This window comes from Lipophrys pholis, assembly GCF_963383615.2.
Source record: "Lipophrys pholis genome assembly, chromosome: 5".
NCBI lineage: Eukaryota > Metazoa > Chordata > Actinopteri > Blenniiformes > Blenniidae > Lipophrys > Lipophrys pholis.
The window spans coordinates 4,271,363-4,413,878 of record NC_137628.1 but is presented as its reverse complement, the minus strand read 5'-3'; the positions used below and the strand labels follow the sequence as shown (position 1 = coordinate 4,413,878).

Genomic DNA, 142,516 nt, shown 5'->3' with positions numbered 1-142,516 from the left:
AGGGGGTGTGGAGAGCGTGTGAAGGGTGGTGAGCCCGTGCTCGGTCCGGATTGGTCCAAAGTGGAGTCTTGTAAAGTTTTGCTCCCCCTTCTTCTCTCTACACAAGGATGTCATTTTAACCACTGACTGTAGGAATAAAATCATTAAAAAGAGCTTACTGAAAACAGAGCTGAGCTGGGTTTTATAGGAACATTAAATGTGAGACATGATGTGGATCTTGAAGGTGCAAATTAAACAGTAAGAGGTTTATTATAAAACTGTCAGTTACTCTGCACTGTACTGTTTAATAAATAAATAAATAAAATGTGTTTTCTCTCTCTTTACTCTGTGAGTAAATATGTTGCAGTTCACATTGAAGTTTATGTCTTTCACTTTGAATTTTGAGAGTTTCTCTTTGAACAGTGCAGTCAGTGCAATCCCAAGTATAATGTTTGCGTAATGTACAACATACTTCAGTAAAATTTTTCAACATAGTCAACAGCGCCAAACATAATGATGTCAAAATGTTTCAGTTTTAAGCACGTTTCTTATTTATCGGTTATCAAAGTTATAATTTCATTCATTGTGCCTCAAAACAAAAGTGTGAAGTTGGTAAAAATGACTTTTTGTGTCCACTTAGTGTTAGTGATGTAAGAGAATGCACATTGTTTGGGGGGTATTTGAAACTGAATAAAACTAAAGCCACTCACCACTGATAAAGTGATATGAAGCCAAAAACTGTTCTTTCTTATTATTCCACATTTTCCACAAACATTGCATGAGTTTTTCAGTTTTTTGTAATTTATCACCATTTGTGAGGCAAAAGTCCTGAAAGGACTAACTTCATTCAATGAGGGAAAAACTACACTTGACAGAAAGGTCTATCATTAAGAATAAATCCTAATACAGCCACTTCGGGTATCAGACGTATTAATGTTTTTGTGTCTATCGGTGTGTGTTCACCCTCCACACTTATAACACACATCATTTGATAGAAGGAATGTCAGCCCACTCTCGTCTGTCGCGGTCACATTCACATAAAAACTAAATAAAGGTGTGACACTTTGCATATCTCCAACCATCAGCAAACATCTTTTCCACCTCAGAGAAACTGTTGGTGTGGCACAGCAAAGACAGGCAGAGCAACATTTTTACCTTTAACAAACTTCAACAAAGGACCTTTTCAGAAAGAAAAAAAAAGAGCTCTGCAAAAACTTTTAAAAGGATTAAAGTGAAATCGAGAAAGTCGCTGTGCAGGCTTTGGGGTTGTTGCTTCACAGGATGGCTGTTAGGACACAAGGCTTTGGGGGGAATTCACTTATTTTGCAATAGAAGACAATAAAGGTAAACACATGAAATAAATGTTAACAGAGTTTACATGTTTAGAAAGTCCTGTAAAATAAAGTCAGAATGGGAGTTGGCTGATTTAAAAAGTTGGTTAAGAAGTGACAGGAAGTTCATGACAAGATAATGAACTGCGCTCTCCAAGCGACAGTCGCAGAGGAAAAAGTAACTCAAACCTGTGATTTAGAACCGTCAGTCAAGCTTTTTGGAGTGAATTTGTGTGAACATTGGAGGCACGACAGATCAGTCGATAATCAGACGTGGAAAAACATTTTGTTTGTCACTTAGAAGGAAAGCAATGTGGACAATGTGCCCGTGGCGTTATGTTCTCCGGTGGGTTATCCTTAAAGAGCCAGAGTGGCTGTCACTCTTCAGAAGCACATCTCACATCAGTCATCGCTGTTCAGGCCTCGCCCGACTCATCACAACGTCCGCTGAATGAAGAGACAAAACATTTTGCTACACACAAGCTGCCCCGGTTCACACATAAATCAATCACGTTGTTCAAATATTCTTATTTCAGGTTGTTAGTTTTCAAGGAACGCACTTGATTGTAATTGTTTTTAAGTATCTTGAGTGTCCTGAAGTACATCAGTGTACAAAATCTATTATTAATATCATCATTATTTAAAACCAGTTACAGTATTTTAATGACTTTACCTTAATGATGAATAATTAAATGTTAAGTCTTTTAACCTGATTTGGTAAAGGTCATAACAAACTACTCCCTTTTTCTGTTTTAATTAATACTTTGTTAATTCAACTTTATTACAATTCGACCCAATTTAAAAATAAAGAAATTGAATGGATGGTTCTCCACTACACTCAAGTCCAATTGTATGACAACATCTGGTGAATTATGTGTTTTATTAAAACTCATAGTGTCTGTATTTGCTGTGGATGTTGAAGTTGTTTCAACACTTTATCCAAATTAAACATCAACATATTGCAGCTGCATAAACAGTCAAAACTAATAAAAACAATTTAAAAAAATTTCATTTAAAAATGAGGTACCATTCTATTATACAATACATTGAAAAAGAAAGTGTAACAAAGAAAGTGTAAAATATATGTTAATGTGTTGGAAACAAGATCATTAAAAAGGTGTACAAAAGTGATGAGAGTTGGTGCAATTAGCCAAATTAAAAAATATAAATGAATTTACATCAGTTGTTTTATACAAACTTGAAATAATTAATTCAAGCCTGTGATGTGAGGGCGTCGCTCCGTCAGTGAAACACAATCAGTGTGAAACACTAACTTATCAGATGATCAGTCTTCAGAGGGCATCGACAGTTTCACAGCAACCTGAATAAAATCATAATCTCTTCTTACATCTTACTTTCCATCTAACTAGGATAATAAAATAAATCTTCACATCTTAGAGCATCATTTTATATAATACAATACAGTAAAACTACCAGATGTGCCCTTAGTTTATCCTTTCAGTTCCAGTTTAATATATTAAATACATAAACCTTAAACTCTGTGTAAAACCTCTGCAGTGGAATGTAATCCAACACAATGATTTAACTAAGTTTGTGAATCCATTATATCCATTTATGGTTTTTCTTAAACTCAACCACCTACAAAGTTAATAAACAAGTTTGGTGTTTATTAACATGTTGACAAAAATGTCATAAAATAATATTTAGATCTGTAAAATCACTTTAAATTCAATAATATTCATCTAGTTAACCTAATAAGTTTTATGATGATGTATTAATTGTCTTATTGTTCTTTTACAAGTCTCTGCTGCCTTGTTTCAAATTGAAAATAGGTTAATATTTTAAACACCTCAAACCCTCTTGTTGCACACATTTCATCTCAATATGCAGTTTAAAGTTGTTCATTCATTTTGGAGTTTGAAATTCACCATTGACACATTGTCCTAACATTTTTGGAGTTATTGCTGAATGATATTTGCCGATGTCTTTTTAAGATGGGGTCCCTTTGACGTTTAAAATTTCGCACATCAAACTGAACATTTTAGCTTTACCACATACAGAGTTTGTGCACGAGTTCTCACATTGGTGTAACGTACGGTGATAATAATTCAATGTTTTACTCACCGAGCGCTTTTAAAAGAAACTGAAAGGCAGATTGCAGGACCAATGCACATAAAAGTAAAACATGCAAGATAAAGACATGCTGAAAACCAGACACCAACACGTAAGATCTCAGGTTAACTGTACTTAACTATTTTAGAAGAAGATAATGAGTCATTCTGTGCAGACCTTCAGTTTTAAAAGTGTTCTATTATTGTTTTAAAGCAGTATCAGTCACTTTTTCGAAACCCTCGTGTACATTTTGTTCATTTACATAAGCATACTTCATTCAGCTGCATGGTTATATTGTGTAAAATCTTAATTACCACCATCCTCAGCACATTGCTTTGAAGCTTAAGTGATGGAAATAGTTTTAACTGACTTGCCCTCAACCTTTCAGCCCCAACTTTCACAGAGGTGAAATTGTCACTGGTATGTGTCATTTCTGCCACTGCTGTGAGCAATTAGCTCCAAGTGAATACCTTTACAAAAAGGCCCCACGGTGCCTCCAACACATGGTTCTAAACTTCATGTGTCTTTAGAGTTGAGCAGACGGCAGCGCCGCGAGACCAGTATTTGAGGAATGAATGCCTTTTACGTGAGATAACAATAAAATGTGGAGTCGCAAGTTTGACCTGAACAGGAGTGGATGCGCCCCCACCCAACCAACCAACCCACCCACCCACACCCACAGTGATGGAGAGATTGCATAAAGGAGTGGGGGGGGGGGGGGGGGGGGGGAATCCTTCAGCTGCATTCTTGCTTTTCAGCTAGCCCTCCAAGCCCAGCCCATTTCGCCCTGTGTGGCGGCTATATAACCTGCGCGCTCAAAGTGATGCCTCCATCTGCAGATCAGCTCCAGTCATCCTACCTGGTCCAGACACAGACCCTCCAGCATGTCTTTCAGCACCAGATCCTACAACAAGAAGACCATGAGCGTCTACGGCGGAGCGGGAGGCCGCGACACCCGCATCTCGTCCTGCCAGATGGGCTTTGCGGCCCCGTCCTACATCGGCTTCAACCTCTCTGACGGCCTCGGCCTCGACCTCCACGTCAGCGCCAACGAGAAGGCCACCATGCAGAACCTGAACGACCGTCTGGCCTCCTACCTGGAGAAAGTGCGCACCCTGGAGAAGGAGAACGACCGGCTGGACAAGCAGATCAGAGACTGGTACCAGAACAGAACCGTGATCAGCCACGACTACAGCGGCTACTTCGCCACCATGGAGGACCTGAAGGACAAGGTGAGAGGAAGGAATGGATGTGTGTTAGCTTCCTTCTCTCATGGCCACATTCTCTGAGTGTAGCCAGAAACTGATCTTATCCTGATCTGCCGGTTCAGTGGAAGATCTTCTCAATGAGATTTGTTTCATTCATATTATCATATTCAGCATTTGGTTTCAATACATTTTTCTGTGTGAAGTTTTAACTGATTCTTTCCAGAAACCCGCCAACCATTGATGCGTCGATCATTCTGCACTCAAACATGACTGCACTCTCTCTGACGGGTGTTTTCTTCCCTTTCAGATCCGTATCGCCTCCAGGCTCAATGCCAAGACCGTCCTGGACATCGACAACGCCAAACTGGCTGCTGAAGATTTTAAAGTGAAGTGAGTCTATTTTCTGTGTGTTTGTCTCTCCTCCTCTTTCTCTCCCTCTTTACACATGAAGAAGTGTTTGGCGCTGAGTGAGAGCCGCTCTGTGGTCCACCCTCAGGTACGAGAACGAACTGTCCATGAGGATGGCCGTGGAGGCGGACATCGCCGGACTGAAGCGGGTGCTGGATGAGATCAATCTGTCCAGGATGGATCTGGAGAGTCAGTACGAGTCACTGAAGGACGAGCGCATTATGCTGCAGAGGAACCATGAAGAGGTGAGAGCCGGAGGGAGGGCAGCATCAACAGAGCTGAACCAACGTTGCAGCTCTGTTGATCTGTGCCAGTGACACTTTGACAAGCAGCAGAACTGATGAGTTTGCATACGTCTGCACACACACACACACACACACACGCCAGAACCTGTACTTACAAAAAGTATGTTCATCCGCTTTGGACATTGTTAAACATCATCCATCAGCGAGACAAAACTCCAGATATTTATCATCTTTTATGGCCTGAGCTGCTTTGAATCCATTCACGACCTCATTCTGACCCTGGATAACACTGCGGAAACACAATGTTAGGTTAGTGTTTTCATAAACGGCTCCTCCGCCTTCTTGTGTTCCCTCCGCTGCCCCTCGCCACCTCGCACACTTCCATGTATTCTTCTCAGCTTCCATGAGCTCATTGCTGCTGTTTGTCCCACAAAAAACCACCGTCAGTCACACGAAAAACACAGATCAAAGAGCCAAAATCATTCCTGCGCACAACAAACAGACCTGTCAGCTCGTTGTAATAAGGCAGGAATATTCAATCACTGCTTTGGTGGATTGAAACGTTGCCCTTTGAACCCTGCAGGAGCTGGTTCTGCTGAGGAGTCAGATGGGCGGCCAGGTGAACGTGTGCGTGGACGCCAGTCCCTCCCCAGACCTGAACCAGACCATGACAGAGATCAGGGAGCACTATGAGGCCGTGATCAACAAGAACCGCAAGGAGCTGGAGTTGTGGTACCAGAGCAAGGTGAGAACGTGAGAACGTGAGAACGTGAGAACGTGAGAACGGCCCTGCCGCTGTCAGCTCGCTTGAACTGAGTGAGTTCACCAGAGCAATGATGCATGCTGTGCTTTCCACTCAGATGGCAGTGGTGGAGCAGGAAGTCATCACAAACACAGAGATCCTGGTGACAACCCGCACAGAGATTAAAGACCTGAAGAGCACCCTCCAGAGGCTCCAGATTGAACTGCAGTCCCATTTGAGCATGGTACGTCCACTTTGGATTAAAGTGAATCGCTGCAAAGACGCACATCTCCACCTACCAACACTTTATTCAGCAATATGTTCAGATATAACAGTAAAATCTGAATAGGAAGGGATTTTGAGGAATTGTTTAGTTTTTTATTTTCTGCAATTGGATTTAGTGGCTGTTAGCTATAATTATTTATCTGTTCAAGTCCCTGCAAGAAAGTGAATGCTCATGCTTTTGCTGAAACGCAGCAACAGGTTAGAGGTAGAATTTACATCCAGGCTTTACTTTATTTTTTTAAATCACCTTCAATTTCTCTGTACAACCCAAACAGAAAGCGTCTCTGGAGGGAACCCTGGCAGAGACCCAGGCGCGATACTCCACACAGCTCGCAAGCCTGCAGGTCATGGTCACCAGCCTGGAGGCTCAGCTGACCCAGCTCCACGCCAACATCGCCAGCAACAAGCAGGAGTACGACATGCTGCTGGACCTCAAGACCCGGCTGGAGCTGGAGATCGCAGAGTACAGGAGGCTAATGGACGGGGAGGATGAGAGGTGAGAATGAAACAGACAGAAAAGCTACAACACGTAATGCCAATGGAGTAAAGTTGAAGACATTAATCAAAGTAGTCCATACTGATAAGTTCTTCTTTCTTTTTTTCTCCATTCACAGCACAAAACAAGGTAAGCACAGTTTACATAACAAACACCAACTTCTATCAGTGTGTTAGTTTAGACAAGAGATAAATTTCTTAACATTTGCTGATGATTTCTGTTTTTCTTCGGTTCCTCAGTGGTTACAAAGGTCATCACAGTGGTGGAAACAGTTGTGGATGGAAAAGTGGTCCAGAGCAGTAAGACTGTCGATGTGGACGTGGATGAAATTGAGTAAGAACTGGAAGAATTGGCAAAGCCCAATAAAGATCATGCAGTTGAAACTACATTGTATTGTGTGGAGTATTTGTGCTTTTCCTTTAGATATGTTACCATGTCACTATTTCGGTTCCACATGAATCAGAAAATTTGTAGAACCTGAAATCATCAGCATAATGAGACTAAGCAACAGTCCCAACGTGAAGTTCTGTTAAGTTTCTTCATGTACGTATATCTTCATTCGTCGAAGTTGGAAGCATCTCAGATCGGTTAAATCAGATTAGCTGGACTTGATCAGATGTCTTGGAAAATGTTTCAACACATTTTATCCAAGTTTCTTGTTCATTTCATGCTGTTCCCTTGATTAGGCTAGCCTGACACCTTGCAGTACAAGATTGTCCCACAAGGTGGTGTCATGAGACAAATAAGCAGCAGAAGGAAAAATAAACACAACACAGGCTGAAGGTTTTGCCAACACACAGAGGTATAATATACATGATTAACAGGATTGCAACATTTACTTCGTAGGGCCAGAACATGTTAACGTAAACACAGACGTGTTTCAAACGTTAGTCTGGTTGTTAAGCAAGACATCCAGTAGATGGCAAGGCTCATTGTTGGTTTCACGGGGGGGGCGTTTCAAATCCAAACATCCATGAAACAGGTTCAAAATTCATAAGTAGTTGTGTCCCTGGTAAATCTTTAATTTCCTCTGAGGGGATCATTTGTTGCTTTATGTTTGGAATATTGCTAGTGAAGGTGTCTCTCAACTGTGGACACGTCTGAAGCTTCTATGTCCAGCTGAGGACCTGTTGATTAGTTTGTATCCACACTCACATTCACAGTCTTTTCTGAAAGGATCCTTATTTATGTTTCTCCTTTGTTCCTTTCTTTGGTCACACATGCACCACACTGCTCACCACTGCCCCCCATAGCTCACCAAGGGTATTACTCAGTTTGCTAATTATCCGAAGCTCCAAAAAAATGTATCAAATGATAAAAATGATTAACTCAGAAGTCAGACAAGAGAAGAAGAAAGTGTGACTTTGTGGCTGGTCTTCTCATATAGATTGGGCCAAATCTTACCAGATTCAGATTCATTGAGGTCACACAGTGGCTCAGTGTTTAGCATTCTTGCCTCACAGTGACAAGGTCTGAGTTCAATTAACCGCTGGGGCCTTTCTATGTGGAGTCTCCTCATGTGTGAGTGGTTTTCCTCTGGGTACTCTGGTTTCCTCCCACAGTCTAAAAACATGCATGTGAGGTTAATTTGTGATCCTAAATGACCACAATCTCAACATACGGCCACTTTTAAATAAAACTTCTGGTACAAAACACAAGGAAATGTCTAAAACAAAAAACAAAAAAAGCAAACATCTTTTATAGATTTTGCATTCTGGGTATTTACAATCCCACCCTGACCATATCATTTTTGAATTTAATTTATATGTTTATTTGGACGGGACAGTGCATAATAATGAACAGCTAATGTGTTTAAATGTTATGTTTGACACCTCTGAATTAGCATGTTTGATCATTTTTCATCTATTGTGGAAAATGCCACTGGAGTCTTATAAATACACCCTGAACTCATTGAATCACTTTTTATGAGCACATTATGTAATAAAAATAGTTATCAGCCTTCTGTATGTTTAGTTTTGAGGTTTTTACAGCCATACCAAGTGAAACCAATGAAGTAACAATAAGGAAGATATGGTTTTTTCATAAGAGGCTTTTTGTTTTAATTATTGGGACACAAAGTAGACAAAACAGTAGTTGGCAAACACAGTATTTTATTGCATTGATGTTTGCATGTGAAGGGAGGTCCAGTCGTGCTCTCCGGGCATTGGCCCGTGTGTTTGCCCTTGCTCTGTGGAAGCGGGTTACGCAGTACCGGTGGAGGAGGACACCACCTTGCCGTCCCTCATTTCCTCTGTGACAACCACCACCCTCCTGGAGGAGGAGGAGGAGGAGGAGCCGCCGCCGCCGATGCCCACACTGTGGAAGGAAACAGACAGCAAGGCTTCAGCGTACAGAGCGTGTTAATGAGGAACCAACAGACACCATGCAGGCAAATGCCATCCTGAGGTTTGCTCACCTGGCTCCCTCTCCGTCCAGCAGCCTCTTGTACTCTGCAATCTCCATCTCCAGTCGTGTCTTGATGTCGAGCAGCATCTTGTACTCCTGGCTCTGCCTTTCGATGTCGCCGCGCAGCTGCATGAGCTGCTCCTCCAGGCCTGTTACCTGCATCTGGAGGCCTTGGAGCTGCATGGAGTATCGTGCCTCTGTATCAGCTAAAGTGTTTTCCAAAGCTGCTTTCTAAGATGGGGGGAAACAATGACAGAGAAGGGGGAGAATCAAAAAACCGAAGATGGGTAAATGAAGCGGTTCTGAGGAGGAGTCAGGCCCAGATTGTTATCATTTACCATGCTAAGTTGAGACTGTAATTCGATCTCCAGGCCCTGCAGCGTGCGACGAAGCTCGGTTACTTCTGTTTTGGTTGTCTGCAGAGTCTCTGTGTTGACTGCCACCTCTTTGTTGATTTCTACTGACTATAGAAGACACATGGAAATGTTAGAATCATTGCAGCAACAAACATGGTGGCATTACTTATAAACGTGTTTCCTCCAGTCTCACCTTTGTTTCGAACCAGTTCTGAAGATCTCGCTGGTTCTTGGCAGCCACATTCTCGTACTGGTCACGGATTTCAGCCATGATGGCAGACAGGTCAGGCTGTTGCGTTGCGTCCACCTCCACGTTGACCTGACCAGTCATCTGTGTTCTCATAGCTGCCAGTTCCTGTTGGAGAAAAGGTTTTTATATGACGCCTGCTTTGACAGTTGCAGCAGAGTTTATTTGACTGAGGTCTTGCTACCCACCTCCTCGTGGTTCTTCCTGAGGAAGATCAGCTCCTCCTTGAGTCCTTCTATCTGCATCTCCAGGTCCGATCTGGCCAGTGTCAGCTGATCCAACAGCCTCTTCAAGTCTGCAATGTCAGCCTCCACGGACAAACGCATGGCGAGCTCGTTCTCAAACCTGTGAGGCAGCAAGACAGTTCACCTCTGTATCTCTTCAGATGTGTTGCATTAGAGTAGATTAAGTTACGACTTCGATTCTGTTTCCCATCCCGATACTGACTTGATTCTGAAGTCATCAGCTGCCAGCTTTGCATTTTCCACGGCCAGACAGACACTCCCGTTGTCACGGACGGCAATCTGGATCTGTGAGACGAAGAGAAGCTTCTTGTCAATTCATTTCTACAATCACTTCACCCTCAAACTGTCCATAGCATGACGGATTGAACCGAGGTCTCCGGATCAGGTGGCCTACCTTCCCCTGCAGGTCGGCGATGGTGGCAAAGTAGGCTGAGTAGTCGCGGGCTGCAGGTGAGGTCTTCTTATCCAAGAACTCCCGGATCTTCAGCTCCAGCTCGGCGTTAGCCTTCTCCAGGCTGCGCACCTTCTCCAGGTAGTTGGCCAGACGGTCGTTGAGATTCTGCATGGTGGCCTTCTCGTTGGCGGTGACATCCACGCAGGACACTCCGGCCCCTCCACCCCCACCGGCTGCCCATCCTCCTCCAAAGGCTCCACCACCGCCGCCTCCTGAGCTGTAACTGCTGTAGCTGCTGTAACCTCCACCTCCACCTCCACCTCCACCTCCACCCATACCCATACCCATACCCATACCCATACCCCCGTAACCACCAGAGGACATGGACATCCTGGATGTGGGTCGCATTCCACTGTGCACGCTGGCAGCATACTGGCGTCGCACCACGGGCCCACTGTAGGAGCGAGAGGACATGTTGGATCTGGAAATATTCATTTCTCAGAATGCTCAGGAGGGACGTCTGGACTGGAGAGAAGCTGAGACGGCTGAGATGCAAAGCGGCGCTCCCGACCTCTTTATATCCTGCAGAGCGCGGCCGCTACCTCTGAATGTGGGTGGAGACGCGCCAGGCTGAGGGGAGGAACATGACCTAACGTGGATGCTCTGCCCCACCCGTTACACCAACCCGCAACATTCGCTTCGTTCAAGGTGGAATTAGATTTCATTAAACTGAGATCGGGAACCTTCAGGAAATCATTCAACAATTTGAATACAAAACTGAAACATCTCAATACGTTTAAAAAATGAACTTCATATACAACTGCATGAAGACCATAAAAGAATTGCACAGCGGCCACGCCTAATACTATTCACCACACTTTGTTTATTCAGTCAAAGCCTGCAGGTTTATATTGTTGTCACTGCGCTGTGAATTGATGTAACTTTCTTGAATTTGTGCCATAACTCTTGAGCAAGATGACTGCGCCATGCCAGCTCGACCTGTTTAGTTTCCAAGGCAATCAGCACAATAAACAGTGTGGAGTGGATCAGTATCGGCTGCAGTGTTCTCATTTAACTTTCTGACAGCTCGTTTGTTTTCACAGACCTCTGTCATCTCATGCTTCTCTCATGTTACCTGTGTCCTCCCTTCCCTCTGACATCTCAGATCATATATAGATTTCTCTCTTTGTGGCGCTCGTCACACCTAACTTTAGTTACTTTAGTTGCCTTTGTTATTCTTCAGTATCCCGAGGCCTTTCCAGCCAGACATGGTTTATATTGAGGCATAGGATCTCGGGTGGGACTCGGACTTATTCACCACTTGGGTGTGACACTGCCGGTGAGCTCACCTCTGATGCCTCAGCGTGTTTTTTCCCTTTTCTTGTCATGTGAATTATTCCCAAATAAGAACAAGCTCCTGCTCGTTTGATTTTCATCCCCACAGCATCTCTTTTGATTGCATTCTCTGCAAAGCCCACGATGATTTTACTCAACTGTTTCACATTGAGCAAGGATGGTTTGGTTGAACCTTCGCTTTGCAGGCGAGGACTTATTTTCTAATGACGGCAATTAGAGCAATCAATGTATTCTATTTCTGGTATTTGCTTGTCGATGCATGGAGCAATCTTGACTCGTAAGTGAACACTGCAGACTCTGAAAATGAGCAAGCAGACATTTTCATTTTGAGGTTGTAAACCCATCTGGCATGTGCCAAAGAGCAGTAAAGAAGAAGAATAGAAGATAGAATAGAATGCCTTTTATTGTCACATGTAAAGGTACAGTGAGATTAAAAACAACTCCAGTGACAGTGCAGCAGTTAAAAAGGGCAGAATATAGTGCAAGAAGGAGGGTGGGGGATGTAGGGGGTAAGGTGCACGGTCCAGTCCTGTGAACGGTACAGAGTGTATTTACAGGGGTACAGGGTGTATTTACAGGATAATAAAAACTATAAAAATTATATTGCACATTATGAGGTAGTCTGTAAATTATATGCATGAACCTGATGAGTTTGAGACCCCACAATAATGTGAGCAGCGATGTTTTCGTCTCTGTGGAAACAGCCTTTCGCACCAACGCAGAAACTCCCCATGGGTTCACTGTAGCGCGGTCAGAGATCCACACTTTGGGAACTCACAATGCAACAGGACAGGAAGTGACTGAGAACGTGAAGGTGGACTTGTTTGTAACGCAGCAGTGAAACACTCTATATAAACAATGCCCATTCACCCGGTAACACTTTGACTGACTTCAGTGAGGCCTGAGGCTTCTCACCTGCTTTCTGTTCTCAGGCATTTTGGGAAAAGAATATCCTGCAGTGTACGCTTTTACAGCAGTTAGAACAGATGTGCAGACATGAATGAACGAATGCATTTTAATAGTGACTGGCAAGTGTCAGATATGATGCAACATTTCAGGTGGCAAAGGTGTGATTGATATCTAAATCTCAACGATGAAAATTACAAGCAGTGGAAATCTGGATATTCACGATGCAGATAATAACTTAAATCCAAGTTATGTTTCTATATAAAACAGGCTGGTGTTGGAGGCTCCTGAGTGCACATCAAAGTTGTGGTATGTGGCATCTGACGTGTTTTTCCAAATCAAACTTGTCTCTTGGTAACACAACAGTGAATTTGGTGCATATTTCTGTGTTCTCACGTGTTGAATCATTTTCACCAAGCGACATCATGAGATCATTTTGGGTCCAATGCTCCACAATAAAGGCCTTTTTGTCCTAAATAAAGCAAATAACCCCTGTCTGTGTGAAACTGCTACAGTTAATTATATTGATTGTTAAATGAATACATTCTATCGTTTTTGTTAATTCAGATATATTGTAACTAATGCTAAATCTTCCTCATTGATACAATGTTCAGGTAGTTTGCTTTTTCACACATTCACTTCACATTTCAAACGGTTGCAAGTTGCAAATCATGCATATGATTTATAATCTAAAGTTAGTTTCAATATTTAATGGTAAAATCCATTGCATCCCTTAAAATCCATGAAATGAGTTCAAAGAGTTCCTGGCTTGAAGGTCTTGATTAAGTTGCAGGTGGAACCTTTAACGCGCTATGGTGGCCCAAAAGGGCCACTAGCCACAACACAACAACAAAAAGCCACAGCAGAAGTGTGCAGCAGTCGGAGAACAGGCTTTTGTTTCTGGGGAAACAATATTTTCTGACGGAACCAATGCGGAACCAATTGTCATAAATGTCATAGCAATTTCATCAAGGTGACCAACAATAGCGATTTCTGAAAACACATAACTACAATAATAACAATCATCATGCAGCAACATTTTACTTACATCCAAGTAAACACTCTGTAATCAAATTAGTCCGTCAACGGTCCACATCCGTTGTTGAATTTTGCTGTTGTGGCTTTTTGTTGTTGATTTGTGGCGTTAGTGGTTGCGTTGTGCTCTCTGCCCTTCTGGGCCACCGTACTAAACCCTTATCAAACTAATATCTCCCCAAAAGATCTCTTACTTAAACCTTCTGAGGTGTCGATGTATATCAGCCATGAAAGTAATTTTCATCGACCAAATGAATCGAATTCAACCGCTGAACTGTGACAATCAATCTCAAACTTGAGAAGCAGATTTCAATCGACAGCAAGTTTTGACACGAAGCGAATTCAGCCCAAAATAAGCAGTTGATGCAAAAACAGAAAACAGTGTTGAAGATGCTCGATGTGTAATTACAGTGTGTGCATGTAGCGCAAACGTGTGTGTGCCTGCAGTCACTGAGAAAGTGCACAGTTTTTCCCTGCATGAGATGCAAATGGCTTCATGTCTGAAAAGTTTCAGTTAAAACTTTGGTATCACACACGTTCTGCTCTGCCCTGAACGGATTGATGAACGTGAAAGGTATTTGGCCTCGATAACAATAGACGTGCTTGTTGTAAAACACACGCAGCTTGTTAGAAGACGCTCCGTCCTTGCATGAAGCGTGATGGTGTAAATGTTATGGTTGGCATCGTTTCACCACTTCAGCCGCCGGGCAGCTCGCAGTCGCTCATTCAGCCACCAGGGATTCAGCAAAATGCTGCAAAATAATGTGAAGATTGAACGTCTGCGCGCTGAAGTGGACAACATGACAGGCTCATCATCACTTGTGAAAACAGATAGATAGAATAAAATCTATTGGTATCGTTTGTAATCTTTCTCATTCATTTCTGAGAGAAAATTATGATAAAATAAAAAATTACTGAAATTTAAAAGGATGAATAACTCCCGGAAAAAAACCCACAAATTCTTTAAACTAAAAGTGTTGCTGTAGTTTCTGGTTTTAAGTCCTCTCCATTACATGCAGTTGCAGGAGATATATGAAGATTTACTAGTTAAGTCAGATTAACAACCTGCAACAAGCACAAGTGGAGTTTTTATTGATTTGTTCTACATTTTTTTAATGGTTTGAACTACAATTAACTGATTTGATGGTTTGTAGAGGAAAGTAAACATGGCTAATGACACGATTGTTTGTCTTTTTTTTTGTTGTTGACATTTTGCTTTTTTGATGATGTCAATAGTTTTGTTAATTGGTTCATTTGAAAAGTGAGTTTCCTGTAAAATCATCTAAAAATCTTCTTTATCTGAAGTCGATCCCAGCAGATTATTGATTTAAGGCATCCAAAAACACATGCAATTTAGGGTCGCCAATAGACCTCAAATGCATTAGATCTGCACTTTGGGAATAAAACTTTGCACGGACTGAAAAATCAATGCAAACTCCACACAAAAACGCCCTCAAATCCTGGAATCCAACCTGGAATATTTTTACTGGGATAGCAGTGACTAGAACACAGTGCAAAGCTTGAAACTACCAGACTCAGTCTTCTCTAACTGTTAGTAGCACATTATACCAACTTAAAAAATTACTCTGCTTTATGAACATTTACAGTTTGTAAAAGTAGAACTGTTAGCAGCTCTTGGTTTGGTTTCAGAAAGCGGGAACAGTCTGTTCTTTTAAAAACGGATTTAAACTTTGATATTTGCTCAGGATTATGTTTCAGGTTGACTCAGGAGATTTTTCTTAGTTAAGCTGCTAAAGGTTTCGCCTTGTGAGAAATATGAATAAATATTTTCACTCTTCCTACAATAGACTTCTTTTGCATGTAACATACTGAGTGAGTTTCATTCATGTAGTCTCACTTTTCCACATTTTCACACATTACAACCAGAAATATAAATAAATTTTATGTAACGGAGCAACACAACATGCAGCATAATTGGGAAGTGGAAAGAAAATCATACGTGGTTTTTAAATTTTCTTAAAAACTCTTCATACCTCCTGAGTCACTATTGTAAATCCAACTTTAGCTGCAAGTCTCTACCAGCTTTAAACATCTCCAGACTCAAAGTTTCGCCCATTCTTCGTACTTATTCACATTTATTTCCACAGTTTTTCCGTCGGTGGCTTTTTATTGTTCATGCATGTATTACAATAATGCCTTTTTTGAAAGTACACACCAAAACTTGGAACGTTCACTGCGTGCCTCTGCAGGTTCCCTGACTCCTGCACTGGAGACAAAGACTGTGGTGAGAGTTCAGGTGGACCGACTCATAGTGACGCTGTGTGCGAGTGCGTGTGTGTGTGTGTGTGTGTGTGGGGAGGGGGGGTTTAAGGTGTAGCTGCCGTATGAAACAGCAGCATGAATGAACTACATGCAATTTTGAAAGATAAATGCAGGAGAATATTATTTTCCATATTTATTTGAAGCTCATTGCCACAGGAAACCAAAGAGCGTTAAAATAGCGACCGGGCCTTTCTGTGTGGAGTTTGCATGTTCTCCCCTTGTGTGTGTTTGGGTTACTTTTGTTGTCCTCTGATACTCCGGTTTCCTCCCACAGTCCAAAACATGGATGTGAGGTTAATTGGTGACTCTAAATTATCCATAAGTGTGAGTATGTGTGTTTGTCTTCATCCTGAGATGGACTGCTAACCTGTCCAGGGTGTATCTGCCCTCGCTCATAGGAGGCTGGGATCAGCTCCAGCGACCGTGAACAGGATCAAGCGGTAGCAGATGAATGGATCTCATTGCACACTCTTCTGCACTGGAGGGTGATGGTTCGTGGGTTGCAGGTCTGAGGTTTACTGGGGGTTCAACTTGCAGGCCTTCGGTCCAAACCTGTTGCTGTAAGTCTTTTTGACACATTTATAGTGTCGCATGCTCCTTCCACATTTCAAGTAAAAGGGAATGGACTTCTCACAATGTGAAAGACCCATTCAAAAGGCCTTGTTGATTTAAAATACCTGCAGCTTATGTTGGAAGGAGGAACGGTATGTTTGAAATGCGCCATGACATGATAAATAGCCCAGAGGGTTTCTTACCTGGGCGTGGAGGCTCTCACACACACACACATACATATAAGGCAACATAATACAATATCTCACTGTGTGTCTCCTCGTGGAGGGGAAGAAAGCAGAGCCATGACTCACTGCTGAATCAGGTGTTTTACCTCACAATGTTCCACTGCCTTTGTCTCCATGTGTGTGTGAGTCTATGTGTGTGTGTGTGTGTGGGTGCTTTACTCATTCATTTCAGGTTCATACGGGTTCCTGTTGCATCTTGCAGTGCCCTGTAGAAATCGACCACACCTTTCCCTGCCAGGACTCCTTCCTGCAGACGCTCTTGTCCTCTTGCAGGTCTGGAAATTTACCGTGCACAAGTTTCTAACAAGGCACGTTTTAATTGTACTTTCATTTAGCTGACAAAGTGCAAAGAGGATGACCATGAGGAGCAATCATATCAGTATTAAGAGTGTTCCATGCAGCCACATTTGACCTTGAGTGGGATCTGAAGAGCAAAATGAGCAAAATAAGCTTGAAAATAGAAAAAGAAAATGTGCAAGGAACTATCAATTTCATTTTCATATCTTTTTTACAAAACTTAAATGATTTAAAAAAGAGAAAAAGAAAGTGTGTTTTGCTTCTGGAGATGCTGTCCATTGAAAATACAGTGACATTTGCAGCATTTAGTCTTTTTGCATGCGTATTTTAAAGAAATTCTCTCTGACAGAAGCTTTCATTCATTACAATCCGACATGAAGCCTGGTAAACTGTGTGTTAATACAGATGGGTGTATTTTCAGTTTGTTTGTATCACTAAGAAAAACCCGGAAACAAGAATATCCAAATTATGGTTTTGCATTGCATTACCTCCAGTTTACAGAGAACTTGATCGGTCCAACACAGAAAATATTTTACGAAAAAAAAAAAAAGCCTGCAAAAGTTGAAGTTCTGAGCCAGTTTGCATCACTTATTCAAACACTTTAAAAACTGACACACTACTTAGTAAATCACATTGCACATTGTGCATTAATCAATCAGGAAAATGAATCAAAACTGTGTCGTTTGCACACACAACTCCTGTGTGTGTGCTCAATGGCACGTTTGCGGCTCAGGCCTCTAACACTGATCCGTAGTCATGTTGGCTTTACACGCTGCGTCACTGACTCAAGCCACGGTGTCGTCTTATGTCTGCTTCTCTTCTCTACTAAAACACTGTAATCCCAATAAAATAAACTACACACACAAGTGGGTCTTTATGGGAGAGTGGCTCTCATTGTCTTCTTTGTCATTTTTAAACCTTTACAATGCCAGATCAAGCCTTCTGGCGGACCAGTCCTGGCCCCGGGGCCACACGTTTGACACCTCTGAATGGGATCGTTCCCTTTGTCGTGAAGCGTTTCTGTCTGGCAACTTACAACCTGAGTCACAGCAAACACTGATAAATGTTTGACACATGTTTCTGCTTTAGACTTCTCACAACATCTCGTAGTTATAATTCATGTTTGGATGTTTATCATAGGCACGGTGCACATCCCAGTAGTGACATCATGTGACCTTTTGAGCAAAATGTTTAAAAAGAAATCATGTTTAGGGTTTTTTTCTCTTTGCAAATGACTAAATTGTAGCACAGTCGGACTCAAATATTGTTTGAATTATAGGACCAGGATTTTACAAGTTTTACAGAAATGAATCCCATTTTAATACACTTAAAAGTCATTTAGTGATTTTGGTCAACACTGATTCTAAAAAGTCACAGACATAAAAGTGAAACTGTGTGTTAAAATATAATTTAACGACACAAAGCATAAAGAAAAGCATTACATTTGTCCATTTCCAAGCGTCTCAGTGAGTACCATAAAGGGTTAAAATAGCCTTCTGACTCTGCAGCTCACCCACTGTTAGAAACACTCCTCATTTGCTTCTTACAAGATTTTTAGAGTCCCTTTATTAAAAGGTTCCTTCTGTCCCGGCTGCCTGTACTGGAGCTCACAATGAGTCAAACTGAATTAAAAACCCTTAAACACAAGAAGCTCTGTCTCCTGGAATAAATTAAGTAATTACAATCAGCTGAAAGAATAGTTCTATTTTTTTTTTTTTTTTTTTTTCATGTAATACATGTGAAGTAAATTACTGAGCTTTCTGGGGTAAAGTGCTGACTTTGAGTGCAGGGGTCCCTGGTTTGAATCCTGCCTGCAGCAAGAAGAGCACAAGCAGCGTTAACCTGTGGTGCACAGACTTTCGGTTGTGACCCCTGTGGGAACAAGCATCAAACATACGAAAAATGCAACAGCATGTTGGCAATTTGCTCACTGATTTTGTTGCTTTTATACTTAAACATGAAGTTTGACACCAGAATTACGAAAGCATTTCATCTTATAAAGACTTGGTGTATGCGGGACGTTCTGTTGCTCTACTGTTGCATTTTGTTTGATCCCATGATGCAATATCGTGGAAACGCAGACATCTAGACAGGTAAATTAATCCTATCCTACATTTTATTCAACCTCTCTGCAAGAAGCAGCAGGAATAATTCAGAGCGTGTGATAATGACAAAGACTGGTGATAAATAACAGCATGGTGCTGAGACTGCAGCACAACAGCAGTGACAGGAAGTCGATATCAAATCATGAGTCACTTGATCTGCATGAGAAATTTAATCATCAGTTTTTAAGGGATCTGAAGCCTTCAGCTCCACCCTGAACAACATGCATGTTGACTCACTTCTAGGAAGCATATTTTCTAAATATCTTTTCTCTTCTGCATGTTTCTGTGCCAAATGCTCCATTTCGCCCCCTGAAATGTATTTCTGTTCTTGACAAACCATTTCTTATTGTTCTCTTATGTTTCTGCAGCCATCTGCTTCCACTCAAGCAAAATGAGTTACACAACCTCAGTGAGCCGTGCCAAGACGCCATCTTGACATTGTACAGAGAGGACAATAGTGCCCCCTGGTGGTGCTTCATTCAATTACAGTCTAAATGTTGAACTCATGGATGTTTTATTCCGTTTTTTCACCCAAACTTTCATTTGGTTATTCATCTAACAGTTTCCAAATCTCACTAATTCAAAGCAATAAACCCACAAACACAACTTTTATTCCTCTTCTTCATTGTTTTCTTATAGTTCATCATATTTTGGAGTCATTGTTATTTGAGGAAGCTCTCACTAAGTGAAAATCTTCACTTAGTGACACTTTGATTCATTTTCATGAACCTTTTTCTATGTGCAAGATACTCTGTTTAATCATTTCACGACAAAAACTGGAGAAAATAAATAAATGAAGGAAATTCCCAATATTTGTCACAATTAATCTGTATCACCTTGTTTTCTTTTCTGTATCTGGTCTTTATTTATAAGGAGGGAGAGGAAAATGTGCAGAACAAATAAACTCAGGGAGTTTAAAATGATGGAGTTAATCTGTGGTGGCTTAACACACACGTGTGTGTGCGTGTGTGTGTGTGTGTGTGTGTGTGTGTGTGTGTGTGTGTGTGTGTGTGTGTGTGTGTGTGTGTGTGTGTGTGTGTGTGTAACAGGCCCCAGAGATGTAGTCTGTTGAACAGATTTATTTGTCCTGTAGAAATCAGGAAAAAGAGTAAGACAGAGTCAGACAACAGCTTGTGTTTCCTTCCCTCACTTCTGCCAGTCTGCTTTATTTCTTTTACATATCAATGTATTTCTGTTAACCATATGCAACACGTGCTGTCTTCTTTCAACTAATTTCGACAGCTTGTCTCAGATCAAACTGAATATGAGTCACACATCTTTCTACAAATCCAAAGCTTTGCAGTAATATAAACAAAATCTTTAACACCTGTTAAACTGAAATAATTGGAAAAGCCACAAAAACGCTGGCAAAACAGTTAAACAATGAACACCTTGAACACACAATAATTACTCAATAACATGAACAAATGACAAATTGTGAACTTTACATATATCTAGGGATGTCTGGGAAGCCTACAAATTTAACAAAGTAAACGGAGAACAGAAATAAGGTACAGCAGTCATATTCTGCTTAAAGTGGGATGCTAAGCTAATGCTTATTAGCATGTAACAACAGGGGCATTTCAGTCAACAGAACAAACATTCTCGCAACAGACTTACTCTAATGTCAACATTTATCATGACACAACAAAGTATAAAAGTTGGCTATGCATCAATTGTGCTTTATGATGTGGACTAAACTGTACAAATCAGGAAAAAGAGTTTGAGAGGGACAACAGGTTGCGTTTCCTTCTCTCGCTTAAGAAGGGTCGTTAAACACATTATGCTGCTACTAGGAGCCCCCTACTGGCACAATGTGGGACTACATCAAAAACAAAACCTCACGTATTCAAATGAAAGATGCTCCCATTTACAGGTTTTTATATTTTCCAACACAATATGAACAATATCAACAAGAAAAATGTGATCACACATTTCTGTGTGTCACATATATTTTAACTGTCCAGTACGATCTCTTCAATATATAGTTGTACAGAATGAAGTCAACTCTCGTCACTCTGAAATATAATCCTAAAAGACAAAACAATAAATACTTAATTCAATTACTGATATTGTTCATATTATTCATAAGAAAAAGAACAAATGAAGCAGAAATCAAATGCAAATCTAAGTTAACCCAGATACTAATGTAGGAATAAATAATAATAAAATCAATATGCAATAACAATCAGCAATAAATAACTTAGTAGTAAAAGTTTCTCTTGACTTTATTATCTTCAATAAAGGCGATATGGAAAATATAGTTAATTGTTTTAATCAGTGACCAAAGTTAGTAGAATAAATCCGTGCTCCATCTCACGATTCTAATCTCATTGAAACAAATAAAGCTCAATGTTCCCGAAATTGTTAATAATGTAAAGAAATGTAAAGAGAAAACATCTACTTATTGTAATAACTGACATGAAAATGTAATCTGTAACTTATCCATCCAACCTGCTACGTTTCCAAACAATCCACAAGACTGTTTCTTTATGGCCACAATTCTTTTTTTAATTTAAGAAGAAAAAGAATATTCAGAAGCAGGTTGAACAAATTTATAGAGAAACATAAACTGATGGATGGATGGATGGATGGATGGATGGATGGATGGATTGATGGATGGATGGATGGATGGATGGATGGATGGATAGATGGATAATGAATAAGTAAAGAGGCACAGAGGTGTAGCTGCATTGCTTTATTGCGCTGTGAGGACTCTTGATACTTCGGTCACACAGAAAAACAGAGAAGACTTTCCAAACACCAACTTACAGATCAAACAATGAAAACAGTGTTGAGCTTTTACAAGTTGTTTTGTCTGTGACGTTAAAAAAAAGATGTGAATTTTCAGCCTTCTGCTTTATTTTGGGTTATTTCAAACTTACAGATTATACTTATAAAGTATAATCTGCGTCAAAAGCCTGTATGAGGGCTGCACAGTGCCACAAATAGAATCCTTTGTATTGTGACATGAGTCAATGGAATAAAGTTGTACTTACTCTGTGAATTACACTCAGGTTTTCTAAGTTAATAAACTCAATGTACACTGTTTTACTCTTTGCATTAAATGAAGGAAAACATTTGGAGTTGGTTTAACAGTTGTTTTGCTGTCATCCAGGCCCCTCGAGATAGAATGAGTGTGGTTGAAAATGAGTTTAACATCTCTGGATTATTAATATGCCAGAAATATTGAAGTAGCCGAATCAGCTGTGTGATTAAATTCTGTTAAAGTCAATCTAGGAGCCACATATCTGAACTGCACCACCGCATGAGGACTGAGAATACACATCTAATTTATAATCATATTCAGGTTTCATATTTATCAGACTTCCACCAAGTCGAAACTTTATCAAACATTTCTTAGCAAAAAATAAACCCAAAACACAGAAAATCCCAAAGTCGTCATCTGATCGGTAGAAAAGAGTCACATGTTGGTTGCATTACAGCTTCTTGGAGGAGATGCAGAGGTGAGCTACTGAATGGACTCCACTTGAGTGTCAGTGCTGACGGACACCACCTGCCCGTCCACCAGCTCCTCCACGATGGTCCTCACGCGCTTCTCGATGTGAGGTTTGTACTCTTCTGAGAAACAAACAGAGGAGGAGAGAAACGATGCATCACACCGTCAGACGGTCAGAAGGTCGGAAGGTTTAGAACCTCATCGGGATGCTCACCCTCCACTATCTCCACTATCTTCACTTTCTCCACTTTCGCCTCCACTTTCTTCTCCACCTTCTCCTCCACCTTGTTGACGACGACCACCTCCATCCTGCAAGGAGAGCCAACCTTATTACAGAAACACAGCAGAACATCTGGTTTCCCGGCAGGTTGACAAGGTCGGTGTGCCTCACTTCTTCTGTTGGGTGTACTCTCCCTCCAGCAGCCTCCTGTACTCGGCGATCTCCATCTCCAGCCTCATCTTGATGTCCAGCAGGAGGCAGTATTCGGCCTGCTGCTGCTCTATGGAGGCCCGGAGCTGCTGCATCTCCGTCTCCAGCCTGGTGATGGTCACCTGCTGCTGGCTGAGCTGGACGCTGAAGCGGCTGTTCATTTCCTCCACGCTCTGCTGCAGGCACTGGATCTGCACAGCCAAGTCAGTCTCAGAGCTCCACACAATGGAAGTATTGAAGGGACTATAATCTGAGTTTGGAGGCCTTCCTGTCTGCTGGTTTGAGCATTAGAGGAATTCATACAAAGCTCTTTTTCTTTCATGTTTGCTCCTCTCACTCTGTTTCTTCTTCTTCTAAACTTCACGATGTTTGATCCCTCTTCTGCTTTCTCATTCTGCCTTCATCTTCCCCTCATTTCCTCACACTGGATTGAGATTGTAGTCAGGGACAATACACCTCCCAATCTGGGAGTGTTTTGAGTTGTGGTGTACCTCTGTGTGGGCACTCTGACGAGTGATCTCCAGGCTCTGGTAGCTTCTCTTCAGCTCCGACTGCTGGGTGACGAAGGTGTTGGCCTCTGTGGTGCGAGTGGTGATTTCAGCCTGCAGTGACGCCGCCTGTTCATTCCCACATGAAAGCGACACGTGTCAGTTTGAAGACACTCGTCTCGTCATTCTCGTCATTCAGGGTTTGATTTCCTTCACGTCACCTGAGTTTGGAACCACTGCTCGACCTCCTTGCTGTTCTTCATCATAATGACTTCATACTGCTCCCTCATCCCATCCAGGATAACCTGCAGGTTGGTGGACTCTGTATTCTCCATCCCCACGACCACGTTGCCGCTGCACTGAATTCTCAGCTGGCCCATGTCCTGCAACAACACAGCAGCAACATAACTAAGATCTGATCTCTTTCCCTCCACCCTCGGGGTCGACTGGAAGCCTGCAGCTCTGGAGCCTCATGTGGCTCTTCAGCTTCTGAGTCTGCAGCGCCTCCATGAGGCCTTCAGAGAATTCTTTGTAAATAAACATTCTGCTTCCATTATTTGTACACCACACTGATTTTCAAAAAAGTCCTAATCTTGGCTAAAAACAGCTAAAGACAGTAAAACAGCTAAAACAGCTAGAATGGCTGGGGTTGCAATTTTTTAAATAATAATAATAATAATAATAATAATAATAATAATAATAATAATAATAATAATAATAATAATAATAATAATAATAATACAGTCACAATGGGGGGTTAGAAAAAAAGTGGAAAATAGGTAAAGAAAATTGAAGAAAATTAAAAAAATAGAAGGAAATTAAAAAAGAATAAAAAGAAACAGAAAAGGGAGAAAATGTGCGCGCTAAAACTGCTGTAACCACGAGGAAATGCACAATAGCTAAAGTAGCTCAAATATCCAAATTGGAAAAACAAAAAAAATGGCTAAAACAGCAAAAATTATACTACATTATTATAAAGTTATAAACTATATTTGAATTGTACCTATGACACTTTATGAATGCAAACACATTCTAAATTTGTCTAGTTAATGTTTTCAGGTGTGTTTGTTTTCTGAGAATTCACATATTTTGCGGCTCCAGGCAAATTTTATTTGGCGGAAAATTCTTCTTCATAAATTTCCAGACCACTGTGTGAGACAGTCACACGCTTCCAGCAGGGGGCGCCAAAGTACATAACAATCACGCTGCATTAAACTGTGATTGCCACAGTGTGGCCCCCTGGTGGTCTACGGGGGTATTGTAGCTATTTACAATAAGTATTACTATAAAATTGCCCGATTAAAAATGTTCAAAACTGATAATGCAGTGATCAAATTTTGACTCATTTGTAATCTCGCTGACTAATATTCAACAAAAGTTTTATTTTTCTCCATCGTACCATTGACTAGATTTCAATACAAGAGGTAGTTTTCAATGATCAATGAGATGTTTCTAATCACATACATTAAAGATGAATAGTAGCATAGCAGGGATGATTCATATACTTTCCCCATTTTTTTCCTTCATGTGTGGATGAATACTGTGAAATTGCTGTGAAATGTTATATGGTCAGCGTTTCTTGCATTTCTCATGTTGCATGACTATAAATCATTTACTGTGAATTTGTAGACTTCTGCTTTCTGGTTGTTGGTGTTAAACTAGTTAAAAATTCATCACAGTAGCTGTGATAAACTGTCGATCACAATATTTTTTACTACGATTAATATGCAATTCATTACTATCATTTGATGTTCATATTGAATTATTGTGTTTCTTGAGTAAATGTTTCATATTTGCCTCAAATTTCCATTTTAGAGATGGCTTTATGGGTGTTGTTTTCTTTTTTGGGGGGGGGGGGGGTTCTGCAACTTTACACTCTGTTTGTTCTGCTCCAAATGAACAAATCATCTCACCTCTTGGTGGTTTTTCTTCATGTACACCAGCTCCTCCGTCAGATTTTCTAACTGCCCCTCCACGTCGGTGAGAGTGAGGGTCAGACCATCCCGGATCCCCCGGAGCTGAAGCAGGTCAGCCATCACGGCATTGGACATGTTCAGCTCGGTCTCGTACCTGCAGAACAGACACACTCGTCATCCTCATCATCCTCATTTACAAACACTTTAAATGTATCAGTCATTTAAATTGAAAGATTTCTTCATCAATAGTCAAACATAAAGTTCTGGTTCTAGCTGACATTTTATCTTTAATCACAAACCTCCTTCTTGTCATTTGGTTCATGCACATTGAAATGAATTGTTTGCAGAGTAAAGCAGTGAATTTGTTCCTACTTTAACTTGAAGTCTTCTGCAGCCATCTGAGCGTTGTCCATCTGCAGGACGACCCTCTGATTGTCGGTAAATCTCATCAAAATCTACAAGATGGGAACACTTTTGGTACCATGGAGGAATAAAACATTTTCCCACAAGCATTTTAGGAGACGATGAACTTTTGAAGAGTTGAAACCTTGAGTGTTATTCATCAGGTGCGTGTTTATTCGCAAGACGGTTTCTCCCTTTGTCATTTTAATCTAGTCTACATTTGGTTGCACACACGAGCAGATTAAGCAGTCTGGAAGAACAAACTGAATAGACGGGACTGGTTCCTCCATCACGCTTTGTGTCAGAGAAGAGAGCATTAATGCGTTCTGACATTTGAAAACAACCTGCGTGTGCACACCCGCTGGGTCGCCTGTTTTGATGGTGTGACGTGAGGAGCTACCTGAGAGCGCAGGTCGCTGATGGTGGTGAAGAAGGCGGCGTAGTCTTTGGAGGCCGAGGGAGCTCTCTTCTCATAAAACTGTCTGATCTGCATCTCCAGCTTCATGTTGGCAGACTCCAAGGAGTGCACCTACAACGCAACAGCATCACACGTCAAACCGTCGCGTTGGACTATTCAGGACCTCACAGGGTCTCTCAGATAAACTCATGTATTTCACCTCAGGGTTTATTCAGTTTGATAAAGTTCACTGCTTCACCTGCTCCATTGACGGTATTCAGATGTTTTATTTCCAGATGTGCACGTACGTATGAAGAAACATTATAGAAGCGAGTCGACATGAGAACACTGACACAGAAGATAGGTTGAGTTAGAGTCGTTAAAGATAATAATTAATAATAATAATCCCTCTTTTTCTATTTTATGTTATCTGGTAAACATAAAAGTGCTATAAAAACTTTTTTTCTGCAAAATTTAAAATTTCAGGGTTTGTTTGTTTTTGTTTGTTTTGTGTTTTTTTGCATGATTTAAGATAGCCATGCGGGAATGCTTGTAATTGTCATTCTTATATTATTTTGTAAATTCTCATTTTTATTCTCGATTATATATTTTTTTTACAGTTTTTTTATTCTTATATTGCCATTGTAATTCTCATTGTTTTATTTTAATTCTTATTGTTATTTTCTTATATTCTTATATTCTTATATTTTCACTCTGAGACTTACTTTCTCCATGTATGAGGCCAGACGGTCGTTGAGGTTTTGCATGGTCAGTTTCTCGCCCCCGACCACAGAGCTGTCCCCGGAGAGAGCGGCCATCCAGTTTGCGGAGGACGCGGCCGAAGCGGCGGAACCGGAGATGCTGCGGTACAGGGAGCGCGACACGCGCGTCCCGAAGCCCCCCGCGCCCCCGTGCACGCTGGGCGCGCGGGTGGAGACGCGCCTCTGCGTCAGGCTCATGCCGCTCATGCTGGAGAAGCTGCTGCTGCTGCTGCTGCGGGCCACTCTCACCGACATGGTGTGATGGAGATGATGATGATGAGGAGGAGGAGGAGGAGGAGGAGGAGTGAGGCTCTCGGAGGAGACCGCAGAGTTTTATAGGAGTCTTGAGGAGGAAGCTGCACCACAACACCTGCGGTATGCACGAAGACATTTTTCCGACGAATGTTTTGGGGTGTGGAGCTTCATTCAGGTGGAAAATCCAGTTCAGTCGCTTCACACGGATCGCCTCCTGCCAGACTGATGATTGTTTTACGTTTGGCGGGCTGATAAGGCAGGAGTCATTATAATAATAACCGTGATAACAGTTTCATTTTACATTTGTAACGATTTTTTTGATTCCATTTAGTTTTGGAATGGGTTGTTTCAAATACATTACCAAGTTACAGGAAACATGTGAACCCTCTTGAAAGTTTCAAATGATGTGACTGATCTGATTCAACCTGATGATGCGTTCACTGGCCGGGAATAAGGAAAACGTTTAAACTGGGGGGGCCTTTAAGTGACAGCAAGAAAGAGTAACGCCCATAAGAGCAAATACTGAAATGAAAGTGTTTTTAAAGTTTGAATTATTGACTTTTTTTACGTGATTATTCCACTTCCACACATTTGAAAGAACTTTTAACTGAAACCTGGAGGCGGGATTTACTTTTTTCAACTATCCTAACTACAGTCAGTCATTTATTTCAAGGATGCAACTTCATCATTCAGAGATCGGAAGTGTTGAATTTACATTGATGGTGACGCTTAGTGCTCAAATCTCAAGGCTAAAAGGTTGTGGGTTCAAATCCTGCTCAAGTTTTTTTTTTTTTTTTTTTTCTGTGTGGAGTTTGCATGTTCTCTTTCTGTGCATGTGTGTGTGTGTGTGTGTGTGTGTGTGTGTGTGTGTGTGTGTGTGTGTGTGTGTGTGTGTGTGTGTGTGTGTGTGTGTGTGTGTGTGTGTGTGTGTGTGGATATTACAGTATATTATTGCCACTTTATTCATGTAATAAGTGGAGTTTTAATTAATTAGTTAAATTTTTTTAATCGCTTGACTATTAGAAACACACTGAAATTAAAAAAATACTTAAGTTAGGGAGTCATCTATTGTGGAAAACACATTTTTATTTTACCATTTGATTTGATGAAAGATTTAATGGGTATAATTTATGAAACATACTGTGCAACTTTCATATTGATAGGTGGGTATAACGTGCACCCGGCATGATACATAACGTGCACGGCGTGTAAAATGCATTCCACATGCTGAGTTCCGCCTCCGCCTAAAAAATCTTGGCTCCGGCTCTGAGGCTTCTGTTTCACTCTTTTTTAAATTAAAAAAATGTTCAAAGGAAAGTTTTTTTTCATGGAGATGTTCAATTGCTGTCATGTTTGATTGACGTCACATCTTTGTTGTTGTTTTTTTGTTAACACCAGTAACTTTCAACTAATTTTGTGATGTCCTGTCATTATTTTCTGACCTTACGTGATTTCTTTCATTATCTCACTAATCCTGTAATTTACTGCCAATAGAAACAATGGATTTACAGTTTGTCACATGGAGGTGTGTGCAGTGTGGCATGCAGATAAATATTTTTTTAAGAAGCTTGCGAGGTGTGGCACGTCACACTTCTTGAGAAGAAGCTTGATGATCAAGCTCCGTCACTGGAGGCTGACTATGTTGATCCAGACATGAAGATAATTGTTTAGCTGCCAAAAACACTTGTAAGCTGATATGATCATTGAGTAGGTGAAACTTTCCTGCTTTCAACACACACGCACCCACAAATTCTTGTTTTATGATTTTTCCATCCTTGTGTGAAGAGTTACCGGCTGCAGTCTGTGAATATTTGACATATTGTTGAATTGTTTGAACAAAAAGTGTTTGGTTACTTCAATATCACATGACCAAGTCATTCAGAGAGCTGGGAAATTTGATTTCCCTCTGTAGCTGTGAAAACACATTTTGTAATGTTCTGTTTTTATTTTCCATCTTTATCATTTTCACTTTGAACGAGTCAGCAATTTCTTACAGAGAAACATTGGACGACCAAAATAAAGTTTTTTATGGACTTTATATATCCAAAATATAAATATTTGATACTTTATTTAGTTTTAAATAACTTTTTATTGATCTTTGAATTAGAATCTGACTGAATGGTGGAGCAGCCGTTAGCACTGTCCTATCAGAGATTAGATTATAGGATCAGGCCTTTTCTCCGGCTTCTCTATTGAAGCAAAAACCAGATGGAAGCGTTAATTGTGCCTGCACTCATTTTTGTTTTTATGTAGTTCCTAGATCTCATTTACAGGGAAAAACATCCTAAAAAGCAGTGGAATTCATCAATGCTAAGCAAAGCTTAACTTATTTACGTTATATCTTCTTTTTTTTTTTAATCGGACCCAAATATTACAACGTCGCAGTCTTGCCGAGAAAAACCTCAAAACTCCACATGAGCGAGCATCATGGAGAGGAAACACTTCTAAGAGCAAGACAGACTCATATCAGTGAGACGCTCAGGGCCAAATATGGTTTAAACCTCAAGCAGCTTAACTAGAAAGTGGTCCAGTCTGACCTGAACTCACCTGAACTTTATGCTGGATCAAATACTCACAAACATACCTCAAAACAACTCAACCGAACATTCTGACACTGACGGAGCGCAATCACAAACTCTGGGGACGACCGACTCTCATTTCCTTCTTCGCTGATCTGATCAGTTCAAATGAAACATTTCAGTCCAACACCTTGAATTGAAGCTTTTCTTATTGTAGCGTTGGAACCAGACGAACCCTTTCATGCTTCCCTTCTGTCTTTACCTTATTTAGTCAATTGCTTATACAATTATTTGTTTTTAACTGTAATTTAAAAACAAATCACCCAATGTTGAGATGAGATGATCCAATATTTGTCTCACAATGTTGAAATTTGCACTGTTGCAGCATCAAGCGGACGGTAATGAAAGAAAAGCAAAGGAAGAGGATCCTTTCTGATCTTTGTACAGACCTTCTTGTCTAAAAGTTAAAAAAGTGCTGAATACAAAATCTTGGATATAAAAGATTGAACACAACTTCTCTTTCGCACAATGTCTTTCTTTCTTTCTTTCAACCCTTTAACTCATTTTAAAAAAAACGTTCCATATCTTAAAAATGTCTATAAATTGATTGAATTGTTGAAGAGAAAGTGGGAACGTTAAAGAAAACTGACCTGCGCTGGTTTTATGTGCACTTTCATCCAGGCCTTCCTCACAATTGTTCTTATTCATTCATGTTTGTAAGTTAAGTGCATCAACGCAGAACGTATGGCAATGTGTGGCACAAGTATTTAATTGTGTGTTCTGCAAGTGTTATTGTCTTACAGTCAATAGTTTATGAGGAAATGTGGAAAACTCACTTGCCTTGGAGGGTAAAGAGAGAGACAGGCGTCCACGGCGTGAGACATTTATCACTGACAGGTGTGTCAGAAATATATTCAGACGTGTGATAATCGTTAGAGAGCAGAAGCATTAAAGGCCGAGGTGGAGTCGGGTTCCTGCAACTTCTTTTTCTTCTGTTTGTTGTTGTTGTTCTATTTCTTCTTCGACTTCTTCTATTTCTAACTCTACTTCTACATCTTTTATTTGTACTTCTACTAATTCTACTTCTTCTAGTTCTACTGACCTCCTTTTATTTTTACTTGTACTTCTACTAATTCGTCCTCAACTTCTACTAATTTGTCTTCTAATTCTATTTCTACTGATCTACTTCTACATTTACTTCTATCTCTACTTCTACTAATTCATCATCTACTTCTGCTTCTTCTATTTCTGCCGATATACCTTTACTTGTACTGGTACTTCTACTAATTTGTCTTCTACTTCTTTTTCTACTGATCTACTTCCACTAATTCATCTTCTATTTAAATTTTCTACTGAGCTACTTCTACTTTTACTTCGACTAATTCATCTTCTACCAATCTACTTCCACTAAATTCATCTTCTATATCTACCGATCTACTTCTACTAATTTGTCTTCTACTTCTACTAATTCACTTTTTATTTCCACCGATCTCCTTCTACTAATTCATCTTCTATTTGTACTTCTACTAATTCATCTTCTATTTCTCCCGATATACTTTTACTTTTTTGCTTACTTCTACTTCTTCTTCTCCTCTATATACGCTACATACTACACTTACAACGTACACTGAAAATATCCTCCCCTAATCTCACTTGGACATTTAACTCACTATGTTTACACAGTTGTTTCTTCTTGTACTTTCTACCTTGTTACTGTTCTACTGTGTTGCATCGTCATCAAAACAAATCCCTCATATTATTTAAACTATACTTGGCAATGAACCTGATCTGATTCTCCTCCTCTTCCTCTTCCTCTTCTTCTTCTTCTTCTTCTTGATGGGGTAAAAGTTGTGCTTTTTTTTCTGAGGATAGTTGTTGCAGCGCAGTGAAAGTCAATTCACGTTACTTTTAATTATATACGTAATGACAATATAAAATATGAATTCAGGAGACACTTTCATCAGTTATAGCTTTAAAAATCTAAATAGAAAATAAGTGTAATGAATCAGTTAAAATATGATAAGTTAGAAGATAAAAGAACACGGGAGCGAGAGAAACCAGCTGACAATACTTTGTGCAAATATGAAGGAATGGCGGGTGAAATAAGAAGAGACGCTTTTGGAATAGAGAAGCGGTCTAAACTTATAGCAGCTGAACTGGAAAATGATCCAGAATGACCCGAGTCAGTCAGAACTAAGAATCATCAAAGGTCTTAAAAGTAGAGCCTGTGTTGGCATTCCTGACTCAGACTGAGAGTTGGTTCCACGTGAGAAGAACACGAGAGCTGAAAAGTTGGCCTCCAAATCTGCTTCTAGAAGTTGTGGTGAGAAAGAATTTGGACTTCTAGTGTAGAACCTACAGACGAACACTGGTCCAATGAGGGTGACGAATTATGATTCCCTCCAGATGAATGTAAGAACTAAGAAACAATGGTTACAGCAAACAAACAGAGGAGACTTTGTTTGTTGACGTCATGTGTGGACGGCGATAAGGGGGAAATCCAAAGATCATTTGAACACTTCAACCTGCGAATCACGGCCTGCCTCTGTGGCTACAAGGTGACATCAGATGATTTGTTTTGGTTTTAAAAGCCTCTAAACGACTATTGGATTTCTTATGTAAAGCTATTGAGTGGTTTTATTGCCGATGCGGTGAGAGAAAAAAAAGGATTTTCCAGGTAAGTGCGAAACACAGAAATCGGTTTCTCCACGTAGAGGTGTGCCGTTTCCTGAACGCACTTCCTGTCGGTGTATCCATCTAAGTGCCGTTATCACTCTCCGACATATGGACGTATTTCTCGCACTGAACTTGTGGTATAAAAAGAGCTGAACCGCTCAGGAACACCAGATTTGAACCGGCAGCTTCACTCTTGTCGAGCCTCGTCGCGGTCTTCCCTTCTTCAGGTACAGTGACGCTCAGGAGTGAAAGTGACTCTTAACATCTGATGAAAGACGTTTGGAAAGTTTTTTTTTTCTTCCCCCTGTAGTTCGCAGGCATGTCGGTGAAAGTGATGGCGGCGTGCGCACTGCTGGTCGCGCTGGCGATATCTGGCGAGGCCTCAGTGCCGGAATCATCCGCATTCGGAGACATGAAGGAGACCAATGTCCTGCAGCAGCTGGTGAGGCAGAGGGGGAAACCCAGAGAGCCCGCAGACAGACAGAAGACGAAGTCCTGGGCTCCGTCCGTCCGCACGGCGAGACGGGCACAGCTGTCGGAGGACGAGCGAGAGGTCATGACCAAGCAAATAATGCAAGCCATCTCCGGTATGTAGACGCGCGGCAGGCCCGGGCTTGAACCGCCGCAGTTTTTTTGTTTGGTCTTTGTCAGTTCCACATAAATGATTAATCTGCAAACAAAACATGCGGTGAGACGCGCATACTGAAGTGAATGTGTGTGGTTCACGTAGGAATGGTTTGTTCACAGAGATGATGAACTCGGAGTGCATGTCGGATCGCGACTACCAGGGCTGGGTGGACTTCGGACGTCGAGATGCCGAATGAGGCGCCGTCGACGCAGCTCATCGTTCAGATTTTATAAACGACACACAAGAAATAAGGGAATATTGTGATGAGATTATTTCAGTAAATGTACCGCCGGGACGCCGACTCAGCTCTGCTGTCCATCCCACAAATGCACGGTCCCATGTCTGTTAGTCGGTGACTCCAAATAGCCCGTAGTCGTGAGTGTGTGTGTTTATAAATAAAGAGTTTTGCAGAATTATTTCAGTGGCGTGTTGATTTACGTGAGCAGATTGAGCAAAACGACATTTAGTTACGTTCTGCATGGAAAGCTTTTATTCACAGGTTTAAGACACACTGCAACACGTACAGCTTGACGCTAACACTGACTATAGCACACAGTAGTGCAGAGAAAAACAGCGTTTGGTTGATTTTATTTACGATTTCTTCCCTTTTAAGTCCACAGAATCCTACTCTTTGTTTTGCTTATTTTTTGCTACAGTTTTGATTGTTCAGAAACACACATGCTGTTTAAATAAGACATCTCGTCTCTACGCTTATTTATTAAATAACGATTCCCACTGAGCATCACTTTGAATGCCCGGCGTGATTCAGATCCCAGCAGTTTCATAATCCTGATGACAATAAATACACAGCAGACCTGTACAGCGAGCAAAAGATACAACCAGTGCCAACAGTCGGTACACGTATTGCTTTTGAATTAAAAAATAACAACAAATCCCAGACGCTGGCTTGGATGCAGAACGACAAACCCGGTTTGGTTTAGGTGAGTTTTGGCCGAGAGGAAAGTTCAGAGAAGATACTGCGGGAGTCGTGAGAGACGGGCTGAACGCCGTCAGACGTTATGATGGTGCTTCATGATCATGTTTGTTTTTCTTCATTGAGCAGCTTTAAGCAAGAAGACCAACGTGTGTTTCAGTGCATTTCAATGAGTTTCAGTGTGACACCATTGGTTTGGTTTGTGGTTTGAACAAACAGTAATTTACTGCATGTAGTCGCTCTATTTTTGTTTTAACCTTAAACAACAAACACTATTTACACATAGCTGACGATTCACATAGGAAACTAAAAAAAAAACAAAAAAAAAAACTAAACGGCTTGTGAGGTTTTAAAACCAGTGATGGGAAAAGTTGTAAAATGACATTCAAAAATAGTATAAAAAGATGCCAAGTTTTCTTTTTGTGTGTGTAAAAAGAAGAAATACAGGCCGGTGAGGAGGTGTCTGTCCTGAGATGAAGTCACACACACACACACACACACACACACACACACACACACACACACACACACACACACACACACACACACACACACACACACACACACACACACACACACACACACACACACACACACACACACACACACACACACACACACACACACACACACACACACACACACACACACACCAGTTACTGTGCTGGAGTTCATTAAATGAGACGACTCCGTATGGCTCTACCGCGCGCTGCGGAGGGATTCGCGTCAGAACGCGTCACTCTTCTGGAGGGTGTCGGACAGATTCTCTCTCTTCACCACCGCGGTCCAGGACCCCCCAGGCTGCCACTCGGTGCAGCCCCAGATTCTGGAGCTTCTCCACCAAGTTCAGGCTAAAAATGTTTCCTCCTCCGCCTCTGACCTGGACGGTGGAGGGGGAAGGTTTTGCACGATGGCCGTCGCGCAGGTGACGGTGTGGATGAGGGGAGGCGGAGATGCCGCGCTCCTGCAGCAGCCGCAGGAGTCCCAGCGATGGCGTGGAGGAGGAGGCGGTGGTGGTGCTCGGTGTGGCGGGGGCGGGGCGGCCTCCCCAGCCGATGTGATGCTGGTGGCGGGGGAGAGACGAAGTGCTCACGTGCTTACAGTCCCGACAAGATGACATGCCGCAAGAGTGAAGGCTGAAAACGAGAAGAGAAGACAGACATTAAGACGCCGGGTGTCGCTACGTCGCATTCCATCAACTGTTGGGGTTAGTGAGACGAGTCGTTCTGAGGAGTCGCTAAACATCCGAGCAGAAAATCTTTAAAAGAAGAAGAAACATCGAAATATCAACAAAAGAGCAAAGAAACGAGCAAACAGCATTAATGTGTTAGAAAAAAGCATTAATGTGTTAGTACGCTGTGAATGAGTCAAATGATTCTTTGAGTTCATAAACATGAAGTTTATTATTTATTAAGAGAAGAGGTGAAAGAAGCTGGACGGAGGTCAAGACAATGATTTCACTGTTTGTGTCTAAAATCTAATGGCAAACTTTATGAAAAAGACTTTCTGAGCGTTGAGATTTTAAAAGTGAATGGCGGGATAGCGGGAACAATTTGTGGGCCTCATGTTTGACGACAACACCACCAAATGGTTCAAATCAGGCTGGTGGACTAATTTCATGTTGGTGGAGGTTTTCTTCGGATTCTGGTTCCTCACACAGTCCACAAGCAGGCGTTTGAGGCTAATTGGCGACTATAAATAACCAGGTTTGACCTGTACTGCCGTGATTCCCAAACGTTTTGTTGAGAGACCTGAATTTTTACCATAAAAGTCGACGACGCCCTAAACAATTACAAAACAAAACTTAATACACTATATTATGTAATATCTGTAATATCATTTCTTTGTTACAAGTTCCTTTTTCTCTGAGGATCAACTCTTTGGATTCACACTCTGGTGTTGCTTCAGCCTGAAGTTTCAAACCGCCATTCTCCCGCCGCAGACATTGCCAGCTCATCTTTGTGTATATTGGCTTTGTGACAAATGAATTTCTGGCCAATCTCAGACGCCCGGGATTCGGTCCGCCTGGTTGTCAATCACTGCTGTAATGGACCAACTTAGAAAAAGCATCACAGTGAATGGATGGAAGGGGAATTGGTGCATAAATATTTTTATATTTTTTCATGTGTTAATAAAGATGTCATTTATTTAACCCAGTGGTTTCTTCATATTACATTGGCAGACTGTTTCAAACAGATCAGCTGTGAGGTTTGTGAAGTTAACCCCCCCCCCCATTAAATCATGCATTAAATCATGCGTCCAGAACACCATGCTCTTACTTTGCCCCGATGGCTCCTTCTAAAATCGGAGAAAGAGCCTCGAGAGACGCTTTTTGCCGCTGAGAAAGTGAAAAAGAAAGTGTTCAGAGAAAGAAAGAGAGGGATGCTGCAGGACACAGATCAGGGAGCCTTCACTATAAAAAAAACAAAACTGGTTATTCAAGCTGTCAAACTGTAACAAAAAGGAGATCGGGGCTGTAAAGATAAAATGGCAGATTAAAGAGTCATACCGCAAGAGACAAAAGTTCTGTTTTTCTGAATTGAAGAAAAAAGTTAATGTGCGATTGTCGGGACAGAACATGCGATGTTTGGGAGACTGTCACTGCTGCTGTCGCTCCACTTTGTGAGTTTGGATAAAATACAGCGGCTCTTCTTCCACTCATGGAGAAGTGGCTGTGTGACCTGTTATAAAACTAAACACCACAGCCTTTTAAAGAGTTCACACTCAGGCTGTACGTTGTTTATAATCCGGCTATGAGTCCTGTAATGATATTATTCTGCCTCAGAGAGCAAAAAGCTAAAGTGTGTTGGAGTGTTTCGTTAATTCAGAAAAACAGAAGGTGAAATTATTTCCTTTATCTAAATTAATAGTGGAGCTGATCCCAGCTGATTGGGTGAACGCACGCACGCACGCACGCACGCACGCACGCACGCACGCACGCACGCACGCACGCACGCACGCACGCACGCACGCACGCACGCACGCACACAAGTGAACGACGTCTACAGGAAGTCAGTTCTTACCTAGTGGAGAAGGAGGAGATGAGGAGGGGGGGTTGCAGGACTTGGCAGGTGGTGATGGTATGTGTGGGGGAGGTCTGGGGGAGGTTAGGACCCGATGGAGAGACTGTGAGGTCATGGAGGGAGAAATGCCCATTAAACTACGCGCAAGCACAAACACACAACACACTCACGTCTAATGGGACCACAGAGGAGCCAATCACAACGCGAGCTGCGCTAACTTCTTGGACGGGGCGGAAACGGCGAAACGCCTTGAACCCGGGTGTCTGACTCACCGATGCCGTGAGCTCCAGACAGCTGAGAGAGGTCGGGCTCGTCCTCCTCCAGGTCGTTCAGGCTGTACACGTGCTGGATGTCCACCTCCAGCTCTCTGAAGTCCTTGGTCAGGACGCCCGGGCGCGGGTGCAGGATGCCCCCCAGGTTGGGTTTGGCCAGCTGCTGCCACTGATGAAGAGTCACGGAGCCTGACCACAGAACACCAAACACAGAAGGATCAAACAACAGCCACCACTTCCTGTTCTCCCTCTTGAGTTACAACAAGTTGGACAAGTATTGTGAAGCTTTGACATATCCTCTTCATGATTTGTTGGGTGTGATTAGCAGTTTGTTTTCCAGGAAACTTATCAATTATTTCTTAAAGGGGTGTGATATGCATCAACACAAACACAAATAAATCAACATATAACATAATAAATGAATATGAAACAGTAAAACATGGTTCTGTAAATTAGTGGGGATAAAAACAATAACGTCTGATAATGTCAACATCTTGATAAATAAAAATATATTAGAAACTTTTTTCACTACAATTGAGATTTTTAAATCTCCCTATATTTTATATTTCTTACCTGTAAACAGATAATTCTTCTTTGTTTTGATTCTATATAACCATAGCTTTTATATGATTAATGTCAAAAACAGTATTTCTGAATATTTGTCATTTTTATAAAATCAGTGGTTTCCCTTATTTATCTGAATCACATATATATTTTTAAACATGCTTCAAAAACACTTTTCATTGATGTGTTGTGAGTGTAGAAATAACTGAACAAATATATCAAATCTACTAAGTTTGCAGCTAAGAAAAGTCATTACCTCATTGATTTTCTTTCTCTTGTAATCGCTGGAGTCCTTTCCGTTTAGGTTTTTAGTTCAAATTCAATCAAACTTTCCAAATATTGTTGGGTTTTTCTAGATTTTATTAGAAGCTGGTGACTTCTTCTGTTTTGACTGTGTTGTTATTTGCACAATCTGAATAAATCCAAGCTGAATTGAGTGAATCATGTTGATATTTAACTCTTTGTCTGGCAACTGTAGCTACTTTTTGCATCTCCATATATTTCCTTCAAAACAAATAATGGTAAACTCAAGAAAATACCAGAATATAGTACTAGTTATTACCTCTGTAGTTTTTGTCATAATATAATATACACCACAGTGTTTGGCTCCAGAAACATCCTTCAACAACAATCTAGTGGTAAAATGTTGCCCTTTAAAAGTCTATGTGGAAGTTTTACTCCATAAAAGAAGACAAGGCAGCAATAATCCTGAAGCTTTTACCTTCCAGAGGTTTGACGATCTGCAGACGGTCGGGCAGATACGACCTGGATCCTCCCGAGGAGCCGCAGGAGTGCCGCGAGCTCCCGTTGGAGTAGTTGGTGCCGGTCGAGGCTGCTGGGCTGGAGGTCAGGCTGTCGTTGGGCGTGAGGAAACCACTGGAGCCTTCGCCGTCCTCGCAGTTTGCCGCCAAGGCACGGAGTTTCCGCTCCCGCTCCACGTCGAAGAACGGGCGCTCTGAGGAGTGGTTCTGCTGGCGGGCTGAGAGGCTGCGCAAAGCCGCCTCCAGGTCTTGGCCTCCCGGCGTGCCCGGCTGGCCCAGACGCTTCGGCCCACTGACACTGCCGGAGGAGGAGGAGGAGGAGGAGGAGGAGCAGGATATCATTTTAACACCCACACACTCAAAGTTTCACAAACACACATTACAACCTTTCTTCTCAAGTTTTTTTTGTTTGTTTGGAATCAAGAGAAACTGGACAAACGCCCACGGTCAGACTCTCAGCAGTGCGCGCTCACCCGCTGTCCTCTTTCTGAGTGTGATTGGGGCTGGGCTTGTCCTCCAGAGTGAAGCTGGCGTTATCGGAGCCATAGTAGCTGGTTCGGGGTGTGCTGTTACAGCTGGACCGAGCAGAGACGGGGCTGGAGCCCGGCAGGCCGGGCGAGTGGCAGCGAGACCGCAGCCGTACGGCTTTGTTCACCACCTTCACCGTTTCAAACACACGCCAGGGGTGATTCCTGCCAGCAGACACACGGTGACAGGAAGTGTTATTCACACCGTGATTTTCATCCAGTCACATATTATTAGTACACTTAATAAAAAAAAGTTGTAACACAAAACAGGCTGTATATCTGTGGTTGGGAGTCAAACACAATCACAAACTCTTCATGTTATAAGGCTGATTATCATTCAGTTACATCCATACACCTGCTCATCCCTGCTGCTGGCTCTTTGCAGATATCATAGAGTCGACGTTTTCTGTTACATTTTCCTTCTTTGAACAGGAATTTTCGATTTTCATTAGCTTCATGCATCTTGCATCTCTCCTGCAGTTATACTGTGACTTCATTCAACACAGCCTGAAGTCTGCTTCATCTCAACCTGAAACCCTGTTGAGCTTGTTGCCTATTTGCTGTGAAATCCTGATGGAACGCTTCTGATTTGATGCCAAAATATTTTGTTTACAAGGCGCCATCAATCCAGCTGTAAACCTATCGCAGTGTCTTAATATTAAGTGTCAGTAAGAGCTGTATTTTACATTAAATTGTCTAAAAGAGAGAGAAACGTGGGCAGGTCAGGGAAGCTGTGTGGCCTGAAAATGCACATCAACCTGGTGTTGTCTGGATGCTGAGTTTACTGCAGTCCTCTCAGTTTTTTGTACAGTTTGATATAAATTCACAAAAACACAGAAAAATGCAGCAACTCCATCATTAGCACATTTAAAGCGTAAACCAGAAAAACATGATTTCACACTGCATTTCTTAAAAAGTACATTTTAGGTTGTGAGGAAAACTTTGTGTGTATTCCACAGCTATGATCCTTCACGAGTGGGACCAGGTGGAGATCATACATTATTGTGGTGTATGTGGCCACAAGGCTAAAATGAGTATGACAAACCAGTATAAATAATACATACTGAAATCAGGGGAAAGTAGCGGTGTAATACTGAGCAGAAGAGGAGACAGACTCACTTGTACTCTGAGGGAGCCGGGGTGTCCAGGCCTTTTCGGAAAGTTCCCTCTATCTCTGCAGCCAGCGAGTCCATGGGGAGGACAGAGGCCAGCGCAGTGTAGCGCTGCACCGTGCTGTTGGGCAGGCTCTTGTTTCTCAGGTTTTTTATGTCCTCTCGAGCCTCGTGGAGCATGTCCTCACACTCCGAGTACTTGTCCTGCAAGTCCTTGAGCTGCAGGCAGAGGGAGACAAACCGATGAGACTGGAGAGTCAAATTATGCAAAAACAATACCGAGCTCATTATTAATTTGAATTTAAATAAGGTGTTAATTGAAGTGCTTCCTCTTGCCTCAGACCGAAGCTTTTGCTGGCTCTCACGGGAGGCACTCAGGGTTTGATTCAGCTCCTCGTTTTCATGCGTGAGCTGCGGGGAAAAAGAGGAATAAAGGTGAGTTTGAAGTCTTTGTGTGGACCGTTACTGAAGTGTGGGTTCATGTCCTCACCCCTTTACAGCGAGCCTGCAGGTCAACAATCTGTGCGAGCAGGGAGCTGATCTCCTCCTGCTGTCGGAGGGAATCCTCCACTTTCCGCGCCAGCTCCTCTGACAGTTCCACCACCTGCTTGTTGACCGACGCTGGAACACAAAAGTCCCATGATGCACCAGAGCGACATTCAGACTGTTTTCGATTATTGGAGCGAGACAAAGACACTTACAGAGTTCTTCTACACACACCATCATCAGCTCCTGTTCCTGCTCCTCGTAGTTACTCGTCTCTGTCGAGAGTTCATTGGCCTGCAGAAACCACCCCAGAGTCAAAGGTTTGTAAAAGAAATCACACCTTCCGATGGCTCTCTTCACATCGAAACATAAACACAACAAAAACGATCCTAATTGGTCTTTTACTACCTTCGATTTCACACGTGCAACTAAATCAGCTGTTTTCATTTCAAGCGGGGAAATGATTTACCTCTAATCTCAGTTTGCGGTTCTCCTCCTCTAATCCCTTCAGTTTGTGCTGCAGGAAGTCGTAGTGGACGAAGTTGCTGAGCGAACTGCAGGATTCATTCCTTTTCATTCTACATAAAGAAAGAAAACCATTAAGAAATATGCGTGGCCATAAAATCTAATGCCTATACTGAAGTTCAACATGTAAATATAAAAGAATGTAGAGCAATGTGCAAACAACCTCTAAATGAACTTATTTTACAAAGTAAGAAGGAGTACTCTTCAAAAGCATGACACGATGACGTTAATCAGTAAAAGACGGTTTAATGATCAGTCATAATAACAGCTGAGGTTGAAAGGTTAGCGAGAAAGAGGATCAGTAAGGTTCTGCCAAATGTTTCCTCAAACACTGCTCAGAGCACAGCACCTTTTACAGCAAATATTGAAATATTATCTACAATAACGGATCTTTTTTTAATGTCTAACTCAAGCACAAATTGCATTGGAGCATAATTGATGAAATAGGCTTTGTTTCCAAAAAGGTTTTTGTTATTTGTATTTGTGTTGTTTTTGTATTTTGAAAATACAAGGTCGGGGTAAAGTGAGTGTGTACTCACAGTGACTGTGACTGGGCATTCTCTATCTCCTCGGTGCTCGCGTAAAACTGAAGGAGGTCGTCTCGCATCGACAGCTCGTGGCGAAGTTGAGCAATCTAGAAAAAAACAAACAAACAAACACGAAAATCACTCGAGCGCAACAGTTTAGGATCAATAACACAGATCAGATATTTCAGTCAGGATATAAATGTACCTCCTCCTTAGCGATTTCCAGATGTTCATCCAGCATTTCATTGCGTGTTGTTAGTTCTTGGTTCTGCTTAAGGAGGGACTGACCAATACGAGCCGCTAACTCCAGATCCCGCTCTTTCTGCAAAGACATAAACGAATAGAAACGCCGATATTGTATGAGGTTTTTTTGGAGGGGAAAAGTGGATTTCAGCAGACATTTTGAAATGTGTGACAAGCGGTGGTGGTTAGTAAGTGGCTTCAGTATAATCCTCTTGAATCTGCTCTCTTACCTCCTCCAGCAGGTGGGTGACGGCCTTGATGTCATGATACGTCTTGGTGACCTGGCCCACTCTGTCTGAGCACAGCACTGGGGGAGGAGGAAGAGAAGGGTTTGGTGAATGGAGGAAGGCACCGATTTCACCGTGGACCAGGAGAGACAACACAAACTGTTTATATGTACCAGAGAAACCTGTGTGAGATGGACTTTTACATTAATTAAACAATACGATCAGGCAGTTTCTGAACAGGTGAAGGGTACGATGAGGAATAAGGAAACCAGCTTTAATAACAATAATAATAAAAAATCTGCTCTCGCATAGCAAATCCCTGTAACAGAATTAATATTTAACATTTTTATTTCAAGGGGAAAACAATATTCTTGTTTCCACAACATCTCCATGTGGTCAGCCAGATAGAAATCCTCTTAGCTTGATCCCTGTTAGCCCAGATAAGACACCAGTAAAGACCTCGTTCTCGTGGATACCAATATAGCTCCGCAGGAGAGACGGCCAGGAATGAACTGACAAGAGAGTTTACACCAGCGGGACACGTATAGCCTCGAGGGGATAACAGCAACGAGCCATTGACCTGCAACTTTGTTTACATCCTGGAGAATGGTTTGTTTATGCTAAAGTAGAGGTGAGATTAGCAGGTTCAATTACTCAGGACAGTACAGTCGGTTCCATTTTTGACGTGCTACTGATACTGATATCTTTATACATTTTAGTGCAACAGGATGTTATTATGTTTGCATAAAATGCATAGATTCTACATTGTTATCTGTTGCAAAATGTGCCTGTATGAGAATGAAGCAGTGAATGAAAAGATATAAGAGAAAAGCTGAGCTGGACTGGATAAATGAGAAGTCACAATCCATCCAGCATATCCATCATATCCTGTTCAGGGTGGCGCTGAAGCCAATCCCAGCTAACTCGGAAGTTGCAATACAGTAAGTAATTAGATTGGTGTCTCTGAATTTGGCCTGGAAACACAGTGATTGGATGGCTGCATCAGTGTCTAATCAACCTAATTGAAATAGCCTAACCTTGTGCCGCACTGTTAGTGAACCATGTTCTGGCCTCGTCTTATATAACATAAAGCAAGCCTGTCGCAGTTGGGGGTATTTTACTGTTGGACGGAGGTTCTTTGTTATTTGATCTTTTTTTTTTTTACGTCTTTGAAAAAACAAGAAACAAATGCAATGAGGAAAAAACTGTGGCATTAGTTTCCACGTGACATAAACTGTTTTGTTTTGTTTTTTTGGCTGATTTTGTGAAAGAGGAAAAAGTGATAGATGTTCAGTGTGAAAAACCACTTTCTCAAAAGTTGAATGATGGAGACTTATCGTGACCAATGACGTCTTCAGGAAAGCTGCATTTAAATGTAAAACTTCCAACAGTTCAAACGCTCTCCAACACTCAGCCTCTGATGACAGTATGAATGTTGCATGGCTGTCCTAAAGAGCTGCTGAAGGAAATCCTGTCTCAAAACTGAAACTGGAAATGAATTGATACTGAACATAACATGATATCATTTAACTCGTACGTCCTCACCTAAACCAGTCTCAATGAGGCAATTCTTGAAAACAAGGCTTTTGTAATCAGGCTTATATTGCTTAGATTTTTAAATCAGCATGAATCTATTTGAATGAACCAATGAATAGTTGCTAATTCGCTCACAGTTAAAATCTACAACATTACACAGGGCAACTAACAACAAACTGCTAAGTGGCTGATGGGAGTCGAAACTATAAATTGACAATGGCTGATAAGATAATAGTTGATCTCTTTTAAATCCTATTGTGCTGAAAGTGGATTGTAGTGCCTGTGGTAAAAGATAAGGCTAAACTGATGGCAAGAGTACATAAACAAAACATTAAACAAACAAGTCAACATAGTCAGTGAAGTCAAAAGTACAGAAAGATCATAAGTATTCTGTCATAAACTTTCAAATATACATCACAGTATTGGATTTTGGTTTGTTCCAGGAATATTAAAGTGTAGTTCAAGATTTAGATTTGATTTTGGGAATGTTGCTTGTACATCAGTAGTGAGTCTGTCCTTTAGATATCATGCCAACATGGATGTCTCATCGCATCTTTTGAGGCTTATGTGCACTCAAATGAATCCCCGTAAGTACATAAACTGTACACCCATCAGAGGCCTCGTCAGCTGTAGTCCAGCACCTGATGTATTTCCTCCCGACCCGGCTGCCACAGCACAGAGGAGATGAAGGAGAGCAGCGCCGCCATGCCAGCTCGAGGTCTAAGGGTCTGGGGCTGAGCTAAATCCAGTCATTCACAATGAACTGCTAGTCTAATACCGTCCCAGGGATAAACCCTGCTGACTTAGGCATACTTATGACGTCCGTTACGTTCCGTAGGGCTCAGACAGGTGTGGATGAGCTCCAAGAACAATCGAACAGAAATTGAGCTCCATTGTCCGGAAGATGTTCACCAGATCAGAGTCGCAGGAGCCGAAATCTACAAAAAATCCGTCTCAACATTTCTTCTACGCAGCCTCAAGTGTCAATAGATTTTTACATTTAGTAACAGGAACATGAATACCCATTTTATTGGACTTAAAAAAAACACCCAAAAAAAGTAAATTTGATGTTAGTTCTGTCCCTGTAAGAGACGATGCAGCGTTATTGAGAAACCGTATCTATGAATCTGCATGATACTCAGACATGTAAAGCTAAACATCTGTGCGGCGTCCCGTAGTGCTGGAAGAGAGCCCATGTTGCAGTATTGGCGCAGGTGCCAGGCACATGCCCATTTAGTCAAAGAGCGTCCTGCACAGAGGAGAACTAGAGGACTCCCTGCAGCTATTAATAGCAATAGTAAAGCAGACAATCAGCAAATGCATCTATATAACCTTAAAAACAATAATTCAATTAATGATTACAATAACTGTACACACTACAAACACATCCAGGAGAAACAAGTCTGTCAATGACTTAATATAAAACGGATGTATTATTTATTTAAATGCACCAAAAGTCACCATGGCTGAAGTCATTATAACAATATCTAATAAAGACGCCTGGCCGTTGCTGGATTGAAAATACGCCTGAAGCACCGGTGACGTACGTGCAGATTTTGTTTCTTGAAACCACAACCAGTAAATGCATTAACGACTGAGTGCTCGGTCTCAAGGGGCCAAAAACTTCCTCTAAAATGCATTTAACTATATTTCTAAATATATATTTTTTTCCAGTACTGTAGCAGCATCTGCACAGAGCTCGACTGCAGCCTGAGTGAATCCTCTGACCTTCACAAGAGGAAACACTCCAGAAATCATCTCTGGGTTGTTTCATGTGAAAATTAAGCGATTCAGAGACATTTGGTTGGTTTACGTGACGGACCTTCAATGACATCACAGCAGCCCGCAGTACACAGTGAACCCTTTAAGTATTAAAGGGCTTAGATAACCGGGAGCTTGCCGCTGCAATGTCCCATAAAGGACACCAAACACACACCATCCACACCTCAGAGGAAACACACACTCACAATGAACCTGCAAACAACGACAAAGCTTCACTTTGTTTCAAATGTTTCTCCCCATTTCTGAGCATGAAAGCCACCAGATGGTTTTATCAGCCTGCCCTGTCTCACCTTGTGTCACCTCCCTACAAAGGCTGTCGTTGTTGTTATTGTTATTGCTGTTAAGGCATCTCTTCTTCTCATCCACTATTTCTCCAACAAAACTGGAAACACTCCTGTCTTCCTCCTCCTCCTCGGATGCCGACGAGCTCCACACCTCCATGGTGACAGGAGAAAAACTGCCCTCCGTCTCTCCGTCCATAAGGTTAAATCCCGTTTTTTTCCCGGGTATTACTGCATGTCGGATGTGCTCAGGCACATCAGCTCCGTCTCCGGCATGATGCTGCTGGCTTATGTGCAGTGAAAAAAAACTGTGCACAAGCTCATGCAATGGATGCACCTATGTGTGTGTGCGTGTGTGTGCGTGTGTGTGTGTGTGTGTGCAGAGGAATCTGAGCTGCTTGGCGTTAATATGTAATCCCCCAGACTGGAAGGGCCATCTGTCGTCATGCCTGCCTCCGTTTACCTGGCCACGTTGGACTACCGGGTAAGAAGAAGGGAAGAAGAGGGGGAGGGGTAAAGGAGGGGAAGTACTTAAACCACAAGCCACAAAAGCTTGATATTATTCACAATGGGCTTGTGGAATGACTAAAGGGTGAGAAAAATGCAGCCGCAGCCCAAAAATCAGTTCGGGATGAAAGTGGTGATGCTGCTGAAAAGGATGCTGCACAAAGACCGCCCACCCCTGTGAGATGAGAGATGGTAGGCTCCGCTAACGGGGATGGCTGCTTTCATTCCCCGCACATACGTCACATCAGACAGAGGCAGCGTGAAACTGGTGCAGACTGAGCCACGCCCACCCGGGTCTGACCGAGCCAATACCCCAAATCTGTAAAGCATCGGCATGAATCATTTACACACAACAATGCATTCCCAGACATTTTTGTGAAAGAAAATCAAATCTGATTTTGTGAGGATTCAGTTATTTCCTGCATTACAAAGAGATAATCCCAAACATGACACAATCCCAATGAATGACTTTTCATTAAATGTTCATGATGAAGTTAAATTTTTTTTGTTCATCTGACTGAAATACTGACATGTAGCGGCGAAACCCTTTTATTGTGGTTGTAATACAGGTTCCACTGAATCATCCACACAAGTCAAAGATTCCACCGTGATTCACTTCACCATCGGTCCGTCCTGTGCCTTTCCAGGTGCTACACCAGAAGCAGCCGTTTCCTACAATCAAATATTTACATCCTCATTAATTTTTCACCCACAAACGGACTCCTTGCAGGTCAAATGCTGCACGCGAAAGACAACCGAGAGCAACTTTCACCATTTGGACAACCCCGTTTGTGTTTCCTGCACGCATCGCTTTGCCCCTGCAGAACATAAACTTTTGGGTTAAAAGCAAGTTTTGCGGGGAAATGACAGACAGAGGGAGTTATTAAGTTATTACTACAACCACATGACTGCAAATTGCTGCAAGAATGATCTTTGATGAGTGGCAGGACTTTCGACAACAACAAATATGTGAAAAAACGTCTCATAATCTGCCAGTAAAAAAAATTCAACCATTTCATTAATTTATTAAGCATCACAAACATATTCATAACAGGACTTTTTTACAATGGCAGGCGTACTTAACGGTGCCTGGAAAAATAGAATCCAGTTTAAAAGTAAATTTTCCCACAACTGAATTCAACTGTGAAGTTATCATATCGTGTTTTAAAGTTATTCCTTAAATACAGAAAACATTTCAAGTCATCTTTCCTTCAAAGATTGTTCAACTATTTAAGTTGAGGTTATAATTATCACAATTAATTTCAATGATTTAGTTTTTTTGTGTATTACTTATGAGCATTCTTTTTTGATATTCCTTTTTTTTTTTTTATGTGTCTGGATATACGGTTTGTGTCTGAATAATGTCAATTTAATCCTAAACGGAACTCACTGAACTCACTTAAAGCATTTTTAGACTCTTCAAACTGGTGATATGATTATTCAATAGATGTGTGAGGTAAAATCTTGGAGGGTAATTTCACTACTTTCTGTAGATCCCAAATGTAAACAATTATTAAAAGTAATTCAGACACAGCCTGGTAGTGCCCCTAAGAGAAAGAACTACAGTAGGAGCATTATTTTGTAAATCCTATTTGGGAGTAAATAAACGCCTATAACATGGTAAAGAAAGATGAGAAAAGTGTTTCAATAATCAACAGGACACCTGCACAATCGGAGCAACCGAGACGGGGGAAACTGCGAGTTACAGGAGAGACAACGTTAAACAACACCATATGCCAGCAGCTGAAGAGCCACTCCCTGCAGAGTATCCCAATCTGCATGGATCGGTTTAGTCATTCATGCTCCTGATAACAACAAGAGGCTTGGCATCTGTTCGGAACAGCCTATCGAGCAATACGAGGACACAATCTGACAATCCAGTGGCATTTTCTTGTTATGTGCATGAAGGTGTTCAGGAGGAACGAACAACTTGATCTAATCTGTTAATTTTCATATCCATCCAACCATTTCCTCTGCTGCTGCTCTGCAGGACTGGAGAGTTGTATGACTGGTCACAGATGATTCCCCGGCAGGTCGCCAGTCCATTACGGGGCAAACACAGAAACGCACATTTTGGAGTCATCAATTAACCTGAATTGTATGTTTTATTGGACTCTAAGCCTCAAAACAAGAAGTTAACGTGGGGCCTTCAGGCTCACATTATCCTGAAGGGCAGATTCTTCAACCAGTGGTAAAAACAAAGAACATGATTTGAAGCTGTAATCAATCAGTAGCTCCTCGTAACATTCAGTAGCCTTGAAAAAGCTCCCGGGAGATGACTCCTGTCCAAAGGTTCAGTTGTAGGAGATAGACATTGGTGACTGAGTGGTTACACCAAAAAGACCCAGCTATTGTTTAAATGTTGCTCTGAATAAAAGCTCTTTAAAATGAAAGTAAATCGACTCTGAGGTTGTGCAAATCAATCACAAACAAAACACTACAGTATATAATTCGCTTTTAAAACACGAGTTAAATCTTTGAAATTACTGACAATAACTAACATTATTATTATGTTATTTTCTTACAAGCCAGTAACTGAACCAGTAAGATCACTCGAATTTGATGCAGGCGTCTAGAGAACGACCTAATTATAAACTGTGTTGGGATTGCTTCAGTAACTCACGAGGCCAACAATGTCATCATGATGTCAGACGGCCGTCTGCGAAACCTCAGCGGAAACTGCTGGAAGCCAACGGACGGCGGGTTAATCGGCTTGGTGACATTTGACATCTGTGCCTCACAAATGTGGGACTTCACCGGTGAGTGACAGAGATTAGACTCGACCTCACAGACACACAGTTCATCTTCAGTCCCTACTGTATTTAATCAATGTATAAAGTAATAATTGCTCAACAAGTTTCACTGTTTTCTTCATGTAATTTTTTTAAAATGTCGACTAATCAGTGTTTCCTTCTTTTATGAATAAATACACTTATTGTTAATAAAAGTGAAACAAACTGAACCCACAGTGAGGGATGCTTTTCCTGCAGTGATCTGAACACTGTAGATGATGATACAATCATCTGGTGCATTATGGGTAATCATTTAAACGAGATGAGCTGCATCCCAGCTTCTTACATGGAAACTTAATTATGACGAAGTACTCTTGCTATATATTTTATTAAAGCTTAACAGAATAACTAGTTAAAAATGTTTATTGTCAATTGTTTGATCAGGAATGAAAATTTCTTAAAAAACCTGCACATCTTAGAAATGATCCCCGACCGAGTTAGCAGTTTATATTACAGAGAGATTTCTGTCTATAGTTGTGGAAAACCTAATTCACAACACTTCTATCAGTCACTGTTGAGAGATATGCACCGTTAATATTTTTTTCTAAATGCAATCATTGTCAATGTATGCTGTATTTCCATTCCACATCTGAAAGATTGTGTTCCTCTATCTTTGAGAACCGGCCCTGGTAAAACACAACTTCACCGCACAAAGACAAAGTTTGAAAAAAATACAAACTTAACAGTGACTTTGAGGTATTACTGCTGGTAAAACACTTTCATTCTTATATATTCTCCTATGAAAATGCATTTCTGTTGAAGCCATCTTCAGCAGATTCCTCAGATAAATATGTCACAGTTTCTAAATGAAGCTCGTTAAACCAGCAGTAACGTGTTGTAGATCATAGAGCCCAGTAAAAAGATAAAAACACAACAAAATGCGGGTCAAAGGGTCACTGTGGAAACACACTGTGGGTCTAAATTACACTCAATCTCCCACAAAGACTGACGACACCACCACCACTTCCATCTCAACACGTTTCTACTGGAAGTAAGACGGTACTCACAGAAGTACTTGAGTGTCTCTTCAATCTGCTCGTGCGTGAGTCCCAGGACGACCTCTGGGGGCAGCAGAGGGGTTTGCAGCCAGTCTTCATTGTCGTATCCAAAGACACTGTTTGCTCGCAGGGTGTAGTTGGGCTGGCCCTCGGAGAGGAGGCTCACTATCTCCAGTTCTGGGAGGTCTGAGCAAAGATCTGAACGTGGGGTGTGTTTGGGTGTGCATATGTATGTATTTAAAAAAATAAATCATAATATATAAATATATGTGTGAAGTGAAGAAGTTTTTGGATGGAAAAAAAAGAAAGAAAAAACAAAATCAGCTTTTGTAAGCATCAAAACATTCCCACTGTCATCTCCAATGCTACACTGCCCTCTGCTGGCAAATGTGCAAAACTACAATAAATCACCTATAGGTGTGATTTATGTTTTTAGATTTACAGACTCTTATTTTTATTAAAGAAAAGGCAACCTGCCTGTTAGAGTTGACACATCATGACGGAGTATTTGTCCCAGCTCTCTGAGGTTCTCCGATGAATGGAGCTGGAAAGGCCGGGGGTCCACATCCAGGGACCCCGCCTCCTCCCCCGGCCCCTCATGGAGGGAGAAGGCTGGCTGGGAGTCCAGACGGGCCTGTAGGGGCCAGGAGGAAGGAGAAAGGGAGGCTCCAGGAGAGGAAGAGGAGCGAGAGAAGTCAGGGTGGGACAGCTTGAATGTGGCTGGAGGGTTCAGGGTGAAGGCCAACGTAAAGCAAGGAATCCCACCGGGGCACCGAGGAAACAATCTACACACAGAAACACAAAGAGAAAGACAGAGTGAAGAAAACTACACCGGACTCTGATTTAATCGGGACTCTCTTGAATGACAGTTTTCTACTGGAGTTCCACTTGTTCTGCTGATTGTTGAACGAAAAACATGCAAACTGGAATTTTCATGATGAATCCACACAAAAAATAAATATTATTGCTTCATTTTTACCACAAGTTTCAAGAGGAGAGTGAGACCTGATAATCAGTTACAGCCACAGGCATTCAAAATAAGAAGTTTTCTGAACTGTGAACAAAATGTAACAACACATTTTAACATATCGTATATTTGTTGCAACACTTAGCGAAGCATCGAACACTCGAACGATGTTAACGTTGTAAGAAACCAGCATTTATGAGAATAACTACGCATGTGGTGTGGGCTTATTTTAATCCTGCCAAATGTTCTCTTCCCGTGCTAAACAGCTTGCCGAATGTCGGCCCATGAGTTCCATGAGCTAATAAAACAGAGTCTGCAGTAAAGAAAAGTTTGGTACTGGCAAAGTGGAATTGGCAAATTTTTTAAACGTGCATGCAGAGCTCTGCTGCCCATCCCACAAATGCATGTTTCTCACACAGACAGGACAAAAACAAGCGTTCCAGTGGTGTGACATGTACTGCATGCTTACGACAAACAAATCGACGGCTAACCTTTTTTGAGTACAGCTCATTTTCAGCGTGATTCACAACTTTACATGAACAAAAGAATCAAAATAGCTCAACAAATTGAAAGTAAAGCCGCCGTCTCAGCTGGTAGTTTTAATACGTTTAATCAAGTAAGTGATTTATGCATCAGGCGATGTGAACTTTCTCAGACTTTTGTTCTGATAAAACCGCCTTTCATCTATCAACAAAGACGGACCTGGCCTCTGGTGGAGGTTTGAGGGTCATGTAGGTAGAGTTTCCACCGCCTGGGGCGACACAGATCATGTTCCTCAACATAAAGTTACACTCCCATTCACACACTGTCCCAGCAGAGGGGGAGCATGAATTATACATCTTCATCATATCATTCATACCGCGTACAGCCACGGTAAAGAAAACCACAACACACTATGTGCTATTATTTGACACATTATCTTACGTACCATCGCCTAAATTTTACACGTTAAGAATTAAAACTCTACATATAATTAGGGAGAATACATGCATTTAGCTGATTTTCAAAAGGTAACAAATTATTTAATCAAGTTTATTAAAAAGTTTTCAACAACAGACCAGGCTTCAAATGGTGCAAACACTCGTGCTTTATCAAAAACCTGCTTCAAAAATCCCATCACAAGTTTAAGTTTGAGCTTTTATTGTCTGGCCTAGAGAGAATCTTTAAAAATGTAAATAATATCAATATTCTCTACGTACCAATATGATTCTATCTGTGCACCGATGCCGTTCACATAAAGGCGTCACCTTTTCCTCAGTCTGGTGACAAAAGGACACTCGATACCTCGACCCAGATATTACAGTCAATAAACCCTGCCGGAGGCTGAAGGGTATGGTCCAATTAAAGCAACAGCAGCTAGTTTATCAAGAGGACTAAAGCACATACACATTCACTCAGGACACAGCTGAAGTCTGCAGCTGTTTGCACAGCAGCCAGATTACACATGAATGAACCCCCTCTACCGAAGCTCATATCACTATCACCCCCCCCCCCCGTCTCCCCTTCGTCCCTGCAGGACGGCTCTTTTCTCTGCTGCACAGCTCATTCAATCAGCCGAGTGCTCTGGTTTGAAGCCAACACGTCCCGCAGACGTCAAAAGGAGTCGCACCGCGTTCACCTTCATGATTAGATCCTCACTCACGCTCACCCGCAAACACAATAAAAGGGGTAAAAAAAAAAACAAAGATGTGTAACCTATGCACCCACCCACGGGGACAAAAAGCAGAGAGGTCCACCAGCAACACTATGTCACTTCCAATTTGGCAGTTACCGAAACACACAATTAGTTAGTTAACCATGCAGCCAAGCGAGACCCTGTCGGACACCCGGGCCTGACGCCGGGGGACGTCCCGATTAGCAATCTCCCCCCTCCTTTGTATGAAGGTCTTTTTAGTGGGCCAGGCCGGATGCCAGGGGGTGGAAACTGAAATCAGCTGAGTAATCAGTTAGCACATCATTTGTTCAGAACGTAATGAAACCGCAGAGAAGATTAGTGCAGCAGCAACAATCCAAGACGGACTTAAACTGCCATCGGGGACTTTTGTGTAAAAGTGTGCCATTAATAAGGATAGAGGAGAGATTTAATCCCTTGATAAAGCAGCAAATCAGTGATATGTGAACGGTAGTAACACACACGCCTTCATCAAGTTTAAAAAAAAAAAAAAAAAAGCTGGCGTTGACCTTGGAGCCTGGACTGGACTCGAGCTGAACTCACGAATAGCGTCTGCAATGTTCCACAGCGGCACAAACAATGCGCTTCCAGGAGGGTGTATACGTGAGCCGAAGCACACAGACAGATAGTGGGCAGAGGGGGAGGGAGGGCGGACGCTCCAACGCCACCATCTCAACAAGAGGTGCGTTAAATGCAGGAGGGGGGAAAAGAATAAAAGAAAAAGAAGACGTTGACTCTCAACACATTCTATTCAAACTGTCACCGAGTCAGACAAAATCCTCTTAACTTCCTGCAGGAGGTTATGACTTAGAACTCAAACCAGAAAAACTAAAGAATTAATTTGCTATAAGAAGCGGGAGAGGGCTCTACAACCTTTCTCATCAACGTGTTTTTCACCCCAAAGAAATTCTTCTGGGGCCAAAAAAACAAGTTTAACCATAAAAGATCAGACAGTTTATAGTGTTTTTATGTCGTTTATGTCTAAATGTACATTCATGATGTTTCAATCTGGAATGAATTTACCTGTTTTAGATTTTGTAGCCATTGTTTGCAGTTTTAATGTTTTTAGCCTTTTTTAACGGATTCAACTAGTTTGACTGTTTAGCTATTTTGACTTTTGACCGATTTTTTCCAGCCATTTTTACCATTTAGGCTATTTGGCTTTTTTTTTACCTACAATCTTAACACTTTTCTTTCTAGTTTTTAGCAATGTTAGCCATTTTAGCCTTTTTTTAAATAGCGGTTTAAGCAGTTTTAGCCTTTTTAACCATTTTAACCAGGAGAGTCTTCTTGTAAACAAGCCAGGTATGCAAATAAAGTTTTCATAAACGATAATAGGATGAAAATTGTTCCACATATAATTTCCAGAAGGTTTCAGAGAACCAATACAGAGGAGCTAAAGATCCCCATGTGGCTCAAGAGGTTGTAGAACGCTGAACATAATAGAGCAATGTTGATCATTTTAATCAATCCAAACCTACACTATATATCATAAGAGAAGCTTGTCGTCGGTGACTAATCATGAACAGAACTGATTTCCTGTCTCTCTGTCCCAATACGCTTGCTAAACTGACACGACCCTGAAAACTTTAACATTTTAACTCGTCAACTCGATGCTGCATCAATCTATATCTTTAAACAACATATACCCTCAGTATTACATTGTACTGATTCTAGTTTATTTCCTTTATTTAAAGGTTGGATAATACATTTCTATTTGTATTATCCAAATACATTAGCAAATTTGTTTCCATTGAAAGAAAAATGAAATGTGAGAAGAGATTTTGTCATGATCAGTCAGGATATCGGACATGCAGCCCAACACAGCTTTATAAATGATTATAAACTCACCATAGAGTTTTGGTAAAGGGATATAAAGTTCAACTGAACAAAGATAAGTGACGGGATTCTTTGTTTTTGGTTTGAACTTTTTCCTCCACAAATGTGTAGTAACTTGTGTTGTACTTCTCTTCACTGCATTGTTAAATTAAAATCAACTAATAAAGTAAATCCACATGACGTGTTCTCAATGGAAAGTATTTCCCTCTTGACATTTGGAGTATGACTGGAAGTACAGCTGTACTCTTAGTCCACGGGGGCACAACCAAAATAAGGTGACGTTTATTTTAATCCTTTACAAGGCTGCTTGGTATTCATCAAATGCCAGCAGGTAAGCACCTGCTGTGTCTCAAATTAACCAACAACTCCTGGGAAAAAAAATCCACAGGGACTAGAGGAATAAAAGGTCCTGCAGCAGATGGCATGACCCCGAATTCTGACCTCAACACGATGGAGTCAGCATCAAAATCCTACCGACACTGCAAAACCCAAAATCCAACAACTGTGGCGAGTTCTCTGCTACGCTTCTGACCATCTCCTTATAAAGCGCTCAAAAATGTGTGCGCCAGTGTGCGAAACAGACCCGGTGCCGTGACAAAACATCTATTCCACTTATGTTAAGATAATACAGGTACAGTTCTTATTCATTCACCTTGCATGATGGTTGTTCAATTCTTTACACTGCAGAAGATAAATCAGGCATTTTTCACTTCTGAAAGGCTGAAAGTAAAACAATCTGAGAAAATAAATGTTTAGGTCGGGGGGTGTTAAACACGAGGCCCATGGGCCAAAGCTGGGCCGAACAAGAGGAACAGTTATACAACAACGGTAACTAGGGTCCTGACATCGAGCACTTTAATCCCGTCAGGCTCAATAAAAACACTCCACAAAGCACCAAATGTCAGCCGGCAGGCTTTAAGGACGTGAGAGAAAGAAGCAGCGATGGTCTGAATGACTGCAGCTTCAACAGCGTTAAGAGTCACAAACAGCTTTGAAGTATATTCTGCTCTATAGTTTATTAACAATCAGTGGCGATGTGATGCAACAAGACTCCCACTCTTTCTCTCTCGAAACACCTCAGCTTGAAGCCTGTGAAGACGTCCAGATTTCAAGCATCAGGCTGGGTTAGATATTTGAATCTTATCAGGCGAGAGGATGAGTCGTCTCTCTGGTGACTGTCTGCCGAAGTACGAGCCAATAAGTGCACAAGGTTTCGATCGGGGCACCATTAAATCCACGGACACGTCACGACACCTGCAACGTGCCCACACGTTTGTCACAAGACAATTTATGGTCCAATTAAACTGCAATGTGATGTTTGAGGAGAAATAAACGTACATCCGTGTACGTCCAGTATTCTAGCACTCAAGTTACTTTGACACAAACATTTTTTTATCAACTTGAATCCAGAAAAGCAAAGAGAAATGTGGAATATACCTTTTTTTTTTTAAAAAGTTGGAATAATTCAATGTCCGTATGTCATAAGTCCATAAATACCTGCAAAGACTATCGAAACTAGGGCTGGACGATTTGGCCTAGAAAAAATAATTATGCTTTTTTAAAGGAAAATTAGAGTTTCGATTCCATTTTCAATGTTTTTTTTCTCAATGCACTTAAAATTGACCTCAGAGCTAAAATGCATATAAATTATCCCAAAATTAAAAGTAAATGAGGCTCCGTCATTCAACAAATTCAAGTTTTAACTCAAGCTTAGGCAAAAGTGCAACAGCAACTACGGAACCCCATAAGGAATGGTAGAACGGGACGCATAAAAAAGTAGAAAAACTGTTGGGGGGGGGTGAAATAAACTGCCCAGCCCGAGTTGAAACCACTAAAAATGTTAACATGGATCAAATATTCAGACCAAAAGTGAAACCCTCTGCTTGAAATGACCTCGCGTGCTCAGTTCTGAATGTGACAGTCGATACCTACCCGACTCCAGCAGAGCCGTTAATCATAGAAAAACAAAGTTAAACATTAGCAACTCCATAAAAAAAAAGAAAAAAAAGAAAATCCAAATCCACCCGCCACTTCTTGATGAAGGAGACTCCAGGAAAAAAGCCAAGAACTGTAAGGGTCAAACCTGATATCGTGGACCGTCGATTAATGTCGTATTATCTCACAACTTAGTCAAAGATTAATTTCATACAACACTAAGATGTTGTAAAATACCTTTAGCCACAATGTCATTAGATATTATCAGGCACAATCAGCACCGTTCCCACACTGGGCTTCGACATGACAAGAGACAGGCAGTGATCAAAGAGTCAAATCCTGAAGTTCGTCACTTTAAAGTGGGAAACAACCCGCGACAGATTAGAGGACGGGAGGAAGTAATCCAGTAATTAATGTCTGAAAACAGAATAATCCTGTCATCCAAATCACATGGACATTATATTATCAACATGTAAAGATGAAATAAATTAAAAAAAAACGAAGCGAGAGGAAAAAGGGGGCGGGACACAGAAGAGGACTGTAGGAAAATGCCGCCCGGACAACTGGGAGAGCTAAATCTGGACTGCAGCTCCACGTGAAAAGAAAGTGCTCACAAATAAACCCAAACACCGATCAGTCCCTCTCGAGATGGGAAACCTCTCTGTCCAGTCAGAATGTGACCTACTCAATCTCCACAGGCTGTAAAACACAGTGAGAGAAGAAGACACCTCCACCTGAATGTAATCACTGAGGATCTTTGAGGTTTGGGGGGGGAGAAACAACAACTTGTTAAAGATTAGACTCGTGTAAACATCCCAGGCTGCCTGATTAGTCACTGACTGCCACGGTGTTTTCACCAGGAATGAAAATAATCACTTCACACTGTAAATTACAAGCAGAACGCAAAGTCCTGACTACATGTGCCTTTATATCTGCAGCATTAGATTTCTTTGTCTTTTCAGAGTTTATTTTAAATCAGCTTTGCTCGAAAAGTCAATTTTTCTATATAGGAAACACAAAGGAAAACCCTAGTGACGGTTTACTCACCAAATTTAGAGAGAAATCTAAACCAGACGACGTTTCGCTGTTGGAAGCTGTTAGAAGTTCAACAAAACGACTGAAGGTTTTATACAAAAGTTACCGATGCTTTCCCCAACTTCCAGATTGAATTTATTGGAAACGACACCGGAAATGTGATTGCACCTCGTCTATAAGCTCCTTCCTGTTAATAAAGGTCCGTGTAGAACACAACACGAAAGCCAGAGACTTAAGTTGAAGGACACGAGAACAACAAGCAGAAAAAGTAAATAAAAGTCACACCCGACAGTGACAACGCCGTGGGGCATCTCACATTCTGCCTGCGGCAAAAGAGAATCACCGGCACGATGGATTTAACGGTGAACATCTTCAAACCCAACAGTTGATTTCCCACAGAGATTTTCCTTTTCGAGGAGCGGCTCTATTGAAACACAACAGACAAGTTTGGTCGTGGCACGACGGGTGAAAGGAGTGGAGGAAAAAGCAAACAGACACATGTTTCAGTGCTCATCAAACTACAAGCAGATCGCTGGATGACACCAGATGAGGCAGAGCAGCCAGACCAACGCAGACTCACCTCAGTGGTTATGGCAGCATTTGTGGTTGGGTTCAGGATGTGAGCAGAACTCCTGTGGAGAATCCCCATCAAATGAAACGCTCCGTGCAGCTGAGGGCTTCTGTCCTGTCAGGAGAGAGAGAGCGGCAGTGAGGCAGGGTGGAGGTGGGGCAGCCGGCTGAAAGGGAGGAGGAGGAGGAGGAGGAGGAAGAAGGCGAGGAGGAGGAGGGGCGTCCACACTCAAGAGGAGTGTTGGTTTACCATGATGTGCTCGTGAGTAACACTGAATGCTCATAAGCAACTGAAACGGGAACCAGACAGACGTTTTTGTGTTGTACGATACGGCCGGCCGGCCGGCCGGACACACACACGCACACGCACACGCACACGCACACGCACACGCACACGCACACGCACACGCACACAACCAAAACATCCCAACGAGAGTCACTTTATCAAGTCCGTTTATCGGCACTGCCGGTTACTGATTTACAGAAAGTTACCAGGCATTAATGACACGCTGTCTCAGACTGATGTATCCTGTAAATATGCTTTACGGTTGATAAACAGGGTGGAACAGGTGGAGGAGTCTGTTGTCCTCGAGACACGTGATTGGATCTTTGAATCCAAATGTGTATTTGTTCAATTATCCTTGAGTAAAACACTGATTGAATAGAGTGATATGACCGTGTAAGGCACTTTGAGACCGCTGAAAGTGGTCAAAACATGCTATAGAGGTGTAGTTCATTTACCAAATATACATGTTTTCCTTTGCTTTGGCAGTAACAGTCTTACCTGGACTGTCTCTTTTGGACGTGACTGCTTTTGTGGATTCATCTTACGACAATTGTTGCACAGAATCCAACGGGAAAGGTGATAAAACTTACTCTGGTTCAAGATTAAATCTAAAGTTTACATAAAGTTCACTTTAATCTCAACTGTGACGGACAAATAAAATTATAACCGTCTTTAGATACCAACATTTTACCTTTATTTCAGTGAGGGAAAAAAAAAAAGACAGCGTGTTTAGAAGTGAACATTTCCAAAGTGTATTTTCGGACTGAATCGAGTTATAGTGTGTAAGAGGAATAATAAGAATTCAAATGTACAAGACCAGCGGTGTGTACTCCGACTGTTACATCAGGAGTAACATGATGCTGTACTGCAGTTCTGACAAAACAACCACCCACTACTGTTAATGAAGATAAACTGTTTGAATCCTGGTCTGCGTTACTGATGGCAGGTCGAACCTTTACGTTCCCACGCAGACCAAAAAAAAGCTCAACGTATTAAATCCCAACATGCAGAGACGCTGCCACAGGCTTCTTCACACCACAGTAACGTTACCAATCACACCACTCAAGACACGGTTCAAAAACTACGTTTAACCCTGTACAGGCAACTCCAAGCTGTGTCACTGAAGTCCGTATAAATAAACTCCATTGTTACAGCTTAAAACCAGATCAACAACCGACATGTTTTACTATTTATAGCTTCAAACATTCAGTAAAAAGGATCAATTCCTCACAAAACGCATTAATTTGTCATCATCTGCTCATTAAATTATTCAATCACCTATTTCTGTAAACTCTTGCCTCACAAAGCATTAAACTTGATTACAATTAAAAGTACTTTTCTCAGTGTTTTAATGTGATGAAATACAGTTCTACTTTCATTAAAAGGATAAACTATCTACAAAAAAAAGTAGATCAAAGGTTTAAATATGTATTCATCCTTCAGACACTCTACAGCAACTTTAAAAATAAGTAGATTACATTTTGCAAATTGTACTTAAGTAGAAAACTATTACAGTGAATTGTGGGAGTAACATCAGTCTGTAAGTGTGCTGGTTTGCCTGCAGAGTGACACAGAAGGTGTAAATACAGAAACTTGAATGGAAGCTTTGTGTGTAAACTGCATTTTATGCCCCGTGTGCACGACTAAGAATTTAAACCAAGGGACTGAAAAATGCAGCGAGGACAAAGTCCTGAAGCTGAAATGAAGCCTGGGTTAGTTTATGAAGTGAGAAACACACGATTAACCTTCAACGTCACACAGACAAAGACGGCAAATAATTAATCTCACGCCGGCGTTCTTTTGGTTTCTCGGGGTGAAAGATGAACGTGATGAAACAGCCGTTTTAAAAAATGGAAAGTGAACACTTGTTAAACATTCTGCAGTATACTGGATTCCACCGGAAAGTTATGAACGGCACTTTTTGTTAGTGTTAAAGTTTGCATGAGATGATGTGCTACACAGATTGGGTTGGCATCGGTGATGTGCTCGGATACAAACTGTACATTTAACATCGCAGGAGTTCCTGTTTTATATGTAAAAAAAAAAAAAAAGTTATATTTGTTTCTTCTTGTTCACTTTTTTCTGGAGGAGTACCGGCAGATATTTGACTTTAGATATCATGATACACCCAGAGAGAAACAATAAATGACAAATCGATCATAATCAAGTAGTATTTGGAGTCCTTTTAAGTATTTTACTCTTACTTGAAAACAAGTTTGACCATGTAACCTACTATCCTGAGTACCTGCAGACTACGTCCATTCTACTCACACATTTTTGTCGGCGGCACGTCATTTTCTACCCGAAATTTCCAAGAACAAGTAACCTGAAAGGACGAGGGAATGAAACTTTGAGAAGGCGTTTGTGCCGTCACGTGAGGCTTTTTAACAACATCACTGTTACATGTAATTCAGGAGTTTTAAAATGCGAGGCTCTTCTGGTAAAAGAGGTTTTTCTTCCAAACTTTATGTCGGTGGTTCGATCTCGTGTCGTCTTATAGTTCAAATGTGGAGGTCGTGTAACAGTCCGTTAGACTGCGAAGTCTATTTAACATAATTTATTTATCTATTTTATTTTATTTTTCAGGGACTATGTACAAAAACATTAATCTTAAAAAAAAAACACGATGCTTTGTACCAGATTTTAGCCGCAGTTCGTTTCCATTTGCAGTCCCCACACGACATAATAATACATATATGTACAAATATAACATCCAGTAAAAATCTTTAACTTTAGCAGTAACCATTAAAATGTAACACCTGCTTTCATAGAAATTCATACAGATGTTGAGAATCTGTAAGAAAACATTATACAGAAAACACAACGAGTAGGAACACATTCTAAATATAACCTACAGTAAAATAACAACAATAATCAAGTAACATTACTATTAACATCAACAATAACCATTAGATTTCAACACCTGGATTCCTAAAATTCATACAAAATACATTGTGCAACAATGCAAGGCAAAATTAAAATAGACTAATGCTGACACAGCTGGTTTTCCCCAATGTGATTCCAGTCTACAGACAACTTCCGACTGTCAGGAAGCCGATTCCAGAGTTTGACGGATTTAAATGAAAAAGGCTGTTTGTGCAAAGGTGGAGGATCTTTTTGGGGATGAAACCGTCTGAGAGCCGTGGAGCAGGATGTTCTGAGTAAACTTCGACTCTTTTTTTTCAATGGCGTTGGAGCAGTGTTGGTAAGAATTTTGAGCATGGTTTTTAAATAAGCATATAGGATTAAATTGTCAAAACTTTTGTATTTACTAAGAATATTACAGTGATGGTAAGGAAGGGGTTTTCTGGGATCTCAGTCATCCCCTCAACAATGACAGTAGATGAACATATTGCTGTCTGTCTCTGGTAGTTCTTCTCTCACCACTTCTTCATCTTCTATTCTTGTTTGTTTTTCCTCTGCAGCTTCATATTCACCTATAAACTCCTTTCCATCCATGAAACACACTTCTGGAGTCTGAAATAGTTTCCTATTGATCAGATTTAAATTAAACTTCCTTTAAAACAAAAACAAAAACAGGCACCGTGTTGCTGAAATGCATGTTATGATGTCCTATAATGATGTTTCTGCTGGTTGTGACCAGCAGAAACATGAATTAGAAGATTATGATGAGTCTTGACTGTATATTTCTGTAACATTATAGTGTCAACAAAATCAGAAATAAAACTAAGTACTCAGCCACAAATACACTAAGAACATCACAATTAAAAGTGTAACTGCCTTAAAGTGTCATTTAAGCCATGACTTGTGTCACTAGTTAGTCCGTTTGGTTAAAACTAGATAAAAACATGAAGAATTGAACAGTATCATCCAGTCCTGCAGCCGGAGAGGAGGAGCACACCCTCCTCCTGCAGCGCCCTGGAAATTTACCCTCACCAAGTTTGGACAAACCCGCGGAGAAACGAGTCCGAAAAGGAGGCGACGGTGAAGAAAGGGGTGAAGAGAAACAAGAGGAAGTCTGACTTACATGTCAATTCGATTCGGCTGTGTGTTCAAGGTCGCAGTGTGTCGTGAAGTTTCTCCATTAAACTTCTCAGCTGTCACAAAAGGGAGGGGGTGTGTGCCGCGGGGCATCATGGGAAATGAAGTTTTCCAACGGAACACTGCGATACAGAGGATAGAAGACTTTTAACAGATGATATTTGCCCTGATTTATGAAATAATTTCACTGTAGTGGGTCAGATGAGTGAAATAATAATCTTCCTTTGTTTTTGTGCAAACAAGTGTCATCAAAATGTCTTTATTTAATTGAATAACATCGTTTGTCGCAACCCTGAAGAAGGATAACATGCAATTTTAAATTTATTTTTATTTTAGCGACATTTGTATATGTTAATGTTGCATTTGTAATCTTACTCTTTTTCAAGGTCACCTCATCATGAGCCTTATTTGACCCCACACATGTGTTGGTCAACGGACCATCGATCCATCTTCTATCCCAGTTTTATCCTGTTCGGGGTTGCAGGGCGCTGGAGCTGATCCCAACCAGCTATCCATGAGGGCAGGGTACTTTCTTGACAGCTCACAATGCATCACAGGGCAAACACAGAGACAGACACACTCATATTCACACTTAGAGGCAAAGTTTTACACTTTTGCTTTTATTCTATGAAATTCTTAAGTTGTTTTAGTGCTCCATTTTATGTACAGCACTTTGTGATTTCTTTATCTTTTTTTTATCTGCGAAAAGCGTTTTATCAATAAACTTTACTTTACTGACTTACATACTTACCTAAAGACACAATACACTCTTGAGGTCTGGATAGGTCACATCTTTATCACATAATTTGGAAAATATCAAGATTAATGTCTAAAAATTGTTTCCATAGAGAAACAACCATCTTTGTTGTTGCACATTAATAGCAATGATTAAATTCAGTTAAACCATTACCCTCTCATGCATTATTAACTGATACTCAGTGTTGAAAAATCCACAAACCTTCTGTAATTTTCACTGCATCCTAATGCATCCTGCAACATATAAGACAAACTACTGTGTTCAGTCTGACTACAGAGCTCAGGAGCATCTGGTCACATGCAAATGTCTTCCCAGTCAGAGAAATCACATCTCACTCACCCTGTGGTTATTCTTAGCTACAGTGTGTGTGTGTGTGTGTGTGTGTGTGTGTGTGTGTGTGTGTGTGTGTGTGTGTGTGTGTGTGTGTGTGTGTGTGTGTGTGTGTGTGTGTGTGTGTGTGTGTGTGTGTGTGTGTGTGTGTGTGTGTGAAAGAGAGCAACATTGATTTCTTAACATATTTTTTTCATTCATTCATGCATTCATTCATTCATACCATGTTTCTCAGTTAGACGTGTCACTAAAAGCAGGTCTGTAGTCACCATTCATTTCACTTGTGTCTCTTTATTTATTCCCATGTTTGTCTGGAGGACCTATTTTACCCCTGCTGATTGATCGTCTCTGTCTCCCTCTAGTGGATAAATACAGGAAGAACAACAGAAAACTCCAGGCAACGTGATCATCTCTTGGTCATGTGTTAATCTTTGCAAATAATAAACACAAATATGGGCGTAGGAATGAGTTTAACATTCATAAACCACACCCGCATCTCCCTCTTTCTCCACAACAAAATGGCTTGAGTCTTAAACAAAGCATTGTGATTCTGTCATCACAGGACCGTACACTTACTAGCAAGCTAAATATTTCAGCAGCACAAAGACAAATTTAGAAGCAGTCACAGGTGCACAGTTTTATATGTTTATATTTGTCAAAATCCATTTGATTGCGGTAAAAAAAATATATATATTTACTTCAGGCCTAGCAGTGCTGTCAGGCGAAGCAACGTCGGAAGGCCAAATAGCGTCTTCATATTTACGAGACTAGACACCCCTGAGAGTGGTTGCTGAATGAATTCAGACACACTCATTAATAAGCTGGTCTTGTCAGTGTTCAGGTCAGCCAGTTGATCATCTCTCACTTTTTGTTCCCCGGCAGGAAATCACCCGGGACCACAAAGACCAGCTCCAGTAGTGGCTGGCCCATAGGGCCCTCCATCACCTCCACCCCCCACCCCCTCCATCCCCTACCCCCAACCTCAAGGTTTTTTTTTTGATTAAAAAATACAAAAACAAACACTTATTATAAGTCATTTGTGTATCTAAATTTGCAACATTCTGTGTGTTCAGCCAATCACTGACTGATACGCACGTGGCAATGGGAATATCTGTATGTAATATAATATATAATATATAATATCTATAATATAATCATCAATGTGGATTTTGATGCCTTAAGCGTGATTTAAAAATTTGCCCCATTACAAGGCTTTCCCGAGGAACATCACCATGGATAAATACCTGAATGCTCTCTCACACTCACACAACTGCATATAGAGTAGTATAGACAATACAAAGAGGGGGTGGGGGTAAACCTAGGCTACAGTGTATTGATACATGAGTTGTGCATGCATTAGTTTCCTCTGGGTCTTGCAACTTCCTTCCTAAATCCTAAAGCATGAGTTTGAGGGTAACTGGTGATTTTCAAATGCCTGCGGATATAAAGTGTGTTTGTTGTGTGGTTGCCTGCCTTTGCCTTCACCCTCAATGCCCAGCTGGATAAAACCATATAGAACATAGATAGATGGATGATTTCTTCTCAAAAATAGTATAAATACATAATCACTGCATTTGGCTGAAGCTGAGTAAACAACACAAAGTGATTGAAGGCTTTCATATTGTGATTTAGAAGTTACACGTCAATATTCCAATTCCTTGCTTCACTTTGTCATGTTGCAGTCACTGATTGCGTCGATGCAGGTGCTCTACGGTCCAACGTTAAAGCACGTTCCTGCGAGGACAGCCACCGCTTCAGCGTTCGCCTGTCTTCCATTTGTTAGCCAGGATTAATAATTAACTGCAGCCTCCATCAACCCAGTGAGCCAGTGGTCTGCTTCAGGCCACTTCCTCTCCCGAAGACAATGGGGCCATTTCCTGCGGAGAGAGGGGGGGGGGGGGGGGTCGTATCACCAGGCTCTGTCCTTGATATGAAAGACAGGCTCAGATGTGCAGGGAGATTCATGAGCTGTTTGCAGGAAGGTTAAAGGGCAACAGGAGAAAGAAAACAAGCAGACATCAAGGAAGACATCTTTTTGACCCCTGCTGAAGAAGATCTGTCAGAACAACGACCACATTGCATATAAATTGGTGTATCTGTGGTGTGCTATATTGTGGTGTGTAATATAGCAGAAGCATGAGCGTTTCAAGGAAGACTGACATCAGAATTGCAGCAAAGTTGCTGAAACCAAAGTGGGAAGTGGAGTCAGCAGGAGCTGCAGTCCCCAGTGGATCCCACTCTTTTAATTCCTGGCTTATTTTCAAGATAAAGAGGCTGCTGTGTGGAAAACAATGGGCCCATTCATGTTGTTGAAATCCCTGTGTCTACTGTCCACAGGGATGTCAGAGGTAGCCAAAGTCAAAGGCATCAAAAGTTAATGTTCTGGTTTCGCCATATGAAAGCATCAGTGAACAGTCTAATAATCATGGAGCGCCTCCATCAACACACCAAAAGCCAGGAGCGTCCATTGGGCCTGAAGCTATTTTTGTGAAGAGGGTTGTCAGTCCACACATTCACTGCGACTGATATAAAGAGCTCTATAACCAGCAGAGGCCCAGCACGCCTCGTCCCACTTGTCTCTTTCATTGTGTGAGGCGCAGATGAAGACTGTCACAATGGTGGAGCGGACAGAGCCGTGATAATTCACCCTGAGGCGGAGCAGAGCGCACAGCCTGGCCTAACTGAGTCCATCTCCCAGTCTGAGGCACCAAGAAACTTTTTCTTTGGTACATTTCAAAGAAATATGTTGAATTATTGCCTCAATCTTTCTCTTTTTACGAAGTTTTTTTTTAACAGTAATAAAACATCCTTGTTGTTTATCTGTTGTGAGAAAAAGTAAATTTTTCACAGTCATAATAAGAAATTAATTGTCAGAATTTACAAATGACTGTGAATTCTGTATAAATCAGGATAAATATCACTTTGATTTGGTCACAGCGAGACACTTCCCTTGATTAATTTATGGACATTAGGGATTTTCCACACTCTCAAAACCTTTAATGTGTTCTTTTTGACTAATTTCCTCAATGCTGTATGTGCAGTACCATAATTTGGTCTTTCATTTGTTCAAGCAGTAAAAGTATTTACAGTGATTTTCAGTATGACAACTTTGAGTCATTTCTGCTTTTAGTAAAGTTTATTCTTGTGTCATTAGATGTACTTTACAGTCATTCACAATGAAATGATTCACAGTCATAAACTGGGAAGAGATTTAAGAAATTGCTGTGAATTTACAGACGTTTCCCACAGTGGTGTTATCAGTGTGTTGTCATCAAGCTCTGCAGAATGTTGATGACTGTCAGTTCTCGAGAAATGGGTGTACTGGAGCAGTGTACCTTGAGTCTTAAGACACAAGGGTCAAGGGTCAAGGGTCATACTCTGGGACCCACAGTGCTGGCCTGTCTGCTGTGGGAATCAAACCAGTGAACTTCCAGTCCCAAGTTCAGTTTTCTAGCCTCGAGACCCAGGGTGGGCAATCCTTGTCCTTGAGGGCTAAAGTCCTGCACGGTTTCCATGTATCCTCACATCAACACTGCTGACAGTAATTATTGGCTCATTATCAAGCATTCTGCAGAGCCTCATCATGATAACTCAGGTGTGTTCGAGGAGGGAAACATTGAAAACATGCAGGGCTGTGGCCCTTGAGGACCAGGAATGCCCACCCCTGCTCTAGACACATAACCAAAGCCTGTGGCTGCCATGTAAGGCGCTCTATCCGTCCAATGGGAGCGATTTGAAGTTCAGAGCCTTGGGCAAGGACAAGTCGACATGTAGGACAGAAGAAGACGGGAACTGAACCTGTAACCTTCTGATTGAGAGACGACCCCTTAAAATGTAAAAAATAAAAAAGTCAGATGGAACTTTATATTTCAGAGTCACATATCTAACATTTCACACTTTACTAATATGAATTAGTAAACACAATAAAGGGAATTAGTATATAGTTATTGTGAATGTGGAAGTTTCTCCAAACTGGTTATATTGAATTAAACATCCTGACCTCTTTGTAAAGATCCATTCATTTCTACCTAAATTTTCCCTGTGAAACCTCTTCATCCACTGTTGTATCAAACAATCAGTATTTAACATGAATGTGTCTCTGTGAAATGACGCCTCCACAGGCTGTGACTCACCGGCCGTCTGGTTTCGTTTCGGGCTGTCATCAAGGTGTGGTCGATTCGATCTTTACGCAGGTGCACAGCGTCCTTGCTGTTTATGTGGCACGAAAAGCGAAGTGAATAAAAGCAGTAAATACAAGGAGTACCGGCGCATGACTCACTCGACCCATTTTGCACATTTCAGGTGTATTTATTTGCAGAATAAAACAGAAGATGTGAAGTCGTTTATATCGAGAAATATCAGCTCTGGTGGATTCAATTTGCTGTTTTGTACGTTTTATTGCGCTTGTAGGAATAAATCTGAGGCAGGACTGTGTAGAAGTGACACCAAAACGCGACATTTGTCATGTTGAATACGGCTTAAAGTTTATTAAAGCGACTATCTGTATCAAACCTGTCGTTACTGACGGCGGTGCGTGCGTATAGCAGCGGCGCTCCGTGCGCGCCCAACCGGCCGGTGGATTCGGGAAGGGGCAGGCAGGGTGGGGTCGGGGTGCGGGAGGTGGAGCCTGAGCCGAGGTGACGCTCCTTTTACTCATTTTTTTTTGTTCAGAGGATTGTTGGCCAGCAGCGGCGGGGGAGCGAGTGGAGAGAAGTGAGGAGAAATACGCACAAGTGTCCCGTATCGGAGCGTAAAAACCGGGATCTGGAGTAATCCACCGCGCGTTGGGCAGGTAAGATCCACTGGACGTGTGTTTGTGGACACTCTCACTGCGCTTCAGTGTTTCTTTCTTTCTGTCGCTGCTTGTTGTTTTTGAAACGCCTTTTTTTGGGGTAAAAATCGAGATCCTATTTTTCCTACTTAACCAAGCGGGTGTAACAGTGTCGGGAGTTTTTTCTTCGTTTCCTTTCTGACATTTTCTCTCTTTTTGTGTACCTGGTTGTAAATTCAGCTTTGTGTCAGGAATCCATTTCCGCATGCCAAACTGAGCCAGTGTCTCTCTACTGAACACGACAACTCCAACAGCCACGAAAACTTTCCCCTTTTATTTCAAACTAAATTATTTTCACACACCAAAGTATTAAAGTTTAATCTTTAAAACAACACTTGGCGTCGATCTGGGCTTTCTTAGCCTGTGGTGCCATTGGTGGTGTTTAAGTATGCGCTTCGGTCTCTGTTGGGACGCGTAAAAGAGGCAGGTGAAGAAAAGGGAGTGCGTTTAACACACAGTTGGACTCGGTGTCTGTGAAAATAAAGACAAAAAATAAGCCCCAATTGTATGGTCACTATCACATTTTATGTACTACATATCATGTTGGCAATAAACTAGATATTTGGAATTTCAATGGATGAACAGAATAATCAGCTCTATCATATTTCGGTCTCGTTGTGTTCTCTGAAAGGGAAATACTCATCTGTTTAAAATGTTTGGTCTTTTTTAGGGGGGCATTCTTCACTATTTCACTACTTGTTAACACTTTGCACTATTTTATTTGATAATTTCACTTCAAACATCAATTCTGTAAAACAAAAGAACAAGAATATACAGTTGACAAAACCTGTATCTACCTGATTCTCAGTGTTTCACTGATGGCAAACCTTCTTTCTTAATCATAGATGTATAAAAATACAAGTTTCTGTAGGACAGTGGTAATGTGTGTGACCTGGGTTTGAATCCTGGCTGCTTTAAGAACAAGTATTCAGTGTAAAATCCAGTCTACAGACTAGAGTGAGTTTCAGTGGTGACACCTGTAAAACACAAGCAGCCAAATTGACACTCTTGTTACCATATTGAGTTTCAGCAAAACACCCAAATACACGGTTTCCTTTAGCATCATAAAGTACTCTCCCCAGCAGTTTGAGGTTGTGCATTATCTTGCACATACGTTTCTTTCTCTTTAGCCAGTTCAGGCATTTGAGGTGAGCTAATCTGGTCAGGTTGGTCTTCGTTTAAGATGTAATTTAGGCTCACGATGTGTCCGAGTTACTACATTTCCACTCCCACATTGCTGTGCACGCCAGCACTGATGTTTCCAGGTGTTGGCAAATATTCCATGACGCCATTACCATTGCAGATGCTCCAGACTCCACACAACAGACAGTCCTTCGTCTTTCATCATTTACTCTCTCTTGATTTCATGAGTATATTTACTGTTGTGGGGTTGAACAAGCCTTTATCTACATTTATTCTGCGGCTGAGTCATTTGCAGTCTCCTCCACGGCCAACTTGAACACCTCTTAAAGTCTAGTTTGACATGGGCGGACTTTGAACCAAAACTCTGTCAAGCTATTAAACTGTAAATTACACTTCCCGTTGTTCTTTGATAGTCAACAAACATCAAAAGTCGCTATGGACGGCACCAAACAAGTCTGTGGAATCCAGCTTGTTTCTGATTGGCTGCGTCCAGCTGAGGCCGGTGAATGTGTGTCAGTTTGAATAGGACAGGTTGCCAATACTGCGTGCCAGCCCGGCCTCGCTGAGCTCGCCCTGTGTCATCAAGTCGTGCAGCAGCAGGAAAGCTGTTCCCGTCTGCCCTCGGGGATGGATGGGGGGGGGGGGGGGGGTCTGGACGGGTGGTGGGACGGCGGCGGCGGGGGTGACTTACTGTAGATTTCGCAGCTACAGCTGTGGTGGCGCAGTCATAATCCCCCCCCCCCCCCAACCTCCTGCTTAATTCCCTGATACTGTCCTACATTAGCAGAGCAAGGGGCCAGGAGATCCTTCAGTGTATTAATAGGTCTACACTTTTCAAAGGGGATTACGGTATGGCGTATCCTAACCTCTTTTATTTCTGTGGATTCGCCGTCTTGCCTCGCCTCTGTCTCTGTCTACTGGTGCCTGACTGAGCACTTTCCAGGGGCTCGGTTACAGCAGCTCGCTGCACACGCCGTGTGACCTGCTCTGTGTTTGCATATCACCCTGCCTTTGTGTTTTACCGTTCCCATGGAGAGGGGGGGGGGTGGGGTCAGAGAGATAAAGTTTCACAGTAGTTTCAACAGGGGTCTTTGTATTTGAGGTAAAAGTGACGTGGTGTGACAGTGCCCGTGTCTCGACAGGGTTAACTTCCAGAGGCTTAAGGCCAAATCTTCACTAAAGAATTCTGTCATCAAACTCAAAGCAGATTTAATCAACTCTGCAGACACCCACTGTTCTCATTATTAGTATCGGTAAACAGGAAATGAACATGTAGATGTTCATTTCTTCTCTGTCAACTTTTATTTCGCACTTTGAAAGTGACAACAGTAGATCTTGGGGGAGGGGGCTTTCAATGTGGAGTTTGCATGTTCTACCTGAGCATACACGAGTTTGTAACTGACACAGAGATGAATGTGAGTCTAAACGTTTTTTATTGGATTTATCTCTGTTCAATCGGCACCAAGCTGGCTTTTTTCAGCTTATTCAAACCAGCTCTCAGAATGGATGAATCTGAAAACACTCGCTCAGCATCGCCAACGTCAAAGCCACGCCCTCCCAACCTGCGTGTGGTTCCCCTGCCAACCAACAAGCAGTGGTGGGTCGTAGAGTCTTGTTCGTGTGAAAGAAGCTACTGAGGCCCTGTCCACACGACAACGCCGTTTCATGTAACCGAATGGTTTTTGGCCTATCATGCACACAGCGCAGCATTTTAGGAGCCCGAAAACGGGTTCCAGATTGGGGGACTTATAAAACGCCACCTCGGCTTTGAGGTGTAGACGGACAGGAATTTGTTGAAAATGATGATGTCATCACCCCGCCTCTCGACCCGATAGCTCCGTGACCCTCTTCATGACGTCACTTAACAACAACAATGGCAGACGACATGCTCCCGATTGAGCTGCCCAAGCTACTGATGCTATTTGGTTTAATAATTAGTAATATATATTAATAGTGTGATTTCTAAAATACAAGGATTTTTTCATGCTCCCTGTCTTCTATGCCATTTTTGATGTTTTACTGTGGCACAGTAACGGCGCCACCTCGAGGTCTGGTATATATTCTACATCATTTTGTGCCGTGTTCATAGTGACGTGTGGACTGAAACTTTATTTAAGAATGACAGGAAGAAATGTTGGCTTGTGTGGATAGGACCTGAGACTGTTCTTGCTTTTATAGCAAATATTCACTTTCTCCAGTAATTTATTGTTTTTTTTAATCAATAGTGATCCAAAGATATTTTACTTTCATTGTCGGTCCACGCAAATGACTCTTTTCCTGCATTGTATGTGTTTTGACTTTCACATGTTTGTGTCACATATTCTCTTGTTTTTACTTTATTTCTGTGAGGGTTTTACAGCGTCACTACCAGCCTGGTGTGAATATGATTTTGATGGATTTGAGTGGACAGAAACATTTCTTGATGTGGTTTGGACGTGTACCAAAAACTTTTGAGAAGGGAAACGCTTTTGTCTCTGTGTAGACGAGGTCTAAACTGCCAGTCGGTGTGTGTGTGTCTGTATGTCTGTGTGTGTTTGTCCTGTGATGGACTGGTGATCTGTCCGCGGTGTATCCTGCCACCGCCTGTAGTCAGCTGGGATTGGCTGAAGTGCTTCACAAGTTACAGAGTTAGATCAGGTTTTACAGAAGATAGATGGGCTGATTGAACATGACACAAATGGTTCACTCGGTTCAGCTTTTGTCTAAGATGACTAATATGGTAATTAAGTAATTGGCATCATCCACTGAAAACATCAGTTAATGCTGGAGACTTGAACGACGGAGCTTCCTGCCGAGCAGCAGCGGTACCAAGCAGTGAAAGCTGGCGATGCCCAGCTGAACCTTCCCCATGACAGCCCCTGGAGTTAATTATTTACCTGCCGCAGTTCTCTTGGTTGGATCAAACAAGGGCAAGAAAATGTCCCGTACTTAAAATGTCAAAGGCCTAATGGCGGTTTCTGCCCATCACTCACACTCTAAAAGCTGCATGAAAGTCTGCCAACTTGGTCATTTCAAGTTCCCTTTTATCACAGCTGTCCAAGCCGCGCACACGTCGCCCTAACAGCATGCTGGAAATAGCTGAACGCCACTGTTTTCTTCATGGCTACATTACCGTTGATAATTATTTCATTACCGACGTCGGAGCCAGGCAGGCAGGGAGTGAACTCCACTCCGGCACCGAGTCAAAAGACAAAGTTTTCACAGTTGGATGATTTGGCTGAGTTGTACTTCTCAGCAGATGAGTCCTGCGGTGTGTGTTCGTCTCCTCCCTGTCCCTTAATTTCACAATCCAATGAGAGCCCGAGGAAAGTGAGGACAGTCAGGGTGTGGTTCAGACAGAGCAAATCGACAAGGCCAGCTTGACTCGTTCTGTTGACGACGTCAACAACGTCGAGATGTTTTGATTCACATTTGCTGAGTTTTAAATTCTCATGAATCATTTTGTTTTGTGGTTTTCCTGCTCTAATGGGTCATGGTTGAACAACACTGGCGCCTTCACATCCCAAAACACTGGATAAGGTTTTAAACAAATGCTGAACCTTTTCTCTGAAGTTGTCCTTTTTGGAGCTTGATTGTCACTGAAGTAAAATCATTACATTTTTAATGAGGCCGGCTTCAAATATTTACTTTCCTTTCTTTAATTTGTCTTGTAGTTTGTATAAAGACGAACAAACTGCGGACCTGTCGGATGAACTTGCAGTCTCCTTTTCAGGTCCCTTCAGACTTTTGCCACTGCTCTCTCAAGCACCCCCCTCCCGCTCCCTCGTGCCTCTAATCCCCCTGAAAAATTAATCATCTGTCACATCGCCTCAGCGCTCCGGCGCACACTGAGGCGTAGCAGTGGCAGCTCCAGAAGAAACTCCCCCCGTCGGGCCTTTAAACCCAGTTTTGGATGCAGCGCTGGCCACTGAAGTTGGCCCGTGAACATGCAGAGCCATCTTGATGTGCTTTTTGGTGGCATTCAGCGGGGACACTTGAGAACGGCTTCCTTTTCACTGTGACGGCAGTCAATGGGACAATGCAGCTACTCTTTTCCTCTCCAGTCCAAACACAGCAACACAGACGCTCACTGTGCTATCACAGACTTGTTTCGTCCTCTTCCTTCCTACCGTCCACCAAACAAAGTGAAGGGAGTGGGGTTGGATATCCTCCTTTTTGTAGGTCTGAAGGGAAACTAGTTCCCTTTAAAGCAGTTATATTCACTCAGCACTCAGCAGCTATGTTAAAATATCCAAGAAAATATCTTTCTTTTTACTTGTTTCACTTGTTGGTTCGTCTGTTTTCCTCGTCTACCCCAGTATCTGATGTGTAATTGAACTTCTTTCATGCTTGTTTCCCTTCAGGCTTTTCAAATGAGTGTTTATGGCTACAGGGGATACTCCCATTTTTACTCCTTCCCTCCTCCTTTATCAGTTTTGTGTACGGTAATCTGATTCTGGTCCGCACTCAGGCACCTCCTCTGAGACGGCTCACATTCCCTTTGATTCGCACCGAGGTCCCACGGAGAGGAAAACAGCTCCACGCCAGTTTGCGGCCACCGCGCTGCTTCCAGTGGCCTAATTTAACTCATTAAAGTGGCAGCAGTGAATCAGTTGACAGATCAAGGGGCCATTTGTCTTTCTGCTGCTTATTTTGTTCGCCGGCAGCGGTTGATTGTGTTGTTTGGAAAGTGTCCAGCTTTTGGCAATGAGGAGCTGTGTGAGCAGCAGCTGCCACATTTAGAAAAAAGCAGTTGCACAAGTGCACATCAGTAATGTATTATTGGCTGTGGGACTGTACTATTGTGACGTTGCAATGATCTGGATTTCATCAACACTCTCTTGCACTCAGTTGGCAATCTCTCTCTCTCTCTCTCTCTCTCTCTCTCAAAGAGTTTGTGCTGTTTTAAAATGTAACCATGAAACTGAGGCCACGACGAGATACTTTGCAGCAGTTTGTCACCATAATGTTGCATTTACTGTACATCTGAGCTGTTGGTAGAGTACGACTTCCCTGAATAAACTTCCCCTCTCTGACCAGACAGCACAGCAGTGCTGGTGAGTCAGATAATGTCGACCATCACTTCCTGTCACCCACCACAATAAATCCATTAGCTGTGCACCGCTTCACATCCTCTCATTGATTTATCGCAAATGGCTCTCTATTTTGCCCCTGCTGCTGCTGCTGCCATTACAGTGCCATAACAGCTTTTGTTCTACAAGTAAAGGATGACACACATGTGGTTTGGGGACTTGGAGGGTTGGTGGATGTGTTAAGCTTTGTTCCACCAGGGTTACGGTTAACTGAACAAACCCCCCCCACCCTCCCTCTAGAGTCTTTAGAGAAAGAAGCAGCACCATGAGACTCAGCTGGCCGAACGGGCCATTTACTGTGTCAGGAAGAGTGGTCAGTGTGAGTTAAAGTCATCTGGGAAACACTTTGCAATAAGTGGCATGTGGGTTGCATGTCAGTGGACATATATATGTGAAAGCATGGGTGCAAGAGCGTGTGTGTGTGTGGGGGGGGGTGGCCTATATGTCAAGTCGTTTATCTGTCCAGATGGTGCAGGAAACTTTACAGATGTGCACTGGCATAATCTGCTTTATTTGCTTGTCAGCCTATAAGCATAACATTAGCAAGCCTATGAAAAAAATCACATAGACAGCAGACAAGTTTCACGCAAGCATGGAGGGTGACGATTAACATATGGATCATTTTAGGGCCCTTTCACATTTGGATAGTCCGGGACCTAACCATAACCCTCATTTCCGGTAGATTTTCACACCATTTGGTTCGGGTGGCGTTCACTTTAGAGACCGGATCAAACCGATCTGAAGATGACACACAATTACAACGGCTGCTGGTTTGGGGGCGCTGTCGCCCGAAACAAACACTGACCAGAGAGGAAGTAAAGAAGAAACACGGCTCATTGATTGATCCAAACCAAAAGCGGACTTCCCGCCTCTTTTAGACCGTAGTGGCTAGGCTAGTTAGCTCGTGGCTAATGGGTAGCCAAAAACAACTGCGATATAGTCTTCAGACAATGAGCGTCTTTCTCACTTCTTCCTCACTGCTCCACGTCTGCTTATGTGATATTTTCCAACTTTTTCTTTCGGCATCTAATTCTTCTGATTCGCGCTGTTAACTTTGTTTGTTTACTACCCAGAATGCATTGCGCACTACGGCACATCCTCTCACCCCGCCCGCTACAAAGATAGTCTGCAAATGAACCAAGACCAAGGTTTCCAAGGCAGCCAGAGATCTTTTGTTAGATCCGGTTCATACTTGGTGGGCGTGTTCACATCGCCCAAACGAAAGGCTTTTTCCCTGAAGAGACTCTGGTCCGGATCAAACCCTTAGCTAAAATATATGTGCTCAAAGGAAACGGTTCGTAAACTTCATCTTATTTAGCACAATTTGGAATGGCAGGTTTACTAATGGTCAGGAGCAAATTGTTCTTTCTATTTAATATGAATTTGACCGGTTGTCACATGAATTTATGAGTGACCAAGATGTCTTTCAGTTGTTATACTAAGATGTTTCCACATGTAAGCAAAAAAACATACATCTGCATATTTTTTCAAATGTATTTTTTTTACCTTTAGATATGAACTGGTTGTTTTATAAGTTTTAAACTGATTTGCTAAGTCAACAGTCTGTGCACTTTTATCTGTTTAAAAAGTTTCAATCTGCAAAAGCCACTGAAACATTGCGTCTGCATATTTTCGAAAACCTTTTGAGACCTTTTAAAACTTGACTCAAGTTTTTCAAGCTCCGTATTTCCATGCAGGCATGTCAAAAGACCTGAGAAATGTTATTTACACCGCAGCCTGCCAAACAGGCATGTGGCCCACTAACAAATCACTACAAACACTGTACAGCATGTTGGGAGCCACTTGAACACCACTGGAATATGACCAGAGTTCATCTGCAGCCCCCCTGGGCCTCTTCCCTGACCTGATTCATTCCTGCTGTGATACAAAGACGAGCTTAGGCCGGCAAAGTCACAATCTGGCCCGCTGGAATGTTTTCATCCCAACAACAACAACAAAACTTATTAATTACTGGGACCAGCCTGGAATTTAGGATTTACAGTTTAACCCTTCCAGCTATCAGGTGTATTCATCATAGTGCAATGCACTCCTACGCACACACACACACACACACACACACACACACACACACGCGCACTGCTGCCACACCCTTGTCGAGAGCCTGTCACTGCTGGGGAGGCACTCCCTGTAAGACATACCCGTTTGGGGGGGGGGGGGGGGGGGGCAGTTCCAAATAATGAGCAACTCATCCTTTGTCACAACAGCTGTGTCCTCATAGTATCTGGTAGTTTTAGTGATTAATCATTCATGAGTTGGTCTGTGAGTCGAGTTTGGAGTAGTTTAAGAAACGCATCCAGTTTCTCCAGAACAAGATTTCACGCTGGGACCCGGGACACATCGAATGTGCTATGTGAATGAGGAATGTCACACTAGTGTTTCAGGATCTATCCATCTCTGCTTTTCTGTTTCAACTCGCTCTCTGGCAGCTTTCGCTGATTCACATTCCTCGTTTTTACACCGGTGGGGGAGGTGGGGGGTTGCTCCTGAAGTCATCCACCGAGGCTGTTGCTTAACACTATAGTGGGAGGTGACGGGTGTGAAATGTGTGTTTTCGTCAAGCAGGTCGTCCATGTTACAGTGTCTCTGTTGGCGGGTGAATGCTGGCCGCTCTCATAGAACAAGGTACAGTGAGAGTGAAAGGGTGCTTCACTCATTAACCGAAAGAGAGCAAAGTCCAGTCAGAGGTACAACCAACGCCTTTTTGTCCACTCTTAACAAAGCAGGAGGGATTACCAGATATGCACTATAGTGAAAAGATGAAAAGCTTTTATTTTTATATATTTTTACAACCACAGGGTGGTTATTTTCTTTACTTGGACAACAATCTTAAGCTTTGTGGAGGAGGGAAAAAAAAATACACTGAGAACACTCGGGAGGAAGCGGCTCTTATCAACAAAATGAGCGCGCATAGTCTCAGACATCAGATGGGTCAGCAGATAAACACAAATACACACACACACACACACACACTGACAGTACAGTGCCTGAGCAGACTTTTCAGTTACCTAGGCAATTCATGGGGCGTGTCACTGCATTGCAACAGTTGACTGAACTCGCTGCCTCGCCCAGGAAAACAAAGACTACACAAACAGTGTCCCTGATTTATAGAGAACAGGAAGGTTCTGTGTGGGCATTGTGTACATGCTGACCCTGTGCTTCGACCAGGAACCGGCCTGAGCTCCGTTTCATACCGGCCAAGTCTGTTCTGTCAATCTCCTTTCTTTCACTTTGCTCAAGGTCAATATTTCCAATCAGTGAGGATAAATACTGTGTAGTTGCCCAACTTGCAGGCTTTTAACAGTGGAAGTGGAGAAATGTCTGTTGGTGGACAGTCGACGGGTGCGTCATTTTCTCATGGCCACACCTTCAGTTAGAAAGGTGAGAAAGCGCTGTGATTTCAGTCTGCAGTCCCATGAGTCAGTGCGTTGTCTGGAAGGGAGCAAGCATGAACCTGCAAGCACAGACAGTCCTGTGAGGCCTGGTCATGCAGGATTTCATGCCAGGATCAGCTGAAACTCGCAGAGCTGCTTCTTGTGAAGGTGAAAGGACGCATCGCACTGCAAGATCACCAGCTTCAGATGGTTTGATACACAAGAAATAAAGAAACACAGCTTTGCGATCTCTGTGTGCATCCATTTGCTCGTGTTGGTTTTGTTTCTCAAGCAGATTTAAATGTGCAACCGATTCCTATGTGAGAACTACAGGAAGGTACACAGACAGGTACAGGTGCAAACACATAATAGGATGTCTGCGGAAGAAAAGAAAAAAAAAAAAGAAAAAAAGCAGGACAGTCGAGTGACTGAAACACGTCTTTACGCAAAGCCAGAGGGCACAAAGATGAGGGAGTGGCACTTTTACTGGAGCAGCATGTACAGCCTTGTTTAGCAGTTTCTCTGGAGGAATCGAACTATCGAGCACACAGATCCAGCTCCATTGCACTATTTGGTACAAAGTGATGTTATGTTAGGTTATTTGTCCCATGCAGCTCAAAGTTTAGACCGGAAGTGTTAATTGAAGTGTCTATAGCTCCGTTTACGACAGCTTGACGTCGCAGCTTTCCGCTCCCGACTTGTTTTTTTATCTGCAAAGATTTCAGATACTCAAAGTTGCTTATTACACCAAAAGTCATAAACGGCTGTCAGACGAGAGAGCTTCAAGTGTGGAATTATCTCCTTCTCTTGTTTGTTGACTTCTCTGTGTGTGTGTGTGTGTGTGGAGACCCGTTCATATGCCTCACACAGCCCACAACATGTATTCACATACAATGCGCCCCGGCAACACTCCCAGCAAAGAATCCAGTAACGGTCAAACATCTGAAAAACACTCGTACGCGGCACAGCGAGCGCTTTGTGCTGTCGCTTGTATGTCACATTCAGTGGCAGGCCGCTATTATCAATGCTCATTTCTCTGTGATGAGGAGAATGTCGGTGCTGAATGAAACTGGGAACTTAATTCCCTGCATTTCAACCAGAATTTTATTCAAAGTGATGGAAAATGTTCTGCCAACTTAAATCACAAAGTCCCTCCAGCACCTGTTGAAGGCCAAAGAGGGCTTAAATCATGCGGTAGGCATGTACTGTAGGTATATATAGACTGCAACTGAAGTTTAATTTCTCTCTGTTCCACTTACAACAAATCCAGTGATGTGGTTTTTTTCTTTCTTTCATAACGGGAGAAATATCCTACTGAGATCAGGCATCACTCTTACCTGATCTCTGGTGCCCCCCAGACAAACCCTGCCCCACTTTGAGAACCATTGATTTAACCTGTCCTATTCATAGTTAACCTTAAGTTTACATACAAGGAGCAGGTGGGGGGTGAGGATGTTGCTCGGGGACTCGAAGTGGTAGCCCGAGGGGTCATGGGATTCAAACTGCTGATATTCTGGTCACAAGCTCGCTTCTCTAACCTCCAGGGCCTTTAAAGTTGCTTTAAAAGAGGTGAGAAGGAGTGTGTGCGTGGCAGCAACAAAGTTTATATAAGAAGAAGAAGAAGAAGAAATCTTTACAGCAGCTCATTGTTCTAAACAATTTTTGCTAATTACCAACAAAACAAATTTTGTCTGGAGCCACAAACCATGTTGATTATCTGAAATGAAGAAAATACAAAACATCTAATAAAGATTCTTTATATACTAAAAACCGACATTGCATTCATGACATGCCTAGCTAAAGTTGTATTAGATTTTACAAATTTCTGTGCTATTGTAGCCAATTTTAAAAATAAATTCTTTTTTTTTACTATTTTATGCATCTTGGCTACTTGGATTTCACTTGTATAGCACTTCACACCGCTGATCACATTCACACATTGACACACCCATTCACACACACATTCACACACCAATGGAAGCAGCTGTCATGCAAGGCTCTTAATCCATTTTAGCTATATCAGCAATGTGAACCTTTCTTGGTTGTCTTTAGTGATTTTTAGCCAATTTAATTGTTTTTCCTGTATTATTTTTAGCAGATTTATCTATTTTATCTGTTTCTAGCAGACATCAGTTTTGTTTTCTTTATCTGTTGCGAGCCAGATTAGACCATTTTTGAAGAAGTGTGGTATGCATATAGAAGGAAATTGAAAGAAAAAAACATTGCATTTTTTGAATTGAGCGACGACAGAGGGGCTAAAGAGCCTGGTGTTAGTCCAGAGCCGCAGGTTGCCGGCCCCTGCAGACCTCGAGAGACACTTTTATGACTGTAGGAACCCTTTGAATGTAATATTTGACATATTGCAAAGAGAGGAAGTATCTTGCACTATAATAATAGGCATATTTAAAAAAAAAAGTCTGGTATCAACATGTAAAACTCTGTTTCGATAGTTTAGTTGCTTTCAAATTATAACCGATCAGATGTGACGAAGCCAGAAGACTTTTGTTTTGGGGAACAAAAATGATCTTCAACTTGCTTCAACAAGTACCACAGTGGTTTTTTTTCCAATCTAAAAAATAAAAAGCTGCACAACCTGTTCAGCAATGCGTCAATAAAGGTTTCCTGGTATATTAATAATCTAAAATGACAAATAGAAACTAACAGTCAAGTTTCAGGCTTTTTTTTTTCTTCTTTTTTTTTTACAAGCTTGTGCTTGATGAGTTAACTGCCATGTGCATGTTCACACTCACGCTCGGGGACACTGGAGTCCAAACCTGACGAGCAGGTTTCCTGATTGCGATACGTCAGCAGCGGGCTGCTCCCACGCCTGTACGGGCGGAGGCCCGGGGTGAAAGGTCACTCTGGCTGCTTAGGATTTCTGTCTTGCAGCTGTCTCTGCTCTCACTCCGTCCTCGGTGAGCCGGCGCTGCTCCGTGTGGTCGTTTTCAGGTCAGCAGCGCCGAGAGGCTCCAATCCTCTGAGCGCTCGTGTGAAACAAAAACTATGTGACCGTTTCACGGAGCTGGAGATGAATTCAGAACATTCAGCTCTAAATATCAGAATGTGTTGCGGAAACGAGTTTGACTTTAACCTTTTTTTTGTGTGTGTGTTTTTTTTTTAGGCTTTCTTCGTCATTGTTGCTTCGATAGCAGGAGACAAGAATCACGATGTCGAGTAAGTCACTCATATCTTATTTCATAATCAGCATTTTCTACATGTTTTAGTTGCACGTGTCCGACTCTGTTTCTTCTTCATTATTCCCAAATAGCTCATAAAGAGATTTCTTTGATTTGGACCCTTTTCACTTCTAACTGTTTCCATGCATTAGAATGAAGGTCACGTCTTCATTACAATGCAAAGCTCCAGGTTTCTGCTGCATTGGGGGTAAAAGTAAAGCACTGGCAGGGGGAAGGAAAAAACTGTTTGAAATTATTGATCATTAGATTATTTATAATGTTGTTTTGAATCCCCTTTGTGAGATTAAAACTAGCAAAGTTGTGAAGAGTCTTCATGGTGACTATTGAAATGAAGGAGCTGAACGCTGGAGTTGATTTAAAATGCAGATGCAAGTTAATAACTCGGTCCGTTGTCTGTGTCTGTGCTTGGCAGTGGGTGATATTGAGAAGGTGAAGGAGTGGCAGGAGACGATGTACAGCGTCGACTCGGGCATCCAGTCCGCAGCCCCAACGGTCAGAGATGACACCGGCGAGTACACCACCAAGCACTACACCATGACCACCACCGTCACCAGCGGGATAGACCCAAGTAAGTCACGCCCACGGCGACCAGCCGGCACGCCCGCACTCAGCAGGCGGTTCAATGATCGTCGTCTGGTCTCTTCTTGGTAGACATGGAGGCGTACGCGCTGACCAGGAAGCAGCGGGTGCAGGCTGCGCTCTTCCCGGAGACGCTGGAGGAGGGCGCCACCATCTTGTCGACCCAGACCGACCCGGCCCAGATGACGAACGTGCAGCGGCTGGCGGAGCCCTCTCAGATGCTGAAGACGGCCATCATCCACCTGATCAACTACCAGGACGACGCGGAGCTGGCCACACGCGCCGTGCCCGAACTCACCAAGCTGCTCAACGACGAAGACCAGGTGAGGAGACGTGCGGGTTCACACAGGAAATGGCGAGTGGATTTGAATTGTAGTGGTGGCAGAGTGGAAAGTGCTCCGTCACCATTGATAGCAGCTTGGGCTTCAGCGTCCAAACACAGCTCGTCAGAGGGAAACGTGGGAGCAAACCACCAACACAAACCTCTCACAGATCCAGAGGTGTGAACAGATCAGGATGAACCGGTGCACATCAGAACACAGGCTAATCAACACACTGCAGACTGATGAGGGAAAGAAAGCGGTAGAGGTGTGACCCGAGCCAGCTATAAATGTAAACCTCATTCTGACCGTCAAGATAGTTTGAGCCTCTGGAGCTGAAACTGGAGGTTGTTTCAACAATACAAGACCCAGAAAACTAAAAGCGCTACGCTCAAGGAACCCTAGATAACCCAGCATGGCAACTAATAATATTAATATATACCAACCATACCTGTGACTTAGTTAGAATTACCATGTTTATGTAAAAATCTAATTTAAAGAAGAAATTGCATAACTAAATGATAGAAAATGTTATTAGTTTTGGGAGAAAGAACCTGTTTATTATGTTGCTTAGCGCTGTTGTTTTGTAAAGTTCAGTACCACACTGTCTTTCTTCATGGAGCTATCAGGACTATTTATGGACCAACAAGATAACAACAAGCCTCGTGACGGGGAAATAACTTCACCTGCTGTTAATATCAGCTTCAGAGATTTAGTATGCACGCAAGACTGATATTGACTTTTTTCCTCAAAGTCTCGTAAACAAAGACAAAGGAATTTCTTTTAAAAAGCTTAAACCTCATTAACGTTGGATAAACCTTACTTTAAAATGTGCCCTCAACTAGAACTTCTTCTACTTTGTTTATAATAGCAAAAACAGGCAAGAAGCTTCCAGGAATCTTCCCCGCATATGTTTTAACCCTTTATTTAAAACCTTTTATCAGGTGGTGGTGAGCAAGGCAGCGCAGATCGTCAACCAGCTGACCCGTAAGGAGGCGTCGCGGCGTGCGCTGATGCAGTCCCCTCAGATGGTGGCGGCGGTGGTGCGAGCCATGCAGAACACCAGCGACATGGAGACGGCGAAGGCCACGGCCAGCATCCTCCACAACCTGTCCCACCAGAGAGAGGGTCTGCTGTCCATCTTCAAGTCCGGCGGGATCCCCGCGCTCGTGCGCATGCTCAGGTGCTTACTTTTACTTCCTGTATTTTAACTCAGGTGTGTTAGAAATGTTCGCTGTTCATATCATTAAAAATACGAGTAAAAAAGAAGGAAAAGTTAACTTTAAATCAAAGGTGATTGATGAAAACCTTATGAATTACCAGTGTTAATCTTTGCTTGGTGGTTGTGACTTCGTCGGTAGAGCAGTCGCCTTTCGCTCAGAAAGTTGCAGGTTTGATTCTCTCCCATTGATGCATGTTAGATTATTGTAGAGAGATTTTTTTTTTTTTACCTGCCTGAACTGACCTGCAGCAGGAGAACGTCTGTGGTGCAAACGGCAAATAAAGTCCCATGTTTGAGCTCTTTGGCACTTTGATAAAAGTCTGAATGGAGCCCAGTCAGTTTGGAAAGACCTCGTTTTTAAATAAATTCAGTTTGCTTTTTTTAAGTGGCATATTTCCACTCATAAACCAACGCAGCCATCGTATCAGAGTTTTCATTTCATTTCCAAATTTATTTCGAGCTACACAACACAGTTTCTTACACTCCTGTAGAATGAGGATGTACATATGTACCGTTTTCTCCTCAGATCTTTAATACTCAGTTCCCATGCAGCCATGCTATATGTTTTCTGCATGCCTTCCCATAATAAATACTGCTTTTAACAATACACAACTGATATTACAAGACGAAAGCTCATGTAAAAGACATAAATACACAGAACAGACTGGGGGAAAAAAAACACAAAGGGAAAATACGCACAGACTGTGATTGACTGATGCAGCAAAAAGCAGACGAATGGCTGAAGGTCAACCTCGGCAGAGTCATCGTTCAAAGAAGCGCCACTTTTCTTGCTGAAGGGCACAAACAAAAAAAAAAAAAAAAAGTGGTGTTTGTGATTACATTTGTTTCACCAAGTCCACACGTATTGTTTTGTTGTTGAGATGCACACATGAAGAGATGCATCTGCCTCACCTCACAGAGAAACTGCGGTCGAAAAGTAATTTAAGGTGTCATGAAAAGGCTTGTTGAAACATGTGAACTCGGACGATTAAAACACGCTGAGAAAGGAAACGCCCATTTTTACCGACGCTTCATGAATGTAACTGGAGAAACTTGTCAGATTCAACCTTCATGACATCAATTTAGTTCTTCAGTGTGGAGGGTTGGAATCTGCAGTCTAATAAAATAAATGAACACGAATAGACAATATAATAAAAACAATAAAAAATAAATAAATAAATAAACATTTCTTTAAAAGTCGTTAGAGATGATGTCTACTGGTGAACACCTCCAGACATTTCACTATATCGCGACGCACGTTGAGCACAGCGTCTCCTCTTCCTCAGCTCGCCGATGGAGTCGGTGCTCTTCTACGCCATCACCACGCTCCACAACCTGCTGCTGCACCAGGAGGGCGCCAAGATGGCCGTGCGTCTGGCCGACGGGCTGCAGAAGATGGTTCCCCTGCTGAAGAAGAGCAACCCCAAGTTCCTGGCCATCACCACAGACTGCCTGCAGCTGTTGTCGTATGGCAACCAGGAGAGCAAGGTGTGTGTGTGTGTGTGTGTTTGAATAAATAAAGGAAATGTTCAGAGGCACATGAGCACAGTTTAGTGTTGTTATCGTCACTACTGTAGCTGGTCCGGTTTGCAGCAGCCAGGTGTTGTAATGTGAGACTGCTGAAGTGTTTTGTTTTGGGTGTGGCCTGTGAACCCAGAGGTTCAGATGCTGGCATGGCAGCGACGTGGGTGCGGCTGGAATGAAATGAGTAGAGATATTCGTCAGCTTGTCGTTAGGATAATGTGTTTGAAAATGCAAATTTCTCTCAAACTCCCCCCGAAGGCGAAAGAGTGGGACGCGTATTCACGGTGTGTCTGTTCTAACAGCTGATCATCCTGGCCAACGGGGGTCCCGAGGGTCTGGTCCACATCATGAGGAACTACAACTACGAGAAGCTGCTGTGGACGACGAGCCGCGTGCTCAAAGTGCTCTCTGTGTGTCCCAGCAACAAGCCCGTCATTGTGGAGGCCGGTATGTGATCTAAGTAGTCAGCGAGGACACACCTGTGTGTGTGCAAGGCCGTCACACAGGTGTGGCAGCTTTTCTTTAACACCCACCCCCCACACCACCCCTCCCCCCGACCGGCTGCATGTCAGCCGCGGTGCTCTTCCACCGCACGATATGAGATGTTGCTGAGAGCTGGATGTGATTTCCTTGTCTCTGCCCCGCAGGTGGGATGCAGGCTCTGGGAAAACACCTGACGGGCACCAGCCAGCGTCTGCAGCAGAACTGCCTGTGGACGCTCAGGAATCTGTCCGACGCCGCCACCAAGCAGGTCAGCCGACGACCCCCTTCCTACCGGCTAAACAAAACCTTTTTTTATTTCTCGGTTTCCCACAGAAGAAAAGTGTGTTTTTATCTTCAGCAGGTTTGAAATAAACGTACCTAAACTATTGATCGACTACGGCGAGTACAAGCTTCAGTACTCCCTCTAATACAAAAGAGAAAATATATAAAACCTGTTTGAACTTTTTACGTTTTATTTGAAATGGCTCATCATGAACTGAGTACTGCTTCTATTTTGAGAGAAACACTCAAATACTTAGTGAGATCCTACTTAAACACTAAAAAGACTGGTACAAGTAGAAGTATTGACTTGACTTCTGTACTCGAGTAAAACTACAAAAGAACTCTAGAAAAAGAAAATCTATCTGGAGGGAAAAAAAACAAAACTTTTTTAAGAAAGTAAAAATGAATAATGAATTTTTAACTCCAGGAACACACAATGCCTCTTTTGAAACTTAGTGGGAGGAGCTTTAACACACACACACACACACACACACACACACACACACACACACACACACACACACACACACACACACACACACTATAGCTATTGAAGCCACAGCGTCTATCAAAGTTGTCTCCAGTTTGTCCAAACTATTAATGTGAAACACAGGAAGTTCCGCCTTCAGGGGTGGAAATTACAAATATTTGAGTTTAATGCAAGTGAAGGTAAAAAGCCATCCGGATACTGCTTGTCCATCACAATTACAGAGAAAATGTAGAGTGGCTGATACACTTGGAATAAATGTTTTCAGACTGTGGGAGGAGATTAAAAATATCCAGAGAAAATCCACTCATAACCACGACACCACCGTGCAACGCCAGAATCCAACAAACGGCCTGTAAAACACTTTCTCCCCCCGACAAGCAGCTGATCTCACTTACCGATCCCTCGATTCTGCTTTCAAATGTTTCACAATTATCTCATTCTATTTATTTATTATCGTATATCCTTTATTCCGTTTTACTTTCGCATGTCCAGCTGCAAAGCATTATGTCCCATCGAGACTTCTTCTACTCGTCTTGTGTCGGTTGCACTTTGAAGGCGAGTTTCCCGTGTGCGCTGACTGTTTGTGTCCTGGTGGTTTCAGGAGGGGATGGACAGCCTGCTCCAGATGCTGGTGAGCCTCCTCAGCTCAGACGACATCAACATGCTCACCTGTGCCACCGGCATCCTCTCCAACCTCACGTGCAACAACGCCTACAACAAGTCCCTCGTCACCCAAAACAACGGCGTGGAGGCGCTCATCCACGCCATCCTGCGCGCCGGGGAGAAGGAGGACGTGACCGAACCTGCCGTCTGCGCCCTGCGCCACCTGACCTCCCGCCACCAGCAGGCCGAGGTGGCTCAGAACGCCGTGAGGAAACACTATGGCATCCCGGCCATCGTCAAGCTGCTCAACAAGCCCTACTACTGGCCCGTCATCAAGGTACCGAGGCTTTAAATACACGAGGCGGCAGGAGCCGCATGTTTCACAGGAGTCAAAAAGAGTCGTTTCACATTCTCGCCACGAACAACAAGCTGTATGTTTCTCTTCTCCCCGCCTGAAGGCTGTGGTGGGTCTGATCCGTAACCTGGCCCTGTGCCAGGAGAACCAGGCCCCGCTGAGGGACGCCGGCGCCATCCCCCGCCTGGTCAACCTGCTGCTCCAAGCCCACCAGGACGCCCAGAAACACGGTTCATCCAACCAGCAGACGTACAAGGTGCGTGACGGCCGGGGGTCGGGGGGGGGGGCGGAAACACAGAGTTTAGGTTCCCTTAGTGAAACGACCTTTGTGATCCACAGGATGGAGTGAAGATGGAGGAGATTGTGGAGGGCAGCACAGGAGCTCTGCACATCCTGGCCAGAGATCCCCTCAGCAGAGCAGAGATCGCCAACCTCACGACCATTCCTCTGTTTGTCCAGGTAACCTGCCGCACGGCCTTCTGCAACACTCATTATCCTGCTCATCCACTCGCAACCTTCAGCCGAACTCCTGCTTTTCTCCAGTAGCTTTCTTGTTTCGGGATTTATTCCTGGTTAATCTACCGAGAGCTGAGGTCTGAAACTCATGAAGTCTACACATTGGGATTAGATTCTCACTTCAGTCAGCAAAATATTGAAGCTCATCCTAATTAAACTTCGTATTTGTTTCCCCAAATCACTTTGGAAGCTTTTATAATGTAACAATAAAGCCAAAGGAATATATATTATTGTTTAAAAAAAATTTTTGTCAGATCTTTTGATTTTGAGATACTAAGATTGTAAAGAAAACACTAAAAAGGGAATATTTTTGGTTGTGTAAAAAAATAAAAAAAATAATTGTTAAATTTAAATTTGGATAATGTATAAAAAAAATTAATTATTGAGAATTTTTCTTTTTAGTAAAGAATATGAATATGTTTAGAAAACCAAATCGGTTAGAAATATTTATATTATTTATAATTTGTTTTATTTTTAGTGCCCGACACTTTTTTTTTTCTACAAATTTTCTTTCCCTGATATTTTTGCCCCTAAAAATATAAATGATTGTATTTTCTTTTTGACATTTTTAGTCTTTATGTTATTTTATTTTTTTTACAAATTTTCCTGTTCCAAATAATTAAAAATATTTTTTGCTCCTAATATTAACATTATCCTTTGTATTTTTCTTGCCCTCAATAATAACCATTATGGACTTTTTTTCTGCTCTTAGTTTGAAGTAGTTTTGTCCCTTGTCTTGCAGCTTCTTTACTCTCCGGAGGACAACGTGAAGCGCGTGGCCGCCGGCATCCTGTGCGAGCTGGCCCTGGACAAAGAGTCCGCGGAGCTCATCGACTCCGAGGGGGCGTCGGCTCCTCTGATGGAGCTGCTCCACTCCAACAACGAGGGCATCGGTAGGACACGCGGATAATGCACCGCGATTAGCTTACCGTAAAGTAGCATTTAGTCATAGGTGGAGAGTAACGGCGCCCATTCACTCGAGTGCTGTACTTACTGTAAGTGCAGTTTCCTGACGATGACTTGAGTCCATTTTCCCCAGGGCATAAATTTCACCCTACGTTTCATATCGACTCATTACGTCCAAAGAATTAAGAGCCGCCATCGAAGAATCGGTAGAATTAGATAGTGCAGAGTCATCTACATAAATAGACGGACATAAATGTTGGACAGCTTTGAGGTTTCACTGGAACAAAATGTGCTTCTGACTTTAACTGAAGAAAGTGGCCTCACAAGTAAAGGAAATAATATTGCTGCAAAGCAATATGGCAGCGGTTACCGATCAAAGGTCGAGGATCCTGCTGCGATAGATCGAGACCAGCGGTTTTGATTGTTCTGCGCTGGACAAAATGTACATATTATATAAATATAGATTTACATGTTAAAAAAAAACTGATTTCAAATGCTTCTTTTCTCGGGCAGAGCTGGAAATGTGGAAGATTTCACCTGCTTAAGACTTTACACAGAAGTATAAATAGATATAAAAGGTTTTAGTTGGACTATTTACTTGTTCAATCAGTTTGAAGATGTTTTAATTAACATTTATATTAAATTCTATTGACGGGAGGGACGGAAAGATTCTCCACAACAATCTTAACGGAGTATATTTCACATTTTTGGTAGTTTTATGCAATAAGAAAAGACTGTTTACTCATCCAGTTTGTTCTCGTCGTGTTTCTTCAGACCAGCTGGTACTTCTCCTACATGCGTAGCACTGAGTCCGTTTACATGACCACGACCATCAGATAACCGTCTGTAATCGGATCATTGTAACAATCAGATACGATTCATCTTCATGCACTTTAGCAATGTGATCGTCTTGAAAAGCCCTTGTTCACATGTTTCAGTCCATCACCACGAGGGCTCGCTGAACATGGCGGCAGCGTCGGGCGAGTTGAAGGTTTTCATCCCAGTTAATGTGAAGTCCGTCTCTTCTTCACCGCACTTTTCCTGTTTTTAAAGAATAGTCACCTCCATAGAGTCTGCGCAGATGAAACGGACTGACTTCCAGAAAGACAAACATTTCAAGGTTTTGAAAACGATGTCCGTTCACACAGAAGCTGCTGAAGGGCTGAAAATGATGTAGTTTCGTGTTGTGCCACTAGTGGGTACTGTGGTTTGTTTCTGTGATGACGCCACACACATGCAGCAGAGAACAATACACATATTAACATAAACAATGGCAGAGCACAGACATTCGTATCGACGGACGACCAAGTTGGATTTGGTATTACGGTGACTGTCGCCTATAAAACCACCAAGTCCCAGGAGAATGAGGACTGGAAGTCATGACGGGAGGAGTGCAGAAGAAGTATTTCATATTCACCATGGCTGTAGTGATTAGTAAATGTGCAGTAGCAGCGTTTCCACGGTGTACGCAGATACAGAGCCCGAGCGTTTTCAGAAAATTGCGTTTTCTCCCGTTTACACAACAACGGAGTTGGAGCGTTTTCAGAAAAGTTGAGTTTCTCGTGGCTCCGTTGTCGTGTAAACACCCAAAACACACACAAAAAATGTGAAATCGGTCGTGGGTCACAACTCTGGAAATAGAGCAGCTGAAAAGACGCGTGTCCACATTTTAAAAAGGTTTCATGTCCCTGCAAAGTTGAAATTTTTCACTGCACAGATATAAGAATAGAATATTGGTGAAAGATCTAGATGTGTACATCTTTACTTCATACTTATCAAAGCATTACTTTGAGCACATGATGATCTGAGTAACGTGATAGATTGTTTTCATTTTTCACTCCTTTAAACAACCAGGAGTGTTTTTCTCTCCAGCAAAGAGTGTTTACTGTTTTTTTTGTTGTTTTTCTTCCCCCTCAGCTACTTACGCTGCGGCTGTGCTCTTCCGCATCTCCGAGGACAAAAACACAGACTACAAGAAGCGAGTGTCCGTGCAGCTCACACACTCCCTGTTCAAACACGACCACGGAGCCTGGGAGCAAGTGAGTGTTTGTCGCCCTCTGCTGGCGGCTCACTTCAACCCCACCAACAGAAAACTGCCCTGTTAGACTGTTTGAACTGTGTGACATGAGGAAAACTGCAGTTTTCCCTTGTAATGTCTATTAATAAACACAAAACTGCTTTACTAAGTTGGCTTCCGTTGACCCTTGACCTTTGCCGCCTCTCTGCAGGCTCACAACGCTGCGGTGATGGAGGGACCGTACCCTGATGGTGAGTAACCGGCTGAAATGTGCCGACGCAGCAGGTCACTCCACTTCACCACAGGGGGCCGCTGTGTTTTCTTCTTTCTCTTCATTCCCATCTTTTCTTTTCTTTTCTTTCTCGACGAGCTCACAGAAATGGAGAAACTTTCTCGCGGTGCTCAGAATTTGTAGTATTTTTAAAATAGAGGAGTTGCATATACAGCTACATCTCTAAAAACACTAATACAATGGGGGGGTGTTTTTCTTATTTAGTTTCGTAATTTATTCTTTTTGAGGTCAAGTGACCACATATGGTCACTTCCAGCTTTTTCTATCTTGTTTTAACCTTTAAGTCAACACATTTACAGGAAACTTCACTTTTCTGATTTCAAAATAGGAAAAAAAAAAAAAGATTTAAATACATTTTTTTGCAGCAGTTTAACTGCATGTGTTGATTAAGGAGACACAACAGGATTGTTAGAGCTTTTTGAAAACATCCAGTCGGGATTTTAGACTATTTAAATAACTTAACTTGTTAAACACGATGTCATTTTGGTCAGTTTTACAGCTTCCAACAGATTTTTATCGCATACAAATGACATTTAGTTGTTCTATATAACCTATAAAGATTAATTCAAACTGTAAAACTTACATACATAAACTGGATATTAGAATGTACCTTTTTAGAATTATCCGTTTTATTTAAAAAAAGAAGATAAAAATGTTATAAGAGTAGAAATATTGACCAAATTGTCAATATTAATAAAAAAAAAAGTAAAAATTTGTCCCTCCGGTGTGTACGTGGTAAATTGAAGGCGTGCTGTGGTCTGTTGCAGAGATGGAAGGATACAGATACGGGGACATCCCGCTGGACGGCATGGACGTAAACATGATGGCAGACGAATACCCGCCCAGCATCAACTACGACAGACAAATGTACAACGAGCAATATTAAAGGTCAGTCCCCCAACCTTCTCTGATCTTTGATATTATATTTCTGAAGAAGTCCCAGGCAGTAAAAGCGTATTTGTTACGATGAACTCCTTGAGACGAACAATGTGTAAAAAACAAACGCAGAAATAAAAAGCTGACTTACAGAAAGAGACATGTTTATGGAAATTTGAAGCACAATGTGAGAAGTTATGGAGAGACAACGGATATAAAGTCGATCATTAATTCCAATAAACTGCCAGCAGGTGTGAACATTAACAGATTTGATAAAAGCTGTTGGTCTTGTTATTGAGTGTTTATCATTCATCAGGGCAGCGCTGCGTGACGACTTTGCACTTCAGACACACGTATCGAATACTGATAAAAAACTACCGACACCTACTAGTATTGCAGGTTTAAAGATATATAGATATAAATATCCTTTTTTGCATAATATTGAAAGTAATTTCCAAGAATCTTTGCGGTTTTGAAGATACAAGTTCTTCAACCAAGACTTATGCACCGTTTACACGACAATGTTTCAAGTGAAAACGCATCGTTTGTGATCTGGAAACGTTTGTGCTGCAACGTTTTGAAAGCGGCGTCGGTGTGAACTTCCCGTCCGGCTCGATCTCCTCCACGCAAACCATCAAGAACAGACTTGTTGAACCACTCAGCATCTTTTACCATGAGCGAGGGAGCTTGTCCAACCTTTCTTTTACTAATATACGATGGGATCGCCCATTAACGAGCTTAGAACGGCTATTTTACTTTATATTTTTTTTAACCATACCCTTATAAGTTAGTTATGTTGTGAAATTAGTTTTTATTTGCTTTTGAACAAATAGTGAAACTTCTCTGAAGTAAAGAAAAACCAGGCGGTGATAATCCTGATCTCTTTTCTCATTACTAACAGTTTTATTTGTTTGTTTGTTTGTTTTGTTTTTCTGGGCAGACCCAAGAGAAGAAGAGGACGAAGAAGACGAGCTCATTTCCTCTCGTCTTCGCCTGATGTAATATATGCAATTATCGCGAGTACGGGACTCATAATCTTAACAGGGCTCAACTTTGTTTTATAGCATAATTCTGCTGATTATAATGACGACAGTGACGACGCTCGTAGGTTTCTGTTTAGGACGAGTGTGTGTGTGTGTGCATGCGAGTATGTGTGTCAATGCTTTCGGGTGGGTATCTATGCCAAAGAGATTTTATTTTGTGAAGGAGAATCACGTAGCCTCTTAATCCTCTTACTCCTTTTTGTTTTTCTTTTTAAGAAAAAGAAACAAAAAAAAATACATTAAAAAAACAAACAAACAAAAAAAAGATGATAGTTGAAAACACTGCCAGAGGTGGCTGGACGTGCACGGTGCACCTGCTCACCGCTCCGCTTAACGCCTTCGTAACAGACGCGACTGTCTCTGCTGTAGTTTTGAACCTATTTAGAAACAAGTCGGGGGTGAACAAACAGGGAGAGGGAGAGGGAGAGGGAGAGGGAGAGGGAGAGGGAGAGGGAGAGGGCACTGCAGGGCCGCGTCCCGCTTCCTGGTAACGACGCTGTGCACCAGTGAGGAGCGAGAGCCGGGGAGACGAGCGGATTCCTGTCTGTGGAAAAACCTCCAGGTTGACTTCATGCGAGGGGAAATTGTGCTGTGAAACGGTGAGAAATATTCATACTTGTAGAAGGAATCGCAACCAAAAATCAGAATGCAGGTTTCATAAGTTTTAAATAAGTTTGCTTTTCCTGAATGATTTAATTTAATTTCCGCCTAATTTGCAGCCTATAGATAAAGCAGCGTCTCAAAATAATTTAAGATTTTACATCCATATTTTTAAATGAAGGCCATAATTCTCAAATTCCAATATTACATTTAAAAAAAATAATGCTTGAAACTATAAAAAAGTGTCAGTATTCCTCGTGTGCTTTCAGTTGAAGCTGTTAAATTGTGTGACTGTGGCTTCGGCTCGCGTTCCGCCAACATGAATGTGACTTGGAGGTTTTATCCGAACCAGATTTTTTCTCAGCTCGCCGACCTTCTCTTCTCTCTGACCCCGCGTCTTTTTTCCCTGGAGTGTCGTTGACCCAGACGGTCTGTCTGCTGTTTTTATGAGTCGTCGTCATCTCTTGTAAGTTATTTCCTGCTTCACGTCGGCCTTCAATGAACAGAGATGTCTTTTTATTTTACTTTTTTTTTTTTTTAGGCAGACTTTAATAGGATATAAACTAAGTGGTTGTACCAGAGAGCGATGATTTTCAGACGTGGAGACATCAGATCTTACGGTCGGGATCGGCCCTGCAGCAAACTACTGACAGGGAAATTTGTCTTTCTACTTCAAAGTTTTTACTGAAATTTTGTTTAATAAAAATAAAGGATATATTAAAGTGTTTCCGTCTGTATTTCTGATTTGAAGAAGTCTCTAGTTTTGACGTGATCTTCCCACACTAAACTAATAAAACCGATTCAGTCCAAATTTTTCCCCAGAATGAGACTGAAATTAACGCATCAGCCATAACTTTATGACCACTGGCCATGATATGAACATTGGGTGGGATATTTTTGATGCCAAAAAGACAAAGAGGATCACTATATATTTTAACTAGTGGTAGGATGATTGTCATTATAAACACATTTAAAACAGGTGATAGTTGAAATTACACCCAGAATATTGTAGATTAAGTTTGGTTTTTTTTCATTGAATTTGCTTCCATAATTCTCAAATCCTTGTTTTATTTGTGACGGGTCACGATTTGTTGCTCGGGTCGTGAGGATTAAACTTTAATTCATAATAATCAAAGTTTCGTCTCGCTGGTGGAGAATCCTTTTTAAATCTCACAAAGCCCAAACTACTTATGAGTCGGCTTGTTAGTGGTGAAATAAATGCACGATTCTGCATAGCAACTGTGATTTTATTCAGTTTCTTCATCACTGTTTACATCTCCATATAGAAAATATATAAACACTTTAAACATTTCTATATCCAGTCGGGCAGACTCTGCATGCAGACGCAACAAGCATGAGTGGAAACGTAGAAATGATATAAGGTCTGTGTCACATTATTGCCTCGATTGTAAACTTACAGGACGGGTGAGTACAGAGGGAGTGTGACTCTTCACCTTTGTTTCTCTCGCTCCAGTGTAACAATACATGCAATAGAGAAATATGTCAGTTATAACTTATATGAATGAGGTCGTCACTTCAACTGCGTTTTGCTATTCCCGTCTTCCAGAGGCTCATCGTTTCGGTACAATTCAAGCCGTTTTCTAACGAGACTGGACCACGCGTGCTCCGTCCGTCCACAGAGGTGGATTAAGGTTTGGTTAGTGTGGGATTCCTCCGGTCGCCGCTCTCTGGAGCCCGTCGGACGCCGCTCAGGCCCCGAGGAGCTCGGCTGAGAGCCGCGACTGCAGAGGAGCTCCGAGCGGGAGGGAAATCTCTCTTCCGCCTGCGTCTCGCCGGTGTTTAGATCACGTTATCAAAGAGGTGCATGGACTGCATGATGTTCTCATCCTGGACCAAGAAGCAGAGCGTCACACTGCAACCCTTCGTGGAGAGGAAACGCGGCTGCGCGTCGAGGTTACGAGGGTTAATGAAAACGTACCTTTTGACAGGTCTCCAGAAACTCCTCGATGGTGACCACGCCGTCGTTGTTTTTGTCCATTTTCTGGAAATAAGCAACAAATCAACTCGGGTGTTTCCAAAGGTCAGAGCGAAGAAAACCCGCCGTGTTTCAAGTCTTTGTGTTTCTCTATGAACACACACTGGACAGTAGCTGAATACTTCCTACACAAGCAACCCGGAGAGCCTCTGAATAAAAAAATGTTTCTCGATGGTATTTCACGAGGACTGAACATCCTCGACGTATATTTAAGTGGAACTTCGAGAGGCTCTGCAGTGTATGTCCTGTCCGGTTGGGAGTTTCTGACCTTCTGCTTTTCTGCACTTTGCTCCATGTTTGGTTAAAGCGTCTAAAGTTACACCAGCGAAGTAATGTTCAGGCGGAACGTCAACGTGTGTATTAATGAAAGATGGACACAAAAACCTTTTGACGGGTTTGTAAAATGAAGTAAAAGCAAAAGTTTGGACTAGTGAGACAAACGGCTGGATATATTAAGACAAAATGTGAAAATGAGCTTCGAGTCCGTATTACAGATGAATATTGATCCTAGCGTGTCTGAAGCACACCACGAGACCGCCGACTCTCCAGTCTGGAGGAAATTCTCCTCGAAGAATCTGGTGCGCTTATTTATTCAGCCAAAAATAAAAAGCAAGCAATTTAAACTAGAAGCCTACCACCTGTGGCTCTCTGAAGCTTTTACTAAATTATGCGTAAACAAACGTATCTTACGTTTATTCTGTTTACACGCCAGTCATTTTCCTAAGGACTCTTGTCTCATGGCTAAAAATGGCTTTGAAAGAAGTAAAACTACTAAAATGAGAAAAAATAAATTAAAAAAAGCTAAAAACAACAAGAAACTGAAAAATTCAAGTCATTCTAGGGTTTTTTATTTTGTTTTTGCTTTTTTCAAACAAAAAATGTGAGAAAACAAACCTGCAATCCTGCTTAAAGAGAAGCTGAAATAGTTAAAACTGTCAAAATTATCTCAAAAGTGCTAAAAAAAAGAATATCAAATGAACCCACTAAAGTCAAGTACAAAAACCTAAAAATTAAAGGTTTACCTCCTGAATTGTAATAGAAACTTCATAAATGCAAAATGAGATAGAGTTTTTGTGTGCGTATCATAGCCATAGTTAAGCTGCGTCAGCCTCATCTTAAAACCTCCAGTTAAATTTGATTTGGTGGAATTTTATAAAAACTGCTCTTTTGGTCATGAAGGTTTCAGACCCATGAATTATTCTGCATGTACAACAAGTATGCAGATGAAACTGTGGATTGTTTTCAAGCTTTTTAGAAATGTCAGAAGATAATGAATAATTAAGACACATTTGGATACGAACTCCCCCGGAGCTGTTTGGTCCTCTGTTTTTGTTAAGTCCTTGAAGGATATTTGATAAAAAAATATATATATTGTTAGTCGAAAGCAAGAAAGCAGGAGACATTGTGATTAAGAAGCTCCGCTAATAAAGATGAAAATCAGTGGCTAAAGATCAAATGGAGCAAATGGAGATAGAAAGCGACGTATAAATCTCTTTAAGGCGAGTTTACCATGAAGGCATTTCCCAACTGCCTTTGGTTCTTTGGTTTGCGTATGAACATTTATAAATATTTAAGTGGGAAAGAATCAAAAGCTTCGACCAAATTTACTCCCAGCATAAATAGTTACTGCAGACTTAAAGATCTACTCCACCGGGACTTTTTGATGCACTAAATGAAGGAAGTCTTAACTACTATATTACTGTGCATTTACTATGAGAGACCAGATTATTATGGGTGGATTCTTTTTAGTTGTGCACTATTTTCCAGAAAAGTCTATTGAAGCTTCAGTTCCAGATTGTGAATCCATGCGTCACTCGACTGACTGGAGGTTTACCTGGAAGAAGCTGTCCACGTGCTCCTTGGGGGCGTTGTCCTTCATGCTGGGGTGGGTGTACTTCCCCATCATGTCGTAGATGGAGTTCATTATATCCGTCATCTCCTGGACAATCAGGATAAAGGAGTTAGAACCCTGGGCTGCAGCCTCCACAGCAGGGGGCCGCGAGGCGTTCGGGTACCTCTCTGGTGATGCAGCCGTCCTTGTTCAGATCGTAGAGATTGAAGGCCCAGTTGAGTTTATCGGTGATGGAGCCTCTCAGGATGATGGACAGGTTTATGACAAAGTCCTGCAGCGTGGGAGAGAAGAGGAGCGATCTCGCCTTCAAGTGGGAGAAACGAGAGCAGCAGCAGGAGGCGGAAGAGCCAAACCGTGTGAGCAGCAGAGGGCGAACTCACCTCAAAGTTGACCGATCCGTTACTGTGGAGGTCGAACGTGTCGAAGAGGAAGTGTGCGTACATACTGGAGTCTGCAAAGAGACGGGCCGACCGCCACCAAACCGAGATTCACAAGAGGATCAGAGGTTTTGCACCGGTTGCCTTGGTGACAGTGGTTTTAATGAAGTAATCACATTACCACTTTTTGCTGAGATTGTGAAGCAGCAAACGTTTCACTTAAACAACTATAAGCTACTTTAATTACTTTAATTTCAATCCGTACAACTGTCGTTTATGCATCTCTTCATTCATGTGTACGTCAATCTGTACATTCACCCGTTCATTCATTAATTCATCCACCAATACACTCATCCATTTGTCTTCCATCTCTTCTTTCCATCTTTTCACGGCACTATGTGGGATTAAGCGATGCCTTAATGGAAGGATGTAAAACTGTGGGCCATTATAATCTATAAATAACTCCAACTCTATATATCTGGTCTAGTGCTATAAAGTATTGATGTATCATTAAGAAGTTCATATTCAATTAGCTATCCCTTTAGAACACGACAAACCTGAAACGTCAATAAAAAAACCCCTGTAATTTCAACAATATTCTGCCTCAGTTCATCGTGTGTTTTACAACGAACAGATCACAGTGGATTTTTGTTATTTACAACTTTAAAGGCAGAAGACATTTGGCCACATGGAGCTGGAACTCAATAATATATTCGGCTACTTCATATATTGATCAGAGTAACTTGTCATATTCTTGAAATTATCTAAAATGTCAAAACTTTTCCGCATCTTTGTATGAATCCTGATCACCTGGACAGACTCAACTGCGCCTCTGGTGGTCAAATAAATATACTGCAGTCAATGTCAGTATTTCTGAGCTGGTAATTGTAATTTTGCCGGCCGGTTCAGGTCAGAGGTCGTATGTTTGACACCCCGGCTTTAACAACTCGAACAAGCAAAACAATTCCCTGCTGTTAGTTTGGACGAGGAAGTCAGCCCAATAAACAAGTTTGCGTTAAATAAAATAGCTTGTTCTTGCAGCTGTTTCACATTTCTGAGGCCGGATCGTCTCACCTCCCTGAGGGAAGAACTGGGAGTAGATACTTTTGAAAGTCTCCTCGTTCACCACACCGCTCGGACATTCCTGCAGGTTTCAGAGAAACATCAACAACAATCCAAAGCAATGCTTGGTGACATGAACGCGACGCCGTTTACACAGATCGGAGTTGTCAGGCATCGGGGGGGGGGGGGGGGGGGGGGGGATCAGTGACTGACGTTTTTGAATCCCCGGTACAGGACTTGCAGCTCTTTCTTGCTGAAGCTGGTTTGCTGCATGAGTCGGTCGAGTCCCTCTGGCCTGTAACACACCGCCGATGACTCGCCATCATCTGCTATACTTCCTGCACGAGGACAGAGAACGGAAGACGTCCACTAGATTCCAAGTAAACTGCTTTTCATTCCCTGATTGGCAGAGAGTTTGAAAAGGAACTTGCCTTGATTGATAGAGGAGCTGGAGCTGGAGCGGTAGCAGGGCAGCAGCTTGAGGAATCGCTGCTTGATGGTCTTCTTGTTGGGCTTTGATGGAGGATTACCTGGAGCACAGATCAGCAACGTTAAAAGGAGAAGATACAGTACAAACAGTTGGACTGGCGAGTTGCTGCAGCTTGGAGCGGGTGAATGAGTTTGCTGAGGTTTGAGCCAGCGTGACCCGGTGGATTGGATCGGTTTGGAGGTCAGCCAGCACGTGAGCGCTGACGGGAAAGGACACATGAAGTCACAGTGTGACCTGCATTCTAAAGTGCTCTTTCACTCTCTGCACTGACAGGAAACCATTACTGTTTTGAAGCCTATTTTCAGCCACCAAAACCTCCTTTTCCCCGCAATGTGGACCAGGAAGGACGTTTCAGTTGTGGAATTCACAGTCATCTCAAAGATAAAGTAGGTTTGTCACCTGTCAGAAAGTTAACACACCTGCAGAAACTTGTTCAGTTGTGCAATCCCGGTTTGCACCACCAGATGTCGTATTGAGTCGCTCGAAGAAGCATTAGGAGGAAAAGTTAACACGATGTCTGAAGTGCTGTCGTCCACCTAATAAGCAGGTTCACCCAGTGAGGAGCAGCAAAAACCAAACAGTGAAAACAAAGATGACGTGACTCAACACTGAACGACAAAGCCCTCAATTTATAGCACACTCCTTTAACCCTTACAAGACCGATTTTCAAACCAAACATTGAGGATTAAAGTTTCTATTTCAAAGTTAAAAGACTTCAATTGATGCAGTTCAGTCAAGTTACTGACAAAATGTTTCATTATTTACTGGAAGCCAATGACAAATAAACATAAATCAAACATTTTCACAGAAAGGTAATGCAATACTGTTGATAAGTTCCTGTGAGTTTGCATTTATGTTAATTAAAATATGATGGTCAAGTAAAGATCATATACATGAATCTTCCAGAAAACAACAAACCTGAACTTCATCTTTGAATATTTTCCTGCATCTTAGTTGTTTTTTGTGATGTGGTCAATAAGAACTCCGTTGTTTTACACACACACACACACACACACACCCACACACACACACACACACACACACACACACACACACCCGCACCCACACACGCACGCACGCACGCACGCACGCACACGCACGCAGACTCTGAATGAGAGTTTTAATTGTTATACGTTTCCACCAGAGGGCAGTGTTGAGTTACATTGACATTACATGAAAAGTGAAAGAGTTCCCAGTGACCATTCATCAAGAAATGTAACCCTAACCTTAACCCTAATGCACAAGGAGCGCTGCAGAGTCATTTTTAAGTCAGAGTCAGATGGTGAAATTCTGCGTTTGGATTTTACTACACTCTGATCAGCCATAACAATATGACCACTGACAGGTGATGTTAATAACACTGGTTTGTGGATATATAGTAACAAATTCATTCATTCATTCATTCATTTTCTTCCGCTTATCTGTTTCCGGGTCGCGGGGGTGTCAGTCTGAGCACTGTCACCCAGATCACAATGCACCATTTAAGAACCTTCCTGCAGGTGGTGAGCCCACGAGAAGGTGGCACCCGGCGTGGGACACAAACCCACTACCCTGAGATTGTGAGTCTCATGCTCTACCAACTGAGCTAGCCGGGGGACTAGTAACAAATTAATATTTTATAATTAATTGATGTGTTCATACAACAAAAAAGGAAAGTGTAAAGATTTGAAGGCTGATGATTGTTGGAGCGTCTCTAAAAACTGAACTTCCAGCTCAGCCTGCACTGATCACTTTCTAATCGAGCGTCGTAGAAGAAGGTCTCAATGAGGCGCGACCTCACCGCTTTCAGGATTTCTATTAACATCTTGCGTTTTAATCCCAGCAGCACACCTTCAGGTCTGCGTTGGTAACAAAAGAGGACATGCGCGGTATTAGGGAGATGGCTGAGGCGGCGGAGGTACTCTCATACTCAAATAGAAATATAGAATCTTGTCTGAAAATGTCAAAGTAAAATGGGACAATATAAGAAAATCAGTTAAGTACTTTAATGAGGCATTTTCAAGGCAACTTGAGTTTTTATTTGTGTTGGTGGTGGTAGCAGTGGGGTGCATGTACGTTCACTGACACACATTATAACCACTGTGATTTAAATACCATGTTTGCCAGTGTAGATATAACAGCTTAGACTTTTCATATCACCACAGTTTTATTTTGGAAATATATCTTTTTCTAATAAGATTACATAAATGATAAGAATATTTACGAGAATTTTAAACAAAAACTCAATAACCTGGCTTTTATATGAATACACTATGAATTCAATTTAAAACATGAATTTTCTAGAGACAAACAGTAACTTGATTACTTATTAGATTTCATCAAATTTCTGAGATTCATTGTGGATAATTGTTATTATCAGAGTCTTTAAATACGTGAAAAACCACAATGTAAGAAGTAAAAAGTATTAATATTTAAGTTAAGTACAGACAGCTAAAGAAAAAAAAAACTAATTATTACAGTAACAAAGTCCCAGTACTTCATTACCTCACACCTCTGTTCGTTGTTACAGTCGACTCAGCGTATACTCAACAGTTGCTGTCTGCACAAACATGCTAATCTCATTTTTTGACACCCTGGTGTGTTTTGGTTGGAAGTTATGCAGAATAATGAATGAATCACAGTGGAACACGCTGCTGCAGCAGCTGCAGCACTACAGGCTCAGACACACAAACTCGTGTCGCAATAAATAGAACATTTTGAGTGCAAATTCAGCTACTATAAACAAGCGTAAATTATTCACATCACTCTGCTCTGCTGGATTAAACTGGTCATTACTCAGCCTGTCACCCCTGTGTTGTGTTTTATATTCAACATACTGCCGGCTTTCATACACACCCTTTATTTATTGTTGGGTTTTTATCCCTCCCTGAATCAAACTGCCGGCTGAGTGATTATTATTATCATTGCTCCGAGGTTGTATTTACCTCGTAATACACTTATGATCAGCAGTGACGGTGTATGCTCAGGAAATATCAATCAAACCACCAACTGCTGCAGCTGTGAGCATGTGAAAAGCAAACAACGCTCACAAAGGCAGCCAACAGGGAAACGCTTGTGTCTGAAGAAGAGGAACAAGCAGAACCAGAGGAAGTTTCTTCATGACGGATTCAGCTGAAGCTGCTTGTTGGACGGATCTCAGCTCAATGACTCCAACTACCTTCATGCATTTAGTTTATATTCTCTCAGTTTAAGGATCTTCCCTATAAGGCAGTGGTTAACAAACCATGTGACGACCAACATAAAAAAACATTACCTTTCATTCTTGACGCCTGAAGTTAAAGTTCATTTTTAGACTTTTTTTTTTTTTTTGTCTCTTTCTGAGCTGTTTATGTTTTAAAAGTTATTTTTGCAAAGAGAACAAATCTTAAAAACACTTCATGTTGAAAATACTAACAATGTAAGAGATGGTGTACTTTTAAAAGCTAAACTACTTGTATGTCCTTTTTCTTAAACTTTATTTGATTCATTTTGAAATTTGAAGTTTGCATCAAACATTTATTGGAAAAAAAAACAAAAGTGTAGCAGACTTCGAAGGTAGAAACTGTTCGGTGTGTAGGTTTTCTCTGTGGATCGATGTGAAGAGATTCTCTGAATCAGATCAATAAACTCCTCCATGTCAATATTTACAGGTTTAAAATAAGTTTTTATCCAAGCAGGTGGAGCGAAGAGACGCATGAAGAATCTCAAAAGCAGAAAAAATAAAAAGGAGAGTTAAAGTCCTGAAGAAGCTCCAAGTTCAGTCAGAACAGCTCTGGCTGGCTTTCAGAGCTCCTGGTGGGAGCTCATCCATCAGCGTCGGGTCAGTTTGACAAGAAACTAAATCAGGCCGTGAGGTGGAGGCTTTTCATTCATATATCATTTTATACACATTTCCCCTAAACCAGCGGTCCACAATCAGCGGTTTTCATCTATTTCCAGTAAATAAATCTGCATGTGGATCCACAGAATGAAGATCAAACAGCCCATAATGTTTTAAACCTGGTTTAGTTTTGGAATGGAGCACATGATGCACGTCAGACGTTCCCTGGCCAATAGTTAGAATCACAAGAGGTTTTATATTATTTTAAGCTGTTTGTAGCAACCTAGTTTGAGCTTTTCTTCTTGTTTATTTCTTTTTTTACTTGTTTAAGTTGTTTCATGAATTTTAGTTCTATGATTCATTTCAACAGTTTTTTTTGCATCTTTAGTCATTTTGAGCGATTTTCAGTTGTTTTGACTGTTCTACTTCTGTTTTTTTTTTTTAATTCAGTTCAATTTTATTTGTATAGCACCAAATACAACACAGTCATTTCAAGGAACTTTTACTGAGAAAAACCAAATAATTCCACATGAGCAAGCAGAGGAGACGGTGGAAAGGAAAAACTCCCTTTTAACAGGAAGAAACCTGCAGAACTGAACTCAGACTTATTGAAACTTGCAATAAGTGACATGCTGATCTCGTGTGTGTGTGTGTGTGTGTGTGTGTGTGTGTGTGTGTGTGTGTGTGTGTGTGTGTGTGTGTGTGTGTGTGTGTGTGTGTGTGTGTGTGTGTGTGTGTGTGTGTGTGTCAGGAGGTCATTTTACACTAATTGAGCATCTTTTAGCTGACGTCGTCATGGCAACAAGCCTCTGTGCTCACAATGAGCCCTCAGATATGATCTGATCAAAGACCTCGGTTTATTGACATTGGTGAATAATTCTGATTATATGAGCAGACTTCTTGTTAATGCAGTTGATATTTTAACGCACTTTGAATTTTTGATATAATCAAGACCGTTCTCTATGAGACAGAATCGATATGAACTGCAAACGCCTGGCTGGGTTTTCTATGTCACTATGTTAAAACAGCTAATAATGTCTTACTGTACAAGTGGGGATGTTCATATTAGTGACAGAAAGTGGCACCCCCCCCCCCCCCCCCCCCCCCCCCCCCCAACGATCTAAGGATCTAAAGGTCAGGGTTAGAATGACCTTAGAAAATGTAAAAAGGAAATTACACAAAAAGACATAAAATGAAAGTTTTTAATAAAAGTCCATCAGTATTTTGTCCCTTCTTTATCACACTCAGGGTTGCAGGTTGCTGGACATGAGTGGAGTTAAGGTCAATCACACATTCACATTTACACCTTAAAGGGCAAATTACAGCCACAAATGAACCTCAAACCACAAGGAGAACATGCAAACTCTGATCATCCAGCCCAGATTGTAAACCATCGTTTTCTCTCTTTGAAGACCGTGAACTGGAGGAAAGTCACCACTCTGCTGTTTCAGCTCAGGGACATTAGAGGTTATGAAACTAACCTCGGAACTGAACAGCTGGTGGAAATAGCAGCTATAAGTTAACTGTACTGACACTTGGACAAATACTGTTAGTTCATGACCTGATCGAGGACCTCGGGTTAGAAACCACCAGGTCTGAGGCCACAGAGCATCAAACTGGACTTCCAGGTCTTTAGATGACTTTATTTACCGTCTTCATGTTGGCAGTGAGTTGGTTGGTCAAGCTCTCATGGAAATCCCTGCTATGACCTCCAGTTTCCTCAGTCAAGGTCAATGAACCCTGCGACGCACATTTACAGTGACGACTTGACAGAGATCCATCTGTAATGTATGAAGAGACACGCCAACAACAAACCCAGAAGATTTCCAGCAGCTTCACGGTGCAGCAGCCTGGAGAATTCAAAACTAGGAAATACTCAAGATTGATAAAAAAAGAACTTTCCAACAGGTCGGTCATGAGCTGCAACCCCGCGTCCGGACCCCAGGTTACCGGCCGCCTGCAGGGTTCTTTAATGAAGCACCGAGTTGGCGTCACCTGAACGCCTCGTGCACCTGCTCACTGTTTGGTTAACCTGCTGCCGAGTTCACGTCACGCTGGCTATTGTTCCAGCAGTCAATAAATAAATAAAGCATCATGTGTTCATCATCCCTCCGTTTACAAAGCAGGAATCCAGAACCTGCAAAGATATTCCGCAAAAAAATGTTATTTTTAACACCTTCGTTTGGTTATTTTTAAAGCGAAGGACTATTTTTGGGGAGCGGTGACAGGGCTGACAGACCAGCAGAGACCCGAGTGTTTGATCTCTCAAGCGTTTTATTTTCCTCTTGAATTAAATCCTCCAAAGTCTGACAAGAGAAGAAGCTCCTCTGATCTCAACGGGCTCTAAACACACACTGACAGGTATAGACTGGTGGCTGGAGAGTCCAGCTTCTCCAATACTTTTCTATTTTGCCAGCGTTCTTCTGGCTTGTGTGATTGATTGATTAATTTATCAATCAATCACTGTGATGACAGCAGAGCAAACAGCAGAATAAAGACTTCCTCTCAGACCTTTGTCAACCTTATTAACTTGAGAAATGTTTGAATGACAATTTGCACTGCTGACCAAACCAAGGTAATGAAAGAGTCATGCAGCCTCTGCTGTCCAACGCTGCATGAAATAACATTCTTGATCATTTTGGGAGATGAGATTTCTGTGCAGACTATAGAATGACATGAATTAAAGCGACAATTCTTTCAACTTGGACACATTTAATTATCTAATCAGTCAAAAAAAAAAGTAATACGTGTTATAGTCTAACCCTTTATAGGATTCTCAGTGAGATCCTTTTAGCTTCAGTGGTTCCTTGTATGTAACTTTTTGACTTATTTATAGATGAGGAAATCTGTCAGAGGAATAAAAACGGACCCAAACCACTCAAAGCTATAGTGTTATTCAAACAAAACACCCTAAATGTGATTTATTAAATGGAAATGCAGCAGACAGGGGCACTCACTTATTATGCAAAATAAATTCTTTGATAATTTCAGAACCCTACAAACTTATTTTAATGTAAAACAACTATTCAATGTGTTTTTTTAGTTGTTCTTTACTCACCCCTGTTACTTTGTAAGAACTGTTGAAGTAATTAAAAGAATTATAATTTCCAACCAAATCTGATGCTTTAGTCTTGTTTTTAATCTTCCCGTTTAAGACGAGCTGTCAGGCAGATAATGTCCAGCTACCCTCAGTGTAAAGACTCCGTTCAGATCGTGGTGCTGCACCGACTCCACATTACTGATCGATTACAACTCATGGATGACCGGATCAACCAGACAGAACTTCATGTGATGCAGGATTACTGCGGATCTGAACGCCAAAACGCAGAAACCCAAGCGGGAATCATAATAAATGGGAGGAAACCAACCTGTGAGCGGGTCGTACGACCTGTCCAGCTCTCTGGAGTCCGACAAACTCTGATCCTGACTCCTGGACTTCATCTTCTGACCCCCTCCCTCACCTTTTCTCTCTGGTTCAACCCGCAGTTTTGGTGCGTAATGGCGCAGCCGCGGCTCATCCACGACCTGTGCGCATCGATTCCTCTCTGCAGCGCACGAAGAGGAGAGGCTGAGACAGAACCCTGCGCGTAAAGCCGCGTGCGTAAAGCTCTCCAAACTGAGCCTCCCCTGTCCAAACTGAAGTCTCTCCACCTTCAAGACAGCAGAGCGCAAACGTCCAGTTTGCACAGGTGGGAATGAGATGGGGGTGAAGGCTCTGCGCTCCTCCCTCCCTGAGAAAAACTAACAAACATTACTAGAAAAAGACACATGACTCTAATGTGTGTAGAAGTAAAGTTCTGATACTGATTGTGGAGATGAAATTATGCCTGAACCACTTTGAAAAGGAGCCATCGTCCCCTCTCTTTTGGTTGATAATGGTTTGTTCCATTGCATAGTTGGAATAATGTGTTTGTGGATCTGTGGAAGTATATTATTGATTTTTTATTTTTTCCCCCGTTCATTTTAAAATGTAATTCTAAGATACCATTGAGATGCTACAACAGCCTTTAAAATTTTCTTTAAAGGATTTCAAATTTTCAGGACTGTATTCTTGGTTTTTATATCAATTGTTTTTTTTTCCCTCAATGATCAGAAACATTTGATTGGAAGTTTTTAACATGTTAAAAAAAAAACACAACCCAGAACATACAATTACATAAACAATATAAAAGGATCAACACATATGTGCCCGTGTGTTTCACATGCACAAAAAGGAGTAGGAAGAAGACATACTTATTAAGTACAGGAGCTGACAGCTGTTCGTGATGCGTTCAGGTGCATCATGTAAAGGCCCCTGCATACTCCCTTTTTGAACCCATAGGAACAAGAAGAAAATTCGGCAGTGACGTCAGCCAGCTGCTGAAAAAAAAAAGCTTTTTTGGCAGGACCGTTCATACTCCGATAAGAAGCTGCCGAACTCGCAGGTCACGCCCCCTCGCGTGGCCTGCCAGGGGGTTAGAGCTAGTGTTGTCGACCAGTTGGTTCTAAACCCAGATTGACTTTCTGAGAGGAAGTTGTATTTTTCTACGAATTTGTCGAATCTATTATTAAAGATTTTCTCAATGATTTTAGAGAATTGAGGAAGAAGAGAAACAGGTCTGTAGTTTGTGAAGTGGTGTCTGTCGCTGTTCTTGTACAGTGGTATGACCTTGGCTGTTTTCATTTTATTTGGAAATTGCCCTGTTTGAAATGATAAATTAAAAACGTAGGTTAGTGGTTTGGAAATGTCCGCAATGACTTTCTTAACGACAAACATGTCAATGTCTTCATAGTCACTGGATGTTTTGTTTTTACAATTATTAACAGTTTGTATTATTTCTTTTTCGTCAGTGGCAGGGACAAACATGGAATTTGGGTTTTTATCTACTAACATTTCTACAATATTTCTCCACTTGCATCCATCTTCTCCATACAGTCTATAACAAACATAAGACCCGGTAGCCGAAACCGGCCCGCAAGAGGCTCCAATCATTTTTTTAATTTAAATTTAAAGTTAAAATTTAAAGGTTATTATGACTGTATTTTACTGCTCCGGCCCACTCAAGATGGAAATTGGCTGAATGTGGAGCCTGAACTAGAATGTGTCCGTCTCTCCTGAACTATTTGCCCTGCTATTCAGTTCAGGGTCACTGGAGTCAATCCCAACTAACGAAACAGAAACTTATACTCATGACTATGTTTAATTTCACTTCAAATTCACGTTTTTAGAGAACTCAGCTTCTATAAGGATGTAGAGGTGGACCCACCTTCAAAGCATTGGTCTCAAAAACATGACGTTTAGCCTCTGTCGCTCCAACATTAAAAAGTTCTTCTTGTGCAGGTCTGGTCGGGAGCCACAAACCATCACAGCTACAGTGAGACGAGCCGCGACGGAGACGAGGCAGATCCCCGAACAGAAGGACGTTGAAGCGGCGCTCGTATCTGCTGATCCACAACTGGCTGATGGACGGCGTCTCCTTGGCTCGGGCCTGGAGCTGCTTTGGCGGGAAGAAGTAATACCTGTAGATCAATAGGCTGTCAGCCCCTCCGGCCGTGAGCTGCTTGAGTTAACGCGTGACTCCATCATATTTCAGAAGACGAAGGCACCGGGGTGTTGATTAGAGGGGGAAATCATTTGAATAATAGATCCATAAATACGCGGCATAAGCCAGAAGGAGCTGGAGGCGGAACCGCAGCTGCTTTATGGGATAAACTTCAAGATTTCATCAGCTTTGTTTCCCATCATTCACTTCTGTTTAAAAACACAATGATATTTATATGCGATAGCCGGGAGCCTCTCAAGGACGTCTTAAATGTTCAGAGGTGCAATTAACCTCCTTCATATATATATACATATATATACTGTATATATATATATATAGAAGCAGAGACCTGATTTTCCACCAGACTTTTGTGATGGATATCAGTAAGGTTTTGGCAGCAGAGACAAGAACATTGGAAATAGTTTAACTTACTGGAAAATGTCCGAACGTGCAGTCCAGATAGGTCATCAGTCCATCAAACACTCAAAGACAGACAGACAGACAGACAGACAGACAGACAGACAGACAGACAGACAGACAGACAGACAGACACACACACACACACACACACACACACACACACACACACACGCACACACACACACGTTTTTGGACTGTAGTACTGAGTACTCAGACAAACCTACGTGCACAGGGACAACATGCAAACTCCACACAGAAAGTCTTCAAGCTCGGACACAAACCGTGGAAGTTCTCACTTTGAGGACAGACTTCAAACAACTTCAATCCAAGACATTCATCTATTATTGATCCAGCGTACACGGTGGCGAGAAAAGTTCCATTTGAATGTTTTCCAAAGGTACAATAGACTTTAGTTTGAATATTGGTCGTCAAACAAAACAATGAAATGCTGTTTGGATCCTTGATCACACAGGTGCAAACTGTGTAATATTTGTAACATCTGAAGTGATGATCAACACAAAACAGCATTTTGTATTTCCCGTAAAGTCACATTTACAACCTGAACAGAAAATCAAACTCAACTGAACACAAACGTGCTGATTTGTTCTTTATGTGATTAATAATCCGACTCTGAAACGGATTGTGAGTTTGCTCTTTAAGTATACTGAATGTATGTGTTCTCAATGATTTGCATACAAAACCAACATTAAACAAAAATATTGAGCAACCGCCTTTGAGTAGCATTTTCTCTTAGAGAAAAAAAGCAATTTTGTTCTTCCAAAGGAAGCTCAAATAAAAAAATAAAGCTTGTTGGTGATAAACGGTGCGGTGAAGCTTCTTTAAAGACACGAGGACGAGTGAGGGATTATCGTTCCCCCCCGTCAGGACTGCTGGGGAGGAGAGGAAATATCTATCAGCTGCTGGCAGAAGAAATAGGATGAAGGAAAACTCAAGTCAAAGGAGGACAGAAGGCAAGGCAAGGCAAGGCAATTTTCTTTCGAGAGCACCATTCAAACACAAGAAGAGGCCTGGTGAAGGAGAAGACAGCAGAGCGTCTGAAAACTGAAGAAAATCTGTCTGACTCTCACAGAGGAAACACGGAGGAAAGATATTTGAATATATTCATGTCGTGGGACGTTAAATCTCACAGTACTGACGGTGTTTATCTCCTACAGGGGCTGACGGAGAAGTTCAGCACCACTGCAGGCCGCACACCAGAACAGACAGATTCCCAATAATGAGCCCTGATGGATGGATCCAGTCAGTTAGTCAGTCAGTCAGTGAGTCTTAGGAGAAGAACCATCATTTATGTAACACAGTCTGCACTTGTGGGTGCATGTGTGTGTGTGTGTGTGTGAAGGGGGGGCGGGGGGTGCTGGAGCTTCAGCTGAGACAAAGTAGGCAATCTCCCCACAAATGAATATTTGATGAGAAGGCTGATATGCTTAAATGAAACATTCTAAATACACAGCAGCGTTAATGAGTTGTCACAGTAAAACACCCGGGCTCTCCTCAAAACACACACACACACACACACACACACACACACACACACACACACACACACACACACACACACACACACACACACACACACACACACACACACACACACACACACACACACACACACACACACACACACACACACACACACACACACGATCCGATAAAACTGCACGGGTTGAAGTCAGGAAGTTCAGATTTTAACATTTTGGGAAGAAAATAATCTCAAAAATCTGTGAAAGGAACAAACGAGGCTGTTGACGAGATGATTCATCTTGGAGAAGCGAAGCTCTCTGGGATGAAGCTTGGATCCATTAGAGGCTCGTCAGTGTGGTTTTCTTAAGGATGCTCGCAGCTTTAATGACGTGTGTGAGAGACAGAAATCACAGACGTGGAGGTCGACAGGTGGCTGCATGCAGCTGCAGATGAATGAGACGCTGCTTTTTTATTGCTAAAGGTTATTGGGAATACACTCATGAGTGATGTACAGCGACAAACATCAGGCTGGTGGAAATGTTGGATGAAAACTCAGCTTCCTCCATCTGAGTCTTCATCTCCTCTGACCTCTGCCTCTACGTTTCCTCCATCCAGAGGATCGGGCTCCTCCGACCAAAGACTGAGCCGGCTTGGTTTGTTTTGGTCCTGAGGGCGCAGACATCATTAGAAATAGCTGCAGGACAGAGTTTATCAGGGAAAGGAGCTAATTAGTTTCACAACACGAGGGGTAAATGGCGGCACAGCGCGACCGAGGGAGAACGACACCAGAGCGAAACAGCAGAGTCTCCGGTTTCCCAGCAACCGAGACCCGCTAGCGACTTTAAATACTGAATTCACCGATTCAAACGGTTATTTCAGGTGCACTTAATGTCTGCAGAAAGGGGGAGGATATTGATTAATACATGAACACTTTTCCCATTTCTGCACTCAGTTGTTCCCTACGGGGAAAAACACACGTGACATGGTGTGTAAACAATCGCAACGGTGTGAGTCCAGTTGGTTCATGAAGCTCATCAGAGAGGTTCAGACCGGGAAACTTCAAACTGTGAGGAGACCGTGCTAACCACTGCACTACTGTGTCACCCATTACTTAGTATTTTAAATCAGTTATTCTATTGGATTACCGTCCCAGCCGAGCTCGATGCAGGCTGCTTATCCCTGACAGAGGAAAAACGAGCAGACGTGGTTTCAAGTCTGTCTTACCGAAAAAAAATTTTAAAAATCAATGTCGCAAAGAAAATCTCCAAACTTACCATCTAGGCACAGCCAGGTCAGTCTTGTAATAATAATAGTAATAACAATAAGGATAATAAAATTCAATTGGAGGCGCCTTTCAGGTCACCTTACAGAGAATAGGAGCATAAAATATAATATAAATAAAAAGTAGTACCACTTTGTACCACAAGATGATGCTGTGGGTCACTGTGACAAAAGCAAGCAGGAGATTTCAAGAAGCGTTTGTCAATTCAGACAAAAGTATCCTAACTTAAATGATTCACGTCACGGTCACGTCATTGTGTATCCAGGAGCTTCAGGTATCGTCAGTGAGTATTTTAGGTATACGGATTGTGAAATGCTCAAGTATAATTTTCCACTTCTTTCAGTCGTCTGCATCATTTACTTACATCATCTTCACGTTTGTACGTCTGTCATATCAAGTGTTTATCCATAGACCCTCAGATCTCTGAAGTCCTGCAACTGGACCAACTAAATAATTGTTACAGTAAAGTATTGAGCCAAACCAGTGCACTACTGTCTTGTATATTATGACAATAAAGCTTAATTCATTCATTCATTCTCGTGTGCATCATCACTCTTATCCACGTGGTTTGCCGTTCGTCCATTCCAGAGGTCTGCAGCGACATATGACTCTTTGGACCGTTCGTAGTGGCGACCTGGACATTTCACAAAATGATACCTAAATAAACATTTGCTCTCGTTTACATTTTATATTGCCACACAAAGTTATTTTCAAAAAGGACTTTTAACCCTTGGCTGAAAAAGGCTTTTAAAAAAAAAAGGCACAACTGAAATAGTTAAAACCACAAGAAATGAGGGGATAAAACTACTAAAACGGCTTTAAAAAAAAACAAAAAAAAAACTAAATGACTACGATTTCTAAAAGAAAAAACAAAATGAGCTAAAAAATGGTTTTAAAAATGATTAAAACAGCTATAATGCTGAAGGTTGAAACCTATAGAATCAGAAAAACTGCAGAAAATTAAATTGTAACTGAAACTTTATTATGCAACATGAGACACAGTTCATGTTCATATATCAAAACTATATATGAAACTTAAAGAGCTGTGTTATTCTAAATGTTAAACGTGTTTCATGGCTTCAGTTAAATTTGGTGGAAAGTGTAAACGACTCTGTCGGTCATAAAGGTTAAAGACCTCCGGTCTGTATATTGAAAAAGCATAAATGCAGGGAACAAACCTCATTTTAAACCGATTTTTTTTTTTTTTAAGTGCAGATATTTGAAGCAAAATATGAAAAGCGGTCGTATGTGGAGGCTGTAGCTCAGGTGAGGGCTGTCGGTTTGATTCTCGGCTCTCTGTCCATGTGCCCTGAGGCAAAACACAAATCAAATTAACTCTGAAAAGAGCAGGAGGTAAATATCAAAGTACATGACAAAGTACAGTACTTTTTCTCTTTGCAGATCATAAATCCTCAAGAGGAACCGAGGAGTGAAGAAATGAGAAAAAACAGAGTTCAGTGAATCTCCTGGAAACACTTCAGGATGAGCGATGACGTTTCAGACTGACATTTGGAGTATCGGACTCAGACTTCGGAAGCAGAGATGAAGAGTGTTCACTTCAATGTTTTCATTACATCGGGACGAGGCGACGCTGATCAATGCAACGGCCACAAAGAGGCAAAATGATGAGCAAACACTTCTACCATGGGGATATGAGAATTACGTCTGCAAACGTATTGAAAAGAACCAAGTGTTTGTCTCACAGTTTTATAAAGTCAAATTTCAATAGTCGTCACCTGAGATTAAAAATGACCACCTTGTTTTATCAACAAGCCAACAAAGGATTGATTTTTTAGAAAATGTCCAGCGCAGCCAACAAGCCAGCAGCAGCTCTGTATAAAACAGTTTAGATATCAAACAAAGAGGCTGCGGTAAGAGTAGGAAACCAATTTTTATTTTTAAAAAAAGGAGACATAAATATACCTACAGGAGTTAAGCCATGAAAGAAAGCCCAAACACTTGAAGTTGCATAATTCAGATCAGCTTTCAAATCATGAACAACAAAAAGTAACGACGAGTTCAAAAGGTTGTATATGTACACTACGCTTCTTTTTCCACTTTCTGTTCCATCAAACTGACTTCATATGTGCCAGAGACACATCAGCAGTGATGCTTTTCACACCTACAGGCCGTTTGTCTTCTGAAACAACGGCTCGTATCAATACATTCAGTAAGACAGAACAAACTGCAGGAGGTGGAGAGGTTTGTTAGAGTACCCCCCCCCCCCCCCCCCCCCCCCGAGCGGCGGACACCCCCCCGGTCCACCCGGACCCCGACTGTACGACGGACAGCAGAGAGCAACAGGACTGGCTTTGGTCGGGAGGGTCTGCAACAGTAATTAAATGATTTTCATGATCACTTCAAAAGCATCCAAAAACTACTTTCTGAAATGTTCAACCCTCCACAAACATGGAAATACAACATGCTCTGAGCACGAGGAGAATTAATTCAACATTCACACGGAAGAGTTAATGCTCAATTTCTTAAGAGGCTCAACAAACTCAAAAAGGATGAAGCATAGTTTAAAGAGGACATAATGGAGATCTGTAGCTAGAGAGATGAATCTAGTACTTTTATTATCTGAACACCAGACGGCAGAAATACTTTGTTGTACTAAATTAAATCTTGATTTTCATGTGTCAGTTAACAGTCCAGCCAAAATTGCCGATTGCACACAAGGAGCCAGCGCAACACGGACGCTTCTTCAAATCGCCACGCTGAAGATCTGGATGCTCGTTGGGGTTCAGGTGAAGGTGCATCCAGCCGATCGGCGCAGGAGAAGCTCCCGGCGGTTCATTGGACGACGGGTCGGGGCGATTTGTGGAGAAACGGCCGAGGGTGGTGGTGGTTGGTGGGTGAAGCGCGTCGCGTCTCAGGAGATGGTGGAGAACTCCTTGAGCAGGACGTCCTGACTCAGCGTGTTCAGAGAGACGTTCTTCCTCACGTTCAGACTGATGGAGCGCACCTGCAGAGCGACACAGTGATTACCAGGGCTGCGTGTTGGGAAATGAAACGGGAACACGGGCAACGGGAGACGAGATTCCATCGGAACACACCCGTCCTGCCTCTGTGCTTAAAGACCACATCGATCTGAAGGAGACGCTGGCGTGATTCACAGCCATCCTCCACTAGCTGGCGCTACAGAGCAGTGAAACAGCAGCGCAGTTTGAGGGTTGTTTTAAAGTACTCTCATCTAGAACATGGAGCAAGGAACACCTCCATCACATCTCTAGTGACTGATTTTAACCTGCTGAAAAGAAAGTCTGCTGAGCGGGTGGTGTTTACTGGAGACGCTGTTAATCAAATACACTGATCCTCAATACATTTCCCGGATGGTTTTCCATCTTCAGACCAGTCGACGGCTCTTAACTTTAATTTTCATGTAGTTGACAGACAGATTTGTCCCGCGGACGATGGTGAAGGATGACAGAGGCTCCAAACAGCAGCGTGTCGACTCAGCTGAACACATGCAAATATGAAACGTCTCATTGGGTATTTAAGAGCTCCGTCACTGGAAAACGTTCTTCTGTCCTTTCGACTGGACACTGAACTCACCAGAAACACTGTGCAGATTGTTATTTGATAGATTTGTGTGCGCGGTTGTTTTTGCTGGCGCTAGTGCACATTTTAAATTGACTTGTGATGTAAATATGAGACGACCTCGATAATTAACGGCTCGTCAACGAGAAGAAAGAAAAGAGTCTAATGCTTAACTTTTAGTTGAGAGAGCGAAAGAAGAGCGAGAGAGGAAGCGTTTGTGTTTTTCTCGAGTCTGTATGAACATGATTACAGACGTGGGAATTGAACCCCCCTGGATTGTGGCGACCGGCTGGTTCTCAGCTTTTCTGCAGAGCTTCACACGGCCATTAAATTCAGGTGTGTTGGTCAACGCAACCAATTAAACGCTGGTCATCCGGGACCAGTAAAGCCTACTTCTGTTGTGCAGTCATATTAAATCTCCCTCTTATCGAATTAAAAAGCAGGAGCGCTGTAATACTTCATAACTTCCTGTGAAGGATCGGGTTTTCCCCGTGTGTGAACCGTCCTCCTTTCAGACCGTCGGTTCCCCGCCGCCCTCGCTCACCAGGTCCTTGAAGAAAGCCGCCTCTTTGGGCTGCTCCGAGTATCTCTCGAACTGGTCCAGGCCGTCCTGCAGCTTCAGGGTCAGCGTGTCGTAGTTGGACCGGACCACTTCCAACACCTGCAAACACCACAGAGGAAGAGAAGCGCCGGTGACTTCCTGTAGCAGGACGACACGCGGCGGCTGAGCGTACACCCCCACATCCAGCGAGCAGTCAAATATTAATTACTGTTGAATATTTCAGAGAAACACTTTTATTCATGAGGGACGTTGTGGCGGATTGCAAACGCAGCGTGAGGTTTCTGTGCACGTTACTTCCAACCACTAACTGTACATGAACACATGTTAACGTGTGTGTCTCTTCATTTAGAACAAACTGGGATGTGATCTGCAACTTGCCGCTTCCTTACTTCTGCTTTAACAGAATTCCCACAACACTGCAAACCTTTTTCACTGTTGCAACAGAAGGAATTTGATGACGTTTTTTTAAGCAGATTTGTTGTAAAATGTCCTAGAAAATTTTAGTCCCTGAAAAATCCAGGCTTTTGAATGGTTTTAAATCAAAAACATTCTTTTTTTGGTTTTGTCAATTCGCACTAGCATTAGCTGGTTATTAGGCTCTTTTACAAAGTCTTACACGCGCAGATCAGGCAAACCAATAAAATACTGCAAAACTGTTTTATCGCCTGTATTTTGATGTAATATTATGTAAGTTTGTGTTATGTGTTGTAACAAAACATGAACACGTGGTTCAAAGAGATTAGCAGTGTACATATATTTTTATATATATATATATATATATTATTTTTTAAATAGTAAAACATGGATAGGAAACAATATGATTTCAGAAGACAGAATTGTTGGTGCGTTTTAAGCAGTGGGGTGTGAACATAGCAGAGCTATCAAACTTAGCATGTGCATAAAAACACGATTCGGTTCTTCAGTTCTGTTATATTTCAAACGATTGAGGTTACAATAGAGTATTTTCTTTTCGATCCCTCATTGGCTGTTGTTTTGTGTTATATTAGTGTACTGTCAAGGTCTATCTGAATATCTCAGTTTAAACTCTCGCCTGTTTTTAATTCAATGGATCTGAAAGGTTCTGGTGCCGCTGAATTAGATCTGAATAGGATAAAACTTTACTGTCGGCTGGGAATCGAACTTGGGCCCCCTGCGCGGATTGGCAAGAGCTCTGCCGCTGCACTACCAGTGCATCTTGTGCGATCAAGAATCTCACAAAGTCTTTGTCTTTCTGTCACTCAATTTAATCTTGTCGATAACATTTTCAGCCCAAATGAAATTTGCCCCCCAGCTGGTATCGACCAACCCCCTGGGGTCGCAGGCAGGGAGGAGTCTGGCACTCCAACATGGGCGCTCAATTCCACGTTGATCGGGATGTACAGATTCATACAGCTGGATTTAAGCGTTCACCGTTTTTCAGTAGGAAATCCATGCAAGTCTTTGTGCACGACCCCCCTGGAGCCCCATAACTTCCCGTAGTGGCAATAACTCCACTCAGCAGTGCAAATTGAACCGTTCTCCTGATGGCCTTTCTCGTTGCTCAGGAAGGATTTGGTTTTCATGGTTTTATTTTGATTGAATTGAATGATAATGAGTCTCTGTTTTGCGCAACAGTGACTTTTTCCACTTTGAGAGGCGATTTTACAAAAGGTCTCACATCAAGTCTTCATGCAGACGGCGTGCGTGGTTCTGATACGAGCACAGCACGCAGCAGTGAAGCCCCACTGAGAGAAGAAGGTGAACCGAGATCAGAGGTAATTATGCAGAGATTGGTCACACTCCCACTCCCTCCATTCTCCCTTTCAGCTGTGAAATAATCCCCGACGAGTCCTTTATCATTATTTTATTAATGCATACGCACCGCTCCACACAGCTTCCAGCAGTGAGATTCATCCACTGTCAACATCCAGCTTTGATTCACACAAAAATATGTGCTTGAATGAAATTAGATCTACGTGGCAGTAAACCTCAGACATGCACATTCTTCTTCTTTCACGGCAGTACGTCTCCTGTACAGCTGAATCCACAGTTTGAAAGGGATTAGAGGAGAATTTGTTCCACTTCCTAATGTCTCTGCATTTACTTGTAATAAATAGAAAGCTGAAAAATTCAGAGCCACATTTCCCTCTCGCCGTGACGGCAGGTTTGAAGAGTTGACACGGGGAACCGGTGAGGAGCAAAACAAGAGATTTGTTCTTCATTTCTTCCCTCATCATCCGAGCAAAGACAAGACGGGGGCCGTTTGGTTTGTGTTTTGTGAACTCAACATGCTGAGCGCCTTCCTGCATCACTGAGCCGGGATGATTGTCTGCACGCGGCCGACATCTTTGTTTGTCTTGAAACAAAAGCAGCCTCGTTTACTGGAGTGTTCAGACTCCGGTGTTTTACTTTGTGTGACAGAGCAGACAACAGCTCCATTTTAATACAGTTCTGGAAGTCATCTATCATGTGGTGTCACTGTAGGGAACGAAGACGCGTGTGCAAAAGGAGAGTTTAGCAACTCTCGCCATCCAGTTAAATTGAACCGATTGGCGATGAGAGACAGCGATCGACCCTCCTCCTGGTTTACAGCTGCTGAATTGTTTTACTGAGCAGTGATCAGAGCGCAACACAAAACATCAAATACATGTTTGAAAATCTAACAAATCACAGCTGTTACATTCAGCGAGAATGTCTAGGAATAATTTAAGACCCAGTTTACACGACAATGTTTTAAGTTGCGTTTTAGTTTCAGAAAGGTTTTGCCTTTAGCCGCAACCAAGACCCAGGATAATATGGACAGGGGGTGCATCTGAATAGTCCCTCCTATCTCCTTTCCTATCTATTTTTCCTTAATCCCCCGAAGTGTTTAAGTAGCGGCCATGATAAGGAAAGTCCAAATTCTCAGTAAGCTAAGGAAAGGAGGCTCAATGCTTCCTTTAGAATCTCTTTTAGCATAGAAAACACTAATGCATCTTTTACAAAAGGAGACCAGATCATGCTGCCCCACAGTTCCTTGTAGCAACATTTGAAGGGACCCGGTCATCCCAGCGTTCAGGGAAACTCAGGATGACTCAACACGGATCATGTTAAGTTACCAAAGCAATAATCTGCCTTGAACAACTTTAAATAGTCTGAAACCCAGATCCCAACTATGAATGTTAATGTGGCTGTTGTAAAATAAACAGTTCAGCAAACTGCTTATTTTCAGTTTGATTGGTTATTTATTCACCTGGAGCCTCTTTTCCTTTCATTTCAATTCAAACCTTGTGATATTTGATATGATATCAGTGGTTAGAGGCACAGGGGAAAGTGTTATACATGTGCTTTTCGTAGTCCATTTTCAGACATTTGGAGTTTTTCCCACCACGGCTGACGTCACTAACTTGTCATCAACGCCGTCATATTATTATTACGTCACCTAGTGAAAGTGCGGTCTGACGGCCACAACAACGTTGTTGCCTTTCCCTAACTCCTTTAGGAAGCCTCCTAACACCTTTCCTTAACCCCGTGACGTCATCCACGGGGTGACGGGAAAGTAGATAGGAAAGGAGAAAGGAGGGACTATTCGGATGCACCTTGGGAGTCATGACACTCTGGAGGAAACATTGTTCTTATTGTCCCTCTACTGAGCATGTGCAGACCGTGTTTTCAAAATGTTCCACCTTGGGACCCGAATTCAAAATGCAGGCAGTTTAAAGTTTTAACCAGTGAAGAAAACCTGCTGCAGAATGAATAAGTCACAAACAATAACAGAGATTTGAAATGTTCATACGTTCATTTAAAATAGATTTTGTTTACTAATAAACATCTTGTTTTCCTACTTTGCAGCAGTTTTTTTCCCAACTGATTTTAATCCACCACCTCTGCTGATGATGCAAATTCAAAGTAATTGAAATTATTTACATATTCATTACATTGTCTCATGAATAACACCAAAGAATGAGTCAACTTTGCTCGTTACTCAAAGTTACTGCTGCAAGTTTCATCAACACTCTTTCTCATCTCCCCCATCATGAATTTTGCTGAGTCATGATTATGTTGAAAGTCAATTATAACTGAAGTCCGTTTTCCAAATGTTAACCACAGTTAAGTGGAAAAACTGAATTTATACACATGCGGGAACATATTTCTAAAAGAGCTCAGAGAGCAGTAAAGCTCCAGTTCCTCAACCTTAGAAGTTAGTATATCTGACAATCCATTGATTTTCAATATCCTCTTCATCCTGAAGAAGGCCGGAGTGTCTCCCCGCTGACCCGGTGTGAAGCCCATCTCATCAGCGTTAAAACCACAAGGAGAAATAAAAACACTGGCTGCTCACTGACCCAGAGCTCACTTCTGCTCGTCCTCTTTGTTGTGAATAAATCTAGCAGATAAAAGCAGAGAGGTAATTGGAGACTATAATGAACAAATCCATCACTCTCTTATCAGCTGGTAGGATTCTTCTGGCTGTTTTTTTTTTTTAACCTCCCTCACAGATCTGACATAAATAATAAAAAGTCTTAAATGAAGCTCATATCAGCTTATCCTCCTAGACCCAGCTTCGGCTTTTCTCATAATGAGGACATAACTCTTGAGTTTCAGAGGTTCAAGCACTTAATGATGGAGTTCACACTGTGTTTGCTAAGCAGCAGGTAATAAGATTATTTCTACAAGAGAAGCAACTGGATTATAAAAAGGGTGGAAAAAACTAATTTAGCTTTCAGTGTAGGATGATGAACTAAAGATGTTTATGAAGGTTAGTTCTGGAGAAACGCCCTGTTCACTTAACATTTTCAAGTGAAAACAGAAAACTCCTGTTGTTGTGTAAACAGACACCCAAAGCACAACAGTTCCTCGAGTCACAGAAAATACATCTTTTTGAAAATGGCTCCAAAGGTGGAACATTTCGGAAAAACTCTACTACTGCATATATGTCACCACCGCCGTGATAAATAGTTCCTCTGCACATGCTCAGTAGATGGACAATGAGAACAATGTTTCCTCCATGACTTCCAGTCCATGTTCTCCTGGGACCTGATAGTCTTATGGTTGACAATGACTGGAATAACAATCCAACTTCGTCGTCGGTCCAGTAGAATGTACGAGTACCAACATCGTTAATGTTTATGGTTTCATTGCAAATACAGACAACAGTGCCCACTAGTGGACCAACATGCCAAGTCCATAATTTTCAGCGTTTCTGCCGTTTCCTTGGAAACAGCCACTTTGAAAATGTTGCTGCCTAAACGTAATTATTATTATTATTATTATTTTTTTTTTTTTAAACAAAAATGCAAAAACGCTGCGTTTTCACTTAAAACGTTGTGTAAACAAGGTTTAAACCAAAATGTTGGTCACCTTTTGTCGCGTACAACACACTTCCACGCAACACACTTTCTAGAATGCCTATTACATCTTTTGGTATTACAATTCAGGATTTAGGTTTACACAAGGTAACATGTACTCAAAAATGTTCACGCATACTGCACTGAATTATGGGTACACCCAAAATATTCTGAGGACAATGTTTTAAAAATCCAATTCTAAATTGTGACAAGTTTTCAGTTTTGTGAGAATTTGACTTTTTTAGGACAAGTTGACGAGCCTTAATACAAATTTGTGTTTTATTTACAGAGAAATTCCAAGTTGTAAGGTGAAGCGGCTTCTAGTTTGTTTGTCATTTGTTATGTCAGTTTTGTCAAAATCATTCTCCACCACCACAAGTGGTTGATTTATGTCTCCTGGTTGTAACATCCTGATTATTAGGCTCGCGTTCAAAATGCTTCATTCTGAGTGTTTTCCACTGTTACCTAAAAAATTCATCACAACATAACACGTTGGACAACTTCTCTTATTTACATGCAGCCTTTGGTGAGAGCGTGCAACGTTTACCTGCTCCTCCGACAGCTGGGAGATGTGGTTCACGGCGGCGTACGACTCAATCTTGGGGTTAAAGTGGTTGATGATCGCCCTTGAAGACAGAAAACAGGCGTTTCAGGAACAATGCAGATGATATGATTTCTCAGTTTTCCACCAGCATTAACATTGAGAAGTAGTTCGTCTCATTTGTATGTTGTAGCTTGACGCTGAAGTTCTATTTATGTCAGTGAGTTGCATTTTACTGGAACATTTTCTGTACATTTCAAATCATTGCCCTCATTAGTTTAAATGTTACTTTATTTCCTGTTTGGCATTCATCAACAGTTGCATGTTTCTATCAACACACCTCTTTCAAACCAATATTGGTGATTTGCCAAGAGGATTTGTAACAGAATACTAACATTTTGAGGTTGTGAAAAAAAAAAGTGATGTAAAATAAGTACAAATACAGTTTCTGTCCATGCCATGTCACTTTGGCACTAAAACCTCAGCTCCTCTACAATTTAACCAATCACATGAGGACAGATTGAGGTGACCTGAGAGGCAGCACTATGTCCAGTTCCACCAAACAAACATGAATCCACCAAACAGGCCATCTCCTCACAGCTGATCCTCGACCACTAGTCGCAATTTCTCCAGAGGCTTTTACATTTACAGATGTTATTTTCATTAGTTAGACCCAGTGAACCTAAATGGGTGTAAACACAACCTGACTACTTGCTTGACATTATAAAATGACAAATTCCTCAGAATTACAGTGAAACAGCTGTGAAATAATTTACTGGTTTAAGGCAGTGAATTTGAGCCACAAAGAAACGGCTATAAAATACTTATACAAAGGAGGATCCCACATCCAGGAAAATAACTATTTCAGTCAGACTGATTCAGTCAGTCAGTTTGTGGAAAAGCCATTTATGTGTTTACCTGTTGAGGTAAGAAATTGATATCAAAACATTAAAATGTGTCTGTTAGCAGCAACTTTTAGTTTTGGCACAAACATCTGTGAACGTCAGCAGACAGACGGCTCATTTTTTTTCTGGTCAATTCCATCTCTGTGCTTCCTTCATATTGTGTGAAACACACCCGGGAATTTCACATGCAAATTCAGGCAATTCTTTTCTCACATCAGCATTCATTTTAAAGGGCGTAAACCGCCTCGTGAGGCAGAGCTGAGAGATTAAATGGCTTATTTTGTCCTGGCTTACAGTGCGTCGTTTATCAAGCAGATGAGAAGAATGCGGCGAGTTCTCAGTGGTGGTAATTCTCCCGTCACCTACGAGCGGGGAGAAATGAACTGACGGAAGAAGAATTAAATTGATTCCTTCATTTGAGTCCATTTCTTTACAGTTCTCTGCCTTCATTCATTTATTCTTTCAAATTCTACTCCCCTTCATTTCCCTTCTCCCCGCCTTTGCTTCGAGCCACACGACAACTTATGTAGGCAATGAGGAGACTTCATCGGGGGTAAACGCTCTTCATCTCCCTGAGGAGGACCCCCTTCATACGGGCCCTCCGAGGCCTCCAACCCACGAGAGGATCGTCTCCTCAGAGGAGTTCGATATGAAGATGTTGGGGGAGAGACAGCGGAGAGTGAGAGTGTGGGTTCTGGGTGGAGGAGATAAAAGCTTGAACTTGATGGACTGAGGAGCGCAAAGGACGAAGACGACAAACTGAAGACGACAAACTGAAGACTTCAAACGCTAATTTTTCTTCAAATACATTCTGGTTTGCGATTTCCTTCAATCCAATGCAAGTCTTTCTCCTTGTGAAACAATAATGGGTGTTGACAGCGTGTATTTATAGAGCCTGAGTTTACAGCGTGCGAGCGTGTTTTTACAGTGCGTGTGTGCGTGCACGCGTTTATAGCGCGTGTGTGTGTTTACAGCGCATGCTTTTACAATGTGTGATCTTTTGTGTTTACAGCACGTGTTTAGAGAGAGTGTGTGTGCGTTTATTGCGTGTTCTTACCGAACATTGACGAGAGCGTGTGTGACTTTACTGGCTGCCTCCTTCCACTGGCCTGTGTTGGTCGATACTCTCAAAACTACAAGACAGAAACACACAAACCTGAATACACACACACAAAAAAAACACACCTGTACATTATTTACTCTGTAAATCCAACTTTTTTCTCTGTATTCTTTCATGAAAATCCAGACATTATTAATCACATTACCTACGAGTTTAAAGTCTCATCGATGTGTAAAATGAAAATTAAAAACAGGATGTAATGACATGCAATTCTCATAAATCTACGCTTAATTCCCAATACATCACGGACAACTCATATTTAGTAAAGTAATATAAAATACTAGCTGACTTTATGGCAGCTGAACCTTTTGGGAATTGGGAGTTGTTGAATGATGACTGTTCCTGTGCATCATTTATGTTTCCTGTCAAACTGATAACACAAACTGATAATCTGAGACTGATGTTAAATGACCGAATCTGAATTTATTCCAAACATTCCCCCCGCTGCAGGAGGATGCCCCCCCCCCGCATCATAAATGCAGAAGCTCTGTTATCAAGCTGACTCAGACGTGTTCTCCTAAAGGTGGATGAGCGCCTCCTCACTACTCCAGAGTTGTTTTTGTTCCTGACACATACCCATACAGTAGAGGTTGTCAAAGACCTGGTGCATTCGTACGATTTCATAGTACAACTCGTCGTAGCTGTTGGAGGTGGGCAGGAAGGTGTCGCCGTACGTTATAAACATGTTGAACAGATTCACGACCTGGATGAGAAAACGCACATTAGATGACCTTGAATAGAAACGGCTCAAAACAAACCAGGATTAATGTTACATCATTAGTGTCTGTTTTTTACCAGCGAGGCTTGTTTAGTGCTTTTCATCTCTGACAAACTAATAAAAAAAACAGTTCTGAGTTCCAGTGAGTGATTTCAGACATACACACAGCGGGACTTCAACGGCACCAGTGTTACAGCATCTGTCTTTAGTACAAGATCATACACTCCGTGTCCCCTGAGAAATTCATTTTCACTGTGGATGCGCTGTGTCAGACCCCCGTCGTCAGCTTGGAGGCTGTGTTTCTCACCAGTAGGGCCAGATGAAAGATGTTGTGCTTGGCGAGCAGCGTGGTCTCGTTTGACAGCAGGAACTTCAGCAGGTTGATGAGAGCTGTGCAGATGAAAACGGCCTCATGTTAACGAAATAATGCGGGCTGATCAGCGACCAGCAGCCTGCTTTCGTCAATGAGCATCTTTATTGAGGGAGATAATGGAAGCACAGGAGGGAGGTAAACCCTTTTCAACACCGAACCAAGTCTGCGCGAAAGCTTTTATTGGGGAGCACAAAACAAATCCCATCGGAGGAACAAAAGAAGCTTTTCCCAAGTCTCTAACTGAAGTTAGTACAAAAGCACAATGGAAGCAGATAAAGACATCGACTGGTTTATTCGGGTCATTTTTCCTCCTAGCTTATTTTATGGTGCGCTGTTATCACCACCAGGAGGACAGGATGGCTCTTATTGAGGGAATTAAGCTGATTATTGGTCTGATTAGAGGAATCTGGATTTTAATGATGCACAGTACAATGAGGCTATTACAAACTGAAATGTTACCCTGCCGTCTGTTGACCAGGTTGAGAACAAGGCCATCAGGACGCTGCTTTCTTTAGAAACTCACAGTCCAACCTCAATGATGCAATACATTCCTAAACACAACAGATCAAACAACGTCGGGGAGGAAGTTGGTGGTTTGGGGGTGTTTTTTTTATTCTTTTTTTTTTTTATTTAAAGCTGTAACTGAGCCATACCCGAAATGATATTGAACAATTCATTAGACCAATAGGTTTTACTCATCAGGAACATAACGTGCTTTAGTCCAACCTAAGTCTTGAAACTCATCCTGCAACACTACGGACCAAAAAATTCAATATCGGGTTCATTGATGTGTAAAACGAGCAGCAACAACCAAACTGATCATTAAAGCTTGAAGCTTTGTTATCAATGCACCAAACAATGTGAAAACCTTTAAGACAATACCTCTGGAGTTGTCAATCACATCGCTGTATGTGCTCCAAGAGCTTCACAGAAAAGGAAATATTCTACACTCTGGAGCTTTAGTTGAACTTCGAAGCACACCACAAGTTTGAAATTCAGATAAAGTTATAAAATCCTCTTCCCAACTTCATATTGCTCGTGTATGTCTATAAATATCTCTCTGAAAATTTCATGATTAGAAGCAACACTCCACCAAACATGAAGTTAGTACCTTGAACTAAATTAAGTAAAATATGGGTTTACATTATTCATTCAGCTTATCTTAATGCATGAATAAAATTTGAAAATCAGAAAATAAAAACAGCGTTGACTTTAAGAGTTGAGACAACGCTCTGAGGCAGGTTTTTCTACAAGTTTAAACTTTAGCAGACATGTTGTTGGAGCATCAACTTTAACCGTTTACACACTGCCAGTAGCTTGCACAAAATTTTTGAGTTTGCCAGATAAATCAACTGAAAACCAGAATTATGTTATGTATATATCTGGTATGTGGGTCGAGTACGAGAACCACTTAAAATTTAAAATTTGTCCCAAACAGATTAAATGCCTTTAAGACAAGGTAATGAATGGAAGAATGAGCTCTAATAATCTTTCAACACAGCCATCTGAGACATTTCAGACTGCAAGACTGAGCAGTAACAATAGATCAGCATGAAATAAATTGAAGTGAAGTCAGTATTTTAATTTCAGGACTGGAGAACTTGTAAGTACGATAAAAACTCACATGTGTATCATCAGTGAAGAGGTTTCATTCAAACAAAATAAGAGCATATTTACCTGACCAAAGCTCTCTCCAGGTGTAGTGTAGTCTGATTCTGCACTTTTTCTGGTAACAGAGGAGTTTGTGAATGATCTGCACACAGCGCCTGCACGGAAAAACAAACGCACTCAGAAATAGTTGGAGGAGAAGTCTAAATGAGGTTTGTAAGATTTAAATTTCATGTGTGCTTACAGGTACAAATCCATAGGAAAATCCTTCATCATGTGAGTGACGATAAACTCCACCATCAGATCTACAAAGCAGATAAAGAGAAAAAAAAATGTCTTCCTGGCATAAATATCCCATTTAAAATCACTCAAAGAAATAAATTACAAACACAAATCTTTCTATTCACCTTTGTAAATTTACGCTCGTCCAGTAAATCTGCGTTAGCTAACCAACTAAAATGTGAAATATCAGAGTCACTCTACAGTTTCCATACCTAGGACAGCACAAACCAGTGGACGTGAAGGAATATTCTTGTCCACAGCCTTTTTTCTGTGTCTCATGGGCTGAAAATAAGCACAATGAAATACACTTTACAATTAAAATATACAAACGAGATAAATGTAGGAAAACTGACTGATCTCAGTTTTAATGGTAAATACTCTACGGAATGGTTTAGTCAACATCTCAAAAGACAAACAGCTTCATACAACCGTAGAAATAATATTCTACCAAACATATCCGCACAGAGGTTCGTATTTCTCCGTTCCTGAACTCACCATCCTGTGGAGATTTACTCTGAAGTTCATGTTGTCATCGTGAAGAAATGCATCAGCGTACTGGTCCTGTCACACGGATTAGGATGATTAAATTCATGTTTCCATCAATCTGATAAAAATAGATTCATGCTGATCAAAGAAGAAATTATCAAAATTTGTGCCGAAATTTGTCGTTTTGGTATTATTTCTGGAATTTGAACAAAAACATGGCTAAACATGACATTTTTATAACATCCTGAACAAAGCAGCTCTTCCTACGAGTGAGTGCATCACTGCACATGAACGAAACGTCTCCCTTTAAGCTTTAATAATGAAAAACCCTGCATCAACGGTTAAAGTAAAACGTTGTTGGTTATGTGACTAGAAAAATATGAATAATGAACCTAATCAAACATAATGAGGGTCTCCCACCTTAGTGTGATGTACCATTTGCACTGAGTAACCATCAAGTTAAATAAAGTCAATACTGTCCCCGTAACAAAGAAGTTTCAAAGCCGAAAATTGTGAAATGAGTTTAAACAGGTATCATTGGATAGAAATGTAATGAAATATCATATATAAATCCCAAAAGTGAAAATAAAACCCTTCAACAACCGAGAACCTGAAATTTACAAGTGTTTCAATTAGTGTCTGATAAAAAGTAAAAAAAAAATAATAAATTGTCAGTCTGAAGGAGAAAGTAGACGATTAAATGTTCAGTTTGAAGCCCAGAAGCAGCTCGTACCTCAGCTATGCAGGTCAGAATGATCAGGCACAGTCTGCCACTGTTGAGTCGGTGTTCGTCTGAAAGCCCAAAAAGCCTGGTGAAGGAGCAGTCTTCAGTATAAAACGACAAAGCGGGAGCAGACGTGCACCTTTGCGTTTACCTTTAGTGTCTTGCATTACAATGGAGGCGTACTTGAGGAAGGTGATGAGGAGGTTGCTGGTCTGCAGGTTGGGATCCAGAGGCAGTTCTGGGTTGTTCATCACTACACAACAAATACACCGATCAGTCATAACAGGACATGTACCAGCTCAATCAAGCAAACCGAGATGAGAAGCAGCTTTAACTTCTGCAGTAATGTGAGGAGCTCGTTTCTTTTGGAACCAACCAATCGGGGCGTCATTCATGACTTTGACCCAGTCCTGAGTTCAGCCACATCTGAAAGATAATGACCACTGCAGACTTTGGAGATAATCTGACCCAGTAAAACTCATTAAAATATACATGCTTTCTAATTTCTTGCACTTTTTATCAAAAGAAAACTGCTCACTCGCTGCCTCATGTATTTACTCATTAATAGAAGTCATGATAAAGAGATTATGCAGGTTTTTCACTTCTACTGTAAGTGGTTACAATAACATAGTCTGAGTGGAATCACACACAGGTTTATGCTCTCTGTCTTACAAAAAAGCTCCTGGTTTTCATTTATTTTATAACATTCTTTAAATAACAGAAATGTAGTCACTTTGTGAGCACAACTGGAGCGGACATCATCTGGAGCAGGAGTGCTACTTCAGGCGATAAGAGCCACTGCAGCTACTGCGCCTGCCTGTGTCGTCTAGACAAGCGTCTTCATCCATTTAAAAAAACTAAATCTCAGCTCTCTGAAACATACAGCTTGTTTCATGAATGAATAATGACTCGGTTCTTTTCTATCTCGCTCATTTGTTTCAGCCCTGCTTGGATCACCGAAGGCCTGTGCATTTTAAAAGAAACAAAGTGAAGGGCTGTGAAACAACATACAGTCCTGACACGTGATTCAAGGGAACACGTGTGTGTGTGTGTGTGTGTGTGTGTGTGTGTGTGTGTGTGTGTGTGTGTGTGTGTGTGTGTGTGTGAGCACACAGCCTAAGTGCTGAAGCTCCCATGACGGGGCACGATGCGCAGTGCATGTGAAACATTCATTTGGATTTGGAGCTGCATGTTAATATTTTATCGACAAAACGGCTCTTGGGTTTGAGGCAATGAAGGAAAAGCTATCCAGAGGTAGAAACATGCACCTTTAAAAGGTTACAGCATGTGTGCGTGCTAAATGACCTGGTTTTAAAATGTACTACAACACACACCTTGCCCATAACTGGATGTGACAGCCATGCACTCATTTTCAGAGAGGGATTAGTAAGATCTCAGGATGGCTTCATCAACTAATTATTATTAATAGCATGTAATGAGAAAAGTCATTCCTCCTCAATCCATGTGAGCTTTCTGCTCTTAATAAATGAGTAATTTCTATCAGACAACTTTCCAAAATGGACAGGATATTTGAGACTGCCGTCTGTGTAGGTGCATTTGTATTTCTTTAAAAACATAAGGCCCTTGGTCCAAAACCGGCTTGCAAGAAGCTCCAATCCAGCTTAAACCATGAAGCAAATTATAAAAATTTCAAAGAAAACATTTAATTTCTTAAGAGAAGTGGACATAACAAATCTGAAATTGAGGCTGAGATAACAGCATGAAAGCTCGCTTTATGTTTAGATTTTAGTCATTTTTGGTAGCACGTATACTCTGAAACACAAGAAAATAAAAAACTTTAAAGTTTAAATTTAAAAGCTTATTATGGCACGGTTTTACCCGTCTGGCCCACTCGAGATGAAATTGGGCTGAATGTGGTCCCCGAACTAAACTGTGTTTGACACCCCTGCTTTAGTGCGACGGCTTGAAACAGATTTGGAAAGCAACTTTATCAAAATGCATAAAGAGTTAGGATGAAAGAGAAGCAAAGAGAGTCCAATATTAATGCCCCCAAAGTGTTGTTTAGCTTGCGTCTTTTAGTGGATCACTGTGGGTTTTTTTTTTTTTTTTTTATTACATTTTAAATGAAAATATATGCCACACAAGCACAAATGTCATTGAAAGTTATTAACACTGTTACCAAATGATTAAATTATCATTCAAGGCTCAAGCAGCAGTTTCTGGGACTGTAAAAGCAAACAGTTAAAAAGGTAAACAATTCATATTTAGACTGGGTAAGAAGCTGAGATCTCACAGTTTCCATAACCACAGTGTTTTTAGTCATTTATTTGAGAAGGACAGTCTTCACCTCCACTCCTCCTCCCTGCACATGAAGAAGGTTCAACACTCACAAACACAGGAATGCTCACAAAGCTAGTCCACTTTTTCTCTAAAGAAAAGTATAAAAAAAAAGGATTTGCTCACTGTCTAGGGAGGGCGGGGTTGTGCCCAGTGGTGTTGTGGGGGTGGTCGGGGTAGGAGTGATCGGACTGGCTGCAATTTCGATTTCAGGGTGGCTCTGTGGAAAGACCAGAAACACACATGAAGGACCGTCAGAAGGAAACTAAAAGCCGCCATCTCGCACACCATTGAACGATCCCATTTTTTGTGGAAATACAGAAAATGTGCTTTAGATTTCTTCTGTTGTGGGGAAGATTTATTGAAAATGATTAAGCAGAAAAGGGGAACAGGTAGATGAGAAGGGGGCGACTGTGCCCATCCTCCTTATTTAATTCAACACGAGTTAAAAACAGCACATTTGTGTAAAACCATATTTTTCTTTGAAAAACTCTTGTTGACACATTTCTACAAAGTGCTACAAATTCCAACAAATCAAGTATGTGGGATAATTACAGTGCTTTAATTGCAACACATAATGTATCTTACAGTCTCATTTAAGGCTGACATTGACATGTCTTCACTCGCTAGACTTAAAGAACATTTAATGCCCTCAAATACATGGCGCCAAGAAAAAAAGGTGCTCTTGAGCAACATTTCTGTGACCATGCAGGTATAGACACAAGAAAAGTGTGCCCCGCACTCTAAATAAATATGTGGTGAACATCGCTGCACATAAAGAACTGCTGTTGTGTTTTACCTGCGCCAGTACAGTGATGAAGTTGCGGTTGAGATGCACAGCTTCGTAGAGAGCCAGCAGAATCGCTTCATTTGTCCTGGAAATTAAAGAAAAGTTCATTCAAATCAAGTGCATTCTTAAAATAAAATACCTACATCTTAAAGAGGGAGAAAAAAGTAATCATAATGAAGTCATTATTCTGTGTCACTGCTAAAGTACATTTTAAATACTTTCAGTGAAGGTTTAAGTTAAATAAGTAGCTTCAAAGATCTGTTTGCACTGAATCCTAATGATGATGAAATATATCAATAATTTAGAATGGGGAGCCACCCTAATTTGCTCTAAAATTACAACTAGAACAGAGAAACAACCTTCAACACTGGAGGGCAAACGTTGAAAGAAATTAAGTCTTTAAACTGAACATTCATAACTAAGATGATACATTTAGGTTTCCAGTTGCTCTGGTCACAATAAAGTTCTCTGCATTCTCTGGAGTGTGGTTAGGTGTATCCTGGTGCTTTAATTATCCTTGAGATGTGTCTGGACCTTGATGGGAGTCCATCAGAGACTAAATAAATTGATTGGACATAGTTCAGAAACGCCCACAAACTCATCTGCAGGAGGTGCACTAACAGTAGTTTGTTTGTTTTTTTTTCCAAGGAGGTTGCTTTTGGACTCCACGACTCAGTGAGGGAAAGCTCTGGGAAAACCAAATCAAAAGCTCTTAAAAAACAAACAAAAAAACATGTGATGGTAGTCGTATCATCATGTCATGAGAGTTTGCTCAACACAGTGAACGGGGAGATGAGAGTTTGATGAAGGAATTAATGAATGCAAATGATTACATCCCGTTTGAATTAAATTCACAACCAAATGAAGGGTAATACTGTGCCGAAACATAAAAACACTGTATGCAGGTGTCTCAACGGTTCCCAGAAAGTCAAGATTTAACAATCAAACAAGGCTTTGAGACTGATAAAAGACAATCCCGACACTGGGTGTAATTTGGAGAATATGCAGGCTGTTGACAACAGCATGTGCTGAGCTCTAGTCGATCTCATTGGGTTTAGTTATTGCTCATATAATAGCAGCGAACAAGTTAACTAAAACTCTTAACAATAATCAAACAAAAACACTCTGAAGGTGTGGTTGACGGATGAGTAAAAAGCTGACTTTCTACTCACTGGACAGAGAGCTTCTCATCGGCATCTGCTATAAACATGTTGCCCACCTGCGAAGAGAGGAAGCATTAACGGCAAAGGACAAACAAAACATGAAATCACTTCTACACAAACACACAATGAAACAAGATCCTACCATACTGGTGAGAGTAGAGAAGAACCCCCCCTGATTCTCTTCCTCCTTGTCTTTGTATTGTCTGAAAGATAATACAATAGAGTACATGATGGACAGAAAGATAACGCAGAGAGAACGACAAGTGCACTGAAGATCGCTTAGTCAAAGGAAAAGTAGAAGTTTCCACTCGGACGCAGCACTTATAACCTAACATACATTTACCTTATAACTCTATCTACTCTCTTCAATTTATTATCTACGGGGTATTCAATTTCCCACAAAAACAATGAGCAGTATGGAGAAAGCATCCATCACTTTGATGTGTCTATGCATGCACAGCGACAACACCTCCCTTCTCAAACAGCATTTTAATTTCCGAACCCTGCCTCATCCAAAAAACATTACAGACTGCCAAAGGAACCTGTCAGATATAAATAACTTAAAGTATAAAGGGACGGGGATTTTTTTTTTTTTTTTTCCATCCATTCCATGGGATTAGAAATAGAACATTCGTGGGAGACATCAAACTAAACTGATGATGCCAGCAGCCTCGGCACGCCACGCGCTGCATCATTAAAAACAAGTCGAGCGCCTCACCTGTTATATTCTGTCAGAGCCTGGTGGACGACCATGCCCATTCCCTGGGAAAGAAAAACACACAACGTTTCCATCAAACCTTTGAGAAGGATGCTTGATGTGAAGACCGCCTACACCGCGCTGGCAAATCATTAGTGTGCCGTAAAGGAGGAAGAACTCACATCAAGTGTTGGCTCATCATCCACGATGGAGAGCTTCACGATGTACGGATTCACAGACTGAAACAAAAGGCAAATATTAAAACAAATACTAATCCTTGGTGCTTTTCAAGGGACTCGCTGACACATACAACAGATGATCAGAGGAGAGAAACTCTCAGGGTGAAAACAGACTAGTTAAAGGTGGTGGAGAAAGAACAGGGATGCAGATTTGGCTGGATTAGCGTAACCTGAGATATTTTCTTCAAGTGTTTAACTTTAGTGTGGCTCACCTTACAAAGTTAGAATTAAAGTACCCATCTTCTGTAAGTGTAATTCATAGATTATCCCACGAGTTCCTCACATACAATTTATATTTTTGATCCTTTAAAGAAAACTGCTGACAAACACACTCATATTTCTGCAGACACCCACTGTTAACAATAAGATCAAATGTTTTGAGCATTAAACTTTCTATCAGGAGTTCAGTGAACATCCGTGAAGTTTAGCTTCTAAAATTTTGTCAACTCTACATTGAGATGTCTCTGGTCGTCCCACATCGCACCACGGCTTCACTGAAGAGTCACATTCCACATCAGCCATGGTTTCTAATATCCAAATGCAGGTTCCAACATGAAAATGTATTTCAACCTCAAATAAATCATCCCAAAGTTTGCTTGCATCACTGTTTCCTTCTATTTTTCCCCATTCTCACACTTTGAAAACCCCTTTTCTAACTTAACGGATTTATAGAAAGTGTATTTTAGTGTATTATTTACTGTAAACACACAAGAGCACGTTTGTTGGTTTAAATTCATGGCAGGAAAAAGCAAATGAAGACTGTGTATTACCAACATTCTGCAAAAAAAAAAAAAAAACACCAAGAAAAATAGTATATGTAAATAACACATACCTCATACTTTCTGTAGTTGACCAGGAGTGCAAGAAGCACCACAGCATCATAACCATGCTGCCCTCTGCTGGACACATCGGACAGAATCTGAGTGGAGGAGAGAGAGGGAGAGTCATCAACACAAGAAACCTGTTTTAAAAGACTGGAGCAGGAATAATGACTCACCTGTAAGATGGCTTCAAAGATGCTGTTGATCATCACATATTCCAGTATAGTGTTCTGGCTAATGTTGTCAGTTACCTGTGGACGCAGTTTTTCTTAACATACGTAGCACTTTATTGTGTTCGACTGCAAAACCAACGTCAAGATGAATTTTATCTCACCGTCACTAAACACAGCAAAAGTTTGAGGCAAAGGCTTTTCAGACTTTCTGAGCTGTCTCCACAGAGAAGGCTGTCCAGTCTCTCCATCAGGTCCTGAAATAAACGATGAACATGGAAAGCTCTACTAGACTTTCTCCTTTAATACGGCTCTGACCACAGAGCGTCCCCCACTGTACCTTCATCCTCTGCTCAGCCTTGTCAAAGCCCATCAGCATGTTGATGATGTCAAACCCCGAGGCTGATTTGTTCTTCTGGTGAACCCCTCGGAAAAGTGCACAGAGAGTCTGCAAAGAGCAGCATTCGAGTTTTATCGTTTCCGCTTCGATGGAAAACCACTACGATTTTAATTTTACTTCCTCGCTATTATTTTAACTCAACTTCATTACAGACGTTTCCACAATTTCTTCACAGGCTCCCATGTGCAGTGACCCAACCATGTCTTGATGCATTCTTACTTTTCTTCTCTGATGTGTCTTATGTGGATTTAGTCCCACGTAAAGGTTGAAAGATAGAACGAGCTGCAGATCATTTCTCTCTAGTCTTTCTCCATCTTCTTTCCTGTTTACATGATTTCTCAGCACGGAGAGCAAACAAGTCCAGACATTCTCTGTCCTCTCCGTCAACTTCCTCTAGAGTCTCCGGAGAGACGGCGAGCTGCGCCCAGACCAAACAAGAGACATATTATCTCCAGCGGTTCCTGGGCCGACCCTGGAAAAACACTAATGGGAGGACACAGGGGCATCCTAATCAGACGCCTGGACCGCCTCAACTGGCTAATCTTAATGTGGAGGAGAAGCAGCAGCTCAGCACTCTTTCATAAAGAGCCAGGAAACTGGTGATCTAACCCCGTCACGATCTTATGTGAGTGTGGTGATGAACTGTGGTTACCTGCAGGGCGTTGACCACTTTGATTTGGTGCTCCTCTCCTAGAGCCTGAACACAGTGGTGAAACAGAGAGTTGATATTGTCCTGGATTCGCTGCACCTCCTCTCCATCGACGCTCTCCAACTTGGATTCAAGGTACTCCAAGTTAACCTAAAACAAGAGGAGGAAAATTCAAGTGAAAAAACAAGAGCTCATGAGCAGTGTGAACTGTCAAATCTGTGCAGTGTGTCTAGATTAGATCTGATCGCTTCATTTCACTACTTCCTCTTTCCTCTACATATAAGTTCACTTATAGTTTCACTACAGTGAAGCCTTATTCATAAAACTAGTACCGTCTCCATGTTCTACCACAGCTGAAGAGCCACACACACAAAGTCCTGTGAGGACCTTTTTACTGCACCTTCATAAGAAACAGCTCATCCCAGAACCGAGGGTTGTTTTTCGACGGGTCTTCTTTCTGAATAAAAGCAGAAAAGGACTCCATTAACTGTGAAACAGCAGTTTATTTCACAATAATTAAACCAAACTGGATACTTACAGCGAAAATCTCATCATACATCAGAACGACCTTCTCCTTCAGGGGTTTTTTAGAGGATGACGTCCTCCTCAGCAGCCCCGCCTTCTTCTCAATCTGAGACATGACTAAATCTGAGGAGAAGAACCTACATGAAATGAAGTTGGATTATTACCTTGAACAAGATGCAGAACTGTCCATGATCTCTTCAGAAGATTGTTGGTGGAAATAAATGATATGGTTAAAGGCATTTTGACCATAACACATTCGTCTAAACATTTTGGTCTTCCACGGTACATTTAAGGCTCCTTATCCGGATCCCATTCATTCCGAGTTGACAAAATTACCAACACATGTATTGATATTCTGGGATGAAACCATTTCTGGACATTCATTTCAAACGTTAATCGAAGGTTTTTTGTTGCAGAAATGACCGAGGTGAGCTACAGTACATAATTGGAAGTAAATAAAACTAATCGACATAATTTACGAGGGACAGTACTAGTTTCTTAGAAGAGTTCATGCAGCTGGACTGGATTTCTGTATAGCTCAATGATGATAAGTAAGAAATATACTTTAATTTATATTAATTACTTAGAGCCACTGTAGAATCGTTGGCTACCATTCAAATCTGCTATGATCAGTAACAGGTCAGTTTCTACAAAAGCATTTGATTTTGTTACTGCACTGAATAACTAAGATTAAGACAGAGAAAGCTAAACTAAACAAACTTAAAGTTTGTTAGTAAGGCATTAAGAAACCATGCCCTCCTTACAACAGCTGTGATGCATTGACATTTGTTTTACGACAGGGGTGTCAAACATAAGGTGCCTGGTCTCAAACCGGCACAACAAGAGGCTCCAATCCCACCCAACAAACAACCAAATAAATGGTAAATAATTCAAAGAAAACATTGGTTTTTAGAACAAATGTCCTAAGCGTAACAGACAACACCACACTGAGACCTGAGCTGAGATATCGGTGATGCAGGTACCAAAGCAAGTTACTCATTGCTCAATGTCATGCTGTCAGAGTGAGTTTGTAAATCCTCCATAGTGCAAGAGCTACAGGAGTTTATTAAAATTGGTTTCATGTTGAGTTTGTATTCATTTGGGGCAGTAAACGATCGGTTTCGATAAATTAGAGGCTTTATCATCTCGTATAGTCTGCACTAGGGCTGAACGATTAATTGCATTTGAAAATGGGATTTTCTAATCGCAAGGGCTGCGATTTGACTGCTCACATGATCTGGTCACGTGACAACTTGCACGTCCCGCGCATGTCATCTGCCCAGTTTGCCCCGAACGAGCTAGTGGTTTTTAGGGATGGAGCCGAGCCGGAGTCGGGTTCCGATATCAACGTAATTCACGGATCGGAGATTTCTGATCCATGAGCCTCGTCTGTGCTTCACTGTTGCTGAAATGACTCCACAAGTGTTTCCCTGCTGCTGCTCTGCGCGCTGGCAGCAAACTGTGGACTGGATTTCCTGAAGGGAAGCGGGTCTCAATGAGACGTGGAGTAATGAGTCAGGAAATCCATTCCACAGTTTGCAGCCAGCGAGCAGGCTTTGGAAGTAGCACTGTGCTATCCAACTTTTCATGACAACATGTTGCTGTTTGGACGGATTTTACACTCAAAACACGGCAAAGCAACAAAGCAACACTATAACGTGGACGTTAGCAAAGCCGTTGTACAGCCAGGCAGTCGCTTTGTCAACAGACGTCACCTTTTTAAAACGCCAGCTCGCCAAAGGAGTACGGCACTGACCACCGCATCAAAACAATGAACAGCAGCTCCTCCACTGTAGCAGTCGATTCACACCTCCGTGAAGCTGCGTCCTACTCCGCACTAAACTCCCTGAATATAGTCCCAATCATTTGTGTTGTTTTAGAGCTGGAAGCACTGCTGTTTGTGCTGCATTGCTAAATAATTTCCCCAGGGATTAATAAAGTGATTCTGAGGTTTGAAAGATAGAACTAGTTTATTATGAGATGATGACGTCCAAATGGAACAAAAATTGTTTGTACTGCTTCCTTTTCTGACCTGATACTAACCTCAAGTTGTCTTTTGAGAGAATACATGCAAATATTTGTACAATTTATACATTACTGCAGAGAGGAGTTTATTGCAGCCTCATTTAAAGTCGACAATAATGATATAATAATATTAAAGCAAACAAAGCTCTGCTATCAGAATCGTATTGGCAGATATACAAATTTAAGTATCGGATCGAAAGTGAAAAAACGTGGATTGGTTCATCCCTACTGCAATGTCGATGAGCAAACCACTCAAAATCCTTAATGTCAAGCCCTGCATTTAAAGGTTTACAGCTTTGATAAGCAAAATGGACAAGCGGTTGGCTTGTTGTGGTGAATGCTTACTAGACTGCAAGTCACAGTATTTAGTAAGTTTACAACAGTAATTGAAGTAGGAGATAAAAAAAACTGTCATATTTCATAATAATACATGCTTCATTTGACTTTATCTTACCATAAGCGTGGCCTATAAGAAAGAACAATTTATGTATAATAAATCTGATATTGTTTATTATAATACAGATTGATTTATTGCTTGTGTTTGTTGAAAAATACATGAGAAGAGGACCTTGAAAAAATAATCGCATATTAAATCGCAATCGCAATATTGAGGAAAAAAATACCAATTAGATTATTTTCCAAAATCCATCCGCCCTACTCTGCACCATGACAAAGAAAAAGTCTAAAGTTTAAAGGTTATTATGTGACTATTTTACCTGTCCAGCCCACTCAGGATGAAATTGAGGTGTTTGTTTCCCCTGAACTAAAATGTATTTGACACTCCTGTTCTACAAAATTAATAGCAATAACTGTGGTCTTGGGGAACAGCTCTCACACATATAAACAAGCAGTGGGGTGATTTTAAATTCCTATTGATCTGCAGTGATTATTGCTCATAAACTAAACTCAAGGCTAAAAGTGAAAAGGAAGACAGGTGGCTCATTTCGCCTGGTAAACAATTCATCTCAACTGAAGTCAGAGTGGTGCAAGCAAAGTGAGAGAAATAAGCTTAATTCACACCATAGACCCTGTAAAGCCAGATGGGCTCATCAGTGTAATCGCAAAATTTTAATTTCACTAAGATTAGGTGTTGCAGGATTACCCTGAGCTACACAAAGACAAGCACAATAACTTTAGCAACAACAGTCAGTTTACAACCAAACAGGGAAAACAATCACATAGGGAATCATTAGAATAATTTGAAGGGAATTTAAGCGTGGACAGGTGAGTCATGATTTCGGTTGACGCGACAAGTCAATAATTTAAGGCTTGTCTTTTGTTGACAGTGATAACTTGTAAATAACTTCTTTGTCAAATTTCATGTTGGGATGGGCAGCTAGCTGGCTAGTTAGCCACGAAGAGCTACCTGACCATTCTCAACTGAGCTGGATTCAACAAACTGACAGTAACCAGCAACATGTCCAGGTTACCCAGTGAGTACTCTTGTTAAAGATTAGAATACACTAACTAATTGATACGCTTAACCAGGTAAACCAACTGAAACGGTGTTCAAAGCTAAAGCTACCGCTAGCCAGCTCGCCCCTGTCAAATAGATACGTTTAGCCTCTACGTTGGTTCTGCATTAACGATCCGGATAGCGTCTTCTGCGGTCACTGAAATCACTTCTGCGCTGTTTCGGAGGATTGGCGCCGTCTTTTCTTACCTCAATTAAAGTGTTAAAGGCTGCGAGGTAAGCGTGGATCATGAATCCGAGTGACAGCAGCCTCTGCTAGCATACTGCTGTCTGAAGGCTGCCGCTGCTCCTGCGGCCGCCCCGGGTCCTCGCGCCGGACGCGATGGTCTAAAATCCACCTCTGTTCACTTTTATTTTTTCAAACATCAAAGCTCTACTGAAAAATACACTTTAAAATAAATTCATTAAAATTTTGATTATCTGTTGAAATAAAATAAAATCCACCTTTCACTCGTGAAAGAAAAGTCTCCTAATTTTTATTGATAACACCTGGGTGTACCTCCTCCTGCCGGACAGTAGAGGAACTGCATATTTACCACCATGAGGGCAATTATTTTTACTGTCATACAATAGGTTAAGTTTTCCTATTTTATTTTATTTTCTAAAAATTCTTTATTCATGCAGTTATTTGCATCAAATATTGCACAATTCCTTCATAGTGTTACTGTGTACTTGTTTAAATATTATGTAATAGAAGCCTAGAATATTATTTTCTAATATACTTCAGGCAGACTATGACTGTGTTTTTCTTGATTATGAAAAATGCAAAGTAGAAGTTGATTAATTTCCTAGGACATATTACAAGTTGTGTTGTGAATATTGAGTACCAGCTCCTCTGTGAAGGAAAATAAAAGTAAGAATCTGTATCCCAGCCTCGATGTTCATGTTGAGAGGCTGTTTCACATTAACTATATTCTTGATGAGGTTCAAACTATCCGATCCACAAAAGTGGAAGGTCTTTGCATGCCTGTCTGTGTTTTCCTCTTGAAGAACTGCCCCTGTCAACAACTGCAGCACTAAACAAAACACACACTCACATTGACACAGTCAATATTTAACCTCAAATGCAACTTTTTGGACAGTTGGATAAAGAAAACAGACAAATAACTATAACATGTAAACTCAGCAAAAAATTTAACTTGGGACATAATTTTCCCCTTTTATGCTTTCATTTCTCTTTTTTGCGTCCTACAAAAAGCTAAGATAGTGTCAAAGGAAGCCTGAGAATGAGCAGTTTGACTTTTTTTGATCTGAGAATTCTAATGTTACCATTATATTATGGAAAAGTAAGACCTCTTTAAATAATAACAGAAGCCTTTGGGAAGTATTTCTGTTGCTTTTTGCAATAAATTATATTACATAATGAAGGTTCCATTCGTATGAAAACAACTAAGACCGATCGTGATGAATAAGCCTTAAGAATTGTGTGTTTCTGTGAAATATTTTCAGCCTTTTCCTGAAAAAGCTTCTTGTTTCCCTCTGTTGAGTTTATTTCTGCTACACGATGAGTGAGAGGTTCACTGAGGAGACACTGTGTTTGTACCTCTGTGATGATGATGATACAAGTTTAAACTGATTAGTCTATTTGTGGGTCATCGGTGGAAAGTCTCAGCGCTTAAGAGGACCCCCCCCCCCCCATTTAAAATAGCCTGTGGATGTTTGACAGGCTTTGAGAGTATCAGAGTATTGTGCACTTTGTACTCCTACCGACGCTGGAGAGAGGAGATTGAATCCGAGGAGGACTCAGGGCAAAAATAAATGAGACTTTAAAAAAAAACATGAAAAAAAAACCACTGTCTTTGCGTTTTTTCTTTTCTGACTATAGCAGAGATAAGATCCACACTGCCAGCACAGGGGAAGTGGGCTTGTGAAATGAGACCACAATTATTCTATATGTCGATGTGACCTGTGATCACCTGCTGCTGTTGAGGAGTTAATATCCTTGTTAAACCTTGACCTTGTTAAAGTCACACGGACAAAATATACGTATATTGTGGAGGGGAAAAAGATCAATTTAAGGTTGTTTTTTTTAGATGTGCAGAACTGACTAAAATCACACATTACTCAAAGCATGAAAAAAGATTTCTCACTAGATGTTGATTGATGTTGAGTACCACTGTAATGCAATTTATATGCAATAAAGATGTAGAAAATATGTTATAGAAGTCCCTTAAAGAGAGACTATTGTGATACATTCTGCGTCTGCTGGTACTATATTACAGGTGTTGATGATGCTTTGAGCTATAGACTTGAAAACACAAAAAAAACTCTGAAACTCCCACTGGAGAAGTAGAATATTTTCAAAGAGCCCCGAGAACACAACACCAACTGTGCATCAAAATGACAAATCATATTTCTTAATGAAGGATTCATTTGGAACTAGAATTACACTCGGTAGAGCGCAGACCTTCGCCAACGCCACATTTGTTTGCGGAACCGAGTTAGCATCGCTTGCATGATAGCCAGTAGCTCATATCAATGCTAACTAGGTAGCTCCGGTTGCAACATGAGGTTAGTGAAACACTGAGCAGGGAGCGTCTCCATGGCAACGGACGCTGATCTCCTCTAATCTCCTCCATGAGGTGCCTTTCCCACCCGCTTTGTATGAGAGATAGTTTATGTTAATGTCCGAAAATCTAATCGCTTGGTCCTTGGATGATGACAAATCATCCCTGAAAATTTCATCCAATTCGGGTCAGTAGTTTTAGCAAAACGTTGGTAACATACATACATACATACATACATACATACATACATACATACATACATACATACATACATACATACATACATACATACATACATACCAATCAATAAATACTTCTCAGCCAACTTCTTTGGTCGCCCAACACTGGTTGGCGAAGGTAGAAAAAACAAATATGAAGTTAAAATGTAAGACATGTCATTTATCAGCAGGTTTATTGTGTGTTTGACGTTCCAGCAGTTTCCTGGTGTCATGTTAATGCACCCAATTTTAAATGAGAACTCCCCGACTGGTTCCTTTTCAAGATCTCAGCTTCATCAGTGCTCCATTACTTCTTCTATCTCTAGTGAATACAACTCAAAGAGCTTTATTGACTCTGTTCTTTTCCATCCATCACTCGACGCTCACATTATTCAGCTCAGGGTTGCAGAGTCTGATTCACATTTTGGTGCTAATTACAATGTCTTAATGGCCTTTTCAGCAGCACTTTCATGTCTCATTTATGCAACCACTTGCTGAACAGCCACGCTGAGGAAATTAGACAAGAGAGCCAGATTAGACATGAATAAACTGCCTTTTAACTACCACAGATTTTTGAGTGATTTTTGTCTTCAACTGTGAATACCCAGCCCTCTTCATGGTACGTCGGTTTCACTGCTTTTGCATGATAAATCACTCAATGGTCCTGGCTTTACTTCAGAGCAACAGCTGATGCTGCCGTGTTTGGATCTCATGAGTTTCTTGGTAAATTAACT

The 142,516-nt window shown here is 41.7% G+C and overlaps 8 protein-coding genes across 13 annotated transcripts in view; 3 read left to right on the top strand and 5 right to left on the bottom strand.

The window, feature by feature from the left end:
• The window catches only part of krt98 (keratin 98), a 9,533-nt gene extending 2,377 nt beyond the window's left edge, over positions 1–7,156 (top strand). Inside the window, exons 1-8 of one of the 3 annotated variants that reach the window (XM_080462894.1) lie at positions 4,221–4,615; positions 4,899–4,981; positions 5,088–5,244; positions 5,828–5,989; positions 6,105–6,230; positions 6,547–6,636; positions 6,727–6,767; positions 7,007–7,152. In XM_080462894.1, coding sequence (XP_080319020.1) covers positions 4,268–4,615; positions 4,899–4,981; positions 5,088–5,244; positions 5,828–5,989; positions 6,105–6,230; positions 6,547–6,636; positions 6,727–6,767; positions 7,007–7,070 — 1,071 coding nt within the window. In that variant the 5' untranslated portion in view covers positions 4,221–4,267 and the 3' untranslated portion in view covers positions 7,071–7,152. Of the gene's footprint in view, positions 1–4,167; positions 4,616–4,898; positions 4,982–5,087; positions 5,245–5,827; positions 5,990–6,104; positions 6,231–6,546; positions 6,768–7,006 lie in introns of those variants that run through there. The other 2 variants (XM_080462893.1, XM_080462892.1) reach the window with 2 other exon arrangements.
• Positions 7,157–8,808: 1,652 nt separating this feature from the next.
• krt15 (keratin 15) lies at positions 8,809–11,300 on the bottom strand. Its single transcript, XM_080462878.1, has 7 exons — positions 10,416–11,300; positions 10,224–10,306; positions 9,965–10,121; positions 9,723–9,884; positions 9,512–9,637; positions 9,184–9,404; positions 8,809–9,083 (listed from the first exon to the last, which is right to left on the bottom strand). Exons 1-7 carry the CDS (start codon positions 10,908–10,910, stop codon positions 8,969–8,971), a joined length of 1,359 nt encoding a protein of 452 aa, XP_080319004.1. The 5' UTR covers positions 10,911–11,300; the 3' UTR covers positions 8,809–8,968.
• A 10,577-nt stretch (positions 11,301–21,877) lies between these two features.
• LOC308109422 (keratin, type I cytoskeletal 19-like) lies at positions 21,878–27,448 on the bottom strand. Its single transcript, XM_080462964.1, has 9 exons — positions 27,013–27,448; positions 26,291–26,419; positions 25,861–25,943; positions 25,486–25,642; positions 23,794–23,955; positions 23,576–23,701; positions 23,046–23,275; positions 22,869–22,963; positions 21,878–22,776 (listed from the first exon to the last, which is right to left on the bottom strand). The coding sequence occupies exons 1-9, from the start codon at positions 27,301–27,303 to the stop codon at positions 22,667–22,669; spliced, it is 1,383 nt and encodes a 460-aa protein (XP_080319090.1). The 5' UTR covers positions 27,304–27,448; the 3' UTR covers positions 21,878–22,666.
• A 5,405-nt stretch (positions 27,449–32,853) lies between these two features.
• LOC308109441 (uncharacterized protein) lies at positions 32,854–33,322 on the top strand (the record flags this gene model as incomplete). The annotated part of the gene is made up of 2 exons (XM_080463002.1): positions 32,854–33,085; positions 33,246–33,322. The coding sequence occupies exons 1-2, from the start codon at positions 32,911–32,913 to the stop codon at positions 33,320–33,322; spliced, it is 252 nt and encodes an 83-aa protein (XP_080319128.1). The 5' UTR covers positions 32,854–32,910.
• Positions 33,323–33,594: 272 nt separating this feature from the next.
• On the bottom strand, positions 33,595–62,592 carry hap1 (huntingtin associated protein 1). Of its 3 annotated transcripts, XM_080464102.1 has the most exons (17): positions 62,516–62,592; positions 58,252–58,356; positions 50,701–51,008; positions 50,233–50,421; positions 42,331–42,407; positions 42,063–42,179; positions 41,870–41,964; positions 41,275–41,383; positions 41,021–41,099; positions 40,810–40,940; positions 40,656–40,730; positions 40,327–40,538; positions 39,154–39,372; positions 38,641–38,978; positions 37,356–37,544; positions 37,084–37,186; positions 33,601–35,196 (listed from the first exon to the last, which is right to left on the bottom strand). In XM_080464102.1, the coding sequence occupies exons 6-17, from the start codon at positions 42,096–42,098 to the stop codon at positions 34,797–34,799; spliced, it is 1,986 nt and encodes a 661-aa protein (XP_080320228.1). In that variant the 5' UTR covers positions 42,099–42,179; positions 42,331–42,407; positions 50,233–50,421; positions 50,701–51,008; positions 58,252–58,356; positions 62,516–62,592; the 3' UTR covers positions 33,601–34,796. The 3 variants fall into 3 exon arrangements, with proteins under 3 accessions (XP_080320229.1, XP_080320228.1, XP_080320227.1); XM_080464101.1 differs by lacking the exons at positions 50,233–50,421; positions 50,701–51,008; positions 58,252–58,356; positions 62,516–62,592 and adding an exon at positions 45,936–46,219; XM_080464103.1 differs by lacking the exons at positions 37,084–37,186; positions 50,233–50,421; positions 50,701–51,008; positions 58,252–58,356; positions 62,516–62,592 and adding an exon at positions 45,936–46,281 and having other exon boundaries at positions 33,595–35,196.
• Positions 62,593–68,287: 5,695 nt separating this feature from the next.
• Positions 68,288–94,491, top strand: LOC308110187 (junction plakoglobin-like). Its single transcript, XM_080464334.1, has 16 exons — positions 68,288–68,408; positions 81,176–81,228; positions 81,664–81,819; positions 81,903–82,153; positions 83,095–83,333; positions 84,659–84,860; positions 85,199–85,343; positions 85,544–85,647; positions 86,753–87,091; positions 87,213–87,365; positions 87,449–87,568; positions 88,368–88,518; positions 90,449–90,570; positions 90,760–90,799; positions 91,608–91,728; positions 92,657–94,491. The coding sequence occupies exons 2-15, from the start codon at positions 81,222–81,224 to the stop codon at positions 91,724–91,726; spliced, it is 2,148 nt and encodes a 715-aa protein (XP_080320460.1). The 5' UTR covers positions 68,288–68,408; positions 81,176–81,221; the 3' UTR covers positions 91,727–91,728; positions 92,657–94,491.
• Positions 94,492–94,587: 96 nt separating this feature from the next.
• On the bottom strand, positions 94,588–106,547 carry LOC308110188 (A-type potassium channel modulatory protein KCNIP2-like). The gene is made up of 9 exons (XM_080464335.1): positions 106,304–106,547; positions 99,078–99,176; positions 98,860–98,984; positions 98,659–98,728; positions 97,588–97,658; positions 97,371–97,478; positions 97,190–97,294; positions 95,299–95,361; positions 94,588–95,207 (listed from the first exon to the last, which is right to left on the bottom strand). The coding sequence occupies exons 1-9, from the start codon at positions 106,374–106,376 to the stop codon at positions 95,160–95,162; spliced, it is 762 nt and encodes a 253-aa protein (XP_080320461.1). The 5' UTR covers positions 106,377–106,547; the 3' UTR covers positions 94,588–95,159.
• A 6,968-nt stretch (positions 106,548–113,515) lies between these two features.
• armh3 (armadillo like helical domain containing 3) lies at positions 113,516–139,350 on the bottom strand. 2 transcript variants are annotated; one of them, XM_080464705.1, is made up of 26 exons: positions 139,247–139,350; positions 135,572–135,695; positions 135,434–135,490; positions 135,037–135,183; positions 134,325–134,432; positions 134,149–134,241; positions 133,991–134,065; positions 133,826–133,912; positions 132,937–132,993; positions 132,776–132,819; positions 132,200–132,260; positions 132,067–132,113; positions 130,904–130,979; positions 130,231–130,324; positions 127,958–128,059; positions 127,816–127,874; positions 127,092–127,157; positions 126,809–126,878; positions 126,559–126,619; positions 126,384–126,472; positions 124,641–124,723; positions 124,192–124,318; positions 123,553–123,628; positions 121,597–121,675; positions 115,726–115,842; positions 113,516–114,606 (listed from the first exon to the last, which is right to left on the bottom strand). In XM_080464705.1, exons 2-26 carry the CDS (start codon positions 135,671–135,673, stop codon positions 114,514–114,516), a joined length of 2,070 nt encoding a protein of 689 aa, XP_080320831.1. In that variant the 5' UTR covers positions 135,674–135,695; positions 139,247–139,350; the 3' UTR covers positions 113,516–114,513. The 2 variants fall into 2 exon arrangements, with proteins under 2 accessions (XP_080320831.1, XP_080320832.1); XM_080464706.1 differs by having other exon boundaries at positions 135,572–135,681; positions 139,247–139,340.
• Positions 139,351–142,516: the final 3,166 nt, after the last annotated feature.

What these genes read in the sequence shown, in the direction of transcription:
- krt15 (XM_080462878.1), bottom strand. Translation starts at nt 10,910, where the DNA reads ATGAATATTTCCAGATCCAACATGTCCTCTCGCTCCTACAGTGGGCCC. An exon ending in TACAGTCTCAACTTAGCATG is followed by an intron (nt 9,405 to 9,511) that starts GTAAATGATAAC and finishes CCCCCATCTTAG; the next exon opens with AAAGCAGCTTTGGAAAACAC. An exon ending in CTGGACGGAGAGGGAGCCAG is followed by an intron (nt 9,084 to 9,183) that starts GTGAGCAAACCT and finishes TTCCTTCCACAG; the next exon opens with TGTGGGCATCGGCGGCGGCG.
- LOC308109422 (XM_080462964.1), bottom strand. Translation starts at nt 27,303, where the DNA reads ATGTCGGTGAGAGTGGCCCGCAGCAGCAGCAGCAGCAGCTTCTCCAGC. An exon ending in TGAAGAAAAACCACCAAGAG is followed by an intron (nt 23,956 to 25,485) that starts GTGAGATGATTT and finishes GTGTTGTTGCAG; the next exon opens with GACATGGGCCAGCTGAGAAT. An exon ending in GTCAGAGTGCCCACACAGAG is followed by an intron (nt 23,276 to 23,575) that starts GTACACCACAAC and finishes TTGGCTGTGCAG; the next exon opens with ATCCAGTGCCTGCAGCAGAG.
- hap1 (XM_080464101.1), bottom strand. Translation starts at nt 46,125, where the DNA reads ATGGACGGAGAGACGGAGGGCAGTTTTTCTCCTGTCACCATGGAGGTG. An exon ending in CCGGCTCCCTCAGAGTACAA is followed by an intron (nt 39,373 to 40,326) that starts GTGAGTCTGTCT and finishes GTCTGCTGGCAG; the next exon opens with GAATCACCCCTGGCGTGTGT. An exon ending in GATCGTCAAACCTCTGGAAG is followed by an intron (nt 37,545 to 38,640) that starts GTAAAAGCTTCA and finishes TTCTGTGGTCAG; the next exon opens with GCTCCGTGACTCTTCATCAG.
- LOC308110187 (XM_080464334.1), top strand. An exon ending in ACTACTGGCCCGTCATCAAG is followed by an intron (nt 87,092 to 87,212) that starts GTACCGAGGCTT and finishes CCCCGCCTGAAG; the next exon opens with GCTGTGGTGGGTCTGATCCG. An exon ending in CTCCAACAACGAGGGCATCG is followed by an intron (nt 88,519 to 90,448) that starts GTAGGACACGCG and finishes CTTCCCCCTCAG; the next exon opens with CTACTTACGCTGCGGCTGTG.
- LOC308110188 (XM_080464335.1), bottom strand. Translation starts at nt 106,376, where the DNA reads ATGAAGTCCAGGAGTCAGGATCAGAGTTTGTCGGACTCCAGAGAGCTG. An exon ending in CCAGTTCTTCCCTCAGGGAG is followed by an intron (nt 97,659 to 98,658) that starts GTGAGACGATCC and finishes GTCTCTTTGCAG; the next exon opens with ACTCCAGTATGTACGCACAC. An exon ending in TTCTGGAGACCTGTCAAAAG is followed by an intron (nt 95,208 to 95,298) that starts GTACGTTTTCAT and finishes TTCTTGGTCCAG; the next exon opens with GATGAGAACATCATGCAGTC.
- armh3 (XM_080464705.1), bottom strand. Translation starts at nt 135,673, where the DNA reads ATGTCTCAGATTGAGAAGAAGGCGGGGCTGCTGAGGAGGACGTCATCC. An exon ending in TTTTGCTGTGTTTAGTGACG is followed by an intron (nt 134,066 to 134,148) that starts GTGAGATAAAAT and finishes CTGCGTCCACAG; the next exon opens with GTAACTGACAACATTAGCCA. An exon ending in CTGGAGAGAGCTTTGGTCAG is followed by an intron (nt 124,724 to 126,383) that starts GTAAATATGCTC and finishes TCATCTGCACAG; the next exon opens with CTCTCATCAACCTGCTGAAG.